The sequence below is a fragment of the Nomascus leucogenys genome, chromosome 18 (genome assembly GCF_006542625.1).
Source record: "Nomascus leucogenys isolate Asia chromosome 18, Asia_NLE_v1, whole genome shotgun sequence".
NCBI classification, from domain to species: Eukaryota; Metazoa; Chordata; class Mammalia; order Primates; family Hylobatidae; genus Nomascus; species Nomascus leucogenys.
In genome coordinates this window covers 56,969,135-57,102,471 of record NC_044398.1, presented here as the reverse complement: position 1 = coordinate 57,102,471, position 133,337 = coordinate 56,969,135, and the positions used below count along the sequence as shown (strand labels likewise).

General features: G+C 41.5%; 2 protein-coding genes across 4 annotated transcripts; one reads left to right on the top strand and one right to left on the bottom strand.

The window, feature by feature from the left end:
- Nucleotides 1–16,388: 16,388 nt before the first annotated feature.
- On the bottom strand, nucleotides 16,389–120,701 carry PRTFDC1 (phosphoribosyl transferase domain containing 1). Of its 3 annotated transcripts, XM_030798451.1 has the most exons (10): nucleotides 120,167–120,251; nucleotides 119,198–119,254; nucleotides 109,929–110,035; nucleotides 104,802–104,985; nucleotides 40,117–40,182; nucleotides 26,063–26,080; nucleotides 24,585–24,667; nucleotides 23,041–23,087; nucleotides 19,158–19,234; nucleotides 17,372–17,662 (listed from the first exon to the last, which is right to left on the bottom strand). In XM_030798451.1, the coding sequence occupies exons 3-10, from the start codon at nucleotides 110,030–110,032 to the stop codon at nucleotides 17,615–17,617; spliced, it is 627 nt and encodes a 208-aa protein (XP_030654311.1). In that variant the 5' UTR covers nucleotides 110,033–110,035; nucleotides 119,198–119,254; nucleotides 120,167–120,251; the 3' UTR covers nucleotides 17,372–17,614. The 3 variants fall into 3 exon arrangements, with proteins under 3 accessions (XP_030654310.1, XP_030654311.1, XP_030654312.1); XM_030798450.1 differs by lacking the exon at nucleotides 119,198–119,254 and having other exon boundaries at nucleotides 16,389–17,662; nucleotides 120,167–120,701; XM_030798452.1 differs by lacking the exons at nucleotides 119,198–119,254; nucleotides 120,167–120,251 and adding an exon at nucleotides 112,498–112,981.
- Nucleotides 119,830–121,123, top strand: LOC115831216 (branchpoint-bridging protein-like). Its single transcript, XM_030798453.1, has 2 exons — nucleotides 119,830–120,087; nucleotides 120,679–121,123. The coding sequence occupies exons 1-2, from the start codon at nucleotides 119,880–119,882 to the stop codon at nucleotides 120,984–120,986; spliced, it is 516 nt and encodes a 171-aa protein (XP_030654313.1). The 5' UTR covers nucleotides 119,830–119,879; the 3' UTR covers nucleotides 120,987–121,123.
- Nucleotides 121,124–133,337: the final 12,214 nt, after the last annotated feature.

The following is a 133,337-nucleotide window of genomic DNA, read 5'->3' as shown; positions in this document are numbered from 1 at the left end:
AGCAGCCCTTTTGATTAAAGCATGTTGTGGTATGTGTAATAAGCAATGTTACAAAACGAGAAAATATTGATTCTGTACCAAACAGAATTTAAGTATTCAAAACATGATTTGAGCCATAGATCAGAATGATATTGAAAATAGATGACATTTAAGTGAACAGTGGTCACATACACAGTGTATGATAAAAAACAAAACTATATTAGGGCCAATAAATATGACATGTCTTGGGAGACGTTTTGATAATACTAAAGATAACTTTGTTTATCAAGTGTGTATATGAACATGGAGAAGTTCATCAGTATGTGTATTTTAAATACTAGAGAAAAATACTTTCAATGCTTGCCCATTTAGAAAATTTTTTTTGTTTTGTTTTGTTTTTTGAGACGAAGTCTCGCTCTGTCACCCAGGCTGGAGTGCAGTGGCGCGATCTCAGCTCATTGCAAGCTCCGCCTCCAGGGTTCACGCCATTCTCCTGCCCTCAGGCTCCCGAGTAGCTGGGACTACAGGCGCCTGCCACCGTGCCCGGCTGATTTTTTTGTATTTTTAGTAGAGACGGGGTTTCACCGTGTTAGCCAGGATGGTCTTGATCTCTTGACCTCTTGATCTGCCCGCCTCGGCCTCCCAAAGTGCTGGGATTACAGGTGTGAGCCACTGTGCCCGGCAGAAAATCTTAATAGCTTAATATAGCTGAAAAGATTTTGGGCAGTCTAGACCATCACTTCTATCATCCCTCCTACTTCCCCTCTGCATCCCAAGACACATTTCAGAGAAATCTATTATTTTTAAAATGTTGAAGTGTAGACCAGACAGAGAATTGAGAAAAATGTTCTTTTTTTTTTTTTTTGACGGAGTTTGGTTCTTGTCACCCAGGCTGGAGTAGTGTGGTGAGGTCTTGGCTCACTGCAACCTCCACGTCCTGGATTCAAGGTTGCCTCAGCCTCCCGAGTAGCTGGGATTACAGGCATATGCCACCACACCAGGCTAATTTTTTGTATTTTTATTAGAGACAGTTTCACCATGTCGGCCGGGCTGGTTTCGAACCCCTGACCTCAAGTGATCCACCCACCTTGGTCTCCCAAAGTGCTGGGATTACAGGCATGAGCCACCACACCCGGCCGAGAGAAACGTTCTTACATCAGAATAAATCCAGGTTGTGGCTTCTGTTTCTTTCTAATGGGGAGCAGGAACTCTTGGACTTGATTTTCAAGAATGGGGTTCGGCCTTTCACCTCCTAACATTGGAATTCAACTCTAACACCCCTGAACTCTACCCCATCCCTAGATTTTTCTCTGAGTTCTTTCATTCTTTCTTTTGAATTTTACTTCTTTACAATTTTTTGTTCTTCCCTTATCCACTACTTTTTTTTTTTAATGTGTTATTCCCAGAACTAATGCTGGTACTCTAGAAAGTCAAATTAGTCCTGAGATTAATGGGACAAAATAGCGTTTTGTTTTTGTTTTTGTTTTTGTTTTGTTTTGTTTTTTGACAGTTTCACTCTTGTTGCCCAGGCTGGAGTGCTGGAGTGCAATGGTGCAATCTTGGCTCAGTGCAACCTCTGCCTCCCGAATTTAAGTGATTCTCCTGCCTCAGCTTCCCGAGTAGCTGGGATTACAGGACCCCACCACCATGCCCAGCTAATTTTGTATTTTTAATAGAGACTGGGTTTTACCATGTTGGTCAGGCTTGTCTCGAACTCTCGACCTTAGGCGATCCGTCCACCTCGGCCTCCCAAAGTGCTGTCACCACGCCCGACCGACAAAATAGCTTTGTTAGCTCTGCTTCATTCAATCAACATTTAGCAAATGCCTATTGTGTCCCACCCTTGTGCAGACACTGGGGACAAAGAGGAAACAAGATAGTTCCCACTCCTTCTATCATTTTTGCAGTTGTCTCCAAAGGTGGATGTTCTTATCTCTAGATGGGTTCACACGATTCATGAGAGTGAGCAGAAAGTACGAAAACTTCTTTTTATGTTTCTTCTTTTAAATCTAAAAACAAGAAACTAAGCCTTATTAACATTTAACACGTGGACTGCAATGAAGCCCTCCCTTGGCCCATATGTCAGATGCCACGTGTCAGGTACAGTATTTAAAATAGCCTAAGGGAAGAGAAGAGATCCTGTAATGTCAAAGGGGTGACAGTCCAATATGCATGTTATACATAATTTGTTTCTTTATTGTCTTATTTTTTGAGAGAGAATCTCTCTCTGTCGACCAGGCTGGAGTGCAGTGGCGTGATCTCGGCTCACTGCAGCCTCTGCCTCCTGGGTTCAAGCGATTCTGCCTCAGCCTCCTGAGTAGCTGGGATTATGGGTGCTGGCCACCTTGCCCGGCAAATTTTTTTTTTTTTTTTTTTTTGTAGTTTTAGTAGAGACTGGCTTTCTCCATGTTGGCCAGGCTGGTCTCAAACTCCTGACCGCAAGTGATCCACCCGCCTCGGCCTCCCAAAGTGCTGGGATTACAGGCGTGAGCCACCGCACTCGGACTTTCTGATCAAATGATATGGGATTGTACTATCTAGTTTTATTTTCTCAAATAGGCTTATTGAGGTATAATGGATATGCAATAAACTGCCTATATTTAAAGTATACGATTTGATCAGTTATAACATATGTAATATACCCATGAAACCGTTGCTGAAATAAAGATAATTAACACTGACAAAAGTTTCCTGGTGCCCCTTGGCCACCACCTCCTTTCATCCCTCCCTGTCTTTGCTCTTCCATCGCCTGTCCCCAAGCACCACTGGTCTACTTTCTGTCACTATACACTAATTTGCATTTCCTAGAATTTTATGTAAATAGAATCTCACAGTATGCTCCTTTTCCAGTTGGCTTCTTTCACTCCATGTAATCATTTCTGAGATCCATCTATGTTTTAACATGTATCAATAGTTGTATGTTTAGTGTATTCGGTTGTATGAAGATACACCAATTCCTTTGTCTATTCACATATTGATAAACATTTGAAATGTTTCCAGCTTTGCTATTACAAATAAAGCTTCTATGAACATTCACATGAATTTCTTTCTTTCTTTCCTTCCTTTTTGTTGACAGTCTTGCTGTCGCCCAGGCTGGAGTGCAGTGGTACGATCTCTGCTCACTGCAACCTCTGCCTCCCAGGCTCAAGTGATTCTCATACATCAGCCTCCTGTGTAGCAGAGATTACAGGTGTGTGCCACCACATCCAGCTAATTTTTGTATTTTAGAAATGGAGTTTGGCCATGTGGGCTAGGCTGGTCTCAAACTCTTGGCCTTCAGTGATGCACCTGCCTTGGCCTCCCAAAGTGCTGGGATTACAGGCATGAGCCAGTGTGCCTAGCCTCAGGTGTGTTTTTCTAGATATATGCTTTTATTTCTCTTGGGTAAATACCCAGGAGTGGGATAGAATAGCTGGATCGTATGCTAAGTGTATATTTAAGTTTGTAAGAAAAACAACCAGACTGGTTGTGTTATTTTACTTTATTTTATTTATTTATTTTTCCCGTAAACATGGTGTAGAAAGATTGTATCATTCCCATCAGCAGTGTATGGGAATTCCAATTTCTCCAAATCCATAACAGCCCTTGGTATGGTCAGTCTTTTTAATTTTAGCTAGGCTGATAGGTCTGTAGTGTTATCTCATTTTGGTTTTAATTTGCATTTCCCTAATGACTAATGAGGTTGAGCATTTTTCATGTGATGATTTGCCATGTCCATGTCTTCTCTGATGAAGTGACAATTCAGATACTTAGCCCATTTTAACAATTGGGTCATTTTGTATGCTGGTTATTGGGTTTTGAGAGTTCCTTATGTATTTTCAATACAAATTCTTAATCAGATACATCCTTTGCAAATATTTTCTGCCAAGCTCTGACTTGTCTTTTCTTTCTTCTGGTGGTGCCTTTTGAAAATCAGAAGTTTATAATTTTAACAAAATCCAGTTTATTAATTTGTTCCTTCATGTAACCTGTTTTGGGTGATTTAGCTAAGAAATCTTTGACTAGTCAAGATCAGAAAAGTTTTATCTAGAAGTTTTATGGTTTCTACATATTATTTTCTACATAAGGCATTACATATGGGTCTATAATCAATTTTTTTTTTTTGAGATGGAGTCTCGCTCTGTCGCCCAGGCTGGAGTACAGTGGTGCAATCTCAGCTCACTACAACCTCCACCTCCCGGGTTCAAGCTATTCTCCTACCTCAGCCTCCTGAATAGCTGGGATTACAGGCGCCCACACCATGCCAGCTAATATGATCAATTTTGAGTTAATTTATGTCTATGCTTTGCAGTATGGATCAAAATCCATGTTTTAGCATACGCATATCCAATTATTTGAGCACAATGAGTTTGGGGAGTATTAACATTTTAGCAATATTGCCTCTTTTGACTCTAGAATGCAGCATATCTCCTCATTTGTTTAGCTTTTAAAAAATTTCTGTTAGCACTTTTTGTAGTTTTTAGCATACAAGCCTTTCACACCACTCTTCAGATTTCTTAAATGTATCCTTCCAGTATTTCATATTTGTGGATGCTATTATAAATTGTATAAATTTTGTATAAAATTTTGTATAAAATTTATATAAAATTGTATAAATTTTAACTTTCAAATTTCTGATTGTTTCTACTACATACATTTATTTGTATATATTGAGCTTGCGTTCTACAACCTTATTAAACTCACTTAGTTCTACTAGATTTTGATAGATCTCATTAGATTTTCTACATTGGTGATCATTTAATCTGTGAATAAAGAGAGTTTTACTTTTTCCTTTCCAATCCAGGTGCCTTTTATTTCTTTTTATTACCTGATTACACAGAATAGATCTTCTACCACAATGTTGAATAAAAATGGTGAGAGCAGAATCCTTGTCTTTTCCTGATCTCAAGGGAAAAGTATTTAATCTTTCACCATTAAGTATGATGTTAATGGTAGGTTTTTTGTTTTTTATAGATGCCATTTATCAGGCAATTCCCTTCTTTTTCTAGTTTACCAAGAGATTTAATCAAGAATGGATGTTAGATTTTGGTAAAGACTTTTAAAAATATTCATTAAGGTGTTCCTATGGTGTCTGTTTTTGTTTGTTTGTTTGTTTGTTAGTATGATGAATTATATTGATTTTTGAATGTTAAACCAGCCTTGTAATCTTAAGATAAATCCCACTTGGTCATGACATATTATATTTTTATATATGTTGAATTCAATTTACTGAAGTTTTGTTTAGAATTTTTTGCATCTGTGTTCGTGAAGAATATTGGTCTGTAGTTTCTTTTTCTTATAATATTTTTGTCTGATTGTGGTAGCAAGGTAATGTTGGTCTCCAAGAGTGAGTTTGAACGTATTCCCTCCTTTTCAGTTTTCCAAAAGAGTTCATGTGTAATTGCTATGATTTTGTCCTTAGATGTTTGGTAGAATTTACTAGGAAGGTCCTGCAGGCATGTTTTCTTCATGGGAAAGTTTTTGTTTGTTTGTTTTTTGTTTTTGGAGTCAAGAGTCCCACTCTGTCACCCAGGCTGGAGTGCAGTGGCACAATCTTGGCTCACTGCAACCTCTGCTTCCTGGGCTCAGCCTCACCAATGCCTGGCTAATTTTTGTATATTTTATAGAGGCGGGGTTTTGCCATGTTGCCCAGGCTGGTCTCGAACTCCCGAGTTCCAAGTGATCCAGCCGCCTCAGCCTCCCAAAGTGCTGAGATGATAGGCACGAGCCATTGTGCCAGGCTTATGGGAAAGTTTTAACAATAAATGTAATTTCTCTAATAGCTACAGAGCTATTCTTTTTACTTATTTCCTCTTCATTGAGCTTTGGGAGTTTGAGTGTTTCAAGAAACTTGCATGGCCAGGCATGGTGGCTCATGACTGTAATCCTAGCACTTTGGGAGGCCAGGCAGGAGGATCACTTGATGGTGAGACCCTGTCTCTACCAAAAAAAAAAAAAAACTCTGCATGTTTAAATTAAATTTAATTTAATTTAAAATTTTTATTATACTTTAAGTTCTAGGGTACATGTGCACAACGTGCAGGTTTGTTACATGTGTATATGTGTGCCTTGTTGGTGTGCTGCACCCATCAACTCATCACCTACATTAGGTATATCTCCCAATGCTCTCCCTTCCCTCTCCCCCAGCCCCATGACAGGCCCCGGTGTGTGATGCTCCCCACCCTATGTCCAAGTGTTCTCATTGTTCAATTCCCACCTATGAGTGAGAACATGCAGTGTTTGGTTTTCTGTCCTGTGATAGTTTGCTGAGAATGATGGTTTCCAGCTTCATCCATGTTCCTGCAAAGGACATGAACTCATCCTTTTTATGGCTGCATAGTATTCCATGGCGTATATGTGCTACATTTTCTTAATCCAGCCTATCACTGATGGACATTTGGGTTGGTTCCAAGTCTTTGCTGTTGTGAATAGTGCTGCAATAAACATACATGTGCATGTGTCTTTATAGCAGCATGATTTATAATCCTTTGGGTTATATACCCAGTAATGGGATGGCTGGGTCAAATGGTATTTCTAGTTCTAGATCCTTGAGGAATCACCACACTGACTTCCACAATGGTTGAACTAGTTTAGAGTCCCACCAACCGTGTAATCGACACCCTAACATCACAATTAAAAGAACTAGAGAAGCAAGAGCAAACACATTCAAAAGCTAGCAGAAGGCAAGAAATAACTAAGATCAGAGCAGAACTGAAGGAGATAGAGATACAAAAAACCCTTCAAAAAATCAATGAATCCAGGAGCTGGTTTTTTGAAAAGATCAACAAAATTGATAGACCACTAGGAAGACTAATAAAGAAGGAAAAGAGAAGAATCAAATGGACGCAATAAAAAATGATAAAGGGGATATCATCATCGATCCCACAGAAATACAAACTACCACCAGAGAATACTGTAAACACTTCTATGCAAATAAACTATAAAATCTAGAAGAAATGGATAAATTCCTGGACACATACACCCTCCCAAGACTAAACCAGGAAGAAATTGAATCCCTGAATAGACCAATAACAGGCTCTGAAATCGAGGCAATAATTAATAGCCTACCAACCAAAAAAAGTCCAGGACCAGACGGATTCACAGCTGAACTCTACCAGAGGTACGAAGAGGAGCAGGAATCCCCTGCAGATACTGAAGGATGACTGTATACTTTAATCTGGTATCATTTTTCCTTCTGCTTAAAGAACTTTCTTTAACATTTTGTAACGCAAGTCTGCTGCTGATGAAGTATTTCAGCTTTTGTGTTTCTGAAAACATCTTTATTTCACCTTCATATAGAATTGTAGGTTGACAGATTTTGCTTTCGGTGCTTAAAGATGTACTCTTTCTCTTCTGTGGGTTTAAAAAAAATTTTTTTTATACTCGGATTCATTGAACTTGGGTTTATAGTTTTCATCAAATATGAAAAATTTTTGGCCATAATTTCTTCAAATATATTTTCTGAGCCATCATCTTTTTCCTGTTCTTGGGAATTTCAACTGCGCAGATATTAAGCCACTTAGAGCTCATGATGCTCTGTTAATTAAAAGAATATTTTTCTCTGTATGTTTCATTTTAGACTGCCGTCTTTTGTTATGTTTTAAAGTTCATGAATCTTTTCTTCTACAAAGTCTAATCTAGCAGTCATCCCATCTGGTGTATTTTTCAAATCAAACACTGTTTTTACTCTGGGAGTTTGATTTGGGTCCTTAAAAACGTATATTTTATATCTCCACTTAACTTAAAAAATTTTAAATATCTGGAACAGTTTTAGTAGATGTTTTAATAGTTTTAATAACCATGTTTGCTAAGTCTTTTTTTTTTTTTTTTTTTTGAGACTGAGTCCCGCTGTCTCCCAGGCTGAAGTGCAGTGGCACATCTTGGCCCACTGCAGCCTCCACCTCCCGGTTCAAGCGATTCTCCTGCCTCAGTCTCCCAAGTAGCTGGGACTACAGGTATGGGCCACCACACCTGGCTAATTTTTGTAATTTTAGTAGAGATAGGGTTATGCCATGTTGGCCAGACTGGTCTCAAACTCCTGGCCTCAAGTGATCCACCTGCTTCCGCCTCCCTAATTGCTTTGATTACAGGTGTGAAGTGCTGTGCCCAGCCCTGCCATAGGTGTTCCTATCAGACTCCCACAGTGCAGAGATCCTAGACTTTCTCTCCATTTCTTGCATTTCACAAGGCAATAAAAATAAAATCTCAGATTTGACTCCTCTGAGATACAATACTGGATGCAAGACAATGAACAAATAATGTGTTCACTTATTGAAGAGAAAGGACACGGGGCTTAGAATTTTATATCGATATGGTTTAGATTTGTGTTCCCGCCCAAATCTCATGTCGAATAGTAATCCCCAATGTTGGGGGAGGTGCCTGGTGAGAGGTGATTGGATCATGGAGGCAGATTTCCTTCTTGCTGTTCTTGTGATAGTAAGAGAGTTCGCATGAAATCTGGTTGTTTGAAAGTGTGTAGCACCTCCCCCCTTCTCTCTCTTTCTCCTGCTCGGGCCATGTGAGACATGCCTGCTTCCTCTTCACCTTCTGCCGTGATTGTAAGTTTCCTGAGGCCTCCCCAGCCATGTTTCCTGAACAGCCTGAGGAACTGTGAATCAATGAAACCTGTTTTCCTTACGAATTACCCAGTCTCAGGGAGTTCTTTATGGCAATGTGATAAAAGACTAATACATATATCCAGTAAAGACTTCATTCAAATATGAGAATACGATAAAAAAAATTCTCAGGCATACAAAGTCTTAGAAGATTCATCACAGGAAGACCACATTGGAAATATGCTTGAAGGAAGTATTCATATATGCAGTCATGCACCACATAATGAAAATTAAGTCAATAAACCACATACGTAATGAGGTCCCATAAGATTATATTATTATTATTTTTCCTGTTCCTTTTCTATGCTTAGATACATAAATACCACTACATTACAATTGCCTACAGCACTCAGTACAGTAAAACTACTGTACAGGTTTGAAGCTTAAGAGCAGTAGGCTACTATATGGCCTAGGTGTGTGGTGGGCTATACCATCTAGGTTTGTGTAAGTTCACTCTATGATGTTCAGATAATGAGGAAATCATCACAGCAACGCATTTCTCAGAATGTATTCCTGTTGTTAAGCATTGAACGACTGCTTATAAATGCTTATCATTTTTATTGCTATGTGATAAAAAAGTTGGGAGATCACTGTTTTAATGGTCTCTAATATTTATCCCCATTTTGTCTGATCCATATTTTATTAATTAGGGCTTTCTAGTATTTTTCTTGTACGCTTACGCAGTGACAATCTTTCTCTATTGTATTGTTCTTTCAATAGTAAATGGTTTTACATTTGTCCTTAATGAACTTCATCCCTTTTTTCCTTCCTGATTCCACTCTTATAAGGGCCATTTAGAATTCTGATCCTGTTCCTTTAGATTGCTGAATGACTAGAGGATTATCTGTATTAAAATCATTTGGAGAAGATTAAAGGATTGTTAAAAATGTAGGTATTCATCTAGGCCTACTGAATCTACACCTCTAGGGATAGGTTCAAGTAATTTATATTCATTTGTCTCCCAGGTGATTGTAAACATTAGAAGCTTGAGAATTCCGTTCTAAGTGCAATCTTTCTGGAATGTTTTCTCATTCCATCAACTAGTTTTCCAGTTCTCTGGACACCAAGTGGATGTCCAAGAATTTAATTCAGTTCTAACACTAACTACCTGGAGTTAGCATCAGACTCCAGAGGTTTAAAAGCTTGATTCCCTAAGACTGCCTTCACTCCAGAGACCAGTCACAAGTATCAGGTCCCCAGGTAGCCCACACTTCTGTTTCACTTGGCTACAAATCTGTGGGTTCCCACCTGCCCTGAGTTTCCATAATTTGCTGGAACATCTCACAGAACTCAGGAAAATGTTTTTTTATTAAAGAAAAAGAAAGATAGATTATTAAAGATATGAATCAAGGCATGCCACCTTCCCTTCGTGGCACTGTGTTCACCAACCTGGAAGCTCTCTGAATTTTCTTGTCCAAGAGTTTTTATAAAGGTCAATCTCTCGCCCCCAGCCTCCTCTCTGGAGCTCAGTGGGAGGGTCTGAAACTTCCAACCCTCAAATCACTTGGTCTTTCTGGTGACCAACTCCATCCTAAACTCATAAAGGGTTTCTTACAAGTAACAAAAGATGCTCCTATCACTCAGGACATTTCAAATGTTTCAGGAGCCCTGTGCCAGGGACTGGGGACAAAGACCAAATATATTTCCTATTATACCACACCATTCTTTCTTATCCTCATCTGAATGTCATCTATACATCTGTCTATATACTTTCTATGGTTTTATTAGTCTGTTTTCACACAGCTATAAAGAACTACCTGAGACTGGGTAATTTATAAAGAAAAGAGGCTTAATTGACTGACAGCTCCACATGCTGTACAGGAGGCATGGCTGGGAGGCCTCAGGAAACTTACATTCATGGCAGAAGGCAAAGGAGAAACAAGCACGTCTTCATATGGCCAGCGAGAGAGAAGGAGAGGGGAGAGGTGCTATGCACTTTCAAGCAACCAGATCTCGTGAGAACCCTATTGCGAGACAGCACGAGGGGGATGGTGCTAAACCATTAGAAATCACCCCCATGATCCAATCACCTCCCACTGAGCCCCACCTCCAACATTAGGAATTACACTCCAACATGAGATCTGGGGGGGGACACAGAGCAAAACCAGCTGTACATGATGCTTAGTCCTGTGTGGTGAAGTGAGTACTAACTCAGCAGCCCAATAGCATTAGTTCAATTTCTGGCTTTGAACAAAGCTGTGTGACCCTGAGTAAGTGATTCAATCTCTCTGACACTTATCTCTAAAATGGAGATGACGATTCCTATCTCAACATTTTGTGCTAAGTATTCAATTAAGTGTTATTAAGTTTTCAGGCTGGGCATGGCGGCTCACGCCTGTAATCCCAGCATTTTTGGAGGCTGAGGCAGGAGGATTTCCTGAGCTCAGGGGTTTGAGACCAGCCTGGGCAACACAGGGAGACCTCATCTCCACTAATTTTTTTTCTAAAAATTAGCTGGGGTGGTGGTGTACACCTGTGGTCCTGGCTACTCTAGAGGCTATGGTGGGAGGATGGCTTGAGGATGGCTAGGAGGTTGAGAATGCAGTGAGCTACGATCACGCCACTGCACTCCAGCCTGGGTGACAGAGTGAGACCCTGTCTCAAAAGAAAAAAAAAGGGTTATTGTTAAGTTTTTGTACAGTGCATGATCCGCAGAAGTTGCAACCACATTGCTCATGAAATGTCAACAAGCTTGAGGGTCCAGGCTTGAATCTTTCACAATATGCTTTGCTATGCTCAGGACAGATCTCTTTTGAGTACAACTATAAAGATTTGTGCAGTCACCCAGTAGCTATGTAGTGTCAGTTATTTTCTCAGGCAATGATGAATATCCTTCACAGGGCACAACCTTGATAAAATAAAGATAAGACAGATTACATACATTTCTTTTTTCAGTCAACCAACTCTACCACTCAATATTAGAAGATTAGATAAATCAGATAGAGCAATTTTCATTGTAAAGTCATGTTGTTAGTTGTCAATCTGTTGTTTTAAAAATATTTATTAATTGATTTGAGGATTACTGGATTACTGTTTCCAGGTGTAACATTATACATATATATTATTATATAGGGCTCAGTTCACCCAGTTATATTTATTGTATTTAAGGAACCTCCACCCTGGATTAGTTTCTTGGCCAAATTATTATGCAATTTCTTTCTATAAATATAGAACTGTTACTAAAATTTCAGTATGAGTTCACACTTATAGAATACTTGACGAGCAAAATCTATTTTCCTAAACTTTTTTGATACTGCAAACTTAAGCCATTTAGAAATAAATCTGCTCTTTCTTTTCTTTGAGATGAAGTTTTACTCTGTCACCCAGGCTGGAGTGCAGTGGCACGATCTCAGCTCACTGCAACCTCCACCTCCTAGGTTCAAATAATTCTCCTGCCTCAGCCTTCTGAGTAGCTGGGATTATAGGCACATGCCACCCCGCATGGCTAATTTTTAGTAGAGACGGGGTTTTGACATGTTGGCCAGGCTGGTCTCGAACTCCTGACCTCAGGTGATCTGTCCTTCTTGGCCTCCCAAAGTGCTGGGATTACAGGCGTGAGCCACCACGCCTGGCCTAAATCTGCTCTTTCAATGTCTTCATAATCTATTCCAAACACTATCAGTAGGCAAACATGTATGTGTGCACACTGGTGTCTTTTTTGTCATCTTCTAGATAGTATTCTGGAATTCTTTAACATCTGTAAAAGCAGACTTGTTTTCATAATTATACATTATGACCACTGAATAATCAACTCATTTAGTAATCTTATTAATAGAAAACCTGCAGGGCTTTGGGAGGCCAAGGTGGGAGGATCACTTCAGGCCAGAAGTTGGAGACCAGCCTTGGCAACTTAGTGATACCCCATCTCTATACAAAATAAAAATAATAATAATTTTTTAAAAAAGAAAATGTGCAGGGCACATAGCTTTTCTGTGGCAGATTGTATTTTCTATAGATCACCACCAATATACATCTTATCCCACTTGGTCTTCTTATAGTATGATGCTGTTGTTCTTTCATCAAATGATGACAGTCTGTGTTCTCTCCCTTTGAACCCAGGCAAATCTTTGTAACCGCTTTGACTAACACAATATGGCAGAAGTGAGCCTGCTATATAAAAGGCAATATGGCTTCCATCTCCTTCTTCTCTCTGTCTCCCTCCACTTTGGAACCCAACCACCATGTTGCGGGGAAGCCCAGACCACATGGAGAGGCCACATGTTAGGGTTCCAACTGACAGCCTCAGCTAAGGTTCCAGCTAACAGCTAACATTAACCACTAGACAAAATCAAGCCTTCAGACTAGAGCTTTCCATAAAACATTCTGTGATAATGGAAACGTTCTATGTCTTCGCTGTCCAATACGGTTGGTAACTTACTACCACATGAGGCCATCGAGCAGTTCTAAGATAGCTAGTGTGAATGAGGAAGTAAATTTTAAATTTTATTTGACTTGAGTTAATTTAAATAACCACATAATTGCTGCCACATTGTGCAGTTCGGCTTCTCTTGGTTGCAGCTATCAGCCTTGGAGTCTTCCATCTGAAGTACCAGACATCACTGAGAAGAAACAAACTACCTCCAGTATGTCTTCTCTGTATTCCTCCTTTTTTTCTTTTTTTTTTGAGACAGAATCTTGCTCTGTTGCCCAGGCTGGAGTGTGGTGGCACAATCTCAGCTTACTGCAGCCTCTGCCTCCTGGTTCAAGTGATTGTACTGCCTCAGCCTCCTGAGTAGCTGGAACTACAGGCATGTGCCACCATGTCCAGCTCATTCTTGTATTTTTGGTAGAGACGGGGTTTCACCATGTTGGCCAGGATAGTCTCAATCTCCTGACCTCGTGATCCACCTGCTTTGGCCTCCCAAAGTGTTGGGATTACAGGCATGAGCCACCACATCCAGCCTCCTAACTCTTGTAAACCATTAAAGAGAGTAACTAATTATTGTTGATTTAAACTACTCAGTTTTGGAATGATTTGTTATGGAACAATTAACAACATTTATTTATTTATTTACTATTTTTTAGAGACAGGGTCTTGCTCTGTCACCCAGGCTGGAGTGTGGTGGTGTGAGCATAGCTCACTGCAGCCTCAAACTCCTGGGCTCAAGCAATCCTCCCACCTCAGCCCCCTGAAGCTGAGACTACAGGTACGTGCAACCACCCCTGGATAACTATATATATATATTTTTGTAGAGCTAGGGTCTTGCTATGTTGCCCAGGTTGGTCTTAAACTGCTGGCCTCAAGTGATTATCCCATCTCAGCTTCCCAAAGGCAGGCATGAGCCACCCCAACCCCCACCCCCAATCAACAAGGAATACACTTTCTCTGCTTTATGTGGCTGTTCTCTACAGCAAATAGAAACTGGCAAGTCTCTCACATCTTTATTTCCCCCCCCAGGTGAGTTCACAGGAATCTCCCATCTTTTAAAAGCCTTCTGGCTATGATTGTATGTATCTTCTTCTCTTCACAGCCAGGCTTTTTGAGTGACCTTCGCACCTTCCTCACTCACAGCTTACTTTCTACCCAATGCTCACTAGGCTCTGGACACAAAGGAGGTCACAGTAACATTAGTTCAGGCTTCTTTCTCCCTCTGGGGCAATGTAGGGCTTCAGCGCCCCACCCTGTCTTAAAAAGCCACTCCCTTCTGGCTGAGAAATTGCAAAAACCTATCTCTTCTGAAAGGACTAGAAAGAGACTCTTTTTAGGAAAAGGCATCTCTTCCTGAGGGCTGATGCGGTCGTCAGCCAGGGTCCACGGGTTGGCAAGTGGAGTGCGGGCTCTCCTTGGTTTGATGTCTTTGTGAGGGCACCAGCAGTGCGGGCTGCACAACCTGATGCTGTAGCTGGGTTCCTGGGGTGCTCTGAGCTTTCTGGAACTTGTCCATCAACATTCCTCTCATGTGGGCTCTGGTCTCCTTGCGGATGTCTGTGGCTCATGACGCTTCTGGAGGGTGGCGTCTTGGGAAGCGCCCATTCCAGTCCACAGTGCTTCCCAAATCGCAGAGCCCTTGGGGTGCTAGCACGGAGCTACTTTCCTGCTTCTTCCCACCCCAAAGCTTCCCCGTGCTCCTCAATGAAATGTGAAGAACGGCTGGCCTGTCAGCTCCACTATGCAGCACAAAGATAACCATGAATGCAGCTCTTTAGGCTGCTGTCTTAGTCTTCCTCTTCGCACCGGGCTCAGAAGCCATCATGGGTGTATGACTGGCCAAGAAACAATGCAGCCCTCTCCATGCACACCCTCTTCCTATTTCTGCACACCTCCCCTCAGCAGCGTGCAAAGGCCCCTCTTGAGATCGCCTTCTTCCCTTCCTGAAACTGGCTTATTGTCAGCTCTCAATTGTAATCTTGGGATCCAAAGGAGCTTCACGATTGCAAAGTCAGTAAAACTCCCAAATGCTAGGTTTGCCCAAATGAGTCAGACAACTGGGTGGAGAGCGTGGTTTGGGGTTTCGATTTCCTAGAACACACTACCTCTATGACAAAAGGGAGGGCATATTTCCATGACACCAGGTCTCTGGACGTGGGATAGCCTGCTTTTTCTCTCCATTGGGAAGACACAAGTTGATTTCACAGAAGGCTGAGCAAATGCCTGACTGTGCTCTGAAAGGTTGTTTTCACAGTCTCAGAAGGCCTGAAACATGGCAAACCATCTTATAAGCAAAAATTAAACAAGGTATGTCAGGATTTGACTATTTGCCGTTTACATCTAGGGGGTCCGTGGGTCAAAAATGAGTACATTCCAGTCCCTGTAAGAAAGGACCAATTTATAATGAGGGGTTCTAATTTGTTTGGAAAATCCCAAAGTATTACTAATTATGTTGATTATAACTGAATCCAAATTTCGCAGTGAAATACACACACACGCACGCGCACACACACACACACACACATACTCACACATTTTCCCCCTTACAAATCAGCTTTGGAACACTAAATTAATAATGGATTTGTTATTAATCAAGTAATAAGCTTTTGCACTTTTGGTTTAGAGTGAATAAACTCAGTGATATTAACTAGACAGGAGTTTTGCAAGAGAAAAGGAAATGCTATTTTTCCCAAGATGACTTTCTTGGATATCACTGTCAAAATATTGTCTGGTAGGAAAAAATTGCAAGCATGATTAAACTTCTTGTATATTTAGTGAATTTTCAGCATTAACTATACAAGTCCTCACAATCTTGCAAGATAGATCAAATTTCCTTTCTAATTTGAATAAACAGACTGTCCTCAGAAAGGATACTGATGCTTACTAAAATTCAACATTTTTAAGAAAACATTTTCATATTGTATACTTATGGATAATTTTACACTTAAAACCAAATGTGTGCCTGGACTTTTCTAGGTCTTCTGACATAAATATGGCATTGTGAAAAAAAAACTATGCTCAGAGTGTTAATTTTGATATTTCAAGAAATTTGTCAGTCAGACGCAATTATAAATCTAAGCTTGGGTACCAATGCTTCTGTGAAACAAAGCTAGAAGAGATTCCTTTTGCTGACTTATCCCTTGGGATATTTGGGTGTGGCTTGTTTTCTTCTCTGACTGAAACAAAGATATGCAGAAAAATCTTCTTTTACAACTAAAATTCTTTGTTCTTACAAATGGGCTTGAGGAAAAAAAAAAGCAGCAGATCTAGCCCAGCTTAATCATTTGCTTATACTAGTGCATATATTGGATTTAGTCCAAGTTAACAAAAATAAAGCCACAGGATAGGTACATGCAGTCGTATATTTAAGCTACTGACTCACATACATGTTAATGTCTGAAAGTATTTAAAAAATATGAAGGCGGAAGAAAAACAGTAAGCAGTGATAAAACATAACAAGTTTTCTTATTCTTTATTAGTTTAAAGGAAGCTAGAACCTAATAACAATATGCCACATACGGCTCAGAACCAAACAAAAGCTGCTTAGTTATTTATTTTGCATTTGCATTTTGTAGGAAGTGAGGAAAAAACAGCTCTATTGGGACTCAAGTTTATTTTCAATTAAAATCCCCATAAATTAGGAAATGGCTCATAAAACGGAGAAATTGGAAAAAAACGTTATTCAGAAAAAAACTTTAAGTGTGCTTGTTTCCTGTAGCACCTTGGATTTTGTGATCAGTCTTTTAAAGATATTTAAAAAAAAATTCAACCTCTGTCTTCACGTTTAGGACAGGGCATAACGGTGTCTTGTCCTTTCATGCAAATAAGAGGAAAAATTTATACTTGCTTAGTTTCGAGCACTGAAAGCACTCGCCCCTAATTCTGCCATTTGCTCATGTCCCACATGAATAAAAGGATACAGCTTAGAAACCAGGGCCTTGCTGCTATTGTATTTTTTTCTAATTAAAATTCAGAGTATTAAACACAGTTGAGTACATCCATGCATACATGACATACCGTCATCACATACCGGAAGCTCCCATCAAGAGCCCCGAGCAAAGCTCGTTTCATAACATCATTAAGATTCATTGTACACTGCGTTTCAGAAAGGCTTTGTGAAAGCAGATAATAATGGCCTGTCAGAAATGCACAAACAGAAATTGATATTAAATTGTCCTTTCCCTCCTTTTAAAATATGGGAATCTATTAATAGCTGCATTCCCGGTATAGGGGACTCAAGGCTTCAGTTAAAAAAAAGTCCCCAGCTTCTTAATATTGTAAGCTTATTACCAAAATAAGAGTATAAAAAGTTAAGTGAAAAATATTTGAGTAACTAGGTGGGGGTATTGCTGGGAATGCTAATCAAATATAATGACTATCAAAAACAAAGGCAGGCGGAGCTGAGGAGTGTGAAGGTAGATAGCATTGCTGAGTCACAAGGCGGAGTGTTTAATTTGGAACAAGTCAACTAAAAGCACTGCTTTCCTTTCCTTAAGAACCTTTGATACTCTTTATATTAACCTCAGAAAAGAAAGCTCTCTCATTTGAACATTTTTTTCTTTTATATCCTGCTGAGTGAAGATGCCTGGGGGGACAAACTTGACAGCTGGCTTCCCGAGTACAGGCGTAAGTATGATGTTATCTGGGACTTTAGTGGTGAGAATTCATGTCTTTAGATTCGATATTTTTCTTTACCGTGCTCATTGATGACGCATATGTGCTGAAACAATAAAGGATTTAAATGCATCAGTTTCTTAACAAAATATGAGACACAGAAAAGGTGATGCAGTAATAACTGAATGCCATCCTGTAATTGGCTATTGATCATTTAAATAGAAATGTGTGTATTTATATGTGTGGGTAAAATCTAAAGAGACCCATTCAAATGCTTGACAAAAGGTCCTTTGTGGTTTTAGTTTGGAGCCCTATTCTGAATCTGGCTCCCCAGGTCCCTAAAACCCAGAAATGCTGAGGGAGCAGTATGTTTAGCCCTGCTAGAAACAGAAGTCTCCTACTGGTAAGATGACAACTGCTTGGGTGAATGGAGAAATAACAGTGGCAAGCACAACATGGGCTCTTATTCAACCCTTTTTGGGCAACAAGCAAAGGGTTAGGAATATTTTGATTGAAAGCAACAGAAATGGCACCAGGCTAATGTAAGCAAAAAAGGAGGATTTGGATGGGCTCAGTGGCCCCTGTCTGTAATCCCAGTACTTTGGGAGGCTGAGGTGGGAGCATGATTTGAAGCCAGGAGTTCAAGACCAGCCTGGACAGCCTAGCAAGATCCCATCTCTACAAAAAGTAAAAATATTAGCCAGGCATAGTGGCGTGTGCCTGTAGTCCCAGCTACTCAGGAGGCTGAGGCGGGAGGATTGCTTGAGCCTGGGAGTTCAAGGCTGCAGTGAGCTATGATTGCGTCACTGCCCTCTAGCCTAGGTGAGACCCTGGAGTGAGACCCTGTGTCTTTAAAAAGTGGGGAGGGGGAATTTATTGGTGGAATACTGGGGTAGCTCTCAGAATCCAAGGACGAGCTGGGCAATTAAGCAACTAGAAGGCAGGAACAAGGGCAGCTCCAGAGACTTTCACCCATGGTGCTATGGATACTCTCTGGGGGCACTGCTATCCTAGTGGTTGAAGTCTGAACACACTCAGTCTCTGTGACTTTTGGTTTCAGTTTCTAATTCCCAGGAGAGAGAGACTGATTGGTCCACTTTGGGTAAGTTGTCTACCTCTAGATCATGCAGTGTTGGTCAGGGTCACACAGCTGGGGTCCACACTAGGGGTCCACGTCTGTGTGGTGAGATCATTTCCCCCAAAGAGGGAAGAGTTATGAGCTGCATGCCACTGTAATTGAAACCTGCTAGAGTTCAAGCACTGACACAAACCAGTGTATAGAATATTGGCTATTGTTATGGCTGGTTGGGCACAGTCAATGACTATTGAGAAGAATCAGTGTCAAACCATAGTTCTGCTTTTAGCTTCCTATTTCTTTAGTACAAAATAGAGATAATCATAATTTGCCTCCATCATCCTGATACCTACCCTGCAGAATAGTAGTGGGACTTAATTGGGAGTATGGATGCAATGTGCTCACCATACTCCTGACATAGAAGATACTCAGTCAATAGCAGACATCACTAACACACATTCAATACTTTTTTAAATTGTTAAGTTCTTATAAAAAGGGGGGTTAGAGATTTGCATGCAAGACTTACATTCAGATCTCTGAAGTATTCATTGTAATCTAAGGCATATCCCACCACAAATAAGTTTGGAATCTCAAATCCAGCATCTTAGCAGAGAGAGAAAGAGAAAAAAAAAAGGAACAAAATTTAGATTATATAAATGCAAGTCACCATATGCTGCTGTCGGCACTCAAACTTGAGGACCTTCCATTGAGGCAGGAGGGAGTGAGAAATGGTGAGCAATGCACAGGATGAGCCCAAGAAGGACCTGGACCAGAGGACTACTTGGGAGGAAGGAGGCAAGGCAAACAAGCCAACCTACAATGAAGAATGACTGATATAGCATACAGAGCTTAGAAAGGGCTCAGGAAGCCTGGTGCATAACAAGAAATATGCATAATTGAGTCACGTGGCCCTGGTGTTCTAAAGCAAGCTGTAGGCAGTGATACGATGCCAAAGGAAACACTCTCAACAACACAAAGGAAAGTTCAAGCGGAAGACGTTACGATGCTGCATTATGTGAACAGGTGCGCGGGCCACAGCAACTAGAAAGCAATTCTCCCACTGTACTCAGTGTCTCGGCTGTTTAAAGGGCTGGAAAGCAAAAGCCAGGACACAAATGAAAGGCAACGGGATTGTTCAACTTGAGGAAGAGAATGTGGAGGTTGCATTAATGCTGGTCTTTGGGTTCATGATGCAGAGGATATTAATGAGCTCTCTACTGAGGGCAGAATGAGAGGGAATGGATTAAGCACAGTGCAAGATACTTATGATAAGCAAAAGAAGAATTCATTGAAAAGATGATGATTTTTTGTCAGAAAGGATTCCTTTTTTTTTTTTTTCTGAGACCGAGTCTCGTGATCTTGGCTTACTGCAACCTCCATCTCCAGGGTTCAAGTGATTCTCCTGCCTCAGTTTCCTGAGTAGCTGGGAAGACAGATGTGTGCCACCATGCTGGGCTAATTTTTGTAGTTTTAGTAGAGATGGGGTTTCACCATGTTGGCCAGGCCAGTCTCGAACTTTTGACCTCAAGTGATGCATCCGCCTCAGTCTCCCAAAGTGCTGGGATTACAGGCATGGGCCACTGAACCTGGCTATTTTTTGAGAAAGGGTCCCAAAAAGGGTCCAGGCAGAGGTGCAGTGGTGTGATCATGGCTCACTGCAGCCTCTACCTCCACAGGCTCAGGAGATCCTCTCACCTCTGCCTCCCAAGTAGCTGGGACTACAGGCATGCACAACTATTCCTGGCTAATATTTATTGGAGAGAATTCTTAAGGAACAGAAAATAGCTCTCCTTCTTCAGAGGTCTTGAAACAGAATAAAGGCGCACTGGTCCAATGATTTTCAAACTTGTTTAGTGTTTTGGAATCTTACCAGTTTGGTTATTACAGTATTATAGGTGAGAGATTTATTGCTTACTTTTAATGGAACTGTACTTGGGTACAGCCAGGGCTTATAGCCTGGGCAAAGTCATCTCCACAGTGACTATGACCAATGATGCTTTCACAAGAAGAAAACAGCTGGTTCATGCTCATAGAAAGTACTGGAGGTACTTATTTTCTAGGGGGTTGCATTATGGAGTCCCTTGCTAGGAAGCCTGCTTGATTCCTCCAAACTGCAGAGTTTCTTGAAAAAAAGAATCAGAGAGGAGAAGCAAGAGCAGGAGAGGTCAGAAGTTACATTGAGCATAAAAGAAAGAATCAATAGGAGAAAGGAATGCAAAGTACAAAGCCTCATAAATCCAGAGAGAAAGGAGGAACAGAGATTCTGAGCTAGCTAAAAGAATATGAAGCCGGGTGTGCACCTGCAGTCCTAGCTATTCAAGAGGCTGAGGCAGGAAGATCACTTGAGGCCAGGAGTTCGAGACCAGCTTAGGCAACAAAGTGAGATCCCATCTCAAAAAGAAAAAAAAAGGTAGGGTGCAGTGGCTCACACCTGTAATCCCAGCACGTTGAGAGGCTTAGGTTGGTGGATCACCTGAGGTCAGGAGTCCAAGACCGGCCTGGCCAACATGGTGAAACCCCATCCCTACTAAAAATACAAAAATTAGCCAGGTGTGGTGGCACCTGTAGTTCCAGCTACTTGGGAGGCTGAGGCAGGACAATCACTTGAACCTGGGAGGCAGAGGTTGCAGTGAGCCAAGATCGCGCCACTGCACTGGGTGACAGAGTCAGATTCTGTGTCTAATAATAATAATAATATGAGCAAATCCCAAGAAACCCTGTTTGTAACCAGGGTTGTAATAATGACTTGACAGGAGCAATGCAATCCTTCCATTAGGCAGGGCAACTCACACTGGGAAAATGAGAGCCCAAAGCCTATTTGAAGGCCAAACCTTGAGTTGTCATAGAATAAAAGAAGGACGATGGATCAGTAGGACAATCATGAATCAGAGTGACCTATCCTTAGCTGGTAAATGCGGGCAGCTCCTACACTTACATTTGCAACAGCAGATGTTACTTGCAGATGTAGTGGAAGAGTCAGGGCAGTGACCGAAATCAGATTGCCTGGGCTTAATATTGGCCTGACACTCAAGGCTACATGACTTTGGCAAGCTATTTAAGCTTGCTGTGCTCAATTTCCTCATCTGTAAAGTAGGTACAACAACAGCTCCTACTTTAGAGAGCTATTGTGTGGATGAAATGAGCTCATCTCTGTATAGCTCTTAGAATAGTGCATGGCACATCACGACCTCTTCCTGGTGTTAGCTGCTATTATTTTATTGCTGTTATTATAAGAGATATAAGAAATTTGTCATTAATTGGATATGTTTGAAGTGAATGTTTTTCAACTTCAGTTAAAATCTTATCTATACACTGAGTATCCTGTACTATTTCCTTAGACAATTTCTGCTTAGTAACCACATGCAACCTTGACTACATCCAGATTATACCTTTGATAATAGTAATAGATGGGAACATGCGATTGGGTCTCTCTGCCCAGAACTGACATGGTCCAGAGTTAACACATCCAGCACAGGCATGAAACTTGTTTTTAGAATGTAGAGTCACTGGCTAAATGTCGCTGGTGTGTCACCCATCCATACTGCACTTCTCTTTCGCTAATGTTTGTTCAGCTTGCTGAAGAGAACTGTAGCCAAATTATCCCAGGAGCTTTGGAGCAAATGTAAGTTATAAAAATCAAGCTGAAGTCTGCCTATGCAAGTGAAAAAAAATCGCCTCTAGTGTTAGAATAATAAATAATCAGGCTGCGTGTTTATCCTTCCTGGTGTTAGAACTAGGCTTATTATGGGGAGAAGAGAGGAGAGTGTCCTAGATGAGGAAGCCCTACAGAACACATATCTGAAGTCAAGTGTGAAGATGATATCTAGAGATACCTGCTCTGCTAATTCTCTATGTTATGGACCTTTGGTTTGGAGGTGAAGGGGAGCTGTCTTAGATTTCCCCTTCTGTGCGTTACAATTCAGTCTTGCTAAAGGTCACCATTATGCATTGTCTGGTAATAGTTCCAGATGATGGCATAAGAATCCCTCTAAACCTCCATAGCACCTCTCCTTGTCTGACTGGTGAGAACAGAGGCCAAGGCGGGGATCCTATGTGTCTGAGTCAGTCCAGCGGGATCAGGTCTTCCTCTACTCCCTGAAACTTTTCAGCTGACTTCTTTGTAGTTAAGCTGCTGTGTGAAATATACAAATAAAAATACCCAATGCACGGAACAGAGTTCCTGTGAAAGATGCAAATGAGAACATTGAAGACCCTCATTTTAAAGGGTTCTGTTTTCCCTATCAAGGTGGGGGAGATCATGAGGAATCTGTGGGACTATCAGCCCTACACAGTTTCAAATCCACATGCAATGCTGTCAAATAGGAAACCAAAGATTCTTAAACATAAAATGAAACACCACAAGCACAAAACAAACAAACAAACAAACAAAAAAACTAAAAAACACTTACAGTCAGGTCTAAAGCCGTCACTTCTGGGTGTTCTCTTCACCAACAAACTACCATTAAAAAAGACATGCTTTAGTGAACCCAATCAAATCTCTATGAATTGTAAATAGAATCAAGCATCATTAAAAGATGTACTTGAAATACATATTTTGCTACTGTGGCACTATATAGATGGTTCTGGATACAAAGAAGAGAGCAGGTCAGGCAAAATGCCTACATCTGGAATCCCACTGCTTTGGGAGGACAATGTGGGAGGATCACTTGAGCCCAGAGGTTCAAGACCAGTCTGGGCAACATAGCGAGCTGGGTGTGGTGGCACCTGCCTGTAGTCCTGGCTACTTGGGAGGCTGAGGTGGGAGGATCGTTTTAGCCCAGGAGTTGAAGGCTGCAGTGAGCCATGATTGCGCTATTGCACTCCGGCCTAGGTGACAGAGTGAGACCCTGTCTCAAAAAGTAGATAAAATATAAAAAAAACTTTTTAAAAAGGTAGCTGTCAGCCAGGCACGGTAGCTCATGCTTGTAATTCCAGTACTTTGGGAGGCCAAATCACTTGAGCCCATAAGTTTGAGATCAGCCTGGCCAACATGGTGAAAACCCATCTTTACTAAAAATACAAAAATTGGCTGGGCATGGTGGTACTCGTCTGTAGTCTCAGCTACATGGGAGTCTGAGGCAAGAGAATCGCTCGAACCCGGGAGGCTGAAGTTGCAGTGAGCTGAGATTGTACCACTGCACTCCAGCCTGGGTGACAGAGCAAGACTCCATCTCAAAAAAAAAAAGTAGCTGTCCTAGCTACTCAGGAGGCTGAGCTGGGAGGATCACTTGAGCCCAGAAGTTTGAGGCTACAGTGAGTTATGATCACACTACTGCCCTCCAGCTTGGCCTGGGTGACAGAGCAAGACCCTGTCTCTTATTAAAGAAAAAAAAAGGGCCGGGTGCAGTGGCTCATGCCTGTAATCCTAGCACTTTGGGAGGCTGAGGCAGGCAGATCACTTGAGGTCAGGAGTTCCAGACCAGCCTGGCCAACATGGTGAAACTCCATCTCTGCTAAAAATACAAAAGATTAGCTGGGTGCGGTGGCAGGCGCCTGTAGTCCCAGCTACTCGGGAAGCTGAGGCATCAGAATTGTTTGAACCCAGGGGCTGGAGGTTGCAGTGAGCCGAGATTGTGCTACTGCACTCCAGCCCAGCCAGCTCAGCCTGGGTGACAGAGCAAGACTCTGTCTCAAAACAAACAAACAAACAACAAAAAAAATGAAGCGGAGCGGAGCAATTGCACGGGGGCTCATCCAGCTGCTCCTGGAAACAGCTAATGGAGGCACAGTAAAGAGGAACTCAGAAACACGGCAAAGCACGTCTTCTTCCCTTTCTTCTCTCAGGCTAGCAGTCAAGGGCTGTTTTTCAGTGTGGTAAAACTGTAATACCCCAGGGGAAAAGGTCACTAGTTTGGAATATATTACACTCTTTGGAAAGAGCATCCTGTGTTAGCATCCCTTTTGGGCTTGCTTGGAAAACTAGAAATTACCATGCTATGAATGTCCAACTCACCTGGCTACCTTAATCATGTTGGGCTTGTATTTCTCTATATTGCTGAGTAGTGCTTTCATGGTCCTCCCAGTTCCGACGACATCCTTTGCAAAAAGGACAGATAAATTCAACAAAATGCATTTGAGCAGCACTATAGACTTTTCACCCAGGGAGATACTCCTAATTAATAATGCATCGTAATTAAAAATGCCATCCAATTTGGAGCCACAGTAGGAGGAAGAGTTGGTTATGTTTTATTTAGACAGGCACTTCTTTCTGGAAGCTGAGTTTTGGGGAATCTACTGGAGACTCTTTCCTCCTTGAATCCTTTAGCTGTGTTGAAGGGCCAAATTTAGTCTTTGGACAGCATGTGGGACTCCTCGTTGAGTACACTTGGACTCGTGTATGCACATTCAAGGACTAAATTTGGCCCAGAGGTTATGTAACACAATACAAGGCACATGAATTTTCATGGATATGTACATCTGAATACACTGAATGGATAAATGCCTCCCCCTTGTTCTCCCCCACTCAATGGGGGATTCTATGGCTGGGAAGTGAGAGGTGTCTGGACAGCAGCTGGTGACAGCCTGTGAATTCTGAGGGTCCACGGCTGCAGTGAGCTCGGGCTCATCTCTGCTGATGAGCTGCTGCACAATTAGAGGAGAATGGGCAGCGGCGATTTATTGTCCTAAGAACAGGAATCAGCTGTCATGAGCTGATTATCAAAACAACAGGTCTGAATGTAGCCAGGGTTGGGCAATTCATTTGGTTAGAGGGTCTACTCCATGGGTTATACTGAGCAAGAACTCCAGATACACATGGCGCACGCAGGCAATTGTGTAACAAAAGGTTGAAAACAGCTCCCCTGAATTTTTTGCTGTTTGATGAGACAAGCGTGCTCCTGAAGGAAACGTGGCCATTTGCTGTATTAGTCCACTACTGCCATAGGGATCCCACGTTCTCTTTTCTCTCTTTTTTAACAGAAAAACAAAAGTTAAAAAAAAACGAAAAACAAAAAACGAAAAAACATAGCTTTCCCCATAGCTCGCCATTTTTAATTGATTGTGTTTAGGATTTTGATGCTGAAAGTATTTGAGAATTCTCGAAATCATCAGAGGTCCTTAGCAAAGACACTGAATTCAGGGTAAACAGAGTTCTAACCTTGGTTTTACTGTGAAATGAATTTGGTTCGGTGAGCTAGTTTCCTCTTCTTTAAAGTTGTCTGATTCACAAAGAAGTATAAGAATCAACACAGAGATATGTGGAACTGGATACACAAAAAGGATAAAGTCGTCCACAAATATTGTTGCAAAGCTTTTATTCTACATTATTTGAAATCAGGGATGCTATCTGGCCCCTATTCATTAAATTTGGAGAGTATGCACCCAGTGGGAGCTCAAGAAATCCTTGGTCAATTTGATAACAAGGTTTACAGTTTAAAACTCACCGTTAGATTCTTTCAACCTCCAAGTATGGAAAAGGAAATGCCAGCTTACCTCAACAATGAGAACATTCTGAAATAAACAAAACCCATATTTTAGAATGTGATGCCAATCTGACTCAGAGGATACATACACATTTTTTTGCTTATAGTTAGAATTTCACAATTTGCTTAGACTGTCCTTCCCCATCCATCTAATTCAAAGGACTAGAGGTGATCTAGGTTTTCCAGATTCTTTTTAACAGGTCCTCTGGAATTAGTTGGTGGTGCAATATTAGTATCTATATTTAGGTTAGAAGCAAGCTTATCTTAGACCTGTCTGACGAACTCTCCATAAAGTCATCCCATTTTAGTAATTCTGCCAAGGGCCTCCCACCCCCAGCATTCCCTTGGGAGGCAAAGCCTGTTGAGAGTTTACCAGGAAAACAATGCAACATGAACTGCATCGCTAATGGAGACCGTGCTCGGTAAATGCATCATGGGTTCAGCTGTGACAGCCTTACTCTTGCACAGCCACCAAAATCCCTGGGGACTCAGGATTTCCTCTTGGATTGTCAACCTAGATGAAGAGGGTAGGCTAGAGAAAGGGCTGGGAGGTGCCTGGTCTGTATTTTTAGTGAGCTGGTTAGATTCTTTGCAACAAACTCTCAAGGCATTCCTCTACCTCTCCCCTAAGAACACTGTGATATGGTTTGGATCTGTGTCCCTGCCCAAATCTCATGTTGAAATGTAATCCTCAGTGCTAAAGGCAGGGCCTGGTGGGAGGTGACTGGATCATGGGGGTGGGTCTCATGAATGGTTTAGCATCATCATGCCCCTTGGTGGTGTTGTCCTGATAGTGAGTTGCCCTGAAATCTGGTTGTTTAAAGATGTATGACACCTCCCCCTCTTTCTCTTGCTCCATATCTGTCTCCAGACATGTGAAGTGCTGCTCTCCCTTTGCCTCTGCCATAATTTTTTTTTTTTTGAAACAGGGTCCCACTCTGTCACCCAGGCCGGAGTGCAGTAGTGCGATCTCCATTCACTGTAACCTCCGCTTCCCGGGTTCAAGCCATTCTCCCACCTCACCTTCCCATGTGGCTGGGATTATAGGTATGCACCACCATGCCTGGCTAATTTTTGTATTTTTAGTAGAAATGGAGTTTTACCATGTTGGCCAGGCTGGTCTCAAACTTCTGAGCTCAAGTGATCTGCCCTCCTTGGCCTCCCAAAGTGCTGGAATTACAGGCACGAGCCGCCACACCCAGCCACCTTCTGCCACAGTTTTAAGTTTCCTGAAGCCTCCCCGGAAGCAGAACAGATGCCAGCATCATGCTTCCTATACAGCCTGCGGAACTGTGAGCCAATTACGCCTTTTCTCTTTATAAATTACCCAGTCTCAGGTATTTCTTTATGTCAGTGTGAGGAAGGACTAATACATGATGATTGTACTGCATTTTAATTTCTTGTTTGATATCTGTCTTCCCCACTATATTCTAATCTCCATGACGTGGGGATCATGTTTGTCTTGATTCCTACCGCATTGCCAGAAACTAGCATAATGCCTGCATATAAATGCTCAATAATTATTTGTTGAATAAAGCAATAATAACTGATTAAACTTATTACTGAGTTAAAACTGACCGATTAATTGGATTAGCAGTGACATGTTTGTTAATGCTGCCCCACCAAATTAAAATATGACTGTTAATATACCATCCCAGTTTACTAAATGGTGAGATTATTCTTTCAATGTAATGGTGTTTTTCTTTCTTTAGCTGACCTTTCATTTATCTCTATGATTTATACAGTACTTCAAGAATCATGGCCCGGCACAGTGGCTCTCGTCTGTAATCCCAGCACTTTAGGAGGCCGAGGTGGGTGGATCACCTGAGGTCAGGAGTTCGAGACCAGCCTGGCCAACTTGGTGAAACCCCGTCTCTACTAAAATATACAAAAATTAGCTGGGCATGGTGGTAGGTGACTGTAATTCCAGCTACTCAGGAGGCTGAGTCGGGAGAATCACTTGAGCCCAGGAGGCAGAGGTTGCAGTGAACCAAGATTGCACCACTGCACTCCAGCCTGGGTGACAGGGTGAGACTCCATCTCAAAAGAAAACAAAAATCAGATAAAATACTACACATTCGATAACTTACTTATGTTTAATGCAAGATTTAATTAATAAAGATGTTAACCACCCAACCACCAAACCAGCCAACCAACAACTCTTGTTAACTTTGCACCGTATGTCAAATGCATTCTTATGTGAAAATAACTTCTTGGAAGTGTTTTTCTGTCAGTTATGACATTTTTATTCATTAAATCCATTGAAAATCTTAATTTTATCATGGAAATGTATAAGATTATTTTGTCCATTTTTGAAGCAGGGCATGCCATGGTACCCTCCACTCTTTCAGTGTATTTCAGTATATTGAAACCCCTTCTGTGACAAAAAATACAAGAGTCATGCTGCCAGGGGAGTCCTCTTGGTATTTTCAACACGAATTTCTATGATCTTAACGACCAATTTGCAGTAGTTACTTGATATGTGCATTTTTAGTTTGATTGATGCTTACCAATCAGACCTATAAACCAACCAGAATACTTGGAGAATGTTGTGGTTAATTTAATTTTCTGGCTCACAATCTCTTTTTGTTTCAACTTTAAAAAGAAAAACCTTTCCAGAATGTGTTAGTCTGCATTCCTGCCTAATTGAGTGTATGTATTGAATGTAATTAAATATTTTTTGACAGTACAGAACCTTGCAAAACAATAGAGTCATCTTTGAAAAGATTAGCTTCAATTCTAAGATATAGTGGTAAGTGGGAGGTAAGATTTGGATGTATACTGATATTGAAAGATATTGAAAGACACTGTCAAAATTATTCAAATACATTTTCGAATCAAGGTAATGCATACACATGTTTAAAATAGATTGAGGCCAGGCGCCGTGGCTCACGCCTGTAATCCCAGCACTCTGGGAGGCCGAGGCGGGCAAATCACCTGAGGTCAGGAGTTCAAGATCAGCCTGGCCAGTGTATTGAAACCCCTTCTGTACCAAAAAAATATAAAAAATAGCTAGACTTGGTGACCAGCTTGTAGTCCTAGCTGCTTGGGAGGCTGAGGCAGGAGAAGTGCCTGAACCTGGGAGGTGGAGGTTGCAGTGAGCTGAGATGGTGCCACTGCACTCCAGCCTGGGCAACAGAGTAAGACTCCATCTCAAAAACAAAAAACAAAAAACAAAAAGCAAATCAAATAGATTGAAAGGTTTTTAAAAGAAAAACACCCCTCCATCACTTCACCTCTGTTCGCTCCCAATTTTGTTTCCCAGAGACAGTCACTTTTAACTCTTTTAGCTGTTTTTCTGCTTGTTATCTTTTCATTTCTAAAAAATAGACTTAGTCGTGTTTCACATAGTTATTTCTGTACTTAAAAACACATTTAAATCATTTATTGACTTTTAGTTTGCTTGTTTTTTAAAAAGGGTTTAAGTATAAATGCATATTTTTAAATTTTATTTTTATTTTTTAGAGACAGGATCTCGATCATAGCTCCCTGTAACCTCGAACTCCCGGCCTCAAGTGATCCTCCCTCCTCAGCCTCCCAGAGTGCTAGGATTACAGGCGTGAGCCACTGTGCCAGCCGTGTATTCATTCTTATTATAGAAAGTGCATATATTTCCTTATATATAAATATATATCTGTCAAAGAAAGTTTGTACTTTCTATAATATATAAATATAAAACATTACAGAATGCTTGAAAACCAGAAAAGTCTAAAGACTTTCTAAATTTTTGATACATGCTTAACTGTTTATATAAAATTTTTATGTGCTTTAAAATAGATTAAAGGTATCATGACATTCTTTATTATGTATAGCCAAACTATTATACATCCAACAAAAATGATGATAATTTCTTAACATCATATAAAGCCTACTATATATTCAAATTTCCCCAGTTGTCCTTAAAATGGCCTTTGTAGCTGCTTTATCCAACCTATACCATGGATTGGATCTTCCCTTCTCTTTTAATTTAGAACAGTCTCTTTTGCTATATAGGCATACCTTGTTTTTTACATTTCTCTTTTTTTCGTGATGAAGTCTCACTCTATTGCCCAGGCTGGAGTGCAATGGCACGATCTCGGCTCACTGCAAACTCTGCCTCCTGGGTTCAAGTGATTCTACTGCCTCAGCCTCCCAAGTAGCTGGGATTACAAGTGTGCACCACCATGCATGGATAATTTTTGTATTTTTAGTAGAGATGGGGTTTCACCATGTTGGCCAGGCTGGTCTTGAATTTCTGACCTCAGGTGATCTGCCCCTCTTGGCCTCCTAAATTTCTCTTTATTGCACCTTGCAGAGACCGTGTTTTTTTTTTTTGTTTGGTTTTTGTTTTACATATTGAAGGTTTATGGCAACCCTGTGTTGAGCACATGTATTGGTGTCATTTTTCTGACAGCGTATACTCACTTTGTGTCTCTGTGTCATATTCTGGAAATTCTTGCAATATTTCAAACACTTTCATTGTCATTGTGGTTATGGTGATCTGGGATCAGCCATCTTTAATGTACTATTTGTTTTTATTTTATTTCTTTTGAGACAGAGTCTTGCTTTGTTGCCCAGGCTGGAGTGCAGTGGCACAATCTCGGCTCACGGCAACCTCTGCCTCCTGGGTTCAAGCGATTCTCCTGCCTCAGCCTCCCAAGTAGCTGGGATTATAGGTGCACGCCACCATGCCCAGCTAATTTTTTTGTATTTTTAGTAGAGAAGGGGTTTCACCCTGTTGGCCAGGCTGGTCTCCAACTCCTAACCTCAGATGATCCACCCACTCGGCCTCCCAAAGTGCTGGGATTACAGGCATGAGTCACTGTGCCCCACCTAGACTGACTCTTTTTAGGGACTAATGCACTTGGTGACTTTAAGTTGAAGCCAATGCTCACTTACCATTCCAAAAATGCTAGGATGCTTAAGAATGATGCTAAATCGACTTTACCTGTGTTCTATAAATGGAGCAACAAAGCCTGTTTATACAGGCACATCTGCTTACAGCATGGTTTATTGAAACGAATATTTTATGGCCACTCTTGAGACCTACTATGCAGAAAACAAGATTCCTTTCAAAATATTATGCTCATTAACAATCTACTTGGTCACTTAAGAGCTCTGATGGAGATGTTTACAAGGAGATTATTTTCATGCCTGCTAGCACAATATCCATTTTGCAGCCCATAGAGTCATTTAAACTTTCAAGTCTTATTATTTAAGAAATAGATTTTGTAAGGTGATAGCTGCCCATAGATAGTGATTCCTCTGATGGATCTGCGTAAAGTAAATTGAAAACCTGAAGATCCACCATTCTAGATGCCATTCAGAGCATTCGTCATCCATGAGTGGAGATCAAAATATCAACATGAATAGGAGTTTGGAAGAAGTTGATTCCAACCCTCATGCATGACTTTGAGGAGCTCAAGGTTTCAGTGGAGAGGCCGAGGGCGGTGGCTGCTGCAGGTAATCCTAGCACTTTGGGAGGCCGAAGTGGGCAGATTGCTTGAGCCCAGTGGTTTGAGACCAGCCTGGGCAACATAGGAAAACCCTGTCTCTACAAAAAATGAGGTGGGAGGATCACCTGAGCCTGGGGAGGTCGAGGCTGCAGTGAGCCATGGCTATGCCACTGCACACCAGCCTGAGCGACAGAGCGACAACTTGTCTCAAAAAAAAAAAAAAAAAAAGACTTTAGTGGAGGAAGTACCTGCAGATGTGGTGGCAATAGCAAGAGAACCTGAATTAGAAGTGGAGCCTGAAGATGTGACTGAATTGCTGTAATCTGATGATCAAACTTGAACAGATAAGGAGTTGCTTTTTATAGATGAGCAAAGAAAGTGGTTTCTTGAGGTGGAATTTACTCCTGGTGAAGATGCTGTGAACATTGTTGAAATGACAACAAAGGGTTTAAAATATTATATATACTTAGTTGATACAGCAGTAGCACGGCTGGAGAGGATTAACTTCAATTTTGAAAGAAGTTCTATGTGGGTAAAATGCTATCAAACAGCATCACAATCTACAGAGAAATCTTTCATGAAAGGAAGAGTCAATTTAAGCAGTGAACTTCACTGTTGTCTTGTTTTAAGAAATTGCTACAGCCACCCCAACCTTCTGAAGCACCCACCAGCCTGATCAGTCAGCAGCCATCAATATCATTGCAAGACCCTCCACCAGCAAAAAGATGATGACTCACTGAAGGCTCAGATGATCATTAGCATTTTTTTTTAGCAATGAAGTAGTTTTTCATTAAGTTATGTGCCTTATTTTTTAGACATAATGTTATTGCACACTTAGTAGACTACCATACTGTATAAACATAAGTTTTATATGTACTGAAAAATCAAAAAATTTGTGTGGCTCTCTTTATTGTGGTGGTCTGAAACCAAATCCACAATAACTCTGAGATATGGCTGTGCCTAAGATTAGCTTAAAGAGCTAAAGAGCCAAAACTATTTATCTTTATATAATCAATATATAACATGGAGGCTGGGTGTGATGGCTCATACCTGTAATCCCAGCACTTTGGGAAGCCAAGGCAGGCAGATTGCTTGAGGCCAGGAGTTCGAGAACATCCTAGCCAACATGGTGAAACTCAGTCTCTACTAAAAATATAAAAATTAGCCAGGCATGGTGGCGCACACCTGTAGTCCCAGCTACTTGAGAGGCTGAGGCACATGAATTGCTTGAACCAGGGAGGCAGAGGTTGCAGTGAGCTGAGATCGTGCCACTGCACTCCAGCCTGGATGACAGAGTGAGACTCTGTCTCAACAAAACAAAACAAAAGAAATGAACAAAAATACGTAACATGGAGACTGGCATCTAGTAGGTGATCGAGAAATACCTGTGTAGTGAATCAACAATTTTGACCTCATTTCTTTCACTTTCTCTAGTTCATTGTATTTCTGATTCATCCCCTCCATTTTTCCTTAACAATCTGCAATTCCTCCTTAACGAAGCTATCATCAATGTCTGTTGCTTTTAATTTTGCACTAAGCAATTTCCTAAAATTCGCGTTTTTTGAGTGGGCAACTTCTCTTTTCAGTACACACTGTGCCTCCTAAACACTTCCGATCTGATAACTCCGATCACTGCATCTGAGATGTTTGCCAGTTACTGTCTTAGTCATCTCATCACACCTAGCTCATTTCCTCCCAGAAAGCCAGTAAAATCTGCAGCCTAGGAGCTGCAGGCAAAAACTCTATGAGGAATCTCTGGCTAATCACAAGGGGTTTCCTAACAAAAAAGAAAAAGAAAGGAAGAAAGAAGAAAAGAAGGGAGGAAAGAATTGCACAAATCTACATGATACTCTTAAACAGGTTATTCCTACTTCTAGTATTTTAGAGCACACAGTGATTTGCACACCACACTGTCTCATCTGCAGCAGTGTAGTTTGGTGGCCGTGGTCACACTAATCAAGAGCAATGGCAGCAGTGACAATGGGCTGTATTGGGGATGTGGAGAATGAGTAGGAATGTGAATATAAACCCCATGGAAAAGGGAATGTAGTTTAGCATTTCGTTTTATGTGATAATTCACAAAATTTCCAGAATCATCAGTCAGTGGGTCTTTCCATTATTGTTCTCAGCTTAGTGAGATGCAATAAAAAAAGAATGATTTAAACAGTTAAGGCAGCCAAGGGGGAACTTTTGGCAGGTTCCGATGCTTCATTCTGGCATTTAATTAGAATCTTAGGCTGGGCACAGTGGTTCATTCCTGTAATCTCAGCACTTTGGGAGGCTGAGGAGGGTGGATCACGTGAGGTCAGGAGTTCGAGACCAGCATGACCAACTTGGTGAAACCCCATGTCTTCTAAAACTACAAAAATTAGCTGTGTGTGGTGGTGTGTTCCTGTAATCCCAGCCACTCAGGAGGCTGAGGCAGGAGAATCGCTTGAACCTGGGAGGTGCAGGTTGCAGTGAGCAGAGATCGTACCACTGCACTCCAGCCCGGGCGACAGAGCGAGATTCTGCCTCAAAAAGAAAAAGAAAAAAAAAAAAAAAACACCTATTTGAGGGCAGGTTTGGGGGGCATGTCTCCCAAAATTTTGGGCTTAACCTGCACATATGTGTTTTCATGTTGCCAGATTTGAGCCTGTTTCCATGCATTTTGTTTTATTCCACCCTTTCAGAGGTTCCTCATGAATATGAATAAAATCTTGCTTTAATAGATACACACATTTTACGAAGTGCCAATATTAAATCAACTTTGGAAAAAAAAAATCAGCCAGAGAGTACATTGTGTAGACAGCTTAAACACACCAAATAAAATGCTTTTAACATCATGAACTGAAGAGGCCATTTAACTTAATCATTGAGGGCTCACTTTTTTCAATAGCAATGACCTATTTAGAACCATGACTCAGACAGCTTCCCTTGTGAGCTTCCTTTCCTTGGAAGAAAAGAAAGAGAGAGAGAGAGAAAAGAAGAGAGAGAAAGGAAGAGAAAGAAAGGAATTTTAAAAAAGCAAAACAAAAAAAAGAAAGAAAGAAAAAGAAAGGAAGAGAGAAAAAGAGAACAAAAAAAGAAAGGAAGAGATGAGAAAGAAAGGTAGTTTCTCGGGGTTCAAAGTAAAAAATGTTTTATTTAAAAAAAGAAAGGGAGAAAGAAATGGAAGAAAGAAAGAAAAAGACAGAGAGGGAGAGAGTGAGAGAGAGGTGGCTATGTAGAGTCTCCTTTTTTTCTAAATATTTTAATCCCATGTCTTCAATATACACCCTTCAGTATAATACACCCATACCTGACACCGGATGGGTGCTTGGGAACAGTTTGAGCCTTATAGATCATTTACATTCAATTTTTTTTAACTCGGCAAGTGAGAACTTACAAGAAGGTTTTTTTTTTTTTTTTTTTTTTGTCCTAATGAACACATTTTCTAAATGAATTTTTTTTGTAGTTACTGTATATGTACCAAGAAAGATATAACATTAGGGTTTGGTTGTTTTTGTTTTTGTATTTTTTTTTTTTGAAAGGGTTTGTTAATTTTTCTAATTTTACCAAAGTTTGCAGCCTGTACCTCAATAAAACAGGGATATTTTAAATCACATACCTGCAGACAAACTGGAGCAATGTTATTTTTGAAGGGATTTTTTTTTTCACCTCCTTATTCTTAGATTATTAATGTATTAGGGAAGAACGAGGCAATTTTGTGTAGGCTTTTTCTAAAGTCCAGTACTCTTTGTCCAGATTTTAGATTCTCAGAATAAATGTTTTTCACAGATAGAAAAAAAAAAAAAAAAAGAAGTATTATACAGTTATGGGTTCATAATGGCCTCTAACTCACAGCTTGACAAGATTATGTAGGTGAGCTATTTCGCCATGTTTTATAGAGTTCTTTCACACACAAATTTAATTTTAAAAAATCCTTTCTAGCCCTCCCTCCTTCATTTAACTCTGTCACGGCTCCTTTTGATGCCACGATTCCTTCTCTTCCACCGTAACTTGGCTCCTGTAGTTCAAGTGCTCCTGCAGGCTCCGCCAACCCCACCTCCAAACTGCTCTCTCCCCTCTTTCAGCCATTCTTCCCTCTTGTCAGTTTCATTTTCCTAAAACACAGCTCCATGATGTCATCTCTGCTCAAATACTTTTGTGCCTCTTGTTTGCTTTGCTGAGCAAGTTCAACTCTTCATTGCGACTTTCAGTGTATTCTACACACCAAACCCCGTGTTTTCAGTTTTTTTTTCCTACTACTTCCCCATTTTTGATTAATTTCCTTCAGTCATGCTGGTCCACTTATGTCCAGTGATCCTACTCTTTTCTCGATTACCCCATTCCATATTTTAATTTTTATTATTATTCTTGTAGGCTTTGTGGAATTTTCTTTGAAGCCGTCACCTATTTATGGAGGATTAGGGCTAATTACTAGTGGGGGATAGGTTGTGGTATTGTATTAAATTTTGGTGGGGTTTTTGTAGGTTTAATTTTTTTTTTGTTTTGAGACAGGGTCTTGCTCTGTCACCCAGGCTAGAGTGCAGTGGCATGATCTTGGCTCACTGCAACTTCTGCCTCCAGGGTTCAAGCAATTCTCCTGCCTCAGCTGGGATTAGAGGTGTGTGCCATCATGTCTGGCTAATTTTGTATTTTTAGTAGAGACCGGGGTCTTGCCATGTTGGCCAGGCTGGTCTCAAACTCCTGACCTCAAGTGATCCACTCGCCTCAGTCTCCCAAAGTGCTGGGATTACAGGCATGAGCTACTGTGCCTGGCTGGCTTAATGGTTTTTTAAATTTATTTGGAGGGAAGGATCGTTGGTTTTGGGTACATGACAGTGATAGCTATGGAGGAGTACCTTGAGGCTTGGGGGTCAAATGTTGCCATTGGGGGACCCTTCCTCTCTCTTCTGTGTTAGTCACAAACACTTCTATTCCAGGCAAAAGCTTACCCTCCCCTCTCTAAGACTATCTGAATCCTAAGGAATCCTTCATTCTTTGGATTTCTTTAAATCCAAGGAGAGTCTTGTGTGGAAAGACCTATGGGACTCTTCTTAGAGTGTCAAGCATGAAATAAGATAAGGTATGTTCTTGGGAACAAATTCCTGGCAGAGTAATAACACAATGATAAATGTAGTTTAAATGTAAGTTTACTGAATGACTGACAAATTGTATTATGACTACAGGAGATAGGAGAAGTCACTGCAGCCTCAACCTCCTGAGCCCAGGTGATCACCCACCTCAGCCTCCTGAGTAGCTGAGACTACGGGCGTGCGCCACCATGCCTGGCTAAATTTTAAATTTCTTTTGTAGAGACACAGTCTCACTATGTTGCTCAGGCTAGTCTCAAACTCCTGGCCTCAACAATCCTTTCATCCACTGCAGATATTTATTGCGGTTTCAGACTTTCTTCTACACCCATTAAAACAAGTATCCACTAACTGTTGGGTGCCTTTTCCTTTTACATTTTTTTTTCCAGCCAGTGTATATTCTGCATGATGGAAGGATTTTGGAGAGCCTCTAAAATTATTTCTAAAATCTTGCCAATCCTTATTTTTTAAATTTTATTTTTTCATTGATACACAATGTTTTATGTATCTATGGAGTACACGAGTGTTTGTTACATGCACAGAATGTGTAATGAGCAGGTCAGGGTATTTGGGGTAGCCACTGCCTTGACTGTCTGTCATTTCTATGTGTTGGGAACATTTCAAGTCTTCTAGCTACTTTGAAATATACAACACATTGCTGTTAACCATAGTCACTCTACATTGCCATTGAATAGTGGGGCTTATTTGTTCTATTTAACTTAATTGATAACCTTTCATGGAGAGGCTGAATGAAGAATGAGTGAACAGAGTGGGTCATATGAAGGCCTTTATCTTTTTTTTTTTTAACGTTACTCATATCTTGTATTTTATTTCTTACGAAAATGGCTACCCAAAGAAGTCATCGTAGCAGCCTACTATTCTAAGGCAGCAACTATAACTTAAATGCTAACAAACTCACTCCATAAGACCAAAAACCCTTCCCCAGGGCTGTAATGGGCATTTAAGTTTCCCAAACCCAGTGACAACTAATGATTTTTATTACCTATCGAATGGAAACAAATGGATTTTAATAGTTGCCCTACAGCGGAAAAACTCCACAAGCAATACATTGCATCTACCTACATGATCCGTTGACTCATGTCAGAAATAGCTTCTAAAACATTTACAGCTGTGATGTTCAAACTGGGCTCTGGCTACTTCTGGTGGTTATTTGGTGTTATGCCAAGGCATACTGGAAGGCCTTTATCTTTTTTAAGGAAAAGGAAATTTTAAAAGCTAAGTGAAATTTTTTTTCACTGTTCCACCTCAGCTGTGTTGCATTCACTTCCTCAGTCCCCCTTGAATCTCCTGTGAGGAAGCCCTTCTGCCTCAACAAAGAGGGTGCTCCTCCCTCACTCAGCACCTTCCTCTCCACCTCTCAATTAACCAGCTGGTGGGTTTGTCCTTGGGTGTGACCAGGTGGACTTATTTACCATTTCCCTCTGCCCTGTCCTCTCTTCCCCCAAATTAATCGAAGACTTCTAATTTCTATATAAGAGGACCATCCACTTGTTCAGTCACCAAATATTTATTCCAATTTGTTATGGACCAGGTATGGTCTCTGCCCACTTCATGCTTACTTCCTGGTTGGGGAGAGAGGCAAATAAAAAATAAGCCCTAATGTAAACACTGCAACTTGTGGAAAGGGCTCTAGTGGAAACAAGGTATGGATATACAGATTATTATTATTTTTTTAAGGGACAGAGTCTTGTTCTGTCGCCCAGGCTGGAGTGCACTGGTGCCATCATAGCTCACTGCAGCCTTAGCTCTTGAGCTTAAGTGGTCCTCTTCTTCAGCCTCCCAAGTAGCTGGGATTACAGGTGCGCACCACCATGCCTGGCTAATTTTCGTATTTTTAGTAGAGACAGGGTTTTGCTATGTTGGCCTGGCAGGTCTCGAACTTCCGACCTCAAATGATCTGCCTACCTTGGCCTCTGAAAGTGCTGGGATTGCAGGCATGAGCCACCATGCCCAGCCGTCTATGTGCAAATTTCTTCTTGGCATTCATTTGGGAATTTTAGAGTTGTCACTTTGACAGACTCCATAGCAAAAGCACAAGGTAAACTATTTCTTTTGTGTAATAAACCTGTAAGGCAGTGTCCTACAATAAAGTGCTAAAATGACGTATTCGCTAAAGACCACTCCAGGGTCGTTAAAACTTATGAATTTCTGGAAATTACTTTGAGTATTTTAGCTTTCTAGGATGTTGCTTTATGCACCAATGTAACAGTAACATCAAATGGCGGCTTAGTGATGCATTGACAGCAACAAGTTAATTCCGATTTTTATGCAACACAATTTACTGCTAGATAGCCATTTAACACATAGATCTACTATGCTGTAGAGGGAAGTACACTGTTTTGTAGTCAGAGTCCTTGTGGCTCCACTTTGGGCAGCCGAAGCAGGTGGATCACTTGAGGTCAGGAGTTTGAGACCGGCCTGGCCAACATGGTGAAACCCCGTCTCTACTAAAAATACAAAATTTACCCGGGCATGGTGGCAGGTGTCTGTAATCCCAGCTACTTGGGAGGCTGAGGCAGGGGAATCATTTGAAACCAGGAGGTGGAGGAGGTTGCAGTGAGCTGAGATCATGCCACTGCACTGCAACCTGGGGACAGAGCAAGACTCTGTCTAAAAAAAAAAAAAAAAAAAAAAAAAAAAAAGTCCTTGTGGCTCTATAGCCATCCTATGATTATTACACATATTTTTATTAAATGTGGCTGCTATTTTTTTCCCTACCCGGGCATTGCATAACAATAACAACCACAAGTATGAGAGATTAAGCTTGTGTAATAGACTAATCCATTTAACTTAGAAAGCCAAGCTGTTCAGGGATAAGGAATACAAGCTAAGTCAGTACGGCTGAACAAAAACAAATTCCGGATTGCTTTTATTCGCAGCAAATATGCATTTCAAGTAACATTCCAGGAACATCATCTTCGTTAGGAAACAACTCTTCTTTCCAGTTTATGTATTTATGTCAGAATCTAAACAGTCTTTTCACTTAATTATTAAGCACTGGCAAGATTTGGAACTCCAAGTTAAAACTGGAGGTGTTCTTCCTATTATCTAAGAGTTTACATTCTTTTTAACAGAAAAAAAGGCAAAGTGCTGAAAACGCACTCTTAAGAGTTCCTTTTCTCTTCCCTCCCCAGATTTTGTACATGTCAATGAACCTATGTAAATGTCTTACTGACGTGCCTAGGTGCGGAGGATGGATTGAAAAAAAAAAAAAGGCAGACGAATAAATAAAGGGAAAGCTTCCTTTTCAGAAGGTGCCTGGAAAGATGAGTAGAAAAGGATTAGAACAAGGTGGGCAAAGGGGTTTTGCTGTCTGAAATAAGATTGGAAGGAAGCTTGGAGAAGAAAGATTTGGTCTGCATGGTGTCTTGGAAGCATTCTAAAAAGAGTGTTTTAGAAAGGGGAGATCATTAAAAGGATTCACGCAGCCATTTGTATGAATTGGAAAACCTGGGAGCGTGTCTGAAATGTCCTGTGAGTGCTGACCTGAAATGCAGGTCACCGATGCCCCCAGGCATCAATGCGATCTGAGCACAGTTACATGAACAAACCTTTCCAGCCAGCGTTGAAAGATCATCGCCTCCGATTATCTGCATCTCACCCATGGACTGGTCATTCTGCAAAAAAGAAGAAAAAAAAGGGAGACAATTTTACCGCACAAGAAAACCTTTAAAGCACATTTTCCTGTCTACCCAGTTAGTGGCCGGAATGTGCCTTACAAATATAGCACAAATAGCTAATAGGGATTCATGGTTGCCTATGGTTACCAAGAGCCACACTCCTGCTACTGCCCTTGAGACAAAGCTTTCTAATGGCTGGCGGGGAGAGGCTGGGTGTGCAGGGGGAATGGGAGAGAGGAGAGAGGACGGACAAATTTAACATGAAGCAAAACACTCTGGAAGGTATCTGAGCCTATCCTGGAGCAGAGAAAATTGGAGAAGACAGTTACACTTCTGTGCTTTGCCTACCTAGGGGTGGACTGAGTATGTGTCAGCTTTGCCACCAAGCCCTGATTAAAGATCTGCAGTGGAGAACAGTCAGATTCTGGTTCTCTAAGAGACTGGAGGCCTCCTCTTCTCCCCATCGTTGGAGATCCACCCCCTCATCTGACATCCAGGGCAATTCTAACAGGCCATGAATCAAGAAGTATTGTACTTAGACCTTCTGACATGAATGATGAGGCCTCAGCCAATTTCTGCAGTCCTAAGAATATGACACTCAGAACTATATGTGTGTGTGTGTGTATATATATATATACACACAAAATAAATATAATATACAAAATATATATACAAATATATATGCACATATGTGTGTGTATATATATGTGTGTGTGTGTATATATATATATATATTTTTTTTTTTTGAGACAGGGTCTCACTTTTGCCCAGGCTGGAGTGCAGTGGCGTGATCATAGCTCATTGCAGCCTCAATCTCCCAGGCTCAAGCAATCCTCCCGTCTCGGCTTCCCAAGTAGCTGAGACTACAGACAGGCACATACTACAGTGCCTGGCTAATTTTTTTTTCTTAATTTATTTTTATTTTTAGTAGAGAAAAGATCTTGCTATGTTGTCCAGGCTGGTCTTGAACTCCCAAGCCCAAGTGATTCTCCTGTCTTGGCCTCCCAAAGTGCTGGGATTACAGAGAGGTGCCACCATGCCTGGCCTCAGAGCCATATTTAGAAGACTTTTCTTTCAAATCCTGTTAGAGTTTACGATCATTTACTTTCATCATGTTTACGTATGGTACATTATCCTGTCCTAACGAAATCTCACAAAACAAACAAAATGGATTGTTACATAGTGACCATCATAATAGAATGGCACAGAGGCAAAACAAGAAACAGAACCAGCCACTTGTCTCCCAGCCTCATTACAGACCCACATTAAAGGAACCAAAGCCGATATATTCAGGCAGTCTGCTTCATGACCAAGCAAGAATGCCGTGATGTTGCAATCCCTTGATTCTAACAATAACCTTGGGGAGAAAAAGACAATATAGGCACCATATGTGCTACATGCTGAACCAGGAAATGTCTGTAGTTACTGCTGTGGACAGCTGTCACTTTTGCTAGCTCAGCACCTTTCCTCCTAAAGAGGCCCTCCCTCTTCCTGCGGGGAGTCCATTCCGCATGGTTCAGGTAGGGCCAGGCCTTCGCAGTGCAGGCCAACCAGCTGGGCCTGAAGCTATATCCAGTCTCAGACTTCCCAGCTACTCAAGCCAATTCCCTTAGGAATTTTACTGGGCTGGTTTGAATTGGATTCTCTCACTTGTAACTGAGTCTCTATCTAGAAGTACAGTTACTTTGTTATGGAGTTGGCCATCTGGGAAGGGAAAAAACAGCCAAACCACCAGTAGGACAGTTTTGCCAATGAAACACCTTTTGTCTTTTTACCTTGCTGCTCAAACGAAAAAAAAAAGACCTTACAATTTTTTTACTTTTTTTTTTTTTTTTTTTAAGAGACATGGTCTCACTCTCACCTAGGCTGGAGAGCAGTGGTGCAATCATAGTTCACTGCTGCCTCAAACTCCTGGGCTCAAGCGATCCTCCTGCCTCAACCTCTCAAGTAGCTGGGACTACAGGTGCGCACCACTACGTCTGGCCAAATATATTTTTACTTCTGCTTGGTAAAGCATTCACTCCTTACCATGGATGGTTGGAGGGAGCACAGGCAGGCAAGGAGAGAGGCTTCACACACTAGCTCATCCTGAAAGTGGTCCATTAAGTTAGATAAAACCAGTGATTTTCTTCTTATGGGAATTGATGTCAAAAGGAGAAACATCAAAGGATATTCAGAATTTACAGATGTTTTGCTGTTTTTGTTCATATATCACCAGATATTCACAAGTAGTCATGACAGTGGTTAAGGACTTGTCAAAAATGTCAAACGAGAAAATTTTCTTGTCACTGCTAGAGATGCTGAAATAGAGGAATTAACATAGGAAAAATTTCTGCATATTAGACTTAAATATGTTGTTAATAGCAGCAGGAAAAATAAAATTTCAGTACTTCCAGGGACTGGGTTACACAGCATTGAATACAACTACCAAACCACAAAGTTTAATGTAACCAGTGAGATTTATAGTCTGTCAGATCAGAGTAAATTTCACAATAATTCTGTTATTTTCATCTTCATTCTATTGATTAAAACCAAAAGCCAAAAAACATCGGATAGCTAAATAATGTGCTAAAAGTCATAGAGTATGTTACCAAGCAAGTGTTACTTAAGAAAGTCTTACTTCTTCCAAGTGTACAAACATGTTTTTTAAAAATTTTTAATTGACCAACAATTACTGTATATATTTGATATGGTTAGGCTGTGTCTCCACCAAATCTCATCTTGAACTGTAGTTCTCATAATTCCCATGTGTCATGGGGAGGGACCAAGTGGGAGGTAAATGAATCATGGTGGCAGTTACCTTCATGCTGTTCTTATGATAATGAGTGAGTTCTCACGAGATCTGATGGTTTTATTAAGGGGCTTTTCCCCCTGCTTCGTTCTGCACTTCTCCTTCTTGCCATCATGTGAAGAAGGGCATGTTTGTTTCTTCTTCCACCATGATTGTAGGTTTCCTGAGGCTTTCCTAGCCCTGTGCAACTGTGAATCAATTAAGCCTCTTTCCTCTATAAATTACCCAGTCTCGGGTATGTGTTGTTATTAGTAGCATGAGAATGGACTAATACAATATTTATGAGGTACAATGCGATGTTATGATACGTTTCTACATTATGGAATGATCAGATAAGGCTAATTAGCATATCCATCACTTCAGATATTTATCATTTCCTGTGTTGAGAACATCTAAATCCTCTTTTAGCTATTTTGAAATATACATTATTATTAATTATAGTCTTTGTGCTGTGCAATAGAACACCAGAACTTATTCCTCCTATCCACCTGTAACTTTGCACCCACTGACCAACCTCTCCCCTTTCCCCATTCTCCCCTGCTGCCCGCAGCCTCTGGTAAGCACCATTCTATTCTCTACTTCTATGGGTTGAACTTTTTTATATTACACATATAAATGCAATTATATGGTATTTATCACTCTGTGCCTGGCTTATTTCACTCAGCATAATGTTTTCAGTCCATTCATGTATATACATGTTTTTAATATTAGATTTGCCCTTAATTCATCTGAAATTTATATCTTCCAAGTGGGTACATTGTCAATTGTTCCAATATAATTTATGGAATTATTATTTTTCCCTACTGGTTTGAAACATCATTTTGATCGTATCTTTCATTCTCGTATGTAAGGGTCAGTTTCTATATTTTTCTAATCTAACATGTCTACTTCAACATTAATTAATCTAACATGTCCAATTAATTAATCTAACTTATCTATTTCCAATACCCAAATCATATTGTCATAATTCTCATAGTTTTTTTTTTTTTTTTTTTTAAGAGACAGCATCTTGTTCTGTCACCCAGGCTGGAGTGCAGTGATGTAATCATGGCTCATTGCACCCTCGAACTCCCGGCTGCCAGCAATCCTCCTGCCTTGGCCTCCCAAAGTGCTAGGATTATAGGTGTGAGCCACCACGCCTGGACTTATCAGAGCTTTTTAGTATGTTTTAATATTTGATAGGGCAAGTCCACCTGTTAGTTCTTCTTAAAAATTGCCTTGAGGCTGAGGGTGGTGGCTCATGCCTGCAGAGGCAGGCACTTTGGGAGGCTGAGGCAGGAGGATTGCTTGAGCCCAGGAGTTTGAGACCAGCCTGGGCAACATAGTGAGACCAACTTTTCTACCAAAATAAAACAAAACAAAACAAAAAACCCAACCAATCCAAAACTGTCTTGGTTACTTTTGTACATTTTTTTTTCCTGTCTGGTAGGTTGTACAAAGATCAACTGAATTAATGCACGTGGAACATTTAGAACAGAACCGGGCACATGGTTAGCATTCAGTAAATGCAAGACAGGATTAATTTCTTTTAAAAAAATTTTATGGCCAAGGGCGGTGGCTCACACCTGTAATCCCAGCACTTTGGGAGGCCGAGGCAGGCGGATCACGAGGTCAGGAGTTCAAGACCAGCCTAACCAATATGGTGAAACCCCATGTCTACTAAAAATACAAAAATTAGGTGGGTATGGTGGCACACACCTGTAGTCCCAGCTACTTGGGAGACTGAGGCAGGAGAATCGCTTGAACCTGGAAGGCGGAGGTTTCAGTGAGCCGAGGTCATGTCACTGTACTCCAGCCTGGGCGACAAAGTGAGACTCCATCTCAAAAAAAAAAAATTTTATTATTATTTATTTTATTTTATTTTTTATAGAGATGAAGTCTCACTGTATTGCCCAGGCTGGTCTCAATCGCCTGGCCCCAAGCAATCCTCCCACCTCAGTCTCCCAATTTCTTTTTCTCCTTTCCCCAACCCCCCGCCCCCTGACTCAGCCCCTGAGGAAATGGCTACTCCTCAGTCCTCCACTGGTACACTGGAGTCTAGAGCTCCCCTGGTTTAAACACTCCAGAAAAATAAGCCTTTTATTTCCCACTGGGATGGTGAAGGAAACTTAGAGGTCCAGCTTCTCCATTCAAAGGCTTTCAACCAACCTTGTTGTTTTCATTCTATTCCTTCCTTACTCCACCTTCTAAAAACCTACTCCTGAGCCTTTCAGAAATTTGTGGCACCACCCCCCTACTTCTCAGTGGTAGTCCCCTCCACAGGCATTTTGATGTTCACTTTCTCTATTCGGCCGAGTCAGTGCTCTTCCTTGATCAGGCACGTACCACCATGCCCAGCTAATTTTTTTTTTTTTTCAGTAGAGATTGGGTCTCACTGTTTTGGTCAAGCTGGTCTCAAACGACTGGGCTACAGTGATCCTCCTGCCTCAGCCTCCCAATCGCTGGGATTATGGCCATGAGCCATCCCACCAGGCCTAACCATGATATTTTTCTAATGGTTCAAAATCATCCTATATTTCTTGGATTGATGTTTGTGTGTTTTTAATGAATGTCACTGGTTTGAAGATAGATGAACAATCCCAAATAAAATATTATAAGTCAGATGGGTCCATTGTTTTATTTTCTTTTGCTACCTTTGTGTATTTTTAAAGCAAAGTTATGCCAGCCTCATGTAATAAGTTGTTTTTTCTATGCACTAGAAGATTCTGTAATAAATGGATTTAGCTGTTTCACTAATGTTCAGTAGAGCTCAGAAATAGTTTTAGTTTATTTTATTTTTGAGACAGAGTCTTGCTCTGTTGCACAGGCTGGAGTGCAGTGGTACAATTTCGGCTCACTGCAACCTCCACCTCCCCAGTTCAAGCGATTCTCCCACTTCACCCTCCTGAGTAGCTGGGATTACAGGTGTGCGCCACCATGACGGGCTAATTTTTGTATTTTTAGTAGAGACAGCATTTCGCCATGTTGGTCAGGCTGGTCTTGAACTCCTGGCCTCAAGCAATCTGCCTGCCTCAGCCTCCCAAAGTGCTGGGATTACATGCGTGAGCCACTGTGCCTGGCCAGAATAGGTATTATTTAATCTCCAATTTGCAAATGAAGAAACAGAGACAATAAGAGTTTAAGAAACTTTCCTAAAGAGGGCTGGGTGTGGTGGCTCACACCTGTAATCCCAGCACTTTGGGAGGCCGAGGTGGGTGGATCACTTGAGGTTAAGACCAGCCTGGCCAACATGGTGAAACCCCATCTCTACTAAAAATACAAAAAGTAGCCGGGCGTGGTGGCGCATGTCTACAATTCCAGCTACTCAGGAGGCTGAGGTGGGAGAATCACTTCAACCTGGGAGGTGGAAGTTGTGGTGAGCCAAGATTGCACCACTGCACTCCAGCCTGGGCGACAGAGCGAGACTCTGTCTAAAAAAATAAAAAGATAAAAAAATAAAAATAAAAAAAAGAAAAAAGAAAGAAACTTTCTCAAAGAGGTGCTGCTGGTAAGCGAACGAGCCCAGTTCAATCCTAGATTCACCTGACTACACAACATTCTTGTGTAGCACCTGGCCCTCCCCAGTATTCCTGGAGGAAAGAAGCACATAGTGGGTCCTCCCTGGAGAGGAACACCAAGGGGTGCAGGATCTGGCTGCGTCAGTGAAGTGGTCAGAGGCATAAGTTGAAATGGACAGGAGAAATCAACCTCTCCGTAGGAATGCTGGTGGCAGAGGATGTGTGGATTTACTTAAATACAAAAGGAAACCTTTGACCTGTAGTCACGCATCTTTGGAAAAACTATTTTGGAAATATTAGGTGACCTGGTCTCTAGGTACTCCATAGAGCACGCCAGATAGCGCAGCAGGGGAGACGATTCCTCACCAAACAGACAATTGGGACTGCTTTGAGAACGTTCAGGAAAAAACAAACTGAGGAAGAATAAATATCCTAAATATCCTGTCCTTTTGAGGAACCAGAAGAGGAAAAGTAAAGAAAACAAATAAACAAGAGAACCACCCTCTAAGCCATTCATTTCAAGAGTCACAGTGCAACTGGTTTCAAAATCTCTGCACAAAGGCTATCTCAATATTCTCCGCCCCCACAGAGGCCTTAACTTTGCTTTTCCCCTTTTTTCATCCTAATCCTTCCTCTCAGCTACTCTCCTGTGCTCAAAGAGGTGGCTGATACTCTATCAAATGGACAGAGATGCAAAACAGAGTCGGAAACAGTTCATTATAAGATGATTTAATGATCAAGCTGGAGAGCTCCTAATTAAAATGTTGCAAATGGCTCGAATTGATTTTTTTCAAAACTCTGAGCATTTGATACCAGCTCAGATAATAAGGACAGGTGAATTGATTCCAGTATTCCTCGTTTTCCAATCAGTGGTTGATGTGAGATGTGACTTGTAATTGAGTCCCTCAGTCTTTTAAGCTGCATGGAGCCAAAGTGGAAGTTGATGCAGAGCCAGGGTCAGTGAAGCTCTCGCACTGTCCCTTGCTTCCACCAGAGCTGTTCTACCTGTCTCTGTTGTATTTACTGAATTTTTTTTTCTTTTTTGAGATGGGGTTTCACTCTTGTTACCCAGGCTGGAGTGCAGTGGTGTGACCTTGGCTCACTGCAACCTCTGCCTCCCGGGATCAAGCGATTCTCCTGCCTCAGCCTCCCAAGTAACTGGGATTACAGGCGCGTGCCACCATGCCCAGCTGATTTTTGTATTTTTAGTGGAGAGATAGGGTTTCACCATGTGGGCTAGGCTGGTCTGGAACTCCTGACCTCAGATGATCCGCCCACCTCGGCCTCACAAAGTGTTGGGATTACAGGAATGAGCCACCGTGCCCAGCTGTATTTACTGAATTCTAAAGAAGACACTGGGGAGGAAATGTTCTGCTATCAGAAAAACCCAAAAGTTTGAAAACTATTAGGTGGGTGCAAAAGTAACTGCAGTTTTTGCCTTTTTTCAAATGGCAAGTACTGCAATTACTTTTGCACCAACCTAATATCACGTTAATGTTTTTATCCCTTGAAATCAACTTACCTTCTTTTCAGTTTCCTGTTCATTTAAATACCCATTTGGTGCTTAGATTGTTTTCGTGAAGAAACTCATGCTTGCAATCTCTGTGGGGTGAGTCGGGAGAAGGGAGAATGTGGAGACCAAGCGAACAGGCAGCTGGCGTCTCATGAATTCAGGGACCAGGCTGCCTGGGTTCCGGCCACAGCTCCACTTTTTGTGCACTGACCTTGAGGAAGTTATCTAACCTTTCACCCTTCAGTTTCCCTATGAATAAAAAGAGTATATTCAGAGTTCCTACTTCATAGGAGCATAGGGAGGATTAAATGAATTAGTATGCATTAAGCACTTAGAAAAGTGCCTGGCATTTTATAATAAATAATACATAAAGTATGCTCTGTCTTCTTGACATCTGCCTTTAGTATTTTTTTTCTTTTCTTTCTTTTTTTTTTTTTTTTTGAGACAGAGTCTTGCACTGTTGCCGAGCCTGGAGTGCAGTGGTGTGAACTCAGCTCACTGCAACCTCCGCCTCCTGGGCTCAAGTGATTCCCCTGCCTCAGCCTCCCAAGTAGCTGGGATTACAGGCTACCAGGCCCGGCTAAATTTTTTGTTGTTGTTGTATTTTTAGTAGAGATGGGGTTTTGCCATGTCTTTAGTCTTGCCCTTAATCTTAAGAAACATGCACATCTGTGTGAGTCTCCTGACATTAGTTTTGTGGTTTATTCTTTGTTCATTCACACAGAAGATAACACATACATGTAAGCCATGTGCTCTGTGGTTAGGGTTTACTGAGGTGGACTGGCCCCATGAGGCATATGGTTAAGAAGGACTGCTGTCCCTCTTGTGCCAATCTATTGATTGGCTCTCACCTTGGAAATGCACTCATCTGTGTGTTCCTTTGGGGTTTCTCAGTGAACCTCCAGTTCCCATGCTGCAGTGTCTGATGTTTACACTGAGCCATTGTGTGGGCAAAATTTCCATCATTCCACTTCACTGTCTTTCTCTGTCTTTCTTTTTTCTTTCTTTCTTTCTCTCTCTCTCTTTCTTTCCCTCTTTCTTTCTTTCCGTTTTTCTTTCTTTCTTTCCTTCTTTCTTTCTTTCCCTCTTTCTTTCCCCCTTTCTTTCTTTCCTCTTTCCCCTTCTTTCTTTCCCTCTTTCTTTCCCTCTTTCTTTCTTTCTTTCCTTCTTTCTTTCCCTTCCTTCCTTCCTTCCTTCCTTCCTTCCCTCCTTCCTTTCCTTCCTTCCTTCCTTCCTTCCTTCCTTCCTTCCTTCCTTCCTTCCTCCCTGCTTTCCTGCTTGCTTGCTTTCTCTTTCTCTTTCTTTCTTTCTTTCTTTCTTTCTTTCTTTCTTTCTTTCTTTCTTTCTTTCTTTTTTCTTTCCTTTTCAGAGCCTGACTCTGTCATCCACGTGGGAAAGCAGTGGTGCAATCATAGCTTATTACTGCAGCCTCAAACTCCTGGGCTCAAGTGATCTCCCATGTCAGCCCCCCAAGTAGCTGGGACTACAGATGTGCACCACCACACCCAGCTCATTTTTTTATTTTTATTTTTAGAGATGGGGTCTTACTATGTTGACCAGGCTGGTCTTGAATTCCTGGACTCAGGTGATCCTCCTGCCTTGGCCTCCCAAAGCACCTGGCCCCACTTTGCTGTTTTCATCCTTTTTCTCAATGGGCAGCGGTCACCTGGAGATCATGCTCTGACCCACGTTTGTACTTATTGGCTCTCCCTGGACCCATGTTGGTTTTTCTAGAGAGCTATTTACAGTCAGCAGGGCATGGAGTGATCCTGAAACTGCTTTGCAGGATGGAAGTAGAAGATCTGTGGTAGAACCCGAGCATGGAGTTCCTGATATTTTTCCAGGTCTGGCTGCATTTTTATCTCGGGGATCAGGTCAATTCCTTTCTGTAAATCCACCATTTTAGCTTGTGGGAATTTAAAAAAGAATTCACTACTTGTAAACAAAAGAACCTCAACAATCACTCTAGTTTACAGGAAAAGTCAATATTCCACAAATTTTGATAAACATTGTTAATTACCAATTCCTTGCGACCCCTCTCACCATGGCCAATGAACACCGACCACCGTTTTGCACTGAGGGCCCTGGAGTTCTGGGTACAGGAAATGCAATTTGGTTCTTGGTCTTGGCTGGGCATAGCTCATACCACACCTTTCCATCTCTCTTCAAGTGGGTAATTCTTATTCTTTCTTCAAGGCTCAGTTTGCGGGGCACCGTAGCTCACATCTGTAATCCCAGAACTTTGAGAGGCTGAGGCAGGCGGATCACCAGAGGTCGGGAGTTCGAGACCAGCCTGGCCAACATGGTAAAACCCTGTCTCTACTAAAAATACAAAAATTAGCCAGGTGTGGTGGTACACGCTTGTAATCCCAGCTATTAGGGAGGGTGAGGCAGGAGAATCGCTTGAATCCAGGAGGTAGAAGTTGCAGTGAGTCGAGATCTTGCCACTGCATTCCAGCCTGGGTGACAGAGCGCATCTGCCTCAAAAAAAAAAAAAAAAAAAAAAAAAAAAAGAAAGAGTCAGGCATCATCTCTTCTAGGAAGTTTTCCTGGACTCCTCCTGGCTTCCTCTGCTTGGCTGCCCCAATAACACTATGCATATCTGGATGTCAACAAAGCACATCCGACTGAAATTTTCTGTAAATGTAGCAACTGCCAATGGAATGAAAGCTCTTTCAGCACAGCAGCCGACTTTCATCCTAATTGTACCCCCAGTGGCTGGCATGTTGTAGCATTCAGCGTTTGTTGAGCCAGACTGAAGCTTGTAAGCACGCATGTTAGCTGTATTTTTAATGCTTCTTCCCCACCCACTTTAGCCACAAAATGTTGGCAGGCAACACTTCCTGTTATGTCTGAGTGATTCCCACCCAAACTACATTTCTTTATTCTTATTACTATTATTTTATTATCTCAGTTCCTGAAAAGCCTCCTTAATATATACTTTTATTTTTGTTTATTTTTTTAGAGATGGGGGTCTCACTATGTTGCCCAGGCTGGTCTCGGACTCCTGGGCTCAAGTGATCCTCCCACCTCAGCCTCCCAAGTAGCTGGGACTACAGGAGTGTGCCACCGCGCCCCACATCCTCAAAATGTTAAAAAAAAAAAAAAAAAAAAAAAAAACACCTAAATGCAAAACGCCATGTGAATTCTGAACATTGAAAATATAAAAATATGAATTCTTGATATTTTAATACCAGTAGTTCATTGGATAATGAGTAAAAGATACAGTTTTCAAGTGAAACTAGCAATTTTAGCCAGGAAAGAAATTATATCTATATATATGTAATTACATATATACAAATGTTTATATATAAACATATATACATAATTTATACAAATATTTATATATAAACATATAGAATATAAATATAAATGTATTATAATTATAAATAATGTAATATAAACATTATATATATATATATGTTCACCTGTACAATTTAGTTCATTTGAAAGTACGCATTCATCTGGCATTTCCTGACTTTGGTGTGCCTAACTCTCCAAACATGATGTAACTTTCTTCTAAGGCAAAATGGCTTTCTGTTTAATGACAATGATTAATCACTGTATTGTGATTGGTATTCTACTCCACCCAGTTTCCAAGAGGGGTCCTGGTTAGCTAAGCATAATCCCTACTGCACAGAGAAAGGCGCTTTTCTTTATGAGAAATAAAGGGAGGATGGGTCAGAAGGAGGGACACAATGATGGGAAGAAGCTACAGGTTAGTGGGAAGAAAGAAAGGCCGCCATGAAAAAGGAAAAAGGGGAGGGGAGAAGGGAATGGATCTTTATTTCAGTTTAGTTATAGATGACCCCAGGAAAAGAGGAAACTCAGTTTAAAAACAGATTCAGCCACATTTCTTTACATGAGCTTTGTTTGAAACCTTGAAGCAGGATATCCTTCTGTTTTGAACCTTGGTATGGACTTCTTGTTTTGATTTAAATTATGTTTTTAAATCATGAGGCAGAAGGACAAACACACGGAGCCTCTTGACACATCTGAATGACCCCAAAGACTCCAGCAAAGTTTATGGTGATCATTTCTTAAGAGGCCTTTTTTTTTTTTTTTTTTTTCCAGACAGAATCTCGCTCTGTTGCCCAGGCTGGAGTGCAGTGGCACGATCTTGGCTCACCGCAACCTTCGTGATCTGGGTTCAAGCGATTTGCCTGCCTCAGCCTCCCGAGTAGCTGGGACTACAGGCATGCACCACCATGCCTGGCTAATTTTTGTGTATTTTTTAGTAGACATGGGGTTTTGCCATGTTGGCCAGGCTGGTTTAGAACTTCTGACCTCAGGTGATCCACCTGCCTCGGCCTCCCAAAGTGCTGGGGTTACAGGTGTGAGCCACAGTGCCCGGCCAAGAGACCATTTTCTCCACACAATTATTAAAAAAAAAAAAAAAAAAAGGAAGATTTAGAATTATCACTTAAACAATTAAATGAAAATGATTGTTCAAAAGTAACAACATCTTAAACCAGCTCTCATGAAACTGTTTTAAGATTGCCAGGAGGATGACATGGTGGTGAGGAAGGGCCCAGGGAGAGAAGTGGCAGCAGATTCTGTGCCATGGAGCCATGGAAACTTCTAGAACACTCACCCACCTTCTGGCATTTGACTGAATCTATCTTCATTTCCATGCTACCGTATTTGGGCCCAAAAAGTTGAGCTCTGTGTGTCACTTCACAGCTCGAAATATTTCTGAAGATTCCCATGCCTGCAGAAGTCTGGTTTTGTCATAACAATGGGCAGAGCCACCCGCAGAGCCAGGCAAGCGGAGCCCTGCATATCACAAATACCAAACCACAAAGACATTTATTGTTGCTGTTTTTCTTTTTGGTCTTATAAAGAAGATTTTCTTTAGAAAGTTCTGTAACAGAATGAGCTAATGGAATTATTCAAGAGGACATGTATGCTGAAGTAGGCCTTCCCTCCTCTTTGCAGGGTAGAGTTAGGGGCAGTGGTGGAGAAAAGAACAGCCTACCTGGGGAAACAGGCAAAGAGAAGGGGATATTGGCCACCCTAAATCACCCAGGGTAGGTGTCTCAGCAGGATGGCCTCCCTAGATAATGACGCTCCCTTCAGCCCCTTGGCTCAGAAGGTATAGTCTTGGAGGCATCTGAGTTGGAAAAGAGGGACATGGAGGAGAAGGACCCAGGACTCCCAGCGCTATTAAGAGCTTCCTAGGTCAGTCCCATCCAGGGTGCTGGAGGGTCCTGTCCCCACCTGGGGGCCCTGTCTTCAGCTCATGCCCAGCCTTGCCCAGCAGATACCATGTTCTGCCCAGGCTTGCAGCCTGTAGGGATGAGCCTGGCCCCTTTAGTCAATCTCCAGGTCGAGTGAAAACCTGAGCTTGGCCATGAACAAATCTATCAAGTTTTAAAACCTTAACTATTTCGACAAAGGGTATGTGGATCTGCCTTTGTATTCTTGTCCTGGGACCCATAAATGTTAGGGGCAAGCCTGACTCTCAGAATCATTTACTGAGCATTTAAATTTACCAAGTGCCTGGCACATTAGTAAGCACGTTACTTACATGAATCCTAACACAGTCCTATGAGGTAGGATCCAGCAATCACACTACTTAATATTTATCCAAATTGAGTTGAAAACTTATGTCTGCAAAAAGTTACCTAGATGTTTCTAGCAGCTTTATTTATTTATTTATTTTGAGGCAGAGTCTTGCTCTGTTGCCCAGGATGGAGTGCAGTGGCATGACCTTGGCTCACAGCAACCTCCGCCTCCCAGGTTCAAGTGATTCTCCTGCCTCAGCCTCCTGAGTAGCTGGGATTATAGGTGTGCGCATCATGCCAGGCTAATTTTTTTTATTTTTAGTAGAGATGAGGTTTCACCACATTGGCCGGCTGGTCTCAGGCTCCTGACCTCAAGTGATCTGCCTGCCTCGGCTTCCCAAGTGCTGGGATTACAGGCATGAGCCACCACGCCTGGCCAGCAGCTTTATTTATAATTGCTAAACTATGGAAGCAACCCAGAGGTCCTTCAGTAGGTGAATGGATGAATGGACTATGATGCATCTATGCAATGTATTACTATTCAGTGCAAATAAGAGCTATCAAGCCATAAAAAGACATGAAGAAAACTTAAATGCATATTACTAAGTGAAAGAAGCCATTCTGAAAGGCCACACACTGTAAGATTCCAATTAAATGACATTCTGGAAAAGGCAAAACTGTGGAGACAGTAAAAATATCAGTGGTCAATAGGGGTTAGGTGGGAGGCAGGGAGAACGAGGCAAAACACAGGATTTTCAGCGCAGTGAAATTATCTTGTATGATACTACTCCAGTGGATTGATATCATCATACAGATCTAAACTCATAGAATCTACATCACCAAGAGTGAACCCTAATGCAAACTACGAACTTTGGGTGATAATGATGTGTTAATGTAGGTTTTATTGTAACAAATGTTCAACCCTGGCAGGGGATGTTGATAAGCGGGGAGTCTACGTGGGGCTATATGAGAAATCCTGTACCTCCCAGACAGCTTTGCTGTGAAGCTAAAACTACTCTGAAAAATAAAATCTATTTTAAATATTATGAGGCAAGTAACTGGTACTGTTATCACCCCAATTTAAGTAACCTGGTTAAGTAACTTTGCCCAAGTTCCCACAGCTGGGAAGTGATGTTGCTGGAGCCAGGCTGGAGATTTAACACACGACCCCATCTTGCTCCAAAGCCTCCACCTGACCAACAGGTTCGGCAGCTTCTCTATTGGCCTGATCACAATCTGCCTTTCAGTGTGGCCTGCACTCCAGTGTGTTCCACTGTGCGTGGATCACTTGTGCAGATTGTGATTCTGTATGTGTGGGGTGGGGCCTGAGAGTCTGTGCTTCTTTCTTTTTTTACCCCCTACACTCGGGGTCTCATTATGTTGCCCAAGCTGGAGTGCAATGGTGCTATCATAGCTCACTGCAGCCTCGAACTCTTGGGCTCAAGAGATCCTCCTGCCTCAGCCTCTAGAGTAGCTGGGATTGCAGGTGCCTGCCACCATGCCCAGCTAATTTTTTACACATTTCTAACCAGCTCCCAGGTGATGGGGGTGCTGCAGGTCCACAGGCCACCCTTTGAGTAGCCAGGGTCCATATTCCACACATATCAACTTGTGGGCTAAATCTAGTGCGTATCCTGCATTTTACCATCTTTGTATTTTACATCTTTGTATCTTGTTAATACTCCTTCTAATAGGGTTTGGCTGTGTCCCCACCCAAATCTCATCTTAAACTAGTTATAATCCCCATGTGTCGTGGGAGGGACCTGGTGGAGAATCATGGTGATTCAATTATCACGGAGAACAACCTCCATGTTGTTCTCATCATAGTGAGTTCTCACGAGATCTGATGGTTTTATAAGGGCTTCCCCGCCTCCCTTCACTCTGCACTTCTCCTTGCTGCCACCGTGTGAAGAAGGATGTGTTTGCTTCCCCTTCTGCCATGACTGTAAGCTTCCTGAGGCCTCCCCAGCCCTGCAGAACTGTGAGTCAATTAAACCTCTTTCCTTTATGAATTACCCAGTCTTGGTATGTCCTTATAGCAGAATGAGAACGGACTAATACACCCTCTATCCAGCATGGCTCTCTGTCACATCTCTGCCTATCAAAATCATAATCATGCTTAGATATCCAAATTAAGTTCCACTTTCATTATAAACTATCACCTGAACCTCACCCCACCACAATTGTTGGCCAGAAGTGATCTCTCCAGCCAACCCGCTTCCTTTGCATGTGGCACCCGTTCAGGCAGCACTGGTTACTTCCTTGTTATATTAGCTACCCCTTGTTCACTGCATATGCATCTGTTCACTTCTGTGTTTTTTAAATTTTAAATTTTTGTAGTTTTTGTAGAGACAGGGTCTCACTATCTTGCTTAGGCTGGTCTCAAACTCCTGGGTTCAAGCAATCCTCCTGCTTCAGCCTCCTGAGTTACTGGGACTGACTAATTTTTGTATCTTTATAGAGACAGGGTGTTGCTGTGTCATCCTGGTTGGTCACAAATTCCCGGGCTCAAGTGGTCCTCATGCCTTGGCCTCCCAAAATGCTGGGATTACAGGCGTGAGCCTCTGCACCAGGCCCACTTCTGCTGTTTTGAAAGCAGCTCGAGGATAGGGACTTTACACCTATCTCCTTAAAGGTTCCTTAGCACTGAACAGGGCCTTGGACATAGAAAGGAACATGGTGTAGGACTCAAAGAGTGGCTCAGACCCTGCCCTGCCCCTGTCTTAAGCTCCCTGATGCTAGTCTTCTCTTCTAGAAAATGAGTACAGTGACACCCACCCGTTTGGGTTGTTGTGAGGTTTAATTTAAATGTCATATGTAAAGTGCTTTACCCAATAGGCCCTTGATAAATGTCTATTGGATTGAATTTGCCTCTTGTATTATCTGTAAACGGGAAGGGAGTGGACATGGGAGTGAATTAAGGATAAAGCCAGACCTGGCACTGAGTGTCTTAGCTTTTATTCCAATAGTTTTTCTACTCTCCCAAGCTTTGCTGCCTTTTAATTCTATGAGTAGCTGTCATTCATGTAGCTAAAATTTGTTGGTGTTTACAGAGAAACACTAGAATGTTATTTACTGGGTTCACATTTTCTATACAAATCACTGACCAAATTCAGACAGGGCTTAGAAAGAAAAGGCATCAATGTACCCTTAGGTCTTGGTAAGCCATAAAGTAACATAATATATAATATACATCAATAATGTGGTGGTATCTCTACGTAACTCAACACAACAAAACTTAAAGGCAGGCAATGGTTTCCAGATGCAATGTGGAAAAAGAAATTATTATGATCAGCTGGAATAATTGACTTAACCAGTTACTTTCTGGGACACTGCGGCAAACTCACTTGATTTCTCATTTACTTCATCTGGAAAATGGAAATGCTGCTACCACCTGCCTGTTATGGTCTGAATGTTTGTTACCCCCCTCCCCAACCCTGCCCAAAATTCAGATGTTGAAATCGAATCACCATGATACTAGGAGGTGGGGACTTTGGGGGGTGATTAGCTCATGAAGGCTGAGCCCTTGTGAATTGGGATTAGTGCCTTTAGAAAAGAGACCCCAAAGAGCTTGCTTGCCTCTTCCACCAAGTGAGGTCACAGCAAGAAGGCACCATCTATGGACATGAAAGTGGGACCTCGTCTATGGCCATACCACCTAGAACACGCCCGATCTCGTCTGAAAGTGGGCCCTCACCACACACTGAATCTGCCAGCGCCTTGATCTGGGAATTCCCAGATTCCAGAACCATGAGAAAGAAATCTCTGTTGTTTATAAGCCACCCAGTCTATGGTATTTTGTTACAGCAGCCTGTACAGACTAAGACACCACCTTACCCACTTCTCAAAGTTACATAAGGAGCCAACAAATTACTGATATATGCAAATGCTAGGAAAAATGTAAGAAACTTTATGCAAAAAATTATTAATATCATTAGGCATAGTACAGAGCTAAAGGGAAAAGGTAATTGATGTGAAATAGAAACTGGAAGACTTCAAGGGCAAATATCAAGTGTTTCATGCATTGTTATTACTTTTGAGGCTTAAGGTCTTTGTTCAGACTTCTCCAGGTCTCAAATGAGACATGAACACTGTGGAAGAAAGTCAGAGAGCAGAATGTTTCTAGAACCACCTTCCATTTTTCAGAATAAGAAAAGATGGCTTATTTGATGTAGGCATGTTGATTGGCAGTGCAGGCTTGCAAATTCCTTCAGTATTAAGTCATGTCTTCAAAACTGGGTGGGGTGCTGAGTTATTAAATTTTTTCTTTTCCTCTGGAGGCTAAGGGCTTGGAAAGCTGGAGGCTACATGTAAAATGAGTTGGGTGGTCTCGGGCAAATTCTGTGTAAACAGCGTTGCTCATCTAAAAGTAGCACAAAACACTGCACATCTGTCTGTCCATATTATCCAAGCAGAATCTGGACTCCATTAATGTGCTGAGGAATACATGTATCCTCTAATAAATGTTTTTGTAATCACAGTGAAAAGGAAGTTCCAGGACCCCTAAGGAAATGAGACTGGTGTACCAATTTGTTGGCAGAAGCCTGGAAGAGGAGTGGGAGAAAGAAGCCGACCACAGCTGTGTCTGACTTAGGTTGTGCCTTCTTTGAGCATGAGAAATGTGAGGTTCGATATCAGAAGCTACAATTGAGTACCATAGTCTAGGCTGCCGATGAGCAATGCAAAATCACCTGGGGAAGGTGACCTCTGCTCTTAGGTTTTTGCGGGAGGATCTAAGAACAGCTCCTCAATGAGACATTCCACTGAGGCTGCATAATGGGCAACTGCTAAGCTCCGAATGTCCGGCACATCCACACTACATGGCCTAGCAAGGGCCAGCGGCTATGGAACAAGGCACATGGGTTGTCCAGTTTTTGCATTCAGATATTGCTAGCACATAAAACATCTACTCTTCTCTCCCTCTGCCACCATCAAATATTTCTGGTCATTGGCTGATGAGCATGAGGGCTTCTGTTTTGTAAGGGAGGGAGGAGAAGTTTGACTGAGTCAGGGTGGCAGGGAAGAGGGAACAGGAGGGAGGGCTATATGAACTCTGTTCCTTGTCTGGCTCCTTTGCCCATAAATTGATTGAACTGCTTTCATCAGAGACTGTAAGATCCTGGGAGGAGTTAAAGGCCAGAAGCAGGTTATATTCAGAACTGTTCAGGGGCGCCTGTGTCTGTGAGAAACCTAGCCCTGCCTGGCAGCTTTGGGCAGCCCTTGGCACTTATATGGGCACTCCCTTAAAAGGCGCCATCAGCAAAGGCTTCACTAAGGATCTTAGAAGTGGCTTCTCAGGGAGAACCAGGAAAAGCAGGAACTGCAGCAGGGGTTGGCAGAGGAGGTGGCAGATGCTCCGTGGTAATTGCAACTGACAGGCTCATTTGTGGATGCAAGGGAGGACCCATTTGGGAACCCTGAGAAATTCTCAGTTAGGAAGGTGGGAAGAGTTCAACCAAAATCCAGTGTACTTTGGGCATAACTATAAAAGGACCCAATTTTGTATTTACTGACCAGTTATGCCAAGGGTTGAAGCTACATAGAAAATGACAATTGGTGTTAGAAATTTCAGTAATTTATTCGGAATTGATTTACTCTTCTTGTGATCATGTAAATTTAATTTGCTGTAAAATTCATGATATATCATGAAACTCCACTGAGTATGGGTGGAGTTACATATACAGGATATATACCCTTAACATAATGCAGTTTATAAAACTGTTTCCTAATATAACAAAACCTTGTTTTTTAATTTTAAATGATTTGAAGGGAATGACTTTTATTGCTGTAGTGTAAAAATGTCATTATACTTTGGATAAGCCCCTGTGACTTCTGCTTCTTGCCTAGATGGAGTAACAAAGACCAGATTTATCCTCTTTCCTTAAAAACAGAAAAGACAGGCTGGGTACAGTGGCTCATGTCCATAATCCCAACACTTTGGGGAGCTGAGGCGGGATGATGGCTTGAGCTCAGGACTTCAAGACCAGCCTAGGCAACATGAAACTCAGTCCCTTAAAAAAAAAAATTAGCTGTTGTCCCAGCTACTCAGGAGGCTGAGGTATGAGGATTGCTTGAGCCCAGGAGGCTGCAGTAAGCTGTAATCGTGCCACTGTACTCCAGCGTGGGCAACAAAGTGAGAACTTGTCTCATTAACAACAACAACAAAAAAGACAAAATATATGAAACAACAGTTTCAAGATACTAGACATCAAGCAATAAAGGACAAATCCTTGCAAGACAGAGATAAATAAGGTGGGCCCTACGATTGCCTCAGCTTACTGTCTTGCTAGAGTTCTCAGGCCACTTAACATAACCTCCAGGTTTTTCTATGTTGCCACAAATGACAAGATTTCATTCTTTTTAATGGCTGAGTGTATATCTACCACACCATCTTCATTCATCTGTTGATGCACACTTAGTTTGGCTATTATAGTGAGTCATGCTGCAATAAACATGGGACAGCAGGTATCCCTTTGACATACTGATTTTGTTTCCTTTGGATAAATGCCCAGTAGTGGGATTGCTGGATCATATGGTAGTTCTTTTTTTTTTTTTTAAAGAAACGGGATCTCATTATGTTGCCCAGGCTGATCTTGAACTCCTGGGCTCAAGCAATCCACCCACTTTGGCCTCCCAAAGTGCTGGGATTACAGGCATGAGCCATTGCAACTGACCTAGTAGTTCCATTTTGAATTTTTTGAGGAACCCCCATACTGTTCGCAATAGCAGCTATGCTACCTTCCCAAAAACAGTGTGTAAAGGCCTCCCTTCTCTCCATCCTTATCAGCATTTGTGATTTTTTTTGTCTTTTTCATAATAGCCCTTCCAGCGGGTGTGAAGTGGTATCCCATCTGGTTTTGATTTGCATTTCCCTGAAGATTGGTGACATCGGGCATTTTTTCATGTACCTATTGACGATTCGTATACGAGTGACATTCTTCACAGAAACAGAAAAAATAATCTTTTCATGATTCTTATGGAAAAATGACACCAAGGCCAAGTAGGTGACACAGTCCTGGTCTGCAGTCACATATTTCTCAAGCACTCCTAATTCAACAATTCAAATTTAGTAACAAATTGTGCGTATGATAAATCCACTGGTCCATAAGCAGAAAGAGACTGGGGTATTTCACAAGGGAAGTGGCAACGAAGTCAGTATTCTTCAATAGAAAACTGGCATTTTAGATTCTTATTTCTAGAAGGGGCATTAAAGACCTAAAAGCCAGTTTTGGTACCACTGGCAAGCATGGGTACATATTAAGGATACGTGAGTGATTTTCAAACCCGCCACATAAAAAGTTTGATTTTTATCACTCTAGTTTGTATTTGGCTGAGGAGTATGGGGAGAAAGAGTTTCTAAGCTCTCTTAAAACCCTGGGATCTAGCTATCCATAGATAAGAAAATCCACCCAAATTCTGCTCATACAGTATCAGTCTTTGTAATAGCACACCTGACTGAAAGAAAAATAGAAGTAGCACATCCTATGTTTCAGAATGTTATACATTTGAGAATGAAAACTCACTTGAAATTCAAACACAATTTAAAAGGAAGGTATCCAAACTTGAGAAAAAGTTTTCATGAGTCTATCTCTTGATAATTAGATAGGCATGTATAGTCATAAAGTTTTTGAAAACACTGATTCTTTTCTTCTCTCTCTCTCTCTCTCTCTCTCTCGACAGGGTCTTGCTCTGTTGCCTGGGCAGGAATGCAGTGATGCAATCATAGCTCACTGCAGCCTTGAGCTCCTGCACTCAAGCAATCCTTCTGTTTAGGCCTCCCAAGTAGCTGGGACTACAGGAGAGTGCCACCACAACAAGTTAGTGTTTTTTTGTTTTGTTTGTTTGTTTGTTTTGTAGAGACAGGGTCTCAATAGGTTGCCCAGGCTGGTCTCAAACTCCTGGCCTCAAGTGATCCTCCTGCTTCAGCCTCCTAAAGTGCTGGAACTACAGGCGTGGGCCACTGTGCCCAGCTTCATTTTCTTATAACTAGAATACATTTCATTAGTTTATAACAGTAATAATAATAGCTAGTCTAACCTTTATAGTGATGGATACTGTGCAGGGTTGTACTTACTCGATCTCATTTTCTAGATGAGAAAATGGAATCTTAATTAAATAGTTGGTCCAAGCTCACTCAGTAATTGGCAGAGCCTGAATGTGAACCCAGGCCTGCCCCATAGCAGAGCCCTCCTGTTTGACCATTATGTTGAACTTCAGGGAAATGACGCAAATCGATACAAATCAACTTGGCAATGCTGGCAGTATCAGTGCTCAACATGGGCACCCACAGGTTGTCACCTTATGACGTCTATTGGAATGTGCTTGGGTCAAGGCAGAGGAGGTGCAGAAACTGCTTGTCTTCTGATAACATTACTGTGGTCCTCAAAGAAGTATGAAATAGGACTGCATTGGCCGGGTGTGGTGGCTCATGCCTGTAATCCCAGCACTTTGGGAGGCTGACGTGGGGGACCACAAGGTCAGGAGATGGAGACCAGCCTGGCCAACAAGGTGAAACCCTGTCTCTACTAAAATATACAAAAATTAGCTGGGCGTGGCAGCGTGTGCCTGTAATCCCAGCTACTCGGGAGACTGAGGCAGGAGAATCGCTTGAACCTGGGAGCCAGAGGTTGCAGTGAGCCAAGATCACGCTGCTGAACTCCAGACTGGCGACAGAGCTAGACTCAATCTCAAAAAAAAAAAAAAAAAAAAGGAAAAAGAAAATAGGACTACGCTGCTGGCCCTTTGGCCGTGGGAAGTGCTGCATGAGCTATGAGTCATGCTCTTGGGCTTTGGCCTGTGTGGATGCTGACCACTGACCATCATCAGCAGGCTCCGGACAGGCAAGGTGGGTTTTGTCTGTCACGGTCATGTGTAGTCAGGGGAGGAGAGTGGTTTCTCTTTCCACTTCGTGCAGCTCAGAGTTCTGTGAAGGCACCTAGGAGCCAATCTCAGTTTGTGGATGAGGCAAAGTGGCCCACAACCAGGTTCCCACCCTGCGATCCCCAGGGCAGCTCCATTTTTGAGGTTTTATGGAAAACATCACTTAAAACGTTTCAGTGCTGAAAAAAAGTTTGAAAACCACCCTCCTCCTGGGAGACAGCACAGGATAGTGGTTAAGATCATGGCTTTGGAGTCTGACAACATGAGTTCAAATCCAGGTTCCGCTCCTGCGGATTGTGTATGCCTTGGGCAAATTAACCCTTCTGAACCCCAAATGCAGCCTGGCTCAGAGTGGGCATCAGGAAGTGGTGGCGACACACACCACTGTCTGGCCCCATCTGTGGGTGGTGAGATAGGGGGAAACCAGGTTAAACTCAAAGAGAGACAGAGATGCCTAGTGGTTCATGAAAGAAAGCCCTGGGCTTGGCTTCCCAGACAGGTTTGAAGCAGAGAGGGGTTTGCCTACGTCGTACCAGTCAATGTCTCCTAAGATCACAAAACTGGATGCCACCTTAGAGAAAAAGCAATCCTTGTCTTGTTATAAACTGAAAACTGAGGTCTGAGGAAATTGTTCTTTGGACCAGGTTTAAATTAGAAAGCTATATCCTGCAAAACGTTCTATTTTTATATCCGAGTAGGATTTTTCCTTCTTCTGGAATATCCACTTTCTTTTTTTTTTTTTTTTTTTCAGATGGAGTCGCTCTTGTTGCCCAGGCTGGAGTGCAATGGCATTATCTTGGCTCACTGCAACCTCCTCCCCCTGGGTTCAAGAGATTCTCCTGCCTCAGCCTCCTGAGTAGCTGAGGTTACAGCCATGCACCACCATACCTGGCTAATTTTGTATTTTTAGTAGAGACAGGGTTTCTCCATGTTGGTCAGGCTGGTCTCAAACTTCTGACCTCAGGTGATCCACCCACCTTGGCCTCCCAAAGTGCTGGGATTATAGGCGTGAGCCACCATGCCCAGCCTCCACTTTATTAGTAGTTTTCTATGCCTTAGAGAATGTGGGGGGTGGTGCATGAAGGGCCTGGCTTGAGCTTAGGTAAAAGGAACAGCACTGGAATAGAAGTGAAAGAAAACCTAAAAACCTAGGAGGGCAAGAGCTGGGGTGGATTTATATATATATATATCTCCGTAAATACATACACATGCATACACACGTTCTCTATCCACATATCTAGAGAGGGAGACTGATTAAAAAATGGAAATCAATATCCCTTGATGTAATTTTTAACCCATTACAACAATAATGATATGAGTACAGACCTTTCTGTATAAAAATGTTTTCACATAATTTTCAGACACCTGGGAGTTATGTCAACGCATATTTAATCTAAAAACAAAATAAAACTAGTTCCCCCCCACTTCTTTCTTTCACTGTACTGACACAGTGAAACATCTCTGGCCTCAGCTAACTCTTTGGCCACATGGTGCTCCCACCATACATGTACAGAGAGGGGCTTTTGGTCCTGGGAAATTGGGGCACAGAAGTCAACAGTAGGTGTTCTAGGACAGGGGTCCCCAAACCCCAGGCTGTGGATTGGAACTGGTCTGTGGTTGTTGGGGACAGGGCCACACAGCAGGAGGTGAGCAGCAGGAGAGGGAGCATTACTGCCTGAGCTCCGCCTCCTGTCAGATCAGCAGGGGCATGAGATTCTCATAGGATCACAACCCTGTGGTGAACTGCGCATGTGAGGGATCCAGGTTGCATGTTCCTTACGAGAATCTAACTAATGCCTGATGATCTGAGGTGGAACAGTTTCATCTCAAAACCATCCCCCAACCCTTCCCCAGTCCACGGAGAAGCTGTCTTCCACAAAACTGGTCCCCGGTGACAAAAAGGTTGGGGGCTGCTCTTCTAGAGGTTGCTTCCCCAAGCCTTTAATTAGGAAGAAAGGCCATTTCTTCACTGGGCCTCCTCACGAGAATCCCAGAGTTCACTAGCTCAACTGCTGACAGTGTAATGCTAGTTTTAGTCTTTTCTTAATGGAAAGGGAGAAAAAGATGAAAGCAAATGTATCTTATTTGGAGGCACTTCAGAGGAAAGACAAAGTATGTCATTCGGTCTGCTGTGAGGAGCACTAGGTGGTCAAGCACTAAACACTCTGGAAAAATCCTGAAGTGTCCTCTGTGAAATTCAAGGTCTTTCCAATAGCAAACAAAAGTGCATGCCACTCAGCGTGTTCTTCTAAAAAGTTGAAAAGGCTGGGTGTACCTCACACCTGTAATCCTAGAACTTTGGGAGGCCAAGGAGGGAGGATCCCTTAAGGCCAGGAGTTTAAGACCAGCCTGGACAACATAGCAAGACCCTGTTTCTACAAACAATTTAAAAATTAATCAGGTGTGGTGGTGTGAGTCTGTGGTCCCAGCTACTCAGAAGACTGAGGTGGGAGAATTGCTTAAGTCCAGGAGTTCAAGACTAGCCTGGGAAACATGGCAAAAACCCATCTCTACAAAAAATACAAAAATTTGCTGGGCATGGTGGCATGTGCCTGTAGTCCCTGCCACTCAGGAGGCTGAGGTGGGACGATCGCTTGAGCCCAGAAGTTTGAGGCTGCAGTGAGCAATGATGAAGCCACTACACTCCAGCCTGACAGAGCAAGACTCCATTTCAAAAAAAAAAAAAAAAAAAACCCCAAATGGAGAGCATTCTGAACCAATAGAAGTCCCCTCCTTGGGGTCAGTTAACAGGCATTCCTATCCCTTTTCTAGTTACCAGTCTAAACTTAACAAAAACCAGACAAAATAAAAAGGTACTCCTACTACTTGCTGTCCTCTTTTAGGATGTTCACTGATGGCTTCTCTTCCCCTCCTCTCAGAATTAAGAAGGTTGTGGTATTTAGGATAAAAAATGAGGCAATGTGATGTTTTAGCAAAACTCTCTGATGGCAGGAAACCCTGTTAGCATTTTGACAGAGTGAGTCAGCCATTGAGGCCTTCAGGGGAGTGATAAGAGTGTCCCCAGCGTGATACTCCACAACTTGATGGAAATCCAGGGCTTCTTTGTAAGAATAACTGTTTTTCCCAAGAAGTGCAAACTAAAAACACAATGAGGTAGCACTTTTGGCCTATAACATCGAGAAACATGTTAAAGAAACATAGTGATAATATCTAGTATGTGGCAACAACGTGAAAAAATACTCTTTCATGAATGACTGTCAGATATATACATTAAATGCAACTGTTTGGCAGGGAAATTTGATCATAAGGTCTCAAAACCTTTCAAAGTGCATGTGGTCTTAGGAGCAAATCTAATGGAACAATCGGAGAGGTGCACAATATTTTATGAATAAGGATGTTTATCACAGCATTTATGGTGCAGGGAGTCTTTAAAGAATCTAACTGTCCTATAATAGAGGAATACTTGAAAAGTATGTAAAGGTGTGCATATCACGGGTTGCTTACCAGCCATTAACAGTGATCTTGTAAAGTACTTTTTTTTGATAAGTGTCCAATTCAGGATTTTCTCAGCTGCAAGTGACAGGAACTCCATTTGAACTAATTTAAACAGAAAGGTGACTGATTGAAAAGAAGAGCTGAGGCTGTGTGCAGTGGCTCACACCTGTAATCTCAGCACTCTGGGAGGCCGAGGTGGGCAGTTCTCTTAAAACCAGAGTTTGAGACCAGCCTGGGAAACATGGGGAAATCCCGTCTCTACAAAAAAAAACAAAAAAACAAAAAAAACCCACAAAAATTCGCTGGGCCTGGTGGCGTGCACCTGGAGTGTCAGCTACTCGGGAGGCTGAGATGGGAGAATCAATTGAGCCTAGGAGGTCGAGGCTGCAGTGAGCCATGATTGTGCCACTGTACTCCGGCCTGGGTGTGGGTGACAGAATGAGACCCTGTCTCCAAAAAAAAAAAAAAAAAAAAAAAAAGGAATGAAGAGTTGAACCAGCAGGCTTAGGAAGGCAGTTCAAGTGACAGTGGCAATCTATAATAGAACCAGGAACCCAGATGGCTTCGGGTCTCCCTCTCCTTTTCTCCTTCTTGTCTCTGCTTCTCCTCCATATTTAGGCTCACATTCTTGCCTCATTACCCAAGAGGAAAGGATTTCCCCCTCCAAACTCCAGTGTGAAAAATTCCAAGAAATACTTGATTGGTCTGGCTTGGATGACACATCTACCCTTGGACCAGTCATTGTGGCCAAGTATACGTGAACCATAAGGATCAGCCTAGGATATACGAGAAATTGCTAAGAACTGAATGTTTATGTCTCCCCCAAATTCACGCATTAAAATCCTAACCCCCAATGTGATGCTATAAGGAGGGGGAGCCTCAGGGAGGTAATTAAGTCATGGGATTCTTTCCCTTATAAAAGAGTCCCCAGAATGCTTGTCTTTCTGGATACAAGAAGCTGGCCACATGCAAACCGGAAGCCCTCACTAGAACCCAGCCATGCCAGCACCTTAATCTTGGACTTCCAGCCTCCAGAACTGTGAGAAATAAATTTTTATTGTTTATAAGTCAACCAGTCTATGGCACTTTGTTACAGCAGCCCAAGCGGACTAAAATACCTACTCTTCCATCAAGTGCTGTGAACAAAGGGCCACGTGGATCCCCTGTGAGAGCAGTGGAGTGAATGGAATACCACCGTTGGGGCAACTGAGGAAACTGCTGGAACCTGGGAGCCACCCCCCAATTTGTGTCTCCCACAACTTCAGTTGATAATATTATTGGTCAATGCTTTCTTTCCTAGTTGGACCTCTTCTTGTGAGGTTAAAGCACAACTTTGTCTTATTTTATTGCAAGTGAAGGCATTCCTTTGTGACTGCGTGGATGGGAAATGCTCTGAGATCAACTGGATTGGGGTTACACGCTTGGAGCTGTGTATGACTATTCCCGGCTATACTGTTTGAGTGGGACCAAATAGAATGACCTGCCACCACTGACCAACGACCGCATCCTCCACAAAACCTAGGGGGTGGAAATTGATTTTGGGAAATAACAATTTACCCATTATATGGAAATCAAGCAGAGCATGTCTAGAACATACTGATTTTTAACTAACCAGAAAGTGGACTCTACCATGCTATCATCAGAGATGCCACATCTGACATCTGAACCGTATACTTTAGAGACAAAGAAAAAATACAACATGGCTCTTTAAAAATCCAAGTTTTCAAGATAATAGAGACAGATGACGATGATGAATGATGGTCATTTTAAACACGTTCCCACAGCAATAAAATGCTCTAATTCAGTTAGAGAACAGCCAACAATGTTGCGGGAAGTATTCCGAGTTGAACAATAATGCTGCTTTTGTGGATTTCTTTATTTTACAGATATGGGTATCTGTGGACTCTCATCTACCGGTATTGGGGGATTTAGGGCATTGGTGGAAAATGAATTGGAAAAGAACTCAGAAATTTTATAGAACTCATAAATTTTATTTATGAAGAAAGTGGTAGATATGTGGAGACTGCTAGCTGGTGACAGTTTAAAAATCAATTAAAAAAAACTTAAGCTATTCCATCAATGGGCAGAATTCCACAGTTCTCCTAATTTACTGATGCAACCTCTCCCTTTTGAAAAGTGGCCTATTTATTTATTCGATACCATTTCCCACACTGTTGGATTGGGAGAACTTAAGAAATTTTGCCCCTACAGAATTTCCTCCCAAATATAAATTCTTGAGAGAACCTAAGCCAATATTGAGCAGATGTGAGAAACGGAACATTGCCTTGTTCTTGATCCCCAGTGGCTTAGCTCTGGGTGCGTGGTTTACACACTGTTCCATGTCTAGGCTCAAAGAGGCAGAGAAACTAACAAGCCAGAAACTCGGAAGCTCTGTGGCTGATATTTTAGCCTTAGGTAACTTAGAACTTTTGCATCTGAATTTTTCCTGTCAACTTTTGCAGCTCCATAAAGTTATCCTCTTACTCTTATTAACAGAAAGGCAACATCTCAGATCCTTCTAGAATCTTGAGTGGAAACAGAGGGAGAAGGAATGTGTGGAATAATTTTGTGAAAGGATAACTTGCTGAAAAATATGATCTTTTTGATATACAGCTCTTTATTCTTTTAAATATCCTCATCAAAGTGATTCACTGAATGAAAAAAAATTCATTGAATAAAAAACATTCTACAAATCAAATCAACAAATCTATATAATATTGTTTGCAGGCCAGTTAGTTTGGAAATTTTAGTTCCTAAATTTTGTACATGTTTATATTTAGAATTAAAAAATAAATAACCTGGGTAAGTACTGTTTACAAAGACTCGGGCCGAACATTTTATATAAATAAAAATCTATGCATAAAGCTTGTACTTAAAAAGGAAGAGCTGTTTCCCAGGCATGTCCCTAAGAAAGGAGACTACTTTGTGGTAACTTGTCGCTAACAGGTGTTTGCAATTAGATTTTGAAATTTGTGGTCTGAATATGGAACCTGAAACTGTCAAAGTACAAAGTAAGTACAACCCAGAATCATATTCTAGCATTGGAAATGTGCCTAGTTTTCTCGAATTTTTCAGAATCATATGCCTCAGACATCATTACAAATCTAACAGAAAATTGTGTCTTTGTTCCTATATGTATGTGTATCACAAGGCAACAATTATAATTCCTCTGTTTCTCACATGGCCAGATCATGCTCTTGTTTCTTGTTTTTTGAATGGCCGAGCAGGGTAACATCAAGTCAATAAGAAAAAAGGAACCTGCAACTATGTAAGAAAGAAACTAAGTGGGTGTTTCTTTGTTGGCAGAATGTCAGCAATTAAGGGTGAAGGAACCCAGCAGGCCTGAGAGAGTGTAATAAAAATAGAAATTATAGATGGAAAGTCTCATTTAAAGAGAAATGACCACCACCACCTCACTTAATAACACACCCTAAAATGTTTTTTTATTTTAAAGGCTGAAACAGGAATGTAATCCCAGCACTTTGGGAGGCCAAAGCGAGAGAATTGCTTGAGTCCGGCAGTGTGAGGCCAGCCTGGGCAACATAGCAAGACTCTGTCTCTACAGAAAGTTAAAAAAAAAAAAATTGGCCAGGCATAGTGGTACATGCCTGTAGTCCCAGCTACTTAGGAGGCTGAGGCGAGAGGATCACTTGAGCCTGGGAGGAGGAGGCTGCAGTGAGCTGTGATTTCACCACTGCACTCCATCCTGGGTGACAAAGAGAGACCCAGTCTCAAATAAGTAAATAAATAGATAAATAGAGGCTGAAACAAAAAAAAGCGACTTCATTTCTTATCTTTCACATGTTTTTATACTAGTCACACAGAGAATCTCTTATTGTTGTGTTGGCTCACTCTGCATTTGCAGTGAATTTATCTTCCAGAACATGCAGGAACAGCCAACTCCCCAAACACAGATGGTCTAAAGGCATGGTGACTGCCACAGTATCCACTCACAAGGGCCAAAGCCCCTTGCTGCAATTCCTGCACCCTTTATCTAAGGCGTGGTTGGTTGTTAGGAGGTGGCGGGGAACAGAGTGGAGGGGTGTATCCTGGTGACAATCCCTGCACAGCTGTAGTGGTTACTGGCAGTGAAAACTGCTGCAGCAAAGGGAGGGAAAGAAGGAAACTGATGGCTCATAGCAATCAATGGATTACTCATCAAAGCTGCCATCATAGCTGGATGGAGGAGGGAGGCGATTGTCCAGGATTTTTTTTTCTCCTTAATCTTTCATCTGCTCTTTTGCAAAGCAGCAATCCACATTCTAGTTAGGCATTAATCTCTGCCTGGCTAGTTTGATTGGCCAACTCATAGAGCTGTGGATGGATGCCAGTGACTCACTATTACAGGGCCCCAGTTTATTTTTATCTGCTCCAGGGCCACAGACTGTAACCTTCAGTACAGTCGGTCATCTTGAAAAAGTGCATGTCATTGGAACCTTGAGCAGGAATGAATTCTAGGAAATGTCTAGTTCAGGCCTTTTACAAAGGAAAGACCCAGTCAACTTCTAAGACCTGGTGGTTTGGTGGGTTACATCAGAACCAAGACTAGAATCTTCTCATAAATTCCATTGCAGAGCAAACTATCTTAGGAAAGGCGATTTTTCTAGGTGCTCCAGAGAAAATTGACTTTTATATTTTTCTTCAAACTTAGAGCAAAGAGAATGACAGATTCAGAGAACTGTCTTTTCTCATCACCCAGTGACAAGGTAACAAGAATGAAAGTAAACAAAATGGAGTCTAACAGAACAGTTAGATTTCCTTCTTCCTCATTGCCTTGGTACTCTGACATAATTATTGGTTTGGATATTTATTCATTTATTCTTTCGTCAAATATCTGCTGATTTTAAGAAGGTCGTGAAAGACTGAGTTAGATTATTTGGCTCACGTTTTCTCCTGTGAATTTAATAAGAAAATATAGGGGCCAGGCGCGGTGGCTCATGCCTGTAATCCCAGCACTTTAGAAGGCCAAGACGGGTGGATCACCTGAGGTCAGGAGTTCGAGACTAGCCTGGCCAACATAGTGAAACCCCATCTCTACTAAAGATACAAAAAATTAGCTGGGTGTGGTGGCAGGCACCGGTAATCCCAGCTACTCAGGAGGCTGAGACAGGAAAATCGCTTGAACCTGGGAGGCAGAGGTTGCAGTGAGCTGAGATCGTGCCATTGCACTCCAGCCTGGGTGACAAGAGTGAAACTGCGTCTCAAGAAGAAAAGCAAAGAAAAAAGAAAATACAGGGATTGTTGTGAGAAAACATGTTTTCACCTTTTACTAAGGTGCATTTACTAAGTAAATTATTTATTAGGCATCCCCTATAAAGTGAAGACTAATAAAGCCAATGATTAGTAATGTTCTATTTGTTAACTGGTAATGATTATACACAAGGTTGTTCACTTGGTGGAAAATTCATTAAGCTGAACACTCATGATGTGGACACTTTTCTGAATGTATGTTGCACTTCAAAGTTTTTAAAAGGTGCCAAGTATAGGAAGAAATTAGTAGGCACAGCCCTAGTTCCTAAGAAGCTTCTATTTTAGTACAATCATCCTACACTATTTATGGAAAAAGAAGTCCCAGGAGAGTACTGAAGTCCAGAGAGGCCTCACAGCTGGCTTGGGCGGAGCCAGGAGTAGGAGCTGGTCTTCCTGGTTTGGCATTCTTTTCATTTTGTGCTTCCACTCCTTCTCAGGATGAAGTCGTATTCTTTTTTTTTTTTTTTTTTTTTTTTTTTTTTTTTTTTTTTTTTTTTTTGAGACAGGGTCTTGCTCTGTCATCTAGGCTGGAGTGCAGTGGTGCGATCTCAGCTCACTGCAGCCTTGACCTCCTGGGCTCCAGCGATCTTCTCTTCAGCCTCCCAAGTAGCTGGGACTACAAGCGAACACAGCCACACATCCAGCTAATTTATTATTATTATTATTATTAATTTATAGGGCTGGGTCTCGCTAACCTCCCCAGGCTGGTCTCAAACTTCTGGGCTCAAGTGATTCTCCTGCCTCAGCCTCACAAAGGGCTGGGATTACAGCTGTGAGCCACTGTACCCAGCTGGAGTCCTATTCTAAGAACTATATTTGAAGAGGGTCACTGAGAAAAAAGGTATCACTTTATTCCTTCTTGGCCTTGTTCTATTCTTTCTAAACTGTAAACTGAAAATGTTAGTCTTTCTTTGGGCTAACTAAACTGTAAAGCACTAAAATTTAACAGAGGTAGCTCGTGCGGATGAAGTTTATCTGATGGGAACAAAGGGAGTTTTTTCAGTACCAGCCCTGAGTGGGCTGCACATTTATACCACTAAGATTCTCTTTCATCTGAAATGTTATACACACACACACACGGAATCTCAGACTTGCAAATATTCTTATTATGAACCTGACAAAAGCTAGTCTGTGGGAATGACCCACTTGTGAGGAGCAGGTCACATTAATGTATATCTTTATTGAGATGTCCCCCCTCACAGACATCTGCGCAATCATGCATTTCCATCAGACGTAAAGTACGAAAGGGCTCCTGCAAGTCTTCGAGGTAGGTGTGCTAGTCTTTGGGATAGCATGTCAGGGAGGCAGGCAAGTCTGCTACATGGAAGCCTGGGGACGCTTCAGCCCCGTAAACTTGTCACCTTCAATGCCACCTCTTTGACCCCTCCCCTCCGACTTAAGGTTCCAGAGCCTTCTTTTCTAGAAACACCTTAAGAATACATCTGAACTTCTAGGGATCTCTAACAATCCTGGAAAAAAGACTAAGCCATGGTTTAGAGAGACCACTCTTACTTGTTTCTTTACCTACGCTACCGATCCTGTCCATGTGCCCCTCTTCACCAGCCTGCCACCTTCTGTGGATTCCATCCCAAATCCTATCCTCCACCTTCAACCCCATTTCATATTCCCTAGTCAATCCCTTCCATAGTGTCAATTTCCACCTTATGCCAATGACGACTCCTTTCACTTTTATCTCTTATCAAGATATTTCTACAGTACCAAGGTTCATCTTCCTAATGGCCTGCTGGAAGTCTCCACAAGGATGTGCCACGGGTCCTTCAAAGTCATTATGTACAAAAGTCTATGCTAGCCAGGTGTGGTGTCACATGCCTGTAATCCCAGCACTTTGGGAGGCCTAGGCAGGTGGATCATTTGAGCACAGGAGTTTTAAACCAGCCTGGACAACATGAAGACCCTTTGTGTCTACAAGTACAAAAGAAAAATTAGCAAGGCACAGTGGTGTGCACCTGTAGTCCCAGCTACTTAGGAGTCAGAGGTGGGAGGATTGCTTGAGCCTGGGAGGTTGAGACTGCAGTGAGTTAAGACCATGCCACTGTCCTCTAGCCTGGGCAACATAGTGAAACCCTGTCTCAAGAATTTTTTTTTTTTTTTAGACAGTCTCACTCTGTCGCCAGGCTGGAGTGCAGTGACGCGATCTAGGCTCACTGCAACGTCTGACTCCCTGGTTCAAGCAATTCTCCTGCCTCAGTCTCCCGAGTAGCTGGGATTACAGGCACATGCCACCACGCCCAGCTAATTTTTGTATTTTTAGTAGAGACAGGGTTTCGCCATGTTGGCCAGGATGGTCTCAATCTCCTGACTTTGTGATTCACCCACCTCAGCCTCCCAAAGTGTTGGGATTACAGGGGTGAGCCACCGTGTCCGGCCAAGAGATTTTTTTAAAAGTGTCTTGTCTGTCATCTTTATCTTTCCTGCTGGATGGTTTCTTTCTCTTCTGTCCCTTATCTCAGTGATGGCACATTATCCATCATATGCCCAAGCTGGAAACCACAAGTCTCATCCTTTTATCAACTGTATTCCATCAGTTATCTATTAATTTAATCACCTAGAGGAATTAGTAGTTATTGATTACTTATTTAATATTTTGAGGTCTCAATCATTCTTTCTAATTACTTTTTGTACCCATTTGCAATCCCTGCTCCCTCCTCTCACCCCTCCCATTTCCAGCCTCTGGTAACCATCCTTCTACTTTCTATCTCCATGAGTTCAATTGTTTTAATTTTTAGTTCCCACCAATAAGTGCAAAGTTTGTCTTTCTGTGCCTGGCCTGTTTCACTTCACAGAGTGTCCTCCAGTGCCATCCATGTTGCAAATGATAGGATGTCCAGGCTATTCTTTGTAGATCTGCTCCTGTCCCCTCCCATGCATGGTGTGCTCCTTCCATCCCAGATCAGGCTCCCTCCTGTAATCTTGGGCAACTATAGACATTGCTTTCTCAATGCTTTCTCATTGCTTTCTCTGACTCCGCATCTCCTCTTGGCTGTGTAGAGAGCCCCACTCCACGTTCCTAACTCAGCTGAAAAAGCATCTGCCTCTGTCTCCATGCTTTGTGCTTGTGCTTCACTATGGTTCTAATCACACTGCCAGTGCCAGCTGCTCTCTGAGGTCAAGACACATCTGGACCCCCAGCTTACGAGGACTCTGATATATTGAATATGAAGCAACAGTAAGAATTACAAAAACATGGTGTCACTTGAATGCTTACATCACACACACACACCCCCCCACACACAGTCCCAGACACAGAGGGAGTATGCTGATATATGAACAAATGACTTGTATGAATGAATGAATGGATGTGCCTTACCATGTGGAACAAAGAGCACTCCCTTGAAAAATGGACAGAATGTAGATCACATAAAAAGCTGTCTTTAATTGCTTGATATCTGTGGCATTTCTGCTAAGGGACCAGTTAACTAGAACATTTTTACTTTTCAAGGAAATAAAAAGGAGATTGCTATAAGACCTCATTTCATGGGAGTAACAGTGGCCACGAAGCCCATGTGTAGGTTTTCCTCACCTGCTCTCAAGAGCTGGCTTGAGGGCTCTGAGCTACCTGCTCCCATTTGAGCATCACAATCTTTGGTTCTAAAAGGCACAGGGCCAAAGAGGAGAGAAATGGACAAGCTGTCAGGAGGCTGTGGCACTGTTATTGGTTTTACTGTTAGTTTGTCTTTATATGTTTGGAATATAGGCATATCATTATATACATTTAGCATATAAAGCAACTTGTGTTTTACTTTCCTGAATATAAAAGTCATATGAACATGTTATAGAAAAATGGGGTAGTATAGATAAGTATAAAAATGGGGCCAGGTGTGGTGGCTCACACCTGTAATCCTAGCAATTTAGGAAACTGTAGCTAGAGATTCGCTTGAGCCCAGGAGTCAGACACTGCACTGAGCTATGATCACACCACTGCACTCCAACTTGGGCAATGGAGCTAGACCCTGTCTCTAAAAAAAAAAAAAAAAAAAAAAAAATAAAAAAAAAAAAAAATAAAAATGGAAAATTACTCAGGAAATGAGGACTAACAATGACTTGTATGAATTAGAATTTCTGTAGAATAAAAGTATTCACCTAGGCTGGGCGTGGTGGCTCATGCCTGTAATCCCAGCACTTTGGGAGGCTGAGGTGGGTGGATTACTTGAGGTCAGGAGTTCGAGACCAGCATGGTCAACATGGTGAAACCCCATCTCTACTAAAAAATATAAAAATTAGCTGGCTGTGGTGGCACATGACTGTAGTCCCCATTACTTGGGAGGCTGAGGTGGGAGAATCGCTTGAACCTGGGAGATGGAGGTTGCAGTAAGCTGAGATCATGCCACTGCATTCTGGCCTGGGCAACAGAGTGAGACTCTGTCTCAAAAAAATAAAAATAAAAATCAAGTATTCATCTTAAATCACTTCAAGGCAAATTCCTCAGAAAACATCTATGGAAATAGCAACATAATCGTTTTTGGCATTTTTACACTTCATTTGAGTTCTGAATATCCTGGGTAGCTTCACTAACACTATTAAAGAAGTTACATTCTTTTAAATGTAATGTGTTAGATATTTATTGTTAAAATAAAAAAAATTGGAATAATTGTTTTCTTTTACTTTCTGTCGTTTTTTATTTTAAAACTACGATCAAGTTCATTTCAAAGTGAAGTATTCTAACTCATATAAATAGAGAACACAGAATAAAAGAGTATTTCATTCTAGGGCTAGGCAACAAAATGGCATGACCTTTGTCCTAAGAGTTTGATTTTCAGTAAAATTTCTTTATAAAGTTTTCTAGCAGCCAAGTGTTTGGAACATTAAAATGTGGGAAAATTTTACTTGAGGGCAACATTGCTTTCTAGGATATGGTCCAAGACATTTAAAATGAATGTTGAATAGGGCCTTTTATAGTAAGTTTCACTGAGTACTGCGAGATCCACACCAAAGTCCCCCAGGGCCCGGGGCTACATCATACTCTCGTATCCCCACCATTGCGGCAGATACATTTTTATTGCGTTGCGTTGAATTGAACATGCTGTGCCCTCTGTCTTTTATGGAATAAAGAACTAGAAGACTACCACATTGTATTTCAAGGAAATATTTTTATCCAGCATGTTTCTTTACATATTTTGACATTTTTCATAACCTCAAGCAAGAAGAAATATATCATCCAGCAGTCATAGTGTCCAGTTTCTTCATGAAGACGGTGGGCGCAGCCAGGGCTTGAAGACAGTGAGCCCTAGAATGGTCCAGGTGCTACTGTACACCTCACTGGATCTCTGACCTGATTCTGCTCTGATCTTGGTAACTGAAACCGGATGTGGAAACAGGGCATGAGCACTTGGACGTAACCCCTTTTGCTTGAGAGGGTATTTGGAGATTCTCACAGGGGAGCACAGCTACTCATATACCCTTGACCGAAGGCCAGTCCTCCTCTATCACAGATGGTTGTCCTCTTCAACCGAGCACGCAGCTTTGGGAGAGACACACATGGAGCAGTGAGGGAGGAAGGAGACACCTGCCTAGCCAGCCAGATCAGCCAGATCAACCCTAGCAATCAATGGGGTGACTGATGTCACAGCCAGATAGCCCTCACATCCCCCTTTTCCAAATAGCCCCTTTGATTCCAGCCACCTCAAGAAAACCAGAAGACCTCTGGCTGGGGTGAGAACGCAGGATGGAGTGCAGTTGTTCTAAATGTAAAGTCTCATCCTAGGAAGATCAGCTCTAAACAAGGTATCCAACCTTTCTGAGCCTCCGTTACCTTCTGTGTTAAGTGGAGATAAGAATAACTACCTCAGGCCAGGTGCAGTGACTCATGCCAGCAATCCTAGCACTTTAGGAGATTGATTGAGGCCAGGAGCTCAAAACCTTCCTGGGCAACACAGTAAGACTCCCATCTCAACAAAAAGCCAAAAAACACCCAGCATGGTGGTGTGTGCCTATAGTCCCAGTTACTTGGGAGGCTGAGATAGGAAGATTGCCTGAGTACAGCAATTCGAGACTGCAGTGAGTCGTGATTGTGTCATTGCACTCCAGTCTGAGTAACATAGTGAGACTTTCATCTCAAAAAAAAGGGGACTATCTACCTCAAAGATAAGAAAGAGATATTGTAGAACTTTTAATACATATGTGGCTATAAGCTATCTTTTTATTTAAAAAATATCCATTACTCCTTATCTCATGGTCCAGCTTTCATTTAGTTGTTTGCAAGTCAGCTTCCTTTACTAGGCTATGGATCCTTGTAAGGATGAGAATTGTATATAGGTTTTTTTGTCCCCCTAATTCACAGGATCTAGCAGAATCACTGATGCAGAGAATATCAGCAAATGCTAGCTGAATGGCTGAATTTTAAAATATTCCATATATATTTTTAATTTGTATAGCTTTGTATAGGAAAAAAAAATCCCCTTGTTCGAATAGTTACAGACGAATATGCTATACCTGGCAATAAGTTTAGATTTCAAATGTTCTTATTCCAGATTCTACCCTCTACATTGAGAAATGCCATTTAGCTTTATCTCACCTCCTACTGAAATTTCATGATGCCCTTAGCACCTCAGTAATTAGGTGGGGGTCTAATCTAGCAGTGTAGGGCCTTTCTCAATGCCCATAACCTGACCTTACTGAAACATTCCAACGAGATACATAAATTTTGGTCAGGCGCATTGGCTCATTCCTATAATCCCAGCACTCTGGGAGGCCAAGGCGGGTGGATCGCTTAAGGTTGGGAGTTTGAGACAAGCCTGGCCAACATGAGGAAACCCTGTCTCTATTAAAAATACAAAAAAAAAAAAAAAAGCCAGGCATAGTGGTGCATGCCTGTAACCCCAGCTTCTCGGGAGGCTGAGGCAGGAGAATCGCTTGAACCCAGGAGGCAGAGGTTGCTGCAAGCCGAGATCGTGCCACTGCACTCCAGCCTAGGTGACAGAGTGAGACTCTATCTCAAAAAAAATAAATTTTCCAATAATCTGAACAATGGTGGAAGCTGAAGATTCAGCAAATTAAGGACAATCAGAATCTTGACGGCTCACACATATTTTAAGAAGTAGGGGAAGAAGGCAGCTTTGGTTGAGGAAAGAACATCGCATTGAAAACCAGGAAACCTAAGATTGAATTCTCGTTTTAAAAGCTGGCAGACCACAGGTAAGTCATCTAACAACTGATAGGTTTTTGTCTCATTTCATGTGTAATGGAGGTAAGGAGACTTACTTCAAATTGCTGCTGGACAATTAAGATAATGCACATGAAAATACAGTGTATGATCTTAGTAAACATCATAATCAATGTTGAGTGTGAGTGAATCACTAAAAACCCAGAATTTTAGGCTGTCAGTATAAGAGCAAGCATTCTTCCCCCTTCAGGAGTATGTAATTATAGATCCATCTAGCTTTAATAAAACCCAGCATACAAAAATACTAAGCCTACAAAATAATGCAAGCCCACTTATTTCACTACAAAAAGATACTTAATAAACCACCACTGGACTTCATTAAATAAAAGCTGAATTTGAGGCAATTAAAATTCAACACAATTTACAAAAATAGTTATTACACATGACTTTTCAGATTAAAACAAATCAAAAAATTAAAAAAAAATTACTGAATCAGGCACCCTGATCTCCATCTTCCTAAGGAGACAGATGCCTAGAGAGTTAGGTAATTGCTTTTTTTTTTTTTGCAACCTCCACCTCCCAGGTTCAAGTGATCTTCCCATCTTAGCATTCCCAGCAGCTAAGTAATTTTTTTTCAAGACCGCTTAAGCACTGTACATCTATTTCTTTGTCGAATTCCAATTAAAATATGCTGACCTCAAAAATAAAAACAGTGATATTTAGAATTACTTGTTTAAAAATCAGCTCTTTCGAGGTATAATTTACATATGCCATTTTTTAGTATATAATTCAATGAGTTATGATGAATGCACAGTCATCTATCATTACAGTCATGATGTAGAATAATTCCATCACCCCCAAAAGCTCCCCTGAGCCCGTTTTTAATTGCTTCCTTCCTCTCCACTTATAGCCTCTGGCAAACACTGTCCTGCTTTCTGTTATGAAAGTTTTTGAACTGTTATGAAGTTCATTTAAATGGAATCATACAGCATGTAGCCTTTCAAGTGTGGCTCTTTTACTGAGCACAGTGCACTTGAGATTCTCCCATGTTGCTGCTGGCATTCCTTGCATGCAGTCCATTGCTTTGTATTGCCGAGTAGTACACCATTCATGGATGTACCACAGTTTTTTCATTCCTTCATCAGTTTGTGGACATTTGAATTGTTTTTAGTTTGAGTTATTACAAATAAAGTTGCTATTGCAAATAAAGTTGCCTTTGTGTAAAAAGTGTTTTCATGGGCCAGGCGTGGTGGCTCATACCTGTAATCCCAGCACTTTGGGAGGCCCAGGCGGGTGGATCACGAGGTCAGGAGATCGAGACCATCCTGGCTAACACAGTGAAACCCCGTCTCTACTAAAAATACAAAAAGTTAGCCAGGTATGGTGGCACATGCTTGTGGTCCCAGCTATTCAGGAGGCTGAGGCAGGAGAATCACTTGAACCCAGGAGGCAGAGGTTGCAGTGAGCCAAGATCACGTCATCGCACTCCAGCCTGGGCGACAGAGCGAGACTCCATCTCAAAACAAAAACAAAAAAAAAACCTGTTTTCATTTCATTTGGATAAATACATAGGAGAGTATGATTGTAGATCACATTGATAAGTATGGGTTTACTTTATAAGAAATTGCCTGCTGGGTGTTGTGGCTCATGCCTGTAATCCCAGCACTTTGGGAGGCCGAGGTGGGTGGATCTCTTGAGGTCAGGAGTTCAAGACCGGCTTGGCCAACAAGGCGAAACCCTGTCTCTACTAAAAATATAAAAATTGGCCCAATATGGTGGTGCATGCTTGCAGTCCCAGCTACTGAGGAAGCTGAGGCAGGAGAATTGCTTGAACCCAGGAGGCGGAGGTTGCAGTGAGCAGAGATCAGGCCACTGCACTTCAGCCTGGGCAACAGAGCAAGACTTCATCTCAAAAAAAAAAAAAAAAAAAAAAAAAAAAAAGAAATTGCTGAAGAGTTTTTCAGAGTGGCTGCAGCGTCTTCCATTCCCATCAGCAGTGTAGAGGAGTTCCAACTTTACTTCCTCAACCAACAACTGTTCCTATCTGAATTCCTGGTTATAGGCATCCTCTGGGTGTGAGGCAGTATCTCTTTGTGGTTCGATTTGTATTTCCCTGATGACTAATGATATTGAAAATCTTCCCATGTTCTCATAGGCCATTCCTATGTCATTTTTGGTAGAGTGTCATTCAAATCCTTTGCCTGTTTTAAAAATATTGGGCTGTGTTCTTACAGATGTACTGTAAGAACTCTATATCTGGATATAAGATCTTTATCAGACATATGTTTTGCAAATATTTTCTCCCAATCAGTCTCCCAAACTTTGAAGTCATCCTTAACACCTCTCATTCTCTTTTACCTCATATCCAATCCTCCTGGCTGTAGCTTAAAATGTATCCAGAATCTGACATTTCTCACCATCTCCACTCACCCACCCTGATCTATCAGCTCTCACCTGGATTACTGCAGTCACCTCTGAACTGGTCTTGCTTCTCCCTCCTATCCTAAACGTGGCATCCTGAGTGAGCCTTTTAACCCATAAATCATATCATGTCACCTTTCCACTCAAAAACTTCCAAAGCCGTCCCTTTACTAAGTCAAAAACTACAGACACTTACAGAAATAGAGAAAATTCCACTTATAATTTTTTGAAATCAGATTTGACAATCCAGTTTAATAAAATCTTTTCACTAAATAAAATACAATGGATTTCAAGTATGGCAACTAAAAGTTTTAAGACCATTGGCCATTGAAATGGCAGCCACTTTATGGAGAAAACACAAACTTCACTAGGGCTGCTCAGCTTTCACAGCAAAGTCACTGAGTAGAATAATTCAATGCCAAAGCTAAGATAACCTTGTAATTAGCTTCCCCATGTTGGTTTGCTTAGGTTAGCTATCATTTTGGAGGGTGTAATATTGTCAAGGAATAATGTCAGGCAGTCTTGAGGTTCTTACTGTTCTTTTAGCTGACCCTTTGGGTAACTGCATCTGTATTTATTAGCTTTATAAGATGATTCATTATATAGTTTTAAATTGTAATAAAGTTCTCTATTGGGTATTAGTGACATGCTTCTTACTGTAATTCCTAACAATGTAACCTATTTTAGGCCCAAACTGAAAATTTCTTTGTCCCAGAGAATTGGTTAAGTAAATTTCCACCATGATCATGACAACAAAGAGGTTAGAATCAAGTTAAGCTTAATATCTCTTATCTAAGTATTTAGAAATTGTCATCTCTGCCAGAAATAATCCTTTTAAGTTAATCTCAATGATTTTCAACACCCCTATTCCGATGTATTCTCACTCAGATTATATAGTCAGAAACTAATAAAGATAAGGCCACTTTGGCAATGATTTTAAAGCAAATTTTAGAATCCATTTACCTCTAATGGGGACTAGAACTTATATAAGTAAAGGTCAGGAAACACACAAAGCAGTTGTAGATTCAGGATGCACAAACAAATCTTTGAGACTTATGTGGGACTTATGTGGAGAAACAGGATTTCTATGGTTATTTTTAAACGGGGTTTGGAGATTTTTAAATTCAGGGACTGATGAAATTTTATTTTCCCTCTGGGGAAATTGCTTGACTTCTGAGAAATATCCACTTTGTCTAATTTTTTGTACATTGATAAACTGAATGACCATGAACTCTAGTAGGAAAAGTGAAATCCAAAACTAACACTGCCCTATGAATTTCTTGGCCAAAGTGCTTTCACGCCATCAAGTTTCACAGTCAAATCAGATAGAAAATAAATAATAAATCATAGAACCAAGACTCAAAATCATATATTTAAATAAGAAAATGTAGTTAATCATAGCCACAAGTAAACATTGTTTTAGGACACAGAATCCATTTGCTAAATATCTAAATATTTTATTCAAGAGTGAGGAATGTAACTATTTCTACTAGAAGTATTCCAATTTGGTCTGAGTTACTATGAAAATAAAAAGAGGGTCATAGCGTACTCTCAAAAAATTATTTCTTAGGCATTTGCTATCTGCTTTCTATTTTGTGAACTAGGGAGAATAAAGCCAACACCCATGTGTACTGAGAGCTCTAATGTAAAAGTACGTAAGGGTGAGAAGAAAAACACAGAAGAAAGGTGAGCTTAAGGCCATTTTGTGCCTCACAAAGATGTACTTCTTGGCATCTGGCAACACTCTCAGACAGCAAGGTGAACTTTTTTGCCCTCAGCATCCCATGGGTGTGATATTGTCTTAACCTTATACATGCTATGATCTGGTTTGAAGGGCAGAGTTTAAGAGAAGTCAGTGAGATTTATTTTGGAATATATCAAGAAAATAAGGCCTTGAGACCTCTGCTTTATTTCTTCCAAGGTCTAGGCCATAATAAATGTCTTTTAAAGAACTTTATTAAAACTACAGCTCTAGCCAACTCCTTCTCTGACTAGGTTCATGTCAACAAATGCTTCATCTTTCTCACATTAAAACAAGTAGCTTCTACCTCAGGCCTAGCTAAGATGTAAGAATAATCAAAGTTGTTACTTGCTGATCACCTGTTTGGATGATACAGTACTAGGGGCCTTCCATATGCCATCCAATTATTACTCATAAAATCTTCTCCTAGGGGTCAAGGGTTGAAAAACTACCTACTGGGTACTATGGTCACTACCTGGGTGATGGGTGCAATCGAACCCTAGACCTCAGCATCATGCAATATACCCGTGTAAGAAACCTACACATGTACCCCTTGCATTTAATATGAAAGTTGAAAAAAAAAATCTCATGAGACACACATGGCTAGCCTTATTTTATAGTAGAGAACACTAAGATTCAGAAAGGTTCAGTAACTTGGTATCAATGTGATATTGGAATTTGCACCAGATGCGTCTTTATTCTAAAGTTTGTGCTTATGGTTTCCATAGTCTCTTCATTATGCTTGCCTTTTCAAAGACTCCTGACATTTGGACAGGGAAATGGGTCCTCTAGCTTCCTTTAACGTGCTTCCAAATAAATGACAGCTTCAAAAGGCATAACTGCTTGACTTAAATGGTAAAATCAGAGCTTCTTGTTCTCCTTTTCATGACCATTTCTCACATTTGGCTTCCATATCCCTATAGGCAATGTCGGAATTGTGCCCACTCCCTAGGCAAGAGGTCATTTCACTGTTTCACTCCACTTCCCATAACTGGGTGTCCAGATAGGCTGCTACTGCTGACACATCATCCTTGGCTGAACCTGATTGGTTCTTTGTTCTTAAAGACACTTGAGCCCTTATCAAGGTCACCAACAGTATCCATCTTGCTAACTATGGTGGACAATATTCAGTCTTCTTACTTGTTCTATTAACTGCATTCGATGGCTGATCAGCCCTTGCTTCACTCAGCTTCCAGGACATGATTCCCTGGTTGTTCCTCCTCAGATTCCTTTACGAGTTTCTTCTTGTTCTCCCAGCTTCCAAATAGTGGGAAGCTCCAGGTATCAGTCCTTAGAGTTCTTCTCTATCCACCTTCACTCCCTGGATGACCCATTCCTTAGCACGGCTTTAAATCCCTTCTATACATTGACCACCTTTAAACAAATATCTTCATCCTCTGCCTCTCTTCCCTGAACTCCAGACTGGTATATCCAACTGCCTGCTTATCTTGGATGTTTAGGAGGAAAAATATTCCAAAACTATACCCTGGTTTCCTTTCCAAAGCTCCTCTTTTCACGATCTTCCCCATTTTAGTAAATGGCAACTCAGTTTATACTCTTGCTCAGGCCAGAAACCTTACAGCCATGTCAATGTCCACTAATGTAGAATTCATCAGCATGTATGGGTGATGGCTTTGTCTTTACCTATAAGATATATACAGAATCCAAATACTGCTCACCAGCTCCTCTGTGACCATCCAGTTTCCAGCTTTCGTTATCTCTCACTGCAATTACTGCAATATCTTTTCAGCCATCTCCCCGCTCAACCTTTACCCCTTTCATTCTATTCTCAGCACCACACACAGACTTATTCTTTAAAATATAAGTCAGATCATGACATTCTGCTCAAAACCCAGTGAAACCTTCCTACTTACTCAGAGAAAAAGGCTAACTCCATACAATGGCCTGACAGAATCTGCAAGATTTCATCTCTCATTATTTCTCCAAGTCACCTCTGACTAATTTCTTCTCACTCTTCTCTGGCCTCCTTTGCTTTTCTTCAAATGTGTCAAGCACATTCCCACCTAAGGGCCATTGCACTTGCTGCTTCCTCTTCCTGGAACTGACTTCCCCTGTCTGTATGGAGAGCCTTTGTTTATTTCAAGTCTCTGCTTCAATGGTGCTACTTACACCTTCTCTGACCACTCCCCACAACCCCTCCAGCCTACTCTGTCTCTTTCTCCATAGCATTTTTCACTTTTTGGTATATTTCGTGTTTTGTTGTTTTGTTTTATTTTCAATTTCCTGTCTGTTTTACCTAGAATGTAAACTCCTGACATACGAGTGTAACTATTTGGCGAATGAATGGGCTACGCAATTTAGGGCTTGTTGGAACCCTCAATAGCATCATCTCTTTCCCGACAAGGCTATCTCTTCCACCTAAACTTTAGATTTTCCCTTACAGTCCAATTACCATATATGTGTATCTTCTCATTGCCCTGTATGTAGATCCTCAGCTCAATGGTGTACTCGAGGATCCAGGCTCTGTCCCTTTCCCCTTTGCCATCCTCAGTAATTAGCTGCATTCATATGCTTGTCTTTTCAATGACCCAAGGAGAAATTGCTATAGTTCCAGGAGTCACTTAAAGACAAAATAACATTTTGCTAAAGAGCGAGATTTCCTCCCATAATCTACTTTTCATGAGGGAAGTAAACCATTCCCTCTGGGAGGACTCTCAGCAGGCTTCCTTTTACTGTGTCAAATACCCCATTTTTTAAGTGCAAGGGAGGCTGGGAAAGCAAGCTGCTGGTGTGAGCAGCTTCTGCAATGGGATGCAGAAAGTGTGGTGGGGGTAGGATGGTTGTTGGATAGAAAAAGCAAGTGTGTCTGTTGCGGTACACATATTTTTAACTTCTGAGAAATTTTTCTTCTCCTCTTGTCTTCTCTTAGTCTGTTACAGACTCTTGTTCTTACTTTAGAGATACCAAGATTTTATTCTGTCTCCATGGGAATGTTAAACATAATATTTTGATGTTTTCTTCTGTTCTCTGGTTCCGCTCTATTTTCTTGGGGTTCCTTTTTTAGGGTTTTTTAGTTTTATTTTGTTCTGTTTCGTCTGGTGTTTCATGCTAGACACTGTGCTGCTTGTTTCTAAGTGAGACACCACAAGAGCTGATGGGAAAGAGTTATGTGTCCATCAGGGGGCAGAGATTGATGACAGATGGATTTACTAGTGGATTCCCATGGAAACAGATGTCCTTTTCAGTGGGGGAGTCCCCAGTGCAATAGATGGAGGTCTTTTCTTTACAACCATTCAGTTTCCTCAAAGAACATTCACTGTCAAACCTCAGTGCCTCATTGGTGGGGGCTACGAGTGGTCACATGCCTGGCTGCTAAAGAAGAGAGCTGATGGTCTCAGAATCTCATATAAAAAGTTTAGCTGGATCTCCCCAAGTCTCTGTTTTACCTGGTGTCCATGTTTTTGGTACTTTTTTGGTTCATTTTTACTGAAAAATTAATCTTCAGTTTCCTGCAATAGTGGTAGAAGGGGATGAGGCTGGGTGGGAGGGGAGGAGAGCTGTCACCTGACTTCCAATGATGGAAGTGGGGTGGAGGACCAGGGAGTCCCAATGATCTTTACAATGACATCATCTCATTGCCTGCTGTCCCTGACATCACTGGAGCACTGAGTCTCTCAAGGCCTCATTTAACTGGGTTCTTCTTTGGCGTCATTCACTGCTGGCACTTGGGTCCAACTTACCTCCATACCATTATGTTCATTTTCTCTGGACCTGCTGTCTTCTCTTGTCCAGTTTGTCATTTGAGGTCACTTTTAACTATATCATATCATATCATATTGTATTATATATATCCATGTCATTTTAGTGGAGAATGCAAATCAATGTGTGGTCAATATCTTTTTTAATTTTTTTTTTATTTTAAGAAACGGGGTTTCACATTGTTGCCCAGGCTACAGTGCAGTAGGGATTATAGCTTACTGCAGTCTTGAACTCCTGGGCTCATGGGATCCTCCTGCCTCAGCCTCTCAAGGGCTGTGACTACAGATGCATACCACCATGCCTGGCTAATTTTCAGATTTTTGTAGAGACAGGGTCTCACTATGTTGCCCAGGCTGGTCTTGAACTCCTGGGCTCAAGCAATCCTCCCCACTCAGCCTCCCAAAGCTCTAGGATTACAGGTGTGAGCCACTATGCCTGGTCCAATCTGTCCCTTTTCAATATACGTTCCAAGACATTAAAGATTATATAACTTCAAATCTGTCAGGGACCTTACAGATCTTGAAATCCAACCTCAGCATTTTACAAATGAACAAAGGAAAACCCATAAAAATGAGTTCCTTGCCAAAGCGAATGGTGGTAATGGGCCCTCCTTCTGGGAAGCAGTGTGGAAAGACTGTGGCCTCCATGCTCTTGAATCAGCCTGTCTAGTTTTGCATCTTAGCCCCATTCTCGGCCAGCTCTATCTTAAACTGTCTGTGGATCACTTTCCTTACATGTAAAATGGGGATGATAAATGACTTATTAGGTTGTGGTGGGCACTAATGAAATAATATTTATAAGGCACTTAAAAGAGTACTTTCAATAGTAATCAATATATTATTATTAGTTTAAATCAAATTCAACTTTTAAAAATCCTATACCTGGTACTATTAAACTAGAAAGATATCTTAGGATATATTAGAAATAAGTCTTTCTCTTAAAAATATACTATAAGGCTATAGTAACCAAAACAGCATGGTACAAGTACAAAAACAGACACATAGACCAATGGAACAGAATAGAGATTTCAGAAATAAGACCACACATCTACAACCATCTGATCTTTGACAAACCAGACAAAAACAAGCAATGGGGAAAGAACTTCCTGTTTAATAAATGGTGCTGGGAGAACTGGGTAGCCATGTGCAGAAAATTGAAACTGCACCCCTTCCTTATATGGTATACAAAAATTAACTCAAGATGGATTAAAGACTTAAATGAAAAACCCCAAACTATAAAAACTCTAGGAGAAAATCTAGGCAATACCAGTCAGGACATAGGCATGGGCCAAGATTTCATGACAAAAACATCAAAAGCAATTGCAACAAAAGCACAAATTGACAAATAGGATCTAATTAAACTGAAGAGCTTCTGCACAGCAAAAGAAACTATCATCAGAGTGAACAGACAACTTATAGATGGGAGAAAATTTTTGCAATCTATGCATCTGACAAAGGGCTAATATCCAGAATCTACAAGGAACTTAAACAAATTTACATAAAAAAACATTAAAAAGTGGGCAAAGGACATGAACAGACACTTCTCAAAAGAAGACATTTAAGTGGCCAATAAACATGAAAAAGAACTCAACATCACGAATCATTAGAGAAATGCAAATCAAGACCACAATGAGATACCATCTCACGCCAGTCAGAATGGTGATTATCAAAAAGTCAGGAAAAAATAGATGCTGGTGAGGCTATGGAGAAATAGGAAAGCTTTTACACTCTTGGTGGGAATGTAAGTTAGTTCAACCATTATGGAAGACAGTGCGGCAATTCCTCAGAGACTTAGAACCAGAAATACCATTGGACCCAGTAATCCCATTGCTGGGTATACACTCAAAGGAATATAATAAATCATTCTGTTATAAAGATACATGCACACTTATGTTCATTGCAGCACTATTCACAATAGCAAAGACATGGAATCAACCCAAATGCCCATCGATGATAGACTGGATAAATAAAATGTGGTATATATACACCATGGAATACTATGCAGCCATCAAAAGGAAGGAGATCATGTCCTTTGCAGGAACATAGGTGGAGCTTGAAGCCATTATAGTCAGCCAACTAATGCAGGAACAGAAAACCAAACACCACATGTTCTCACTTAAAAGTGGGAGCTGAACAGTGAGAATACATGGACACAAGGAGGGGAACAACACACACTAGGTCCTGTTGGGGATGGAAGGTACAGGGACAGCATCAGGATAAACAGCTAACACATGTGGGGCTTAACACCTAGGTGATGGGTTGATAGATGCAGCAAATCACCATGGCACACATTTACCTATGTAACAAACCTGCACATCCTGCACATGTATCCTGCAACTTAAAATTCAATTTTTTTTCAAAAAAGGAAATAAGTCATTCTAGTAGATGTATTCTGCATAGAGTAGTCTAACAATACCACTGATGGAAAAATAACTATCCCTGAAAAAGTCTACAATAATCTATCCACTTGATATATGTTTAAATTTATCCATTAAAAAAAACAAACATGGAATTCCATACTGGTTTTCAAAATAAAATATTTCACTAATCTTCTAAAATTACTAACGATTCTGTTACAGGAACACTACCTCAAAGCATCTAAAATGGTATTCTATTTTGCAGATCTAAATTGACCTACACTGAAAGTAAGTAGCTTTTGCTTTAAGTATAGGAATAAAACAAGAATATGTCACTTTCACAGTGAAGTATTTCCCTGCCTACAACACAGTGGTTACAAGTGATTTAAAAACAACAACAACAACAACAAAGGTGTCATTATCACTTCCTGAGTGATCAGGGCTCAGATATCGATGGAGTAAGGGGTGTGTTTAAAAATCATTTTTGTCCTAAGAAATTATCTTAATATGAAGATGAGGGAGAATATTACACATTTTCATTTCTTAGATCTCTTATACACAGGCCAATGTGATTTTGGAAGCGCGAGTTGGGGCAGCCTTCTGAGCCTGCCTTCCAGCTATCTTTCCTAATTAGGGAGGACCCACACCCCAAAACAACACACAGAGGTGTATAGGGAACCAAAGCCCATCCCGGTCCTTCAGCAGGGACTCCTGAGAGCTGCAGAGAGGAAGGAGTCATTCCCGGCCTTGATGATCACATGCTCACCAACACTTCCCACTGCTGTATTAGATTAGCATTTTTAGCAAAAGTACTGCTGACTCATCACCAACTGCTGGCCTTTTCCTTTCCACTCCTGCCTAGTCATTCCTCTCTGTGGCGTGGGCTGTGGGGGCCCTGACGTACTGTTGTGCCCTTTTCCTCACCGAGAGTCATCCTGTTTTTAATGACATTATTCTCCTATTTGTCAATGTCTATTTGAGTTCATTTCTGTTCTCTAGGAAAAAAAAAAAAAAAAAAAGGCTAGGCAAACAAAAAAATTTCAAAACTCCTCCTCCAAATGCATCCCAAATTAATAAGTAGAAAATTAAAAATGCTTGTCCTTGAAAGCTAGATTGTAAGCATTTTGAATTACCTAAGTGGTTAACAATAATACTGTGTTTAATAATGGCAAACTCACGCAAGAAAGGAATATACACTATGGGCTAAAACAACAATAAAACCATTAAACTCAAACTTTATTATAGTACAATAAGCATCATAAACAATTGTCAAGGGCATTATTTTTCCATAAATATTTTCCCCAAACCAGTTTATTATATATCCAACTGGGTTTCTTTTCCCCTCCAAATCCAAATTTTTTCCTGGTAACTTTCCTAGCCATTAAAGTGCATGTGTTTTATAAAATACATACGGAATATGTAATTTCAAAAAGATTTTCATGGTCTTGATGCTAAATTTTACATTCTACATCAGTTACAAAATGTTGATAAAAATAACCTAACATAAAATAAGGATAATTATTAATATTTTGCTGCCTGCAATTATTTTCCTGCAGAAAATGAGAAATTATCTGGGCAGAATTAATAAAATACATCATTAGATCCTTTTTGGAAAAGATCAGGTATATATCAGTTAAACTGATTACAGCATTGATATGGTTTGGCTCTGTGTGCTTACCCAAATCTCACCTTGAATGGTAATAATCTCCACGTGTCATGGGAGGGACCCTCTGGGAAGTAATTGAATCACCAGGGTGGGGTTTTCCCATGCTGTTCTCATGATAGCGAATAAGTCTTATGAGATCTGATGGTTTTATAAAGGATAGTTCTCCTACACATGCCCTCTTGCCTGCTGCCATGTAAGACATGATTTTACCCCTAATTTGCCTTCCGCCATGATTGTGAGGCCTCCCCAGCCATATGGAACTGTGAGTCCATTAAATCTCTTTTCTGGGTTGCTTCCAAGATGGCTGAATAGGAACAGCTCCAGTCTGCAGCTCCTAGCATGATTGACGCAGAAGATGGGTGATTTCTGCATTTCCAACTGAGGTACCTGGTTTATCTCATTGGGATTGGTTGGACAGTGGGTGCAGCCCATAGGCAGCAAGCCGAAGCAGGGTGGGGCGTCGCCTCACCTGGAAGCACAAGGAGTTGGGGAATTTCCCTTTCCTAGCCAAGGGAAGCTGTGACAGACTGTACCTGGAGGAACTGTACACTTCACACTGCGCTTTTCCCAGTCTTAGCAACCGGCAGACAAGGAGATTCCCTCCCATGCCTGGCTTGGCAGCCCCACGCCCACGGAGCCTTGCTCACTGCTAGCACAGCAGTCTGAGATGGACCTGTGACGCTGCAGCCAGGCAGTGGGAGGGGCGTCTACCATTGCTGAGGCTTCAGTAGGTAAACAAAGTGGTTGGGAAGCTCAAACTGGGTGGAGCCCACTGCAGCTCAGCAAGGCCTACAGCCTCTCTTAGACTCCACCTCCGTGGGCAGGGTATAGCTGAACAAAAGGCAGCAGTCAACTTTTGCAGACTTTAACATCCTCATCTGACAGTTCTGAAGAGAGCATTGGTTCTCCCAGCACAGCATTTGAGCTCTGAGAACGGACAGACTGCCTCCTCAAGTGGGTCCCTGACCCCCATTTAGCCTGACGGGGAGACACCTCCCAGTAGGGACTGACAGACACCTCATACAGGTGGGTGCCCTTCTGGGACGAAGCTTCCAGAGGAAGGATCAGGCAGCAATATTTGCTGTTCTGCAGCCTCCATTGGTGATACCCAGGCAAACAGGGTCTGGAGTGGACCTCCAGCAAACTCCAACAGACCTGCAGCTGAGGGGCCTGTTAGAAGGAAAACTCTCAAACAGAAAGGAATAGCATCAACATCAACAAAAAGGGCATCCACACCAAAACCCCATCTGTAGGTCACCAACATCAAAGACCACAGGTAGATAAAACCACACAGATGGGGAGAAACCAGAGCAGAAAAGCTGAAAATTCCAAAAACCAGAGCGCTTCTTCTTCTCCAAAGGATCGCAGCTCCTCACCAGCAATGGAACAAAACTGGACAGAGAGTGAGTTTGAGGAGTTGACAGAAGTAGGCTTCAGAAGGTCGGTAATAACAAAGTTCTCCGAGCTAAAGGAGCATGTTCTAACTCATCGCAAGGAAGCTAAAAACCTTGAGAAAAGGTTAGACAAATGGCTAACCAGAATAAACAGTGTAGAGAAGAACTTAAATGACCTGATGGAGCTGAAAACCATGGCACGAGAACTTCATGACACATGCACAAGCTTCAGTAGCTGATTCGATCAAGTAGAAGAAAGGATATCAGTGATTGAAGATCAAATTAATGAAATAAAGCAAGAAGACAAAATTAGAGAAAAAAGAGTGAAAAGAAACGAACACAGTCTCCTAGAAATATAGGACTATGTGAAAAGACCAAATCTACGTTTGATTGGTGTACCTGAAAGTGATGGGGAGAATGGAACCAAGTTAGAAAACACTCTTCAGGATATTACCCAGGAGAACTTCCCCAACCTAGCAAGTCAGGCCAACATTCAAATTCAGGAAATACAGAGAACACCACAAAGATACTTCTCAAGAAGAGCAACCCCAAGACACATAATTGTCAGAGTCATCAAGGTTGAAATGAAGGAAAAAATGTTAAGGGCAGCCAGAGAGAAAGGTTGGGTTACCCACAAAGGGAAGCCCATCAGACTAACGGCAACAAAAGCCAAAATAGACAAATGGGATCTAATTAAACTAAAGAGCTTCTGCACAGCGAAAGAAACTATCATCAGAGTGAACAGGCAACCTACAGGATGGGAGGAAATTTTTGCAATCTACCCATCTCACAAAGGGCTAATATCCAGAATCTACAAAGAACTTAAACAAATTTACAAGAAAAAACAACCCCATCAAAAAGTGGGCGAAGGACATGAACAGACACTTCTCAAAAGAAGACAGTTATGCAGCCAAAAGACACATGAAAAAAAATGCTCATCATCACTGGTCATCAGAGAAATGCAAATCAAAACCACAATGAGATACAATCTCATGCCAGTTAGAATGGCTATCATTAAAAAGTCAGGAAACAACAGATGCTGGAGAGGATATGGAGAAATAGAAATATTTTTACATTGTTGGTGGGAGTGTAAATTAGTTCAACTATTGTGGAAGACAGTGTGGCGATTCCTCAAGGATCTAGAACTAGAAATACCATTTGACTCAGGGATCCCATTATTGGGTATATACCCAAAGGATTATAAATCATGCTACTATAAAGACACATACACACATACGTTTATTGCGGCAGTATTCACAATAGCAAAGACTTGGAACCAACCCAAATGTCCGTCAATGATAGACTAGATTAAGAAAATGTGGCACATATACACTACGGAATACTATGCAGCCATAAAAAAGGATGAGTTCATGTCCTTTGCAGGGACATGGATGAAGCTGGAAACCATCATTTTCAGCAAACTATCACAAGGACAGAAAACCAAACACTGCATGTTCTCACTCATAGGTGGGAGTTGAACAATAAGAACACATGGACACAGGGCGGGGAACATCACACACCGGGGCCTGTTGGCAGGGTCAGGGCCTGGGAGAGGGATAGCATTAGGAGAAATAACTAATGTAAATGTTGAGTTGATGGCTGCAGCAAACCAACATGGCACATCTATACCTATGTAACAAACCTGCAGGTTGTGCACATGTACCCTAGAACTTAAAGTATAATTAAAAAAATAAATAAACCTATTTCCTTTATAAATTACCCAGTTTTGGTTATGTATTTATTAGCAGCATGAGAACAGATTAATACAAGCATACTTTTTGTATATATACATAGCATGCTTAAGTTTCATGGGACCAGCAAGCTCTCAAATGATAAATGGAGGAAATGCAGAGAACATGAAATACAACTGAAATCTTTAGGCATCTGTTGTGATTAATACTAATAACACATACACTTTCTTGTGGGTCTGACCCTTCCTAGTTACCAGCTTCCTCCCTCCTAACTGTTAAGTCACTTGCTCCCTGTCCTATCCCCACCTCATCTACTGGCTCAACCTCATCAAATCGCTAGGAAGAAATCCAACCTTAGGTGGGGTTGGAACTCTGTGGAACTGCTAGGCAGCCAACTGGAGTCTGATGCCCAGCGACTGAATGTTATGCCTCTAACAATGGTTTTGGTCTTTCTGCCCTGTTCCCAAGTTCCAGTATCCACTGTGTGCTCTGGATTTGTCCCTTGTCCTGTGCCCACGTCCCTTCCTGGGAGCTTGCCCAGTACTCCTGCGGAACTAGAGGGCTTTCTTCTCTGCCAGTCCACCTCCTAGGGACTGGAGTCCTTTTCCTCTTCCACAGATCGAGGAGACAGACTGGTGTTAAAGGACCTAGTTTAGACGTCACTTCCTAGCTGTGTGTCCTTGGGAACCCAGCTAACCCCTCTGGCCTCCATGCTCTTACCTGTGAAACTTTATAAGGATCTTGCAAGGGCTTAATAAGCTAATAGATATAAAGCACTTAGAACAATAGTTGACCCTAAGTAGTCAGTGAATATTATGTTTTATTAGCAGTGGTACCAACATACACAAGTGGGCTGACACTGGCTACCTAATACTTGGAGTTCTGAAGGCTGTGATCTTTCATCCATCATTTTTTGAGATGGAGTCTCATTATGTTACCCAGGTTGGAGTGCAGTGGCACAATCTCAGCTCACTGCAACCTTCCCAGCCTCCTGAGTAGCTGGGACTACAGGCGCCCGCCACCATACCTGGCTAATTTTTGTATTTTCAGTAGAGCTGGCATTTCACCATGTTGCTCAGGCTGGTCTCGAACTCCAGAGCTGAAGTGATCTGCCTGTCTTGGCCTCCCAAAGTGCTGGGATTACAGGCATGAGCCACTGCGTCCGGCCATTTCATCCATCTTTCAACTACTTATGACCCCTGCTGCACTGGACTTCAACTTGCATCTGTAGCAGAGTGAGTCCATTCCCCGAGATGTCCGCTCCAGGGCCAGGTCCTGTTCCTGGTCCTGGATTCAACCCCAGCCTGTTGTAGTCAGCTGAGTTAAGCACAGCTCTGTCCCCAGAGTGATCTCTCAACACTGGATTGATACTATAATTTAATAATTACTTCTGCATCATTCTCTTATTTTCCCTCTCAGTGTTTGCTTTTCACAAGGAAAAACAAACTCTAATGAGAATCTCTATAGAGGACTAAATTTGAATATAAAGAATGTATATTAAGAAAATGCCTGGGTATTTATAAAATAAAAAGGCTGTAAGGAGTGATAACAAACAATATTGAGATTAACCTTATTACATAAATGGGCTTTGGTTTCACTTTAAAAAAAAAATTTCACTTCATAGAATTAACTATCTCAGAGTAAACTTGCCTAGGGCAATGCTAGATGACCTCTTTTTAGGCCAAACTAGATATTTGTTTCATGCCAAGTTTCTTCATCCATGCCCTGCTGAAAGCCCATAGTAGATACCTCTTAAAAACCAAAAATCAAAGAGAAAATAGGACCGTCAATACTCTTTGTTTCAGTACACATAGGAACAAGACAGATGTTTCAGCGTTTCTATCCAGAGGTCACAGAGAAATTATGTTCTGGTTTTCATAAATACTTCTGATTAATTTTTAATGATTTATGTGAACTGATTCAAACCACCCAGGCCTATTCCTGATTTACTCTTTAGTTAATAACTCTCCCTTTGATGTCTGCAAAAATGTTTTGAAGATGTTAAAAAATATTTTAGACACTAACATGGAAAAAATCTGTAGCTTCAAAGGAAATACCCAACTGTTTGCAAAAAAGTATTGAAGTGACATTGCAGGACCAAGTTTTTTTTTGTTTTTTTTTTTTTTTTGAGACAGAGTCTTGCTCTGTTGCCAGGCTGGAGTGCAGTGGCACAATCTTGGCTCACTGCAACTTCCACCTCCCGGGTTCAAGAGATTCTCCTGCCTCAGCCTCCCGAGTAGCTGGGACTACAGGCATGCACCACCACGCCCAGCTAATTTTTGTGTTTTTAGTAGAGGTGAGGTTTCACCATGTTGGCCAGGATGGTCTCTATCTCTTGACCCTGTGATCGGCCTGCCTCAGCCTCCCAAAGTGCTGGGATTACAGGCGTGAGCCACCGCACCTGGCACAGGACCCAAGATTTTTAAATGACCAAAGAGTAAAGACAATGTTTTCTGTTGTATTTTAGCTATTCGAACACTTGCAAATAAAATTGCTGAAAAAGAGCTACCAATTTTCACTAACTCCAAGTTACATATTTTTTGTTATAATATCTCCCAAATCAAGATGCATCTTACATACAATCCATGTCAAGTCATGGGTTAATTTAGACCATTTTTTCTTTCATAGTGGTACATAAAGTAACAATCTATGATGTCTTTAGATTTAATGAAATATGGTTAATTTTAGAATTTTTTTGGTGTCTCATCTTCCCTCTTCTAGTCCTTTATTTTCTTCTACTTTCCTATTTCTTTATTTTTCCTCTCCATTGTTACTTAAAAATATATATGTGTGTGTGCATGTGCTTACCTATAAACCTACTTTGGACCCATCTGGTACCCCCCAAAACTGAGGAACTCTTCTATCTTCAAAGAATTGGAGTCTTTTTTCCTCACCCAAAGCCCAAGGTGAGACTACTAAACACAGATTTCCTGTCTCAAAAAGAAAAGGAGGCTTTCTTTTTCTTTTTTTCTCTTAAGACAGAGTCTTGCTCTGTTGCCCAGGCTGGAGTGCAGTGGCGCAATCTCAACTCACTGCAACCTCCACCTCCCAGGTTCGAGTGATTCTATTGCCTCAGCCTCCCGAGTAGCTGGGATTACACGTGCCCGCCACCACACCTAGCTGATTTTTGTATTTTTAGTAGAGATGGGGTTTCACCATGTTGGCCAGGCTGGCCTGGAACTCCTGACCTCAGGTAATTGGCCCATCTCGGCCTCCCAAAGTGCTGTGATTACAGGTGTGAGCCACTGTGCCCAGCCAAGAAAAAGAAGCTTTTGGCTGAGCGCGGTGGCTCACGCCTGTAATCTCAGCACTTTGGGAGGCCGAGACAGGCAGATCACAAGGTCAGGAGATGGAGACCATCCTGGCTAACACGGTGAAACCCTGTCTGTACTAAAAACTACAAAAAAATTAGCTGGGCGTGGTGGCGGGTGCCTGTAGTCCCAGCTATTCGGGAGGCTGAGGCAGGAGAATGGAGTGAACTCGGGAGGTGGAGCTTGCAGTGAGTGGAGATCGCACCACTGCACTCCAGCCTGGGCGACAGAGGCAGACTCCGTCTCAAAAAAAAAAAAAAAAAAAAAAAAGAAAATGAGGCTTTCAATTCCAGGCACCCTTGCTACTTGGAAACAGTTCAGCAAAAGTTCACCTTGGCGTAGGGTGAAGACTACTCACTAAAACTGAAGACACTGGACCTGGCTTATCCATTCTGTTCCCATTCCTCACTAGCACAGATAACAAGAGCTGACTGATGTAAACCCTTTGTTCTGAACTGTGGGAATGAGAGAGAAAAAATGTATTTAGCGTTTCTCTTCCCTCAAGGGAGGAGGTTTGTGGCTAACCCTTAGCTCTAATGAGCTTCTTTAATACGAACGCCAGCTTCCCCAGGGGCCCACATCCCCTGTGTGGCAAATCTCTCGGCCCTACTGTGGTTACGCTGTGAGTTGTATTTTAGCTCCAAAAAATCTCTTGGTGTTGCCAACATGCAGGAATTATTCATACAAAGCAGGGCACATTCAAACAACATGGGGCGGGATCTAGGGCAACTGTGGCTTGCCTAAAAAAACATTCATCCTCAATTTTTAAAGCCTTGAAGTTGTAGTTTGAAGATTGTACTTTGTACAGAGGTTAGCTAACCAAATTGGTGGAAAACAATGAGATCAGAATGTTGCACCTCTGAATTACACTTTATCCTCACATTGGATTGCATATAAATTAATGAGCTTTTAAACCAGGGCAACATTTGAGAGGGAATAAAGGGAAAAACTTGGCAAATAATGCATCCACATACAAAAAAAGCTGTCTAAAAAGTCACTTGCTGGCACCTAACAATACTTCCCTCAAATCCTCCTGTTTTTCCACTCAAAGTCCCTTAGAATAGATATCCCAAAAGGCCTCCCACTTCTACTCTGATAGAGCTTTCTCAAAACACACTAAATCTGATTGCAGTCCTAGCTATTTGGGAAGTTGAGGCAGGAGGATCATTTGATCCCAGGGAGGTTGAAGTTGCAGTGAGCTATGATCACACAACTGTACTGCAGCCTGGGTGATAGAGCGAGACCCTGCCTCTAAACACATGTACACATACACACACACACACAATCGGGTAGCTCAAGGGGCTGCTGAATTATGCCTGTTTCTCTTTGATTCGAGTCACTATATGCTTAGGAGTTAGTATGAAGCCTGAAGCTCAAGGTTCTTTCCGAATTTTTCTGGATTTGGCCTCGTAAAACCAGCAAGCAAGCTTTAAGTGAATCCAGAGAACAAGCAGGTAGAGTGAAATTTCATCTCTTGTGGAATATCTCCATGGTGCAGGGCAGAAAGAGGAAAAGGAAAGCATAGTTTTCCATAATTTACAGAAAAACCCAGTGTTAATATTCATTTTCTTAGAAGGTACTACTTGATAGCTTATTGATTCAACATATAAAACATTTCAGAAAAAAAGCAGGTAATTGTCTATTTATGGATATTGTCATTCTTCCAGCAATTATAAAAGCTGGCTTAGGCAGGTTAGGTAAATGTCAAAATAAAGCTCAAGAAAAAATAATGCTGATTCATTTGGTCAAACGTTCTTCCTTTTAGCCTAATTTATCTCAACACATCTCTAGGGAGACCGTACGCTCCATTGGTCACAATCTTGGGCTCTGGCGTCAAATTTAGATTTAAATACTAGATCCACCACTTACATGCTGCTTGACTTTGGGCATGTTACTGAACATCTCAGGTCTCCGTTTCATTATTTGTAATACAAATATAATAAGGCTACCTGTTTCTTATTTTGTGTCTATTTAATCAAGTTTGGAGTTTCCTTTGTTCCTTTTCATCCTCTTTACTGGCTGAAAAGTTATAAATACCATTCCTATTTTTTCAGTGGTCACCCTTAAGAGGTGCTGTTTAGAGAAATACACAAGGAAAAGGTATGAGAAATTAGAAAGAAATAATAGTATTTAATTTGACATGGATTACAATGGTGATAGTTTCAGCAATGTAAAATATATCCTGGGTCATAGAACAAGCCTCAAAAAATTTAAAAGAATTGAAATCATACCAAATATAGTTTCTGCAACAGAATTCAACTAGAAACAATACAAGAATTATGTATGGAAAATCCCCCAAATACTTGAAAATTAAACAACATGAGACAACCAATGAGTGAAAGAGGAAATTAGAAAATAGTTTGAATTGAATGAAAATGAACACAATATATCAAAATGTATAGAGGTAGCTAAAGATGTACTTAAAGGAAAACTTATAGCATTATATGTTTGTATTAGAAAATAAGAAAATCTCAAATCTATGAACTCAACTTTCATTTTATGAAACTAGGAAAATAAAAGAAAATTAACCCCAAAACAAATGGAAGGAAATAACATAAAAGCATAAATCAATGAAACTGAAAACATAAACACAAAAGAGAAAATCAAGGAAGCAACAAATTGGTTATTTGAAAGAATAAAAAAATTGAAAAACCTTTAGGCACACTGCTGAAGAAAAGGAAAGAGACAGAAGATACAATTTAATAATATCAGGAATAAAAGAGAGAATATCACTACAGACATTAAAGATAAGGGAATATTATAAACAACTTTATGTCCAGAAATGTAAAAACTTAGATAAAATGGACAAATGCCTTGAAAGACACAAACTATTAAAGTTCACTCAAGAAAACTATTAGCCTGAATACTCCCATATCTACCAAATAAACTTAATTCCAATTAAAAAAATCTGACAAAGAAAGCTCCATGTCAAGATGGTTTTACTGGTGAATTCTACCAAATACCAAAGACGAATTAGTACTAATTCTACACAAACTCTTCTGAAAAAAAGATGAGGAGAAAATACATCCCAATTTATTTTACGAGACCACTATAAGCCTGATACCAGAATCAGAAAAAGGCACTACAAGAAAACAAAAACAAAAAACTATGGTTTAATATCCTCCAAGCACTTAAATGCAAAATTCCTCAAAAAATTAGCAAGTTGAATCCAGCAATATATGAAAAGGATAATATGTCATTATATTAATGGCAAGATAGTCCAACATTAGAAAACCAATCAATGTATTTTACCATATCAACATATCTAGAAAAAGCAATGATGATATTCATTCATAATTTTTTAAGAAAATACCAAAAAACCTCTTGGAAAACTAGGAATAGAAGGAGCTTCCTTAACCTGATAAAAAACATCTTCAAAAAACCAACAGTGAGTATTATACTGATTGAAAACAAGGCAAGGATGTTTTCTCCTACCATTCCTATTCAGGAGTGTATAGGAGGTCCTAACTGGCACGATCATGCAATGAAAAGAAATAAAAGGTCTGTAAGTATAAAGGAAGAAGCAAAATCATCTCTATTTAAAGAAGAAATTATTATCTTCATAGAAAACCCAAAGAATCTATAAAAAAAGCTATTAGAACTCGTAAGTGAGTTTCATAAGTCATAGGATTCAATATACAAAATTAATAGTATTTCTAAATACTACCCATAAATAATTGGAACTTGAAATTCAAAGAAAAACTTACTGAATATAATAGGATCAAAATCATTAAATATTTAAGTATATATCTAACCAAATATGCCTAAGATCTGACACTTGAAAACCAGAAAACACTGAAATAAGATCTAAATAAATTAGGAGATATACTGTGTTCATGGAATGGAAGACTAAATAGTGTTACAATGTCAATTCCCCCCAAATTGATCTATAGATTCAAAGCAATCTGGATAAAATTCTAATGTGTTATTTTGTAGAAATCAGCTACATGATATTAAAATTTATATGGAAAGACAAAGAACAAGAATAGCCAAGGCAGTTTGAAAAAGAACAAAGTTGGAGGACACATACTACTTAATTTACAGAGTTATTATAAAGTTACAGTAATCAAAGCAGTGACAATGTAGATGAACAGATCTGATAGTGTCCAGAAATAGACCCACATACACATATAAAGTAAGCTGATTTTCAACGAAAGATTGAAAGCAATTCCATGGAAAAGGATCGTCTTTTTGGCAAATAATCCTGGAATAATCAAACACTTGATGCAAAAATGGAAAGAAAAGGAATCGCAATCCATACCTTATATCATAGTAAAAAAACTAACATGACATGTCTCATAGACCTAAATTTAAATCTAAAACTATGAAACTTCTTTTTTTAAAAAAAGAAAATCTTTGTGATCTTGAGTTAGGCAGATTTCTTAGGTACACCAAAAGCATGATCCACAAAAGGAAACGCTAGATTAACTGGACTTAAAAAAAATTTTTAATAATGCTCTTTGAAAAACAAAATGAAAAAAACCTCACTGACTGGAAAATATATCAAAACACATATCTAATAAAAAATTCATGGGCAATATATTTTTTAAAACTCTCAAATACAATAATAAGAAAACAACCCAATTTTTTAAATGGGTAAGTAGTTGAACAAACACCATCAAAAAAGCTATATGAATAGCAAACCAACAAATGTAACTATGTTCAAATAATTATTAGGGAAATGCAAATTAAAACCACAATGTGATATCATCACCTATTAGAACAGGTAAAATCAAGAAAAAAAGAAGGAAAAACTGATAATACTAAGTGCTAATGAAAATATGTAGTAACAGGAACTGTCACATATTGCTGGTGGGAATTCAAAATGATTCAATCCTTTGGGAAAAGAGTTTGGCAATTTTTTTTTTTTTTTTGAGATAGAGTCTCATTCTGTTGCCCAGGCTGGAGTACAGTGCCATGATCTCAGCTCACTGCAACCTCTGCCTCCCAGGTTCAAGTGATTCTCCTGCCTCAGCCTCTCAAGTAGCTGGGATTACAGGTATGTGCCACCACACCTGGCTAATTTTTGTATTTTTAGTAGAGATGGAGTTTCACCATGTTGACCAAGCTGATCTTGAGCTCCTGACCTCAGGAGATCTGCCCGCCTCGGCCTGCCAAAGTGCTAGGATTACAGGCATGAGCCACTGCACCTGGCCAGGCAATTTATTATATACACTAATCATGTGACCTCCCATCTTGCCTCTAAATATTTACTCAAGGGAAGTGAAGTCATAAGTACACACAAATACCTGCATGTGAATATTTATAGCAGCTTTACTTCTAATTGCTTCAAAACAGAAACAACCCAAATATCCTTTAGCTGATGAATGGACTAACAAACTGCACTCTATCTGTATAATCAAATTCTACTGGACACTAAAAAAGAAGAAGAACTGATACTGTAAACCAAAAATAAAATTCTAAGCCCCCCAACTGTGGGGAATGAACCCCTCCTCTCAGCCAAGGGCATTCCAGAGTTAACCTGAAAAACTCCTTCAGGCCATGATGGGAAGAAGAAGCCAGACAGACATGCCTCATGATGTCCTCCTCCCTTTAGGAATTGCTGATAGAATAGACCCCTTAGGTCTGATAAGAAACATTTACAATCTATTCTCTCTGAAGCCTGCTACCTGAAGGCTTCATCTGCATGATTAACCCTTGGCCTCCTCCACAACCCCTTATCATTACCCAGACATTCCTTTCTATGGATGATAACCCTTGCAACCAATTGCCAATCAGAAAATCTTTTAATCTACCCATGATCTGGAAGCCACCACTTCCAGTTGTCCCACATTTCCAGACCGAACCAACGTACACTGTACATGTATTCACTGATGACTTCTGTCTCCCTAAAATGTATAAAACCAAGTTGTGCCCTGATCACCTTGGACGCATGTTCTCAGGATCTCCTGAGGGCTGTATCACAGGCTACTTGTCACTCATATTTGGCTCAGAATAAATCTGTTGAAATATTTTACAGAGTTTGACTCTTTTCATCAACAACATACACAATATGGATGAATGCATTATGTTATGATTTATGGATTTACTAAAGCTACATGATATATGATTACATCTGTAAGACATTCTGGAAAGTGCAAAACTTTAGGAAAAGAAAACATTATCTGTGGTTTCCAGGGCTTGGGGTTTCAGGAGGTTGACTATGAAGGACACAAGGATATTCTTTGTGTTTTTAAGGAAACTGTTCTGTATCTCGACTGTGGTGATTTACATGATTGTATACATTTGTTGAAATTCACTGAACTCTAAAAAGGATGGATGTTACTGCATGTACAACGGTGGCTCAATAAACCTGACTTTAATTTAAAAAAAAATGTTAACAGGTTTTTAAAATGCTGTTAACCAGAGACAAATATAATAAGGGTCAGGGCCAAGTGAATGAGAAAAATCTGGTAAGAAGGAAGCACAGGGATTTAACCCAGAATGAAGATAATCTAAAGAGAGAAAAAATTCTCAGGAGAAGATAAAACCAAGAAATTAGAGCTAAGATGTCTTCAAAAACCAGCTTCACTCTGGCCTGAGAGGTCATCAGGAAAACACAGAGTATCTTAAGAAATAAGAACTAATTTCCAGCTGCTCTAAAACTGAGGCAACTGAGAGTCACAAGAGGAATGTGGAAGACAGATTGGTGGCCCTGAAGACCACTGTCCCCTGGTGTACATACCCTGCATAATCCTCTCCACTTGAGTGTGCATAAGACTTGTAAATGTGGTGGGAATTCGCACCAAAGATTAGGTGACTAGTCAGGTGACTTTGAGTTCATCAAAAGGCAGGTTACCTGGGTGAACATGATCTAGTCAGGTGAGCTATAAAAGAAGGGCTAAGATTATTCCATCAGACTTGAAGAAGCAAACAGCTAATGGTGTTGTGAACGACCTGTGGGGTAATTGAAGCAAACACCTGGGGACAACCCACAGGAGTGGAGAGTCTACCAACTCCAGCCTACAGTCAACAAGAAAATGGGAACTGAGCTTCGCCAACAGTCAGTGATCTTGAAAACCTCAGATGATACCAAGATCCCAACTAACACATTGATTTTGTCCCTGTAAGGTTCTGAGCTGAAAACCCAGCTACACCAATGCTCAGATTTCTGATCTACAGAAACTTTAAGATAATACATGTGTATGTTGGTTTAAGCCACTACGTTTGTGGTGAGTTTGCCACACAGCAATAGAAGGCCAATTCAAAGAGTGATTCATGAATTAAAATGTGTCAAGTTAGTTTAGTCAATGAGAATATTTTCATGGTTTGACTCCAAGAGCTCCTCACCCTAGTAAGTTATTTTTAATGTTTTACTATGCATTAAATCAAAGAGCATCAAAGAAGTTAACATCATAGAGGGAGGAGGAGGGAGACTAAGGAAACAACAGCTTTTTTTTTTTTTTTTTTTTTGGCAAGGCTTTCATTGTCGTCCAGGCTGGAGTGCAGTGGTGCCATCATAGCTCACTGCAGCCTCCGTCTCCTGGGCTCAAGTGATCCTCCCCCTTCAGCCTCTTGAGTACCTGGGACCATAGGCACATGCCACCACACTCAGCTAATTTTAAAAATTTTCTTTTTGTATATAGACAGGGTCTTACTATGTTGCCCAGGCTGGTCTCGAACTCCTGGCCTCAGGGGATCCTCCTGCCTTGGCCTCCCAAAGTGTTGGGATTATATGCATGAGCCACTGCATCTGGTTAGGAAACATCTTTGGAGAATAATTCCATTAATTCTGCCCGGTGGTGCCCACAGAAAGCCAGAATTAATGGAGTAAACTGGTGGAGGGGCCTTCTGCTGGAGCTCCCTGGCCTTGTCTCCTTACACTTGGCAATGTGCTGTTCCTATAGCCTTCCCTTCTTTACTTCCAGGCCACAACTGCAGCCACCCAAGTACTAAGACTCCTCTCTGGGCTGGACACCCTCCCACAGGTCCCCAGGACCCACAGTGACATCCAGAGTAGAAACAACAAATCAGTGTTCACACTCTGACCACACTCAATTGTGGGGCTGGGCACCAGGATATAACCACTCACTTTATCACCATAAAAGAAAGCACAAATCATTACTGCAGAGTCTTCCCATATATGTGAAAATAGAGAGAAGGTCCCCACCCCACACCCTAAATAATATCATTTGAATTCTTATGTTAGGTTGCAGTATTCTTGCAAATTAAAAAAAAATTACCCTTCATTTTCATCTCCATTTTTAAAAATCGCATTCTTCATTTTCATAACATTATTGATTCTTTTGTCCTAAAGCATTGTTAAATGAAATATCATAAAACGGAACTTGTAATAACTTACCCTGTAACTTTTTAGTCTGATGAAATCAACCTTCATTGAGACAAATCGATCTGAATTTCGGCTGATGTTCTTAAGGTGTTCTACGAGATCAGCACAGAATTTGTAACCTCCTTTAAGCACACACAGGACCATGATGTCACTATATCCTATGTCTTTCATAATATCCTTGGCCAGCCGCTCAATTCTGAAAGAAGGATAAAAGATACATTAAGGCACAACTACTTCTGAGTATTTATGTTGCTTTAATGAAAATGCAAGATGTATTGTACATATTCGATTACTCAGGGGAATGTGGGGAAAACCTTGGGAAACAGAAACCCACAGATAGAAAAGCTTTGTTAAGGTTGAACACAAGGTGTTCAAAACATACTTCTTTTTTTTTAAGATGGAGCCTCACTCTGTTGCCCAGGCTGCAGTGCAGTGGCACGATATTGGCTCACTGTAACCTCCACCTCCTGGGTTCAAGTGATTCTCCTGCCTCAGCCTCCCAAGTAGCTGGGATTACAGGCGCCCGCCACTATGCTCAGCTAATTTTTGTATTTTTAGTAGAGACGAGGTTTTGCCATGTTGGCCAGGCTGGTCTCGAAGTCCTGACCTCAGGTGACCTGGCCACCTCGGCTTCCCAAAGTGCTGGGATTACAGGCATGAGCCACCATGCCTGGCAGTATTTACTGAATTCTAAAGAAGACACATGATCATAAAAAATGTACATCAGAATATCTGGCATGCTCCTTAAAAAGGAACATTTGGGCCAAGAGCGGTGGCTCACACCTGTAATCCCAGCACTTTGGGACATCCAAGACGGGCGGATCACTTAAGGTCAGGAGTTTGAGAACAGCCTGGCCAACATGGTGAAACCCCGTCTCTACTAAAAATACAAAAATTTGCCAGGCATGGTGGTGGGTGCCTATAATCCCAGCTCCTCAGGAAGCTGAGGCAGGAGAATCGCTTGAACCGAGGAGGCAGAGGTTGCAATGAGCTGAGATTGCACCACTGCACTCAAACCTGTGCGATGGAGCAAGGTTCCTTCTCAAAAAAAAAAAAAAAAAAAAAAAGGAACATTTGTTTCCAACATGATAAAGTAAGGAGGTGAACATACCCTCTCCAGAAAAGCAACTATAAAACTGAGCAAAACTGCCAAAAACAACCATCTCATCATGCTGGAAATCAACCAAAGACATACAACAAACTGAGAAGCATTTAATTCTGAAAACACTGAACACTGGGTGGAAACAGCATGAGTCTGGGGCATTCTTGTGTGGGGATGCTCTTATTACCCCCCAGCCCCCATCCCCAGCTCTGTTGTTCAAACAGGTAGTTCCACCAAGGTGGTGCACTGCCAGAGGGAGCTCACCTGATTTGGAACACTGTAAGCTAAAATGGTCACCTTGGTGGCAGGGCTCCATTATCCTGAGGTGCAGTCCCTGCTGAGCAGTCCCCACTGGCAGGCTGGCTGGGGATTTGATAGGAAGTTCCAGGGAGGAGGTTAGACAGTCATAGAACAGAGGCACACAATAAGTTCTTCATGAATCTCAGTTGACCAGAGGCTATACATATGCACAGCAGAGTGAGTTCAAGCCACCCACACATCCCTGGACAATGAAGGCTGTGTACATGTGCAGAGAAGGCACAAGAAAGCTCAGGGGAAAGTAAACGTCAGAAAGATTTGAAAATGGTTGGAAATTTGAATCTACTTTCAAGTCCCCACACACCCAGATCAGCAGAGAGTGGAAGACTTACTGGCTTGATGTGTTTGGGCACAACTTCTAACCAATTGTAGGCCAAACACTAAGCTATTCAAACACAGGGTGATTCCTAGTAAGTGAGGCTTAAAAATAAAAGCAAGAGAAAAATAAACCTCACAGACATCAGAAGTCACACAGTGAAGTGGGCAGATATCTTGAGATCAGGAGTTCGAGATCAGCCTGGCCAACACGGTGAAACCCCATCTCTACTAAAAATACAAAAATTAGCCGGGCGTGGTGGTGTGCGCCTGTAATCCCAGCTACTCAGGAGGCTGAAGCAGGAGAATCACTTGAACCCAGGAGGCAGAGGTTGCAGTAAGCCCAGACTGTGCTATTGCACTCCAGTCTGGGTGATAAGCGAAACTCTTGTCTCAAAAAAAAAAAAAAAAAAAAAGTAGAATTTCACAAAGTGGAAGACAAAAAAAGGAAACAACAGCAATGAATAAAGAATAGTTATAAATATGGTAGATACTAAACTGATTATATCAATACTCATTTTAAATATGAATGGTCTAAATATAGCAATTAAAAGACAGACTGTCAAGGTGGATTAAAAAAAGATTTAACTGTATATTGCCTACAAGAAACTCACTTTATGGCTTACACCTATAATCCCAGCACTTTGGGAGGCTGAGGCAGGTAGATCCCTTCAGGTCAGGAGATCAAGACCATCCTGGCCAATATGGTGAAACCCCATCTGTACTAAAAATACAAAAAATTAGCCAAGCATGGTGGCACATGCTTGTAATCCCAGCTACTTGGGAGGCTGAGGCAGGAGGATCGCTTGAACCCAGGAGCTGGAGGTTGCAGTGAGCTGAGATTGCACCACTGCACTCCAGCCTGGGTGACAGAGTGAGACTCTATCTCAAAAAAAAAAAAAAAAACTCACTTTAAATATAAATATAAAAACACAGATAGATTAAAGGGATGGAGTAAGACATGCCATGCTAACATTAATCAAAAGAAAGTTGGAGTAGCTATTTTAATTTCAGACAGAGCAGACTTCTGACTAAGGAATATGCAGGGATAAAGAGCATCATTACACAATAATAAGGAGGTCAATTATCCAAAGAGACATAACAATTCCTAATATATATGCTCCTAACAACAAAGTGTCAAAAACCTAATAGAACTGCAAGGAGAAACAGGCAAATGCACTATCTGGAAACTTTAACATCCCCTCTATCAGTAATTGACAGATCTAACAGTCAGAGAATCAGTGAGCATATAGTTGAACCGAGGACCATCAACTGACTGGATCTAATTAATACATATACAATACTTCACCCCACAACAGCAGGATATGCATTCTTCTTAAAAGATACCAGTAAGAAAATAAGACAAGCCATAGGCTGGGAGTAAATATTTGCAAATCATATATGTGATAAAGGACTATTATCCAAAATATATAAAGCACTCTTACAGTTCAATAAGACGAACAATTGAATCTAAAAATTGGCAAAAGACTTGACCTCTCTCCAAAGAAGACATATGAATAGCTAACAAGTATACTAATGATTAGGAAAATACAAATTAAAACCACAATGAGATACCATTAGACAGCTACAAGAATGGCTATAATCAAAAGGACAGACAATATTCAATGTCGGCAAGTATGTGGAAAAACTGAAACCTTCATATGCTGCTGGTGGCAATGTAACAAGGTGCAGCCACTTTGGAAAATAATTGGCAGTTTCTTACATTTACCAGAAAACCCAGAATTCCACGTTGAGAAATCCATCCAAGAGAAATGAAAAGATATGTCCACACAAAACTTATATGTGAATGTTTATAGAAGCATTTCCATAATAGCCAAAAATGGGACATCCAAATGTACATCAACTGGTCAATCAATAATTAGCTATTGTACGATTTCCTTACGCAAAATGGCCAGAAAAGACAAATTTCTAGAGAAAGATGCTGGAAGTGGGAGCAGGGATTGGCTGCAAACAAACTTTTGGGGACGATGGAAATGTAAAACTGGATGGTGCTGATGGTTGCCTGACCATAAAAATTTACTAAAAATCATTTAGTCGTTCACCTGCAATGGGTGAATTTTGTACAGTAGTATATAAATTAATCTTGTGTGTGTGTGTGTGTGTGTGTGTGTGTGTGTGTGTGTGTTTGAGACAAGGTCTCGCTCTGTTCCCCAGGCTAGAGTGCAGTGGTGTGATCATGGCTCACTGCAGCCTTGACCTCCCAGACTCAAGTGATCCTCTTGCCTTAGCCTCCCTAGTAGCTGGGACTACAGGCCCGTGCTACTATGCCTGACTAATGTTTTTTATTTTTTTATAGAGACAGGTTCTCACTACATTGGCCAGGCTGGTCTCAAACTCCTGGCTCAAACAGTCCTCTTGCCTCAGCCTCCCAAAGTGCTGGGATTACAGGAACGAGCCACTGCACCCAGCCCTGTAAATTACATCTTAATTTTTTTTTTTTTTGAGACAAGATCTCACTAATTGAGACTAGCCCAGGTTAGTCTCAAATTTTTGGGTTCAAGTGATCCCTCCACTTCAGCATCTGGAGTAGCCTGGATTACAGGTACATGCCATAGCCCCTGGCTTATAAATTTATTTTAAAGGTGAAGACGGACATTCTTGGGCCCCACCCTAGAATATCAATTTGAAATTTCTAGACACAAAGCTTAAGAATATGCATTTTAACAAGTTCACTGGATGATTCTCTTGTACAAAGAAACGGCTTAGGGTAACCCTACCCAGGAGTCAATCATGTTCTGACTGATTTTAAATTAATTTAAAATTAGAAAATTCAGGTAAGAAATGCAAGAATTTGTTTAAATTAGGAGCTTCCCAAACTGGTGTTAAGGGAAATCCCTTCTGAGAGTTATAAATAGGTAAACTGAGTACAAAGTCTCCCTTTGCTCAAAAAAAGGTTGGTTTAATTGTTAAAGTCAAGCGGGTTTCTTTTCTGTGTTCTTCTTTTCTTTTGGCTGGAATTTCCATATTTTTAATATGCTAATGTTTGTTTTGATTTGTCAACAAATGATTTGACAAAAATATGGGAGATACAAAATTTCCAAAGTTTATTTGATCACGGAACTGTCCCCCCTCTGTGAGGGTGGGACTTCTATGCCACGGAAAAGCCATCTTAGGACATTGTTATTTTGAGGCTGTTACTTATAATAGCTTATGTATGTATATCCTTCTTACCATGTTACCATACCGCCTGAACAAATGTCCAGGTAAACCATTCAGTTTAAGCATACATTCATTTTATTTCAAATTCACTGCCCTATATAAAAGTTCTCTCTACCACTATAAAAAGCAGCTCAGGAATAGGGTCCTAAAGTATATTGTGGGATTCACACAAGTGTGGGCCAGTCCAGTGCAGGACCAAGATTGACACAGGAAATCACACTCACCTGTCCACAATGATGCCGTGAGGGATGAGGACATATTCCAAGTCTCCGTAATAGTGCTGTGGGTACGTGAATAAGTTCAAGTCATACCCTGGCCAATCGTCCATAATCTGCGAATCAAATTATTTTGGTTATGGTATTTTTTCATCAGAAATTTGTTTAAAACATAACAAAAGAGTATCATTTGAAAGCAGAATTCCCTCAATCTATGAAAAGTTTAGTGGAACAAGGTTATTTGTTTCCACATCCTGATACAAGGCTTAGTACTAAAGTGAACAGAGTACTCCATTCCCAACTATTGGCATCATAAAATATTTGTTTTGTTTTGTTTTGTTTTCTTTGAGACTTTGAGACAGAGTCTTTCTCTGTCACCCAGGCTGGAGTGCAGTGGGGTGATCTCAGCTCCCTGCAACCTCTGCCTCTCAGGTTCAAGCAGTTCTTCTGCCTCAGCCTCCCGAGGAGCTGGGACTACAGGCATGTGCCACTATGCCCAGCTAATTTTTGTATTTTCAGTGGGGACGAGGTTTTGCCATGTTGGCCAGGCTGGTCTTGAACTCCTGACCTCAAGTGATCTGCCTGCCTTAGCTTCCTAAATTGCTGAGTTTACAGGCATGAGCCACCACTCCTGGCCTATCATACAATAAAAATATAAAGTCAGTGTTTTATAGCTAACCTGATAGTATTATTTATGAGTGCATATGTGTAATATATAATTTGTCTCCAAATTATATATATATTTATATATACTATACATTTATGATATATATTTAAATATAAATATAATAAACAACATATTTGTAATTCTAAAATACATGCAGTATCACTATATTATTATATATACTATTACATTTCTATTCATTGTAAGTTCCTCATCTGCCTGGAAAAGATTTCTTATTAAAAATACGTATCTCCTGGGATCAGAGTAGACCCAAACTTTTGAGTGTCTAGTCACTATAGTAAAGACTTTAAAAGGATGTATTATGTTGGACACTTAAACTGTCCTATTAGAAACTGATGGTCCAGAAAATTGGCCTATTCACATAGTGGATGGACTGATAGTAAGTCTCCCTCGCGCTTAGGACTTGATGTACTAGTTTTATGGTCAGAATAGTAAAGAGGTGGGGGAGAAATGGAAGGTGAAGGTGGAATTACTTTTACTTTCAGAACATCAAGAAAAGATGTAATAATGAAGTGTTTTACACACTCAGATCATACTCTAGCTGTATTCCAGTTTCCCATTCTTTTTTTTTTTTCTCCCTGAGACAGGGTCCCGCACTGTCACCCAGGCTGGAGTGCAGTGGTGAGATCTCTGCTCCCTGCAACCCTGCCTCCCAGGTTCAACTGATCCTCCAGCCTCAGTCCCCCGAGTAGCTGGGACCACAGGTGTGCGTCACCATGCCCAGATAATTTTTATGTGTTTTTTGTAGAGATGGGGTTTTGCCAGGTTGCCCAGGCTGGTCTTGAGCTCCTGGACTCAAGCCATCCACCTGCCTTGGCCTCCCAAAATGCTGGGATTACAGGTGTTGGCCAGCACAACTGGCCTCAGTTTCCCATTCTTTACTCACACTTTGCCTCCTCTGTCCAGCTTTGAGCTTCTGAGGCCTTTCACAATGCAGACCCACTCTAATTTTCCAGCCCAACTCCCTACACCTTTGCTTCCTGCCTTCAGAATGGTTTGCAGTCAAGTCAGGATCCTTCCCAGATCTGGGTTTCATTCATTCATTTGCTGTGCACCCCTTCATTCTCTCTCCCCCTTTCCTCCTCTACCTCTGTATTCCAAACTCAGAAGCTCAGGTCATACCCCACTTCTTCCTGGAGGCCTTGCTGACTGCCCCCAGCCTCTGATCTTCTTTCCCAAATTCCTGGTGCCCCTTGTAGCTCTGTTTTACCGAAGGCTCCTGTCCCTTGGAATTGTCACTGACTCCTTTCTTTCATCCCCCTCAGGCAACACAGCAGAAAACTATCTTCAATTCCCTTAAAATTTATCCAGTACCACCTCTCAGCACCTCCACTGCTGTTCCCCTACCCCCAGGCCAGTCCATTGCCACCATGATTTCTCCCAGGACTGTCCCAGAAGCCACTACACTTGCCTCCCTGCTTCCACTTTGCAGCCCCTCCACATGGAAGCGGGCATGCTCCTTTAAAAAATGCACATCATAGCCAGGTACAGTGGCTCATGCCTGTAATCCCAGCACTTGAGAGGCCGAGGCGGGAAGACCCCTTGAGGCCAGGAGTTAGAGATCAGCCTGGGCAACACAGCAAGATCCTGTCTCTGCAAAAAATTAAAAAATGAGCCAGGCAAGGTGGTGCGTGCCTGTAGTCCGAGCTACTCAGGACGCCAAGGTAGGAGGATCACCTACCTCTGCACCTACACTGCAGTTCGAGGCTGCAGTGAGCTATGACTGTGCCACTGCACTCCAGCCGGGGTGACAGAGCAAGACCTTGTCTCTCAAAAAATAAAAAGACAAAGGACATCCTATCATGGCAGCCTTCTGCTTAGATTTTTTTCAAGGGCTTATCACTTTACTACGAGTAAAGACCAGAGTCCTGACTGTGGCTCACCAGGGATTACCTGTCTGACTCATTCCTGGCACTCTTCCTCTTCCCTCTGCTTCAGCAGCTGTTCTCTTGCAAGTCCTCCGATCTGCCAGTCACGCCCCTGCCTCCTGAGCTTTGCACTGGCGCCTCCTCTTGCCTGCAACACTCTTCCTCCAGATTTCCACATGGCTGTCCTCTACTTCTTTCAAGTCTCCATTCAATGTCACCTCTGCAGAGGGGCCTTCCCTGACCTTCATAGCCTGTTTTACCACTGGATGACGTGTGTGTGCATGGGTGTGTTCTGTCGGAACATGAGCTCCTTCTGGCGGAGACTTTTTCTGATTCATTGTTGAATCCCTCAGTGCCCAGAATGCTGATCTGGAATATGGTAAGTGCTCAAAAATGTTAAATGAATGAATGGATAACACAGTCTCCATTCTCCGGCTACCTGAAAACCTGAACTCTCAGTTTGTCTCCTTGTGATAAAGAGCACCACTGTTCAAGGTTCTGGAGATTCCAATGTGTCATATCCATTGGCTGACTGATGGCCACGTGGTGTATATCATCTATGTTATTTTTTAACAGACAGAATCTCCCTCTGTTGCCTAGGCTGGAGTGGAGTACCACAATCATAGCTCAATGAGGCCTCAAACTTTTAGGCTCAAGCGATCCTCCCACCTCAGCCTCCCAAGTAGCTGGAGATAAGGAGCTCAGCTACCATGCTCAGCTTATTTTCTTAAATTTTTTTGTAGAGATGAGGTCTGGCTATGTTGCCCAGGCTGGTCTCAAACTCCCGGCCTGAAGGGATCCTCCCACCTTGGCCTCCCCAAACACTGGGATTATAAGTGTGAGCCACCATGCCTGGTCAATCTGCATATTTGATTTGAAAAGTGTCTCGTTTGCTCTCCCTCTACCATCAAACTGGCTGGTGGGACTGCTGGATTTGCACCAAGCTCCTCTGGCTGCCACCCTGAGAACTCCTTGTACCTATAACCTCTAACACTACAGCAGCTGGCCAGAGTCTAGACTACCAGCTGTACATGAGGAGACTCTAGGAGAGCCTCTGGCAGGCCACAGTAAAGACCAGACCAGGAGAACCCTGACTGGCCCCAGGCCCCAGGTGGATCATCCAGGTGTACAGCATTTCCTGGATTGCCTTCCAGACCACATATACTATCTACCCCACTTTCTGGAGCTCCTCCACCAGTGGCACCATTAACTAGTGGTCTTCTGAATCCATTCCTCCAACCACATCAATCCTTTACTGCCCCCGTTCCGGTTGAATCTTGGAGCATACTCTCCACTCCATGTTCAAGAGTTTGGCTCTGACACTTACTACTGTGATGTTAGGGAGATGACTTACCGTCTCTGAGATCCAGTTTCCCCTTGCTTTAAATAAGACACAATAAAACCTATGGATAGGATTATTGTAAGGATAATGTATTTAGAATACCTGGAACACTGCATGGTGTATAGTACATGATGTTTGATGCATAATGCCAAAAAAAGGAAAGAGACTAAAAGTGCCAAAAATGAATGCCAAAAATAGGAAAAAAATGATAAGAAAATGACAAATGAAACAAACCTATAGATTAAAACTGTAACATGGATCCGTAGCCCAGAGGCCGCACAGAGTAGTGTGTTAAGAGCATGGATGTGGAAGCCTCACACACCTGGGACAAGCCTGCCAGCCATGAGACCTTGGGCATATTAAATTCTCTAAGTCTTAGTGTATTCATCTATGAAATGGAGTTGGTGCCTGCCTCATACGGCTACGGTGAGCATTAAATAAGATAATGAATGTGAGACTCATATCAGTTTCTGGTCTACAGTACTTATGCAATAAATGCTAGTCACTTAGATGAACTGAAACATCAATCATTTAACAACAAATTATGTGTTTTAATTCATCTAAAGAAGTGCCTCAAACCTATATGCCAGTGTTATTATCTTAGTTAAAACTATACATTTGAGGCCTGGCACATTGGCTCATGCCTGTAATCCCAACACTTTGGAAGGCTGAAGTGGGAGGATCACTTGAGCCCAGGAGTGTGAGACCAGCCTGGGTAATATAATGAGAACCCATCTCTAAAAAAAAAAAAAAAAAAAACAAAACATTGTTCTGGTGTGATGGTGTGTGCCTGTAGTTTCAGCTACTTGGGAAGCTGAGGCAGGAGGATTGCTTGAGCCTAGGAGGTCAAGGCTGTAGTAAGCCATGATGGCGTCACTGCCCTCCAGCCTGGGCAGCAAAGTGAGATTGTCTGAAGAAAACAAAACAAGAAGTATAAAAGTAGAAGAAATATACTTCTTTAAAACTGTTCTATAATCCAAATTGGCCATTATTTTCAATTAATCTTAAGTAGTGAGTTTTCATTGTTGAGATGAAAGTCGATTCAAGATGATGGAAATACTGGTTTATGCTTTGTTAACTTCAATAGTGCATGCAAATCATGTTGTAAATAAATCAAAATGATTGTTGTGCTTCTGTTATGGCTGGCTTCCCATCACACTCCGAGAAAATATGGCAATATCAGAGATAAGTAATCAGGTATAGCTCTATTGAAAGCACAGCTCTACTAGGTGGTAATGCAGGAATGGAGGTTGCTATGAACTGTAGATAATTGTTATTCACTTGCTTTTTAAAAAATCAAAACCAGAGTCTGTAGATAGTTTCAGTATCACAGATAATATGCTCTAAGTGTATTCAGTACAATGCTTTCTCTGTTCAAAACAGCAAAACATAGCCAAGCGGGGGGAAGTGACAAACCCATTAACTGAGTCATTTTATGCAACATCCAAATCCCAGAACTAATTCTGATTCTCTTTTTCGCACTGAAGATGCACAGAAAACTTTGTAAGTCATTAAAAATAATTTTTTTGTGCTTGGACTATTTTTTGCATTATTTTTCACCCTGAGGGAGAAAACACATATAAGAAGCTAATCACTGCTCCTCTCCCCTGCTGAGCTCCACAGATTGGCCCCACCATCTCCTTCAGGCCATAGCTCTCATCTGTCCTCCACCAGCAAGAGAAAGGGGGTCTCATCCCTTCACTCTAATTCAAAGAATCCCAGACAGGAATTCTGGGATTCCTGTCCCAGCCCTAGAGCCAGGGAGGGAGGTACCCTGGGAAGGGCCCCACCTCACAACCACACATCTTGAAAAGTGGGGATAAGTGGTTTGCTAAAAGATTCCCAGGTTCTGCTCACAGAGGAACGAAGGAAACTCGACAGGTCAACCACGTCGTGTCCACATGCCTTCTTCTTCTGTGGTGGGTTTGCCCCTGGGAAGGAAAACTCATTACTACCTAGTAGAGCTGTGCTTTCAATAGAGCTATACCTGATTACTTATCTCTGATATTGCCATATTTTCACGGACTGTGATGGGAAGCCAGCCATAACGGAAGCACAACAATCATTTCAGATTTCTCTCTTCTCCTAATTCCTACCAAACTCACTTAGGTAAGTACTAACGATGGCTCAGTTGATAATCCTTTGGCAAAACCAAACCAGACAAAAACATGTCTAATAACCCGATCTCCAAAAGCCAGGTGGATAGAGAAGATCTTTATCTCTCCCTGAGAAGTAACAAAGAGGTATCAACCAGGAATCTGGTGACTTTATGAGCTCCAGATCAAGTGAAAAGCCAATTCTGAGCAAAATTTCTGACCTTAGGATCTACCTCTCTTATGTGGCAATTAGCATTTGCTACCATTTATTGTTAATGGTATAAATGTCCTACCTCCCCAGTTCAACCGAAAGCCAATTTATAGGCAAGAGCCATCTTAAATCTCTTAATATTGCCTTCTCTTGCACAAACTTTACTTCTCGTTTTATGCTTATATCATCTGACTCTACATCCCTTGCCATCTTTATCAACAAATTTCTACCAACTAGGAATTTTCTTCTCTACCTCATTCCTGGACAGTTCCTTGGGTGATTTACTCCAATGCCTACCTCGACGATCCTTCCAACGACTTCATCTTGTAGCTCCTTCATCAGCCTTAGCTCAAACTACATCCTTAGCTCAAATCACATCTTTATTCCCCATTTAGCAATACATTCACATAGCCAGACCAGTCCTACAGACAGCCCCAACCCTGAAATTCCATCCTGGAATCACAGCTTCCTATGTAGTATAGTGATTGAAAGCTGGTTCAAATCCTGTTTCTGCCATTTGCTACTTATACGACCTGGGTGATTTACTTAATTGCTCAGTGCCTCAGTTTCCTCTTCTGTAAAATGGGGAGTACACTAGACCTCCCTTACAGATTTGTGCTCAAGAAATGCTTGCTATTATTACCTGCCCTCTGCCCCTTTTTTGAGATAGGGTCTCACTCTGACACCCAGGCTGGAATGCAGTGGCACGATCATGGCTCACTGCAGCCTTGACTTCCTGGGCTCAGGTGCTTCTCCCACCTCAGCCTCCCCGGTAGCTGGGACTACAGGCATGCACCACCATGCCCGGCTAATTTTTGTATTTCTTGTAGAGAGAGGGTTGGCTGCCCAGGCTGGTCTCGAACTCCTGGGCTCAAGTGATTCGCCCTCTCGGCCTCCCAAAGTGCTGGGATTACAGGTGTGAGCCACCACTCCCAGCCACCTGCCCCTTTTTAAAACTGGTACTAATTTGATTTTTTTGTATCCCATCCTTGAGAGCTTTCTATTCTCTCAGTAAACTCACCCTCTCCAGCTCTCCCTTCCCCGCTGCCTTACATGCCATGAGCTGCCTTCTACCAGCAGCTTCGATTCACTCTGAAATTGCCTGCTTATATCCAACTTGAGGTTAATCTAATTATTCCAAGTTGTACTGGAGAAAAGGATGTACATGTAGGGACTGTCTCCATTATACATGGATTATTTCCCACCTTTGTGGGCTCTCATGCAATCACCAAGCCCCTTGGCAGCTGGTCCAGTTTATACTCATTTTTTTTGTTTTTTTATTGATTTATTTTTTTTTGAGAAGGAGTTTCACTCTTGTTGCCTAGGCTGGAGTGCAATGGTGCAATCTTGGCTTGCTGCATCCTCCACCTTCCGGGTTCAAGCAATTCTCCTGCTTCTGCCTCCCAAGTAGCTGTGATTACAGGCATGCACTACCATGCCCAGCTAATTTTGTATTTTTAGTAGCAGCAAGGTTTTACGATGCTGGTCAGGATTGTATTGAACTCCTGACCTCAGGTGATCCACCCACCTCGGCCTCCCAAAGTGGTGGGATTACAGGTATGAGCCACCTCACCTGGCCCTCTACTCTCTTTATACCCCTCTCACTACCTCTTTGCATCTTTCAAAAAATTACCTTGCTTCCAAGAGGACCTCTGTTGACACCAATAGACTGGGCTATTTACAGTGTTCTCTCACTTGTTTTTTAGACTTCAACAATTTACCTACTCTATCAGTGCATCTAGATTCACCTTATTCTTTTCTAAAAGTATGTAGTATGTTACGGTAGTACAAGTTGAGTAGCCCTTATCCAAAATGCTTAGGATCAGATGTGTTTCCAATTTCTGATATTTTTTCCTTTGGATTTTGGAATATTTGCATTATACTGCCTGGTTGGGTATCCCTAATCTGAAAATCCGAAATCCAAAATGCTCCAGTGAGCATCTCCTTTCAGCATCATGTCGATGCTCAGAAAGTTTCAGATTTGGGAGCATTTCGGATTTGGGATTTTTGGATTAGGGATGCTCAACTTGTACTATATTTTAACCATTCTACCAATGGAGTGGTTGTTTGAAAGATTCTCCCTACTAATGGCTTTGTAATTGTTAAATACAGTGGCTGTTTTCCATCTTGGTATCCAACTTGCTGTCCCTGTAGCATCTGACACTTCTGATGACCTCTTGACCCCACCCCTCCTGCTCAACAATGCTCTGTCCCCAAGGCACCCACCACGCTGCCTGCCCTCTCACCCTTCAGCGTTCTTTCTCGGTTCCTTCAACCGGCTTCTCCCCCACAGGCAGCCTCGTATATTTGGGACTTTCCAGGCTTCCATCCTTAACAGTTGCTTTAATTGTTTTTTCCATATTCACTGAGCACTCCCGAACATTAAATACTATTCTTTTTGCTGATGATTTCCAAATCTCTCCAATCACTCTCCTGAATTCCAAATGTGAATTTCAAATTGCCTACAGTGCAGGCCAACCTGTGGGCCTTACAGGCACTGCAGACGCAATTTGTCCAGAATGAACTTAATGATTGCCCTTTTTGCTTTTCAGTCCCCCTTCCATCCATTGCACCGCTAGCCTTGCCCCTCGTCCTGGGGCAACTGAAATGGTTTTTGTAAAAGCATAAATCGGATACAATGATTCTTTTTCATTTGGTATGCGGGTCTCTGCCTACTCGTGTGTACCCTTCAGATCTTGGCTCAAAGGTCACCGCAGAGAGGCTGCCCTGACCATCTGAGCAAAGGCATCACTCCCCCCTTCTCCAATTACCCTCTATCCTGTTACCCTCCTCCTATTGCACATATCTCTATTTGAAATTTTCTCTATTTGTTTACATACTGCTTGCTTGTGTCTTCTCTAGAACGCAAGCTCATGAAGACATGGCCTTTGTCTTTTGCACCCCAGAGCCTACAACACCTCCTACAACCCAGCAGGACAATAAACGTGTGGAATGAATAAATCAACTCATCCTTTAAGAAGGAAAGGTCCTGCTGTTAAATTAAGCACTGAGTCCCACATTTCAACCTGACCCATTCTGTCTGAATGTGACACGTTTCCCTCCCCAGCCCACTTACTTTAGTTCAGGCCATTCATATTCATAAACAGATTATCTGTGAATGACAAGCTGATCCCTGGAAAGAGATGGCAAGTTAGCCCCACCCACCATCCTCACCACCATTGAGTTTCACATTGAACCTGACACAAGTTATAACCACCACCTTCTAGGAAAACCATTTCTCAGGAAGCAGGGAGAACGTGGCCACAAGGTCAAGAACGGGTTGGATCCTAGCACATTGAGAGATGGGTACCCTCTGGCTGACACTGCCAGGATTCTCAGGGTTAATGAGGCTCAGTTCTGGGAAACCAGCACCCCACACCCTCCCATCCGGACACACTGCTAGATATTTTACATGCATCCTCCCAATTGGCTCCAGAGCCCAGCTTGCTGTTGCTCCCTTTTACAGACAAGCCATAGGTCACTCAGGAGCCGCCAGCGTGTCCTAGAGCTCCTGCAGAGGCCTCCACTGTCAGCCCCCAACCTGGGTACCAAACGCTTCAAAGCTCAAGCTCTGTCCACTTGAGCTACTTTATTTCCTAGCTGCCTTCAAAACCCCTCAGTGTCCTTTTAAAAACAAAACTTGAAACCCGCCCTGGAGGAGTCAAGAGGAGGCCCAGGAAGAAGGCCTCCAGAGCAGCACGCGGGGGTCTCTGGGGCCCCGCCCGGCTCGCAGAAGCGGCTCCCCGTGGCTCGTGGGGATGGGGACGGCTGGGCGCCGGCGGGACGCTGCAGGAGCGAGCTACCGGCCGGAGGACGCGGGGGGACGCTGGGAACTCGGGGTGAAGGGACGGGACTCATTGTTTCGTCAGATTGGGGGCGGGGAGAGGAGGCCCGGGTCTGAGGATGGAAGCGATCCCCGCCGGGAGGGAGAACAAAGCGGTGGCCCGCTCTCTCCCCCGACGCACGGCAAGCATTTAATCTACAAGCAGGGTGCCAGGGAGGGAGGGGAGCGGGACGAGCCCCAAAATCGGGAGTTTGCATTTACCACGACGCCTCGCCCGTAGTCTGGCGCCTCCTCGCTGCTCCCGGCCATGTTTCTCCCGGGGAACGCGGGAAGGGAAGACGGCGCGGGAAGGAGCAGGGAGGGCGAAGGCTGCGTGGGGGATGGGACGTGGGGATGGGGATGGGGACGGGGACGGGGACGGGGCCGCCCCGCCCCGGGCCCGCCGGCGGGAAGCAGCGGCCTGGCGCGGATCCACGGCCCCGGCGCTGCGCCCCCTCCCCTGGCTAGGCCGCGGGGGAGCGGGGAGCAGCTGCCAAGCCGCGACCGCTCCCTCTGAGCTCGGGCCCCGGGAGCGTCCCTCGCGGCCGCCGCTGTCGCTGCCGCCGCCTGCCGGATGGTCGCGTGCAGCCCCCGGCCCCGCCGCCAGGCCCCGCGGGGACTCCGGAGCACTAGGCAGCCCGCGGCAGGAAGAGAACGCGTTCCCCAGGCCCCTGATTCCCAGATCCACCGTCCCAGCCCTCGGGCTAACAATCTCCTTGACTCCTCCCTGCCAGATTTCATGCACGCGATCGTCCCAAGCAGAAGCGTGAAAGAGCCTGTGAGCTTGCGTGCTCTTGGAGGATGGGAAGTGTCCTGGATGTGTTTTCAAACCTTGGAGCCGCCACCCACCTCTCTCCACCTCCGCTCACCTCCCTCCACCTCCCTCCACCTCCCCTCACCTCCCTCCACCTTCCTCCACCTTTCTCCACCTTCCCCCACCTCCCTCATCCCAGGGCCTGGAGCTGGAAAGATTGCTTTTAGGGTGGCCCAGATCTGCAGTGATCAGATCTGGGCTTTGAGGATCCAGCCTTTTGGCCTTTAGTCAACTGCATTCAGGCGAGGAGGGGGAGAGATTTTTACACATTCTCTGCTTTACCAGTTTTGCAAGAACATCTGGTCAGATTGTAATTGTTCCAGGTTGCAGCTTTATTAAAGCAATCGCTCCTTTCTGATTAGAAATCCTTCTTGTATGAGTCTGTTGTTCATTTCAACCCCTCTCAGATCTCTATGCTCCGGTTCTTTGTCCACTCCTGCAGGTTCCTTTTTCTCGGTGTGTCTTCATTCCCTGGGTCCCTGACATCTCACCAGCGTCTTCCTTCACTCAGCCCAATTCGGGTCGAAGCCCTGAATCCAAGAGAACTGAACACAGTTTTCCTGATGCAGGCCTCTTTTGTTCATCTTTGAATTCTGGCACACAGAGGGGAGAGGAATGCTGATTTTGCCTAGTTTAAAGGGGAAATAGTTATCAATCCGTTAATGATGTTCTAGGTTGGAAAAATATTAGTCATTCAGACTTGGCGCCCTGGTCCTGCTCAGCAGGGCTGGCTCTTCATGTCGTTTCTAAGCGCCAGCGCCTTGGAGGGTGCAGCTCCAGAGATCCCTGAAATCAGGCATCTGCTTGGCAACTGCCTCACAGAAATGGGGGGTGTTGTTTCCCAGCACACAGGTTAACATTTTCTGTTAGTAATTGTCAGAGGGCGTTGTTTTGAGCCATTTTTGTAGTCTGCGTCTCACTTCTTTTCCCCAAAGTCAAGCACCATCTTCCATTTTCATTTTCAAAGACCAGGCCCGGGAACCATATTCACAAGTAACATCATTAAAATTTCCAGGAGCAGAAAAGTGCTATCATTAGGATGATGATCAAACTTTAGAGTTCACAAGACTCTCCTGGGGAGCTGGTTAATGCAGCTTCACTGGGTGGGGAAGATCTGTGGAAGCACCTAGAATCCTGCACCTGCTGAGAGACACTAGATGGGTGTGATGTGGGTGGCTCATGACCCATGCTTTAGGGGATTCCACTAGACCATCTTACTGCTTGGGTATCAAAACTTAGCCATGAGGCTCAGTGTGGGTGCAGGGCCAGATTAGGGGGTGCAAGGAACTTCAAAATATGTCACAGGAATAGTTGCCATACAGAAGGCAAAAAGCATCAATTTTGGTTCCAGCCTAGACACTGTGGAAGATGTAAGGGAAATGGTAGATAAATCTTCTTCCCTTAGAAAGGCTATTAAATGTAAAATCCAACAAGTTCACAGTGAAAAATGTAACTTGCTTGAAAGACAACAGGAATCTTATGAATGTGTGCTCAAGAACATCCTACATAGACTTATATAGGTCATCCTATAAAGGGCACAGAGTGATGAGTAAATAGTTTTTAAAAATCTAATTCATTTTCTTTATTATCTTTGTATATTTTGATAATATTTTGTGCATTCTGATTACACTTCAATACTTTGGAGAGCATTAACATAATACAAAATAATACCTGATAACCCAAATAGTATTTGCAAAGACCGGTATCCAGAAATAACAGCTCATCTGTCCAGGCTTTATTCTTAATCTTGCATTATGAGGATTTAGAGGCAAAAATTCTTTTTAAACCTCAAATTTCTGTTACATGTTGTATTAGTCTGTTCTCATATTGCTATAAAGAACTACATGAGACCTGGATAATTTATGAAGAAAAGAGGTTTAATTGACTCACAGTTCTGCAGGCTGTACAGAAAGCAAGGCTGGGAGGCCTCAGGAAATTTACAATCATGGCAGAAGGCAAAGGGGAAGCAAGCACATCTTACCATGGCAGAGCAGGAGACAGAGAGAGAGAGAGAGAGCAAAGGTGCAGTGTCACATACTTTTAAACCATGAGATCTTGTGAGAACTCACTTACTATAACGAGAACAATATGGGAGAAATCCACCCTCATGAGCCAATCGCCTCCCACCAGATCCCTCCCCTGACATTGGGAATTACAATTCAACATGAGATTTGGGTGGGGACACAGAGCCAAACCATATCACATGTCTAGTGGAACAGCTTTGGACTAGGACCTCTATTTTTCTTTAACAATCCATGTTACTTTAGCCAATGAGTCTAAGCCAATTATATCAGTGTAATATACATCAATTTTCTCATCCGTAAAATGGAGCCACCCATTTATTCTCTACTGCATATGATGAGATGAATGTGAGATACCATGCAAGAGAATTCTTTGCAAAATGCTATAAAACTGTAAGATATTATTAACCTGAGATGCTGTAAAAATGTATGACCAAATGTTTGTAAAATTATTCCATGTGAAAATGACAAGGAATTGTCTTTTAAGGTTGATGGGGCTAGGCACCATGGCTCACACCTGTAATACCAGCATTTTGGGAGGCCAAAGCAGGAGGCTCACTTGAGGCCAGGAATTCAAGACCAAACCTGGGCAATGCAGTGAGACCACATCACTATAAAAAATTAAAAACTTAGCCAGATGTGGTAGTGTGGCACCTGTAGACCTAGCTACTGGGGAGGCTAAGCTGGAAAGATTGCCTGAGGCCAGAAGTTTGAGGCTGCATTGAGTCGTAATTGCACCACTGCACTCCAGCCTGGGTGACAGAGCAAGACCCTGTCCCTACAAATAAATAATAATAATAATAATAAAAGATTGATGTAAGCTGACCAATCAGGGATAGTTATAGTCTAGGGATAATCTAGGGCTGGTATGAGAATGAATACAGAAAAATGATAAAATTATTAAAATAATGAGATTTTTCATAAAAAGGGGGATTTTAGCTCAGACTGTCCATTTCCTTTTCTTTTTCCTAACTTTTATTTTAGGTTCGGGGGTACACACACAGGTTTGTTTGGGAAAATTGCATGTCGCAGGGGTTAGGTGTACAGATTATTTCGTCACTCAGGTAATAAGCATAGTACCTGATACATAGTTTTTTGATCCTCACCCTCCTCCCACCCTCTACCCTCAAATGGTCAGACTGTCCATTTTCTAATATGCCTTTGAAGGAGCTATAAGAATAAAGACGTGCATCTTTGCAAAGTTAATAACCAGTCAATATACTTGCATTTTTCTGTCATTCTCTTTATTACATTTTAGCAGTAGTTTCTCTGCATTTTTTTTTTAGTGTTTATATTGTGTTTACTTATTTTTTTTTTAGTTTTATTTTTAACTGACACATAATAGTTGTACATATTATCTATGGGGTACAGTGTGATGTTCCACTACGTGTATACATTGCATAATGATCAACTCAGGGTAATTAGCATACCCATCATCTCAAGCATTTTTCATTTCTTTGTGGTGAGAACATTCCAAATCGTCTCTTCTAGCTGATTTGAAATATACAACACATTATTGTTAAATATATCACTCTGCTGTACCATAGAGCAGGCGTCCCCAACTACCGGGCTGCAAACTGGTACCAGCCTGTGGCCTGTTAGGAACTGAGCTGCACAGTAGGAGGTGAGTGTCAGCGAGCATTCTCACCTGAGCTCTGCCTCCTGTCAGATCAGCAGCCGCATTAGATTCTCATAGGAGCACAAACCCTATGGTGAACCGCACATGGCAGGGATCTAGGTTGCATGCCCCTTCTGTGAACCTAACTAACGCTGGATGATCTGAGATGGAACAGTTTCATCCTGAAACCATGCCCCCTCAAAATATGTGGAAAAATTGTCTTGCACAAAACAGGTCCTTGGTGCCAAAAAGGTTGGGACTGCTGCATTAGTGTACCAGAACTTACTCCTCTCGTCTAACTATGACCTAGTACCTACTAACCAACCTCTCCTACTCTTGCCACTCCTCCCCACTTTTCACCTGACTCTGCTAACCAGTATTCTACTCTCTATTTCTATGCGATCAACTTTTTAAAATTCCGCATATATGTGAGATGATGTAGTATTTGCCTTTTGTGTCCAGCTTTTCTTGCTTAACATAATGTCCTCCAGCTTCATCCATGTTGTTGCAAATGACAGGATTTCATTCTTTTTGTTGAGGTCTTATCCAAAAAATCCTTGCCTGGACCAATGTCATAAAGTGTTTCCACTATGTTTTCTTTCTAGCAGTTTCATCGTCTCAGGTTTTACATGTCAGTCTTTATTTTGAGTTGATTTTTTTTGTTTGTTTGTTTTGAGACGGAGTCTTGCTCTGTTGCCCATGCTGGAGTGCAGTGGTTTTATCTCGGCTCACTGCAACCTCCGCATCTCAGATTCAGGTGATTCTCCTGCCTCAGCCTCCCGAGTAGCTGGGATTACAGGCGCCCACCACCACGCCCAGCTAATTTTTGTGCTTTTAGTAGAGACGGGGTTTCACCACATTGGCCAGGCTGGTCTCAAACTCCTGACCTCAAGTGATCTGCCTGCCTCGGCCTGCCAAAGCTCTGGGATTACAGGCACGAGCCACTGCACCCGGCCTTGAGTTGATTTTTGTATATGGTGAGAAAGAGGGGTCTAGTTTCATTCTTCCACATGTGGATATTCAGTTTTCCCAGCACCGTGATTCTCTGCATTTTAAATTCTGTAATTATCCTGTGCCACTACCATGGTGAAAACACAAATATTTATAATTCACTGAATTCTCTGCCAGCCTGGAGACTTTTGTCCTGAAAGTACATACTAATTTTTTTTTTGACATTTTGGTAATTGACATTTGTCAATACAAATCTGTAATTGAAGGAACAGTTCAATCTATCCACTAAATTGTTCCTAGTCCGTCACTCAGTGACACTAGATTGGAAATACAGAAAGGCATTTAGTTCTTTCTGCACTAGACTGGAAATACAGAAAGGCAGTTAATTCTTTCTGAGTCTTGAAACATGAAAATAAATTAAAAAAACTTTCAGTCTGGGAATTGTGTTGAAATCCATAAACATCTGAAACTTAGTGACTCAGATTGTTAGTCACAGAGTCACTGGTTAGAATCTGGATGAAATCCACTGTGGACAAAGGCCAGTAATAATGATGATGATATTTTGCTTTTCCCTAGTGCCGAACAAAACTCTTTACAAATGTTACAAGTACAAAAGAAAGAGTAGCAAGACATTTTTTCTGCAAGTGCTCAGGCTAAGTAAGACTCTTGCTACCTTTGAAGTACTTTATTTTTCCCTCTACATAAATACAAAAGAAATGTAGTGGCAAATAATTGCAACAAAACCCAACTTAAGCAAAGGCCTCATTAGTATTCAATTAGCATAGTAACCCGTCTTTCTCGGTCTCTTGTTTGAAGCAGACTGGATCCAATGTGTAGTCTTGGAGTAAAGAAAATAATGTCTCCAGAGTAGGTCTTACAAATAAAGCCAAGGCTACACTCAATTGTGTTTTGTATTATTACACTTTCATTAGTAATTCACCTTCCACTGAAGAACACACAGAGGGTAGATCTGAGTTTGTTCTCTTGCAATAATGTCAGACATGAGGAATATCAGCAGTAAGTGCTGGGCAGTTTCAGAGATATCCTCCCACTATCTCCCCATCTGACCGGAACAGGAATTGGATAGCTTCAGAGCAAAAGAATAATGTGTCCATGTGTTCCTCCAGATCTCAGAGTCCTGGCAGTCGACCTCAACTCTCTTGGCCACCATAAAGCAGTCATTGAAAGGACACAGCTGCAGGAACTAGGGACTAAGCAGTAAATAAATCCACAGGGCTGGAGGCAGAAGTTGTGCACATGACCCTAAAACAATACTCTGTGGTTATGAACGAACGGATTAACATCTGATGGTCCTGTGGCAGCTTATGCAAAATTAATTGGTGCCTCAGCCAGTGCTAAGTTTCTAAAGGAAAGATGTCCACTTCAAAAACAAAAACAAAAAAAGGGGGTGCCTCCTTAGTCAGCAACAAATTTGGCTGGTGTCCTGGGGAGACGACCAACTAGAATGGGAATGGAGCTGTTTATTCTCTTACCTGTACATGGATTCTCTTCAGATCAGAGCTGATGTATAACAGCCACTGGCAATATCCCAAGATATGATCCAGTGATTGCCAGGTTATGGGTTGCGTCTTAGAGTTAAGGTGAGAGGAGCTTGGGAAAGAGGTTGAGAGATGTGGCTTGAGAGTGGGAGAGATGGAGAAAGTAAAAGAAATTGGACACTGATCTACATAGAGCAATACTTCCCTAATTGTGTGTTTGATCCACTTTATATTTGAAGAAAATGGCGTTTTGATTCATTAGGTTTGAGAAACAATTAAATAAGCACAGTTAAGCCAACTTCTATGTTGTAGGTCTTCTAGGAGTCTTTACTATGCCAATATGCACTGCCAATATTCAGGAAGACTGTTGCAAAATGCAATGTTTCCCAAGCTTTTTTTTTTTTTTTTTGTCTATGCAAACCTTTCTGGAAGGTGTTTTATAAAGGTTTTTAAAATATTGCAGTATTATGAAATGTTTAAATTTATGCTTTTAATGTTTTCTCCAAGTAAGAGGTTTTATATATTCTTAAAGATACACTGAAAGGACTAAATATTTTATATATAATACTGTTTTCAAACTGTGCATAGATATTTTTTCTTTGTAAAAATATACAATAGGAATTTAAATGAAAATGGCTAAGGCCTTTCTCATCTTGTGAAATACCCTGGATTTGCAATTTGGGTTATCCTTCAGGTCGATATGCAACTTGGTATTTTCCTAGAAGACAAGGAACTTATTTCCACCTCCCTACCCCCACCTCCATACCCCACCCCCATTCCCATTTTTGCCATTTTCTCTCCCTCATGTGTGAACAAAATCAGCCTTCTGAATAGCAAGAGAGATGAAAGCCATCTCATTGTGGCAATTCCCTTTTGTCTCTCTCAGTGACCATGTGGTAGCTTGCAAAGGTAATTGTTTGTTTTTAGACCTTGCCAACATGTGGAATATCCTAGTGAACCAAGAAGCAGAGCTGGGATGTGGTATTAAAAGTCATACAAAGGTATGGGCATACTGGGCTCGTGGTTCCTTTCAAGGAACTCTCCCAGTGGGAATCTATTGCAGCTCTCACATTAATAGTCCTGTGGGTTGCACTTGAAGGAACTGGGTCCCTTGTGTTTTATTTTATTATTATTATTATTATTATTATTATTTTGGAGATGGAGTCTTGCTCTGTTGCTCAGGCGGAAGTGCAGTGGAGCAATCTCAGCTCACTGCAACCTCCACCTCCTGGGTTCAAGCGATTCTCCTGCCTCAGCCAGCCGAGAAGCTGGGATTACAGGCGTGCACCACTATGCCCTGCTAATTGTTGTATTTTTAGTAGAGACAGGGTTTCACCATGTTGGCCAGGCTGGTCATGGACTCCTGACCTCAAGTGATCCACCTGCCTCAGCCTCCCAAAGTGCTCCCTCGCCACACCTAATCCTCCCAAAGGATTACAGGCATGAGGCACTGCACCCAGCCTATTTTTTGTTGTTTTTTTTTTTTTAAATAGGGACAGGGTCTCACTCTGTTGCCCAGGCTGGTTTCGAACTCCTGGGCTCAAGCCATCCTCCCGCCTTGGCCTCCCAAAGTGCTAGGGTTATAGACATGAGCCACCACACCTTGCCATTCCTTGTGTTTCCTAACTAGGCATCTCTTACCTACACTCCCATGGACTGTAGGATCCATGGCAAGTTGAACCTGACTCATAGAGGGTCAAATCTGCTATGTTTCAGCCATTCTGTTTATAACTTTTTAAAAGAAAGTGCAAAGGTATTTTTCCATTTTAAATTAGTATATACAAATTGTTTTAAACTGGAAAATATAGAAAAACAGAAGTAAAATAGAAAAGCATGTTAAACATATTTTGGTGCCTCCTTCCAGTTTTGTGATTCTGGAAAGTTTATCTTACCTGGTTGTGACTAAATGCACAGACTGTAGTTCTGTTCCCTTCTTCTCTGCTTCACATTCTAAGTAAAATAAACATATAACACAAGTGTTTTTCCATAGTATAATAAACTCCTTATAAATATCATTTGAAATAGCAATGCCATCACTTATTTAACCGTTCCCCAGTATAAATATATTACTTCCAAATTTTGATTGTATAAATATATAAATAAATGTGTTTGTAATAAGCCATTTATATGCATTTTAACTATTTCTAGAGGATAAACTCTCCAGAAATGGAATTTCTAAGTTAGAGAGTATAAATATTTTAAGGCTCTTGATATATATATTGCTAAATTTAGCTTACATTATTAGTGTCTTTTCAACGGAAGAATACAGTAAATCTTATAAGATTTTTCACTGAAAGTGAATTAAATTTTACTGTGAAAACACTTTGAGGTTCGAGGGAAAAGAATATTAGCTAACATATTTTAAAAGCGTAGTAATTAGAACTAATAAAAAAAAGTCAGTTTGAATTTGTGATTCATTATTTACTATACACTATTTTAAAACAACGTGGTTTTATCGTTGTAGTCCATAAAGTAATACCTAGACTAATGAAAAGTTTATGGTGCTGTGTTTCAGGGTTTTGGCTCCAACTCAGGCAGACTTAGCTTTAAAACCAGACTCCACCACCTACCACCTGATTTTGACCGTGGGCAAGTTTCTTACTTTCTTTGCCTTATTTTTCGTATCTGTTGAATGGAGATCATGCCAGTTCCTGCTTCTTAGGGTTACTGTGAGGATTAAAGAAAATAATGTATTCAGAGTGCTGAGTACCTAACGAGTGCTCAAAACCTTTTACCCAATATTAAAATAGAATTATTGTAGTGGAATTCCTGGTCAGTTAGAAGTTCTGTGTTATTAATGATAAACATGTCAGTTAGCAGTTTAAAAAAATAAACCTACAATCTGTAAAAGCTTCATCATGTAGATGAGCTAACATTCTCCCATGAAATTATATTTATGTCTTGTGTTATCAACTCGTTCTATACATGTTATATCATATTTACATGTAAGTATGTAAAACAAAAGTAAATTACAAGAAAATCTCTGTCTAGTTAGTATAAATAGTGATGGATTCTGAATTAACAGCCCCATTTTTTAAAGTATTGCTTCATTATTTTTATCTTACATTAGGAAGAAAATATTAGTCTGATTTGATGCTCTTAACGTTTGGAATATAAAGGACAACAATACACATTAACTTCAAAATCAATGAATACACTTAAAATAAGCTCTATAGCAAACATAATTACATCACTAAATCTCAATATTTATAGTTTATTTCTAAGGAACAAATGTAAATGGATCAAATTTTAAAAATCATTTAAACATTTTTCTAAGTGTCTGTAAAAAGGATTAGAAGCGTAACATACATGTTGAAAGATTGTCCCTCAGTGCAGAAGTGGGCATTGAATTTGGCATTTGGGTTGAAGCAGTTTTCTCTTTCCGTAGCCATTTTACATGCTGTTCGGTTACTGTGGTCAGTGGTTTTCTTGCCTTAGAACTCACTTTACCTTAGATTCTCTTCTGCGTCTTAGCTCAGCAAAATGATCATGATCCTTCTGAACCTAAAGCTCAGGCCAACATTGTCATTATCTCAATTTGTCTCTTGGCTTGAGAAAGAACTTTCAGATTCTCTTCGGTTCATATCAAACACACAAAGCAAACAACCCTAAAAGTCACACACACAGGTGAGAACTTTTCAACACACTTTAAATTAAGGCAATTCAAAGAATAGGAGACTAGAAAAATCTAGTTTGCATGGTAAGGCCAGATGCTGAACCCAGAAATAGTAATTTCTTTCTGACTCCAAGATTGATGTCACTGGCTTTCCATTCTCAGATTTCTCAGCATGTTCATTACAATCAGCCACAGAGTACAGCTGACACGTAGGTCACCTTTTCCAGAGAATAAAGGGATGAGAGATGGGTGACTCAGACTTTTCTGTGGGTCTGGGTATTTTGCCAAAGCTTAAGCGATATAGACAGAATGCCTTAGAAATTGTGAAAGTCATACCTGGACTCTGTACTCATTACCTTTCGCCTTGTTAGTCAAGTCGTATTACCTTTTATATTCTGTTTTTGTGTGCGCAGTGTTACCTGTGACCTTTCTGTATTCTTTTTCAACATTTATTTTCTAAGTCTTAAAACTAGTCTGTGTTTCTGAGCTCTTGCTTTAGGCATAGTTCTGAGGTTCAGACCAATTGCCTAATCAACTGGGTTGATTTTTAAAAGTAGCAGACTTTTTAAAATGGCAAATATGAAGAATGGTTATTGAGGTTGTTATTATTCAGAAACCTCTTTCAGTTGGTTTGGAAAACCTGGAACGTACAGTTCTGATGATTTTTCTTATTCTTAGAGACATTACACATGTTCTAAAAGTTTTTTTCCAAATCTCCTTCCATATTTTCTTTTTCTTCTTTTAAAAGACAAATAAAAAGAAAAATTTTGACATTAAAAGCAAACCATGAAAAATGATGTAAAACATCAGGCAACCAAAAATTCCCAAAAGCCAGTTTGCTTTTTCCTAGAGAAAAATAAAAATGGTAGAAATAATGATCTAAGAAACATTCCCCATTTCACACAGCACATTCTAGGAACGTCTGAAGATTAATGGAGCATGCAGGAAAGGCTTCTTTATCCATTGTCGAAAGCTGTGGACAGCCCTGTCATGCTGTCATTCTCTAGGTTTGGGAGCTTAGAAGATTTTGCCAATGGAAATACCCAGGTTTGTAAAACGCCATGCATTTTACCCGATTTTATAAAGATCAGGGTTTCCCAATATTAGCAATATAGACACTTGGAGCTCCATGATTCTTTGTGTGAAACTGTCCTGTGTATTGTAAGCTGTTTAACAACATTCCTGGCTTCTTTTGCTCCTTAGAACCCAGTAGCACCCCCAATTGTAACCATCAACAATGTCTTCAGAAAGTGCCAAATGTCCCTGGCGGCTGAGGGTAGAGGGTGATAGCCCAAACTCATCCCCTGCTATTCTTAAACATCACTGCCCTAGCATAACAGCCTTTATACTGACCTCAGCTGTTTCCTACTCTGTTTTTAGGAGGTAAATGGAAATGTTAGGCTCATAGCTGATAGACCCATGGACAGTAGGTCTGTAGCTATCTTGAATATGGGAATAACGAGAGAAAAGTTTGTGTGGGGGGGTTCTTTCTTTCATGCTTCCTGGAATAAAAAACATAAACACAAAGAAAGTATAAATTGTTTCAAACATAGGAAAACATAAGTTAAATGAAGCTCAGGTCAAAATGCAAAGCCAAAATTAGAGACCTGCACTTTATTTTTAATATAAAATCAATCATTTCCATTTTCTCCTAGTCTTTCAAAATTGGAATTTGGAGTTCATAATATTAATAGATGTCCAAGATTCATTGATATTACTTCCATTTCATATAAAGGAAGATGACTCTCGGGAGACTAAGCAATGTACTTATGACTATCCACAGTAATGATATTTTAAATTCATGGGGCTTACAGCCTTACAGCTCCAGAAGTGAGCTTCCCTTCTTAGGCCTGCCTTTAACATAGAACTGTCCAGGCTGAGCAGCCTGGCTCACGCTTGTAATCCTAGCACTTTTGGAGTCCCAGGTGGGCAGATGGTTTGAGCCCAGGAGTTCAGGACCAGCCTGGACAACATGGCAGAACCCCTTCTCTACTGAAAATACAGTAACTTAGCTGGTCGTGGTGGTGCACACCTGCAGTTCCAGCGACTCAGGAGGCTTTGGTGGGAGGATTGCTTGACTAGGAGGTCGAGGCTACAGTGAGCCATGATTGTGTCACTGCACTCCAGCCTGGATGACAGGGCGAAATTCTATCTAAAAAAAAAAAATATTAGAACCATCCAGGCTAAGATGAACAAGCCATTGTCCTGCTATTGTGGGAAAACCTGGAATCAGGAATCCCAACCCTGAAATCTACCATGTCCTGCCTCTATCACTTACTGTGTGATCTTGGGACTCACAACCCTAAGGTTCAATTCCTTTGTGTGAAAAATGAGAACAACTGCAATTGATTGATGCGACTGTTTTGATAATTATGTTAGTATCACTATCACCACCACCCACCTTATTCTTCCGCATTTCCTCCTTTTCCTTCTTTCCTCTCCACTTGTGTCTGGTCCACTGGCCTCCAGGGGCCACAGCCCTCATTGACTTGCCCAGCCCTGATTCTGAGCCCCAGCCCTAAAGAGAGATCATGCAAACCTCTGATGAGTTTTCAGAAAAAGCAGCTTACGTGCTTCATCAAATTATCTCTGTCAATGCCTTACTACTTGAAATGATTTCTTTGAATTTCCAAGTGCTTAGATGTCTATGAATATGGAAAACTAAGTTCTCTGTGAAATAAAATCAGAAATGCCTTTGGGTGGAGTGGAAGGAATATTGGCGAGGATTCCTTTATGGATGGATACTCAGTCCTTTGCAGGGCGCTCCATTTCATTTTTGAGCAGTTCTAGTTATTGAAAAGTGAATACTTTCCTCTTGATTTTTCTTCTGGAACAACACTGGTTGAATCTCTTTCCTTGTTCACTAATGAGCTA

Bases quoted from the DNA above. Each gene is read 5' to 3' on its own strand.
- LOC115831216 (XM_030798453.1), top strand. From the start codon at position 119,880: ATGGGGACGGCTGGGCGCCGGCGGGACGCTGCAGGAGCGAGCTACCGG. The intron at 120,088-120,678 runs GCAAGCATTTAA...CCTCCCTGCCAG, and splicing joins GCTCTCTCCCCCGACGCACG to ATTTCATGCACGCGATCGTC.
- PRTFDC1 (XM_030798450.1), bottom strand. From the start codon at position 120,685: ATGAAATCTGGCAGGGAGGAGTCAAGGAGATTGTTAGCCCGAGGGCTG. The intron at 110,036-120,166 runs GTAAATGCAAAC...TTTGATTCGCAG, and splicing joins ACTACGGGCGAGGCGTCGTG to ATTATGGACGATTGGCCAGG. The intron at 19,235-23,040 runs GTAAGTGTTTTT...CTCTCTGCTAAG, and splicing joins TGACGGCTTTAGACCTGACT to ATGCTGGATTTGAGATTCCA.